The 144,179-nt window shown below is 40.1% G+C and overlaps 7 protein-coding genes and 2 non-coding genes across 15 annotated transcripts in view; 7 read left to right on the top strand and 2 right to left on the bottom strand.

Moving 5' to 3' along the window:
- The window catches only part of LOC119728060, a 13,667-nt gene extending 12,532 nt beyond the window's left edge, over positions 1-1,135 (top strand). The window contains exon 10 of the mRNA XM_038200136.1: positions 917-1,135. Coding sequence (XP_038056064.1) covers positions 917-1,135 — 219 coding nt within the window. The remainder of the gene's footprint in view (positions 1-916) is intronic.
- Positions 1,136-11,637: 10,502 nt separating this feature from the next.
- LOC119728059 lies at positions 11,638-16,412 on the top strand. The gene is made up of 6 exons (XM_038200134.1): positions 11,638-12,480; positions 12,599-12,983; positions 13,460-13,620; positions 13,991-14,329; positions 15,291-15,485; positions 16,194-16,412. The coding sequence occupies exons 1-6, from the start codon at positions 11,638-11,640 to the stop codon at positions 16,410-16,412; spliced, it is 2,142 nt and encodes a 713-aa protein (XP_038056062.1).
- Positions 16,413-19,181: 2,769 nt separating this feature from the next.
- Positions 19,182-45,912, top strand: LOC119728785 (protein EFR3 homolog B-like). Its single transcript, XM_038201180.1, has 21 exons — positions 19,182-19,464; positions 20,634-20,710; positions 23,809-23,936; positions 25,485-25,635; positions 26,825-26,946; positions 28,391-28,534; positions 29,183-29,308; positions 30,217-30,295; positions 31,362-31,680; positions 32,771-32,909; positions 33,653-33,701; positions 34,311-34,404; positions 35,082-35,239; positions 35,814-35,975; positions 36,759-36,890; positions 37,630-37,706; positions 40,604-40,728; positions 41,723-41,808; positions 42,480-42,641; positions 44,276-44,325; positions 45,185-45,912. Exons 1-21 carry the CDS (start codon positions 19,458-19,460, stop codon positions 45,294-45,296), a joined length of 2,499 nt encoding a protein of 832 aa, XP_038057108.1. The 5' UTR covers positions 19,182-19,457; the 3' UTR covers positions 45,297-45,912.
- Positions 39,441-39,513, bottom strand: Trnat-agu. The gene has a single exon. It is a non-coding gene; the product is annotated as a tRNA-Thr (tRNA).
- Positions 39,854-39,927, top strand: Trnat-ggu. Its single transcript has one exon. It is a non-coding gene; the product is annotated as a tRNA-Thr (tRNA).
- A 5,863-nt stretch (positions 45,913-51,775) lies between the features above and the next one.
- On the top strand, positions 51,776-66,901 carry LOC119728784. Of its 3 annotated transcripts, XM_038201177.1 has the most exons (11): positions 51,777-52,010; positions 52,869-52,962; positions 54,293-54,519; positions 55,344-55,455; positions 57,372-57,536; positions 58,412-58,588; positions 59,994-60,067; positions 60,822-61,019; positions 61,879-62,106; positions 65,231-65,374; positions 66,542-66,901. In XM_038201177.1, exons 3-11 carry the CDS (start codon positions 54,298-54,300, stop codon positions 66,668-66,670), a joined length of 1,449 nt encoding a protein of 482 aa, XP_038057105.1. In that variant the 5' UTR covers positions 51,777-52,010; positions 52,869-52,962; positions 54,293-54,297; the 3' UTR covers positions 66,671-66,901. The 3 variants fall into 3 exon arrangements, with proteins under 3 accessions (XP_038057106.1, XP_038057105.1, XP_038057104.1); XM_038201178.1 differs by lacking the exon at positions 52,869-52,962 and having other exon boundaries at positions 51,776-52,010; positions 58,412-58,558; XM_038201176.1 differs by lacking the exon at positions 52,869-52,962 and having other exon boundaries at positions 51,778-52,010.
- A 3,619-nt stretch (positions 66,902-70,520) lies between these two features.
- Positions 70,521-98,023, top strand: LOC119728782 (patched domain-containing protein 3-like). Of its 4 annotated transcripts, XM_038201175.1 has the most exons (6): positions 70,521-70,706; positions 79,050-79,179; positions 90,093-91,487; positions 92,934-93,244; positions 93,951-95,307; positions 96,642-98,023. In XM_038201175.1, the coding sequence occupies exons 3-6, from the start codon at positions 90,476-90,478 to the stop codon at positions 96,662-96,664; spliced, it is 2,703 nt and encodes a 900-aa protein (XP_038057103.1). In that variant the 5' UTR covers positions 70,521-70,706; positions 79,050-79,179; positions 90,093-90,475; the 3' UTR covers positions 96,665-98,023. The 4 variants fall into 4 exon arrangements, with proteins under 4 accessions (XP_038057103.1, XP_038057100.1, XP_038057101.1 ...); XM_038201172.1 differs by having other exon boundaries at positions 70,522-70,706; positions 93,951-98,023; XM_038201173.1 differs by lacking the exon at positions 70,521-70,706 and adding an exon at positions 75,572-75,706 and having other exon boundaries at positions 93,951-98,023.
- Positions 98,024-102,812: 4,789 nt separating this feature from the next.
- On the top strand, positions 102,813-122,777 carry LOC119728781 (disks large-associated protein 5-like). 2 transcript variants are annotated; one of them, XM_038201170.1, is made up of 16 exons: positions 102,813-102,943; positions 107,293-107,545; positions 107,999-108,201; positions 108,870-108,938; positions 111,022-111,115; positions 111,633-111,936; positions 112,700-112,836; positions 112,978-113,082; positions 113,557-113,717; positions 115,254-115,361; positions 116,092-116,278; positions 116,704-117,266; positions 117,623-117,887; positions 118,854-118,939; positions 120,234-120,336; positions 121,454-122,777. In XM_038201170.1, the coding sequence occupies exons 2-16, from the start codon at positions 107,302-107,304 to the stop codon at positions 121,642-121,644; spliced, it is 2,820 nt and encodes a 939-aa protein (XP_038057098.1). In that variant the 5' UTR covers positions 102,813-102,943; positions 107,293-107,301; the 3' UTR covers positions 121,645-122,777. The 2 variants fall into 2 exon arrangements, with proteins under 2 accessions (XP_038057098.1, XP_038057099.1); XM_038201171.1 differs by having other exon boundaries at positions 102,857-102,937.
- Positions 122,778-126,505: 3,728 nt separating this feature from the next.
- On the bottom strand, positions 126,506-143,569 carry LOC119728780 (THO complex subunit 1-like). Its single transcript, XM_038201169.1, has 18 exons — positions 143,373-143,569; positions 141,188-141,261; positions 140,584-140,644; positions 140,272-140,457; positions 139,276-139,324; positions 138,726-138,821; positions 138,290-138,366; positions 137,718-137,879; positions 136,146-136,271; positions 134,639-134,739; positions 134,166-134,283; positions 133,419-133,489; positions 132,637-132,669; positions 132,041-132,175; positions 131,062-131,145; positions 130,435-130,591; positions 129,048-129,123; positions 126,506-127,760 (listed from the first exon to the last, which is right to left on the bottom strand). Exons 1-18 carry the CDS (start codon positions 143,469-143,471, stop codon positions 127,468-127,470), a joined length of 1,998 nt encoding a protein of 665 aa, XP_038057097.1. The 5' UTR covers positions 143,472-143,569; the 3' UTR covers positions 126,506-127,467.
- Between the last annotated feature and the right edge of the window lie 610 nt (positions 143,570-144,179).

Genomic DNA, 144,179 nt, shown 5'->3' with positions numbered 1-144,179 from the left:
TTGTGACAGATTGTAGAAACATTTCTGGAGATCAAGCATTTGTTACTTGCAACTTCCAACTAGGGGATTTCATTCTCAGAAAACACCAGTCTGTGAGCCATCGCATAGAGGAGGGGACTACATTTAAACCTGGACCCAGAGATTGGTAACCGATTTAGGGGTGATTAAGGGAATATATCAAAAAAAATATACGGCTATCACTGCTGAAATTGAAAGAAAAATGTCCCAGAGGTCTAATCTTAAATTTCCAGTGCAAAACACATTGCCGCATTGCTCCTGAGCGTTACCAGGCGGTGTTTTTTGTGTCCGATTTTGTATTGTTTTCTATGAGCGCGTATTTGATGGATTGAAACCTTGACTGAGAGGCGAAGCCGCGATGCTATCGGGGCGAGTGGCGGCTTCACACGCCAATTGTCAAGTGAATTCATCACGCGGCCTCTGTACCGTGTAGTCTTCGCTTGATTTGCGCCACCTCGCAGCTCAGTTGCCACTCAGTCAAAAATGTCAAAACTCACGTTGAACTTTTCAAAAGGCTTCCACAATTGTAGCTCTGTCTCTGTAACTGTGCCTGCAGTCACATTTCACACACGTAATTATATGTGTTGAAGAACATTGTTCTCTAATGTTAAACAACACATTGTTAAGAAGGAATCTATACTCTTTAAAACAAAACTGGACATAATTTTAATGGTTATTTCATCACCAAGAAAATTAATGTTGGGGCTTTGACAGAGTAATACATGTATCAATAATATTTAATTCGAAATTGTTAAAAGCCTAAGTTATATTGAAAATTACATTCAGCTTCCTTTGAATGGTCGAGCACCATGCTATAAGCTGATTATATCATAAATGTACATGTACTTTGAAATGCACACTTTAAATCACTTATTTATAGAGTGTATTTCCCCCACAGGCTCAGCCGTGCACAGATGAGGAGAACTACCAGTTCATTGCAATGGAGGAATTTCTTAAACAGTGCGATGAAGGTGGCGACATCCCGGGCAAAGTGTCCATACAACCAGACAACCAGGAAGAAAAGACCTTTCAGGTTTTGGATCTAACTCGCTGGATCACAGACAACACCGAGAGAATTGCCATCAAAATTGATGCAGTAAAGGTAGCACGCCAGTGAATAAGCCCCAAATAGACCTTAGGCCAAAAAGAAAAAGTCTCCGGTTTCTGGTATGGAGCTTGCCCAAAAAGTGGTGCGGCGACGCGGCTTTTTTTTTTTACCTGATTTTTTTGCTTCAAATGTGTGCTGATAACTGCAAATGGTGCCCGACTAAACTTAGTGCAAATATAGGCCTATGGGAGTCCAGAGAGGCCACATAAAGCTTATTCTCGACCATAACCCAATCTAAAAACACGTTAAAATTGTGCAGCAGCAGGATTCCAGTCAAACCAGTGAGTTTGGCGGTTTTGAGACATCATCTTTCATTGAAAAAAAACGTTTTCATTTTGCCGACGCGCATGGCTACGGCGACGCGCGCGCATACCAAAAACCGGAGACTTTTTTTGGGCATTATGCGTTAAGGCGGAGTTATAGAGTGCAATGGTTTTGAATTGTCTGAAAAGGCGTGAGTGACCCTTTTGTACATTCTTGTTCATTCATTGTTACGAAATTAAAATAACAAAGAATACGCGGAGATGCCTGTAACCCATAAGGTATATTCCACCCGCAGAACAAATCATGATTTGTATACTGTAGAGTTCTCTCGTATAATAAGGGTATTGTGACCCTTTATTTGAGGGTTTGTGAAGATGTATTTCTGAGAAATCTTCAGTAAAATTAGACCTGAAAGTCGTTCAATTTTGCAATCGAGTGGAGGTACCAGTTTTTTGTGTGAATGGCGATCGACTTCAGGACTGCATCAACGGATCATAACCTTTGGAGGGAAAACAAATTACACAAGTCATAAGTTAACCCCCCAAAATTAGACAGAAAGTTAAAAGTGGTTAAATAAGTTGTTTGATGGGGTTGGGGGGGGGGGGGGTTGGGGGGAGGGGACAACTTTGAAAGTATTCAACGGTCTTCTTAAAATGTTATCCGTAAAATCCTTTCGGTATTAATCATCACAGATAGACCTACAACAAACGAACGACTTTGGTTGTGAAAGATGGACACAGGTTGAATGGAACGGAGACTATCCCCACCAATGGCGAGTGGCGGGTCTGCATTGTGCACTGCAGGGTGCACTAGTCTCTGCAAAATTCGCCTCGGGGTTTTTGTCTCTCGGTGAAAGTGCCGCATGCCTTGTCATCAGATGACTATTATAGAAAGGTGGGGGTCAAAATAATGGCGTCAGTTTTGGGCATCCATGTTTGATGTGTGCGACTGGATACCGATTTTATACATCAAAAAATGTCAAGCAATGAAATATTTATGAGGAAAGTCACTAGAGCTCGTCAAATTCAAACTGAAGTGTGAAATACTTTGTTGTTAAATGCCTGCCTGTACAGAAATAAACTGACCGAAAGTCCTGCGTGTTAATTTGTTAATAATTCATGGTGGGAGTTTTAGTATTTGCTTTGTAAATATGCATTTAGAGATTATTTTTGGTCGGTAGTTTGTTTTCTGTAAAAGATTATATTAGCGAGTGATGCAAAATGGACTAAGTACTAGAAAGGACTGGTAAAAAATATGTGTAGACCTTCCCGGTATTTCACGCACGTGTTAATGTTAAGGGCTAGCTACATTGAGTTTGCGGAGGTTTACCGTTTAGGGCAAGTACAGTGGTTGACATCATCTCGGGTGAATTATTATAGATCGATGTGCAGCCTTCGTAAAAGTGCCTCACGATATACATTTCATCGCAGATCACGTGCCAAAAGTGTTCAGTTAATCGGCTGTTGATTTTTTTTGGGGGGGGGGAATTATATTATTTGGGGGATTTTTTTGGTGTTTTTTGTTGTAGTTGTTCCTGTTTTTTATGGGAGAGGCAATCAGTTAATTTTGCAAGTCTGTCTAAAAGGGATATCTATTCTAACGAAGATATAGTTTTGATTATTATGAGACCTTCTGGAGACAATAGTCATATATTGGTCCCATGAAATCAGAGGTACAAGCCAAATAGTAAGCACTCGGTAATTATATTATTCATTTCTTGTATTGTATCGAAACTTGGCTGCAAAGCTCATAAGTCTTGATTGTTCGCTCAACAAAACTTCAGACTGAGTTGGAGTCTACACGGGACTTATTCTCCTTGATCTGTTTGCAACCATTCAATTCCCGTAAAAATAATAAAAATGACACCTTAATGATACAAAACCAAATATAATTATAAGTTACATGTTTAAGTTGGTTTGGATTGGTTTTCAAAGGTTAATATTACTTTTTGCAAAAGTTTACCAATTAGATGCTTTCACGGAAGTTGTGAAAGATTCGAATTTTGGAAAATTGGCTTCTTTGTGCATGGTTTTTATATAAAACTCTGTGATTCATAATTTATGATGAACGAGTGTTCCAGACTGTCGATGCACAGAGACTTTGCAATTAAAGAGAATGTATAACTCAAATGAGCTGAACTAAGAGGAAAACTCAGCGCCAAAATACAGTTCTTCAACTATTTATCATGCAATCGTTTTGACAAGCTGGCAAGAAGAAAAATAGGTCACTAAGGCCTAAAAAAAGTCTCCGGTTTCTGGTCTGCGCGCCATCCATATTAGATGGGGCTATACGATCGAGTATAAGCTTTATGTGGCCTTTCTGGGGTCCCATGTAGTTATTCACTTCATTTAGTCGGGCACCATTTGCAGAATGTGTTGTAATTTTGTAATTGAACGTCTGAAATCCAGACTGAGGGAACGATCGATGGTTGTGTATCTGGAACCTGTAAACACTTTTTAATCAGTGCAATACGTAAGGGAGCAGACTAATGACCAGCCTGTCGGCTCATGCACGATGTCGATGCATGGAAGTCGCTGTATGGTCTGACGTTACCGTTTTCTCTGATTTGTCTTGACTATCCACATATCCCGAAGAATGTTCGTGTCGGTCACGTCGAGATCGTAAGTGGGTGCAGAATTCTCAAGCCTTATGGTCTGACTGAGGTCACATCAATCTCCAACCGGAAGGATATTTTTGATAGTTTTAAGGGGATCGAAGCGTCATCTGCAACATCAGCCGACATTTGAAGAAAAGTTGGGGGGGGGGACGCATCGCCGCACCTGGCACACCACTTTTGGGGCAAGCTCCATACCACTACCAGAAACCAGAGACTTTTTTTGGCCTAAGTAAAGTTTGTAAGCCTCGCTTTTCAGATATACGGCGACGATGGTGGGGGGGATATTTTTTGGATTTTTTTGCACTATTTTTTGACTCAATCTTATAAAGGCCGATAGACTTTTTGCGTCCATGCGTAGTGAATTAGGGCAATGATTTGGCATTGGTATAATGTAGGCATTTCTTGGGGGTGTTGTGTTTTGTTGTTTATTTGTTATCTTCTTTTGGGACTCTTTTAAGGGGGTGTGTTCTGTTGGTTTTGTAGATTTTTCTTGCTAAAGTATATAGTTTTGGAGTTGGATACTTGTCAAAGACGTTTGTATAACCAATTCGTATTTTTAAAAAAATGCTTTGCGTACTATATAGAAATTCTATGAAATTTATGTATTAATAGTTAACAGTGTTGTATTCGAAACATTTCCGAAACTTTCAACAAATCGTATTTCATTCCCTTACATGTTCAATTACAAAATAAGTGAAATACTGGAATGATAAAAGAATACTGATTTGTATATATTTGAATCAGCATTCATCTTTTGGGCATAAATGTATTTTTAGAGTCAAAATCTCACATCGATTCAAGACCTTTTTAGATCAATATGGACTCTTCCTGATTCAAGTTGATTTTGAATCTCGTTTTTAACACTCACTCAATCCAAAATGTCCGAGGACCGATAATTTTCCATCATTCATTCATGTTTTACTTCAGTCAAATCTGGTATTTCACGAACAGAAGCTTCATGTGAGATCTTAGAAAAGTTCTCGATTACAACACTGTAGCCTATAGTATCAGTGGAGAAATCGCACTAAGTTTGTACTCGTGTACTTTTACAGTCTCAAGTTATTTCTTGCAATTAAAAGGGGAAAGCCGTAATCTTAAATGTTTTAACTGTCAGCATTTTATGTCAGTGTCAACCAATAGGTTGTTTTAAGTTTTACTACAAATCGAGGTGGATTTAAAAACCTCGGTTGAATGACAGTATGACCAGTACCCGTGGTTATGCACACGCAGATACACCAACATACATTTGATGTTTATATAGACGCGTCAAGTGCACAACGGACCTGTCATATTATACGTCACGACAAATGACTAAATATAGCTCTGTGTCAACACTTCAGCGTGTGAAGGGCGCATGCGAAATTGCGTTGAACGTAGCAGAGAGCTATCGATAATAAATTATAATACAGAATGTGAATGGACTGCACGTCGATTGAAAACCATCGCACTATATTCATGGCCGTGTAATACAAAGTCCATTGTGACAATACTGCTCGTCATTAGTCGTATTCGTTTAATAAATACTAGTTTAGAATTTGATCGAGAAAAATATATAAACCCAGAATCAGAAAATTGGTTTACAAGGAAATGTTTTCTTCCATTCGATTTATATTTCGAGTCACGGTCTCCCCCCGTATATTATGTAAACATGCTCTAATTAAAATTATTCGTTCGAGGTCAATTTCACGGGCTTATTTTTAGTGTATGACATCATAGGTATCTAAATGGGGAAAATAATCGGTAGGGAGAGTTCAGTATCGATTCCAAGTTGACATTAATTACTTACATCATTATTGCTTATTTCATACACAGTTAATGTCTCTCTCTACTCCAACTTTCAAAATAAATATAATAACTAACATTGAACTGAGAGAGGCCTTGTGTGAAAGAGCTGTACTCACCCTATCCCAACTAACGGGAATCGATTATTTTCAGTTAACGGATATGACTCTTTCAATTACATGAAATCGATCCTGTTGGCCCGAAACGGGAATTCCCTTGAGTACGCAATAATAGCCTCGTTCGTAAAGCAATCGCGGCCGGTGTAGCATGAATTAAGGTTTTATGAAATACGGACTCATGTGGTATTGCGCATGCTCATGCATAGATAATTAGGCCTAGGAGAAGGGCCGGTCACATGAGAGGGTTTAACCAATAAAAGGGAAAAATAGTCCAATTTTCATACGAGTCCGATTTTCATATGACACCGGTAATAAACGGCTTCAGTTTTGTCGTTCCAAATTGATGAATCGAATTCCCAATACGTTGCGGGCACTCATTTTTGAAAGGCTTCAAAACTAATACAATGATGGATAACGAAGATAGTAAAAATCAGCACATCGGCGAGGGACCCCAGACCATGGAGACAGAAACAGTGGAAAACGAGCAGGGGGGAGAGACGGATAACAAGAGAAACAAACATGATATCAACGACATGACAGGGTAAGTATTGTCTACAGCAGGCCTGTCGGCCAAAAACAAAAGAATTTGAGTAGTTTAGGCCCCGTTCTAAGAGGGAAAAATATCCACTTGTTAGTTTTTGGACTCACCTACATTGGTTGCGACGTCATGTAGCAAAATTAATTTGGTGGAGAGAGGGCAGGGTTTTGATTTTGAAGCGAAATTACTGGTTAAAACACCGACGATAAACGCACAATCACCGCAATGTGATTGCGAAGTAAAATGGCTTCAGCCTATTCATCTGGACTGCGATATGATGCGCAACCACTGTTGAAAATTATGAAAACTAGGCTTATTACTGATAAAAACATTTAAAGAAAATGTGTCCTTCACTACACAATCACCAAAACAAATAATTGTATATGATGTGTTTCTGGTCTATTGCACTGCCAAAATGGAGGCATTGTATACTTGACCGTGAACCCGTCCCCGATTGTCTGCGTTGATGGGCAGGTGTAACGTGAATATCCGACTCCATGAAATGTGGACTCATTGGTAGTACTGCGCACTCGTGAGTACGATACTATGCTATTTTTAGGATCGTTTCGGGAGAGTGACCTGTCACGTGCGAGGGATCAATCAATCATTGGGAAATAGCGGTCCGGTTTTCATAGGAGTCGGATTTTCATGTGACACCGGTACTGCATTGGCCATGGTATTTAATGAGAATTTCTACAACCGTGACAAATCTCCATCTGGTTCCATGCTTACATTGTCGTCGTGACTTACCCTATAACCCACTACTTTATTACCCTAGAAGTTATGTACACCAAGACTCGTTTTATATTTCCATATACCATACAGTATCTCTGTTCGTATAATAATCACATGAGTGTCATCATCGTTTCCCTTACAATTTAAGTCTCCTAACCATATCAGTTTAGTAAAAAAATTGTAAACCTTCGCATAGAAACACCAGAAAGACGTCCGTCTAGTGGCATCGGTCTCTGCTCTCCAACATTGAAGTGACATCTCTTGCCATCCTAGTAATAAATAATAACACTTTTATTGATAAATGAATAAATTTCAACCTTCCATCTACAGGTTCTTCCTCGTGAAAATACTTGACATTTTCCATAATTTACCTGAAAATATCCTCCAAGCTATGATGATTAGTACAGTCATTTAACCCTTCTAAAAGACATCCTACATTACATCTTTGGGAATATCCTCCTTGCCATTATGATTGTTTTCTTACTGTGTCCCTCTTGAAAAAAAATATTCTCTTAGCCTTCATTTTCTTTGATAGTTCCCTATCAAATTAAGAAAAATAAAACACCTATAAAATCTCAAGGTCACAACTCACCTCAACCAGGATATCTCATCTCCGTGACGATACGTGTTGCATGCCTTCCATCAACTTAGATAGCTACTGCCTTCCTGTCGAAAAACTAATTGATAAAAATTAGTGTTTTTATATTATAGGCCTAACGTCTCAAAACCAATAACTTATCGTATTGCATTTGTGTATCCTATGTTTCTGAGTATCCAATTTTTTTGGAAAAAAAATGTTTTTAATCACTTCAACATTGTTCAACTTTTCAGCCACGTAATAGATACTCTATTTTTATACTCTTCCAAATGGGGGCGCTCTTCAAAACTGCCCATTATTATGCATACTGCAAATATATGCCCATTTTCACGGCGCATTGTAATGGTTTTTGAGCGGGTTTTCCTTTTTTAAGATTTGGAATTGATGTTAGAACTCTCTAACCATTTATGAAAATAATTGCTGAAAAAACAAATTGTCAGAAAAATCCACCGGGGGCACAGTACGCCACTGCTTAAAAACATATATCCCAGTATTTTTTTTCTCTTGAATTTTGGGCTTGGAACCAGCTTTTTAATTGCGTTTTTCCAGTTCTACTGGAAAATCGTTGATAATCATCGTTCATATCGCTTTGAAATTGTTCGGGTTCGTGTAGTTGAGCGATTAAGACGTTCGCACTATTATTGGGAGAGAAAAGGGTGGTTATATAAATTCGAGCATGATTCAGTAAGCGTTTGAAGTTATCTGAATGTAGTGAGCTTGAAATTCTTATAACATTGTGAAAACTGTAGTCTCAACTTGAATTATTGTGCAGCGCTTTTCTGTCAGAATGTTCCCTCTAATTCACTGATACACTCATAACCATTTTGATAAACCAATTCAAAACAATCATCTCACTTTCCCGAGCCATTTTGGTGTCACAAAAAAAACTTGGAAAGTTTTTCATACACTTACCTGCTGCTAAACACATTAATTTTCACCTGACCTTGTGATTTCCCCAAAGATGAATCCATAGCAAAGATGTGTTTTTAGCAGAGCACATTTTGGATGAAAACGTCGTGCAGAACTAAGTTGCAGGCAGCCGGTCATATTGGTGTCCGGCAGACAGCGGTACATTATACGCATAGCATCGACGACAACGCATGAGCCGGCCAAAGACAGTGCAATACGTCATTATGAATATTTAATTTCTCGTAAATATCTAGTTTAGTTCAATGGATAATTTAAATACGTCCAAAGATTGATCATTGCAGCAAGCGACCGTCCGCGGACTAGTGGTAAAAGTGCTGTGTTTTCTTCAGTTTCTTCAGAGAAACGGAAATCAAAGTCACCTCAAGTTCCTGATATCGACGGCATGTCGGAGTAAGTGTAGGCCTATAGACCGTTATCATGTAGCGGCCGTCTTGATTTTATCCCATTCAAATTAATGTAACTAAAGCTAGGCTAAAAAGAAAGTCTGGTTCTTTTTTGCACAAAAAGCATTATAATTCACTACTTTTATTGGATACAGGGAACATGACTGAGATGGTGGCATCATGATAAAGGTCTATAGCTAACAGGCTCTTCGGCAAAATCAAATAAACGATGTGTTTCCGGTCACTAACATTGCCAAAAAGGGGCGGGTCGGCAGGTATGGTACTTTTATTAACATAATTATGTTGGCAGCATTCAATCAGATGACAATATGGTGTCATCATGCATGTACATATATCGGAGGACAACTAGCCAAGTAGACATATTTGTACTATAAGGAGGTACTTTTTTGCAAACGTGCAAGTATTCTGGACTAACTTGATGACCGTATTTAAGATAAATGAATAAATGAAAATAAATCCGATAATTATGGTCGGTTTTGTTACCAAAACACTATATTTTTTGGCCTTATAGAATAGTCCCTTGGTGTCCTTCACCCATCCTAATTTCTTTATTTTGGTCAGGCGCGGTTCTACGGGGGGGGCTAGGGGGGGCTGTAGGCCCCCCAAAAATTTTGTGTAGCCCCCCAAAATAAATTCCGTAAAAAAAAAAAATGCCATTAGCCAAAAGAAGGATCGTGATGTACATGCGAACGGTGTCCCCCTAAAGAAACAGTCGTGACAAGGGTGCACTAGTTAATATAGTGTGAATGATTTTAGGATTTTATTGGCGCTCCCAATTGAAAATATGGCATGAGCCCCTCCCCCCCCCCCCCCCCCCCCCCCCCACCTATTGATTTTCGGAGGCCTAAGTGTCTGAAGAAAATAACCGGTCTACATTTCAGCACACTTCCCTGAAAAAATTCTGGATCCACCGTGCTAGCCCCCCCCCCCCCCCCCCCCCCAAAATATTGGTTTTCGAACCGTGCCTGATTTTGGTCCATTTTCTTTGTCGCAGTGACGTTATTTTATAGAACAGTTACCACAAGAGGGTAGTGAATACAATTTTGCCTCCCTTTTAACACTATTTTACAGTGTTATTTTATCAACAATGTCCTTACAATATTTTCGGCCTTATTCATCCCTGTATCATTGTTTTAATGACAAAGTTCAGGTCGATTACGAGCGTTTTTACACGTCTACTTTTTATCTGTTTTCTTTTCAGGATGCCATTGAAAACAAAGACATCTAGAAACAAACGCAAAAAATAAAGGAAAGGAAGGGGAAAAAATTAATTACTGACATGTATATTCTTTCGAACTATTATACACCTTACAGAAATGACCTGGAGAATGATGAAGGGAGAACACTGCCTTGGAAAGAAAGATCTTTTTGTCACTTCACTTGGAATCTCAAAGTTCCGGTTACTGCTGATTACGAGAAAATCATACTGAACATAGATCATGATTTAGAAGAGACACCAAACCTATTAAGGATGGAAGGCCTTTTGTTCAGAGCCTACCTAGAGGTATGGGACAACCGAAAGCGTTGGGATGTCCATCAAGCGAGGGAATTCCTCAACAAAGCCGACGAACGCATAGAGCAAACGGATGCTCAACTTCATAACGGCTACAGAGTTGTAGCACTCCTGAATCGCATGTGGATCGAATACAAATGTCAAAATACGCAAAAGGTGGCAGATCTGCTCAGTGAGTTGAATGGTTTGAGGTTAGGGGATAAAGACTACTCTGTGATCGGTGCAGTGCACGCCACAGCCTTGACACGTCTAGGACCTAGTGTTCATGAAACTTCTTTGCAGCTTTTCGAAGTAGCGCTGAAGAGCTTCCCGGAAAATGTAGACTTCATCTATGGGGCTGGGCTGATGACTGGCAGAATGGCACGATACAGGAGAGCCACTAGCTCTCAATTCGCAGATTTGGACAACGAAGGTCAGAGGCTCATGAACAGTGAAAAAGAGTACTGGGAAAAGATGATGACAATCAAAGATGAATATCAGCTGGCAAGGTCAGCTCTTGGATTGAACATTAGCCGACGACAGTGGGAAAAGAGAGAGAAAGGACATCAGCACCTGAGAGAAGCTTACAAACATGCACCCCATGTGCAAGAGGTTGTGATAAATTTGGCACGATATTACAAAGATGGAAACGAGTTCGAAGAGGCAATATCAATATTAGAAGAGGGAATTAAACACAGCCCACGTTGTCCTGAAAGTCATTTTCAGTTGGCATTGTGCTACATCAAATGCTCTACGAGAGACAAAGAAATAAAGGAGCAAAAGGACAACTGGAACAAGCAAGCCCTTAAGGAGCTTCATAAATGCCTTGAATACAACAAAGGACACAATTTTGCACTTACAAAATTGTGCAATGTAAATAGTGCTCTTGGGAACCACGAAGAAGCTGACAAGATCTTCCAAACCATGTTGCAGCAGTCTGAGCACTGGACGACCGAATATAAGCTAGATCTTTACTTTAGATATGCTAATTACCTCCATTATAACCCAGAGGCTTCGAAACAAGTATCAAGGATGGATATTTGGCACAAAGTGATATACGTCGCAGCTTCGTTTGAATATCTAGACGATGTGTCAGGTACATGGCAAGTGTCAAAGAAGGCAAAGAAGCCTAAAGAGGTAGCTTACAAAAGACTGTTGGAGTACTATAATACTCAGACAAAACCATGCCTTGAAGTTGGAATTCTACACTTTCAGAACTTCAAATTCAAGGAAGCTGTGGAACAGTTAATTAAGCTAATTGATACTGAGGCTGACCTCAAAATTCCATGGTACTTGGCACAAACATACCTGAAGATGGGTCTTCAAGAAGAACAACAGGCTCTGTCTAAAAATCTCAGACCAGAAAAAGCAAAAGAGATATTCAAGAAAGCTCACGACAAGGTTCTTGGTGCAATGAAATTCGGCCTGAAACAAAGGGAGAGTCGAAAGCTATTGGCGGAAGTTGCTCTAGCTATCGCACACAATGAGCTTCAATTATTGGTAGGCCTTCAGAGTCAGGACATCACGACAGCGGATCACGAAGCTCAGCAGATGCCATCCACGTCTACTGCGTTACGGACACAGAGTCGGCACACCACGGCAGTTGACGAAGGAGCTCAGCAGATGTCATCCACATCCGATCTGTCAGGGTCACAGAGTCAGAACACCGTGGAAGTTGACGAAGGAGCTCAGCAGATGTCATCCACGTCATCTGTGTCAGGGACACAGGGACAGGACACAATACCACTGGAGTCTCAATGCATCATGTCCTACAGGGAGGCTGTCAGATGTGGAAGTCTCGTTGCAAGCTTGGAGTTACTGAGACTAGTCCAAAAAGATAGTCTTGAAGTCACATCAAGATGGATGTTCCTCCAAGTAGGTCGTTGCTTTTATGTCCTTGTTTATAAAGTAAATTCAAACTAAAACTACCATGAAATGTTTTGGGCTTCAATTCTATAATCTTTATCTTCTTTTATTTTCCCCGGTATTATAGATTCTCGCGGAAATTGACGTGAGTTGCTCCCTTCGTGGTACCGATCTTCTACATCAAGAGGAAGAACCCCTCTCTTTTGAAAAGGGTCTCAGCAGCCGCGATAGAGACAAAGACGCATCGGCGTTGAATTGTAAAACCATCAAGCGTGGTATTTTGGCCATCTTACACCAGCAGCCGTTCTTCAGACAGGCTTGGAGGGAGCATTTCAACATGGAGAGGGAAATACTCCGAGATAGGTTTGAAAACAACAAAGGGGAGCTGGAGTTGGATGGAAGGCAAGAGGAAACGAAGGAGACGTTTTCGGATGAAATAGTCTACGCCGCTACCGATTGCTATGAGAAACTACGTCCTCTGTTGGACCGTATTTTTGTCAGGTTTGGGGTAGGTATTCTGTGCATAACAACCAAAAAAACACCATCAAACGCATAGTTTGAGCCAGTTTAAAATGTAAGTTTGTTGGATCCTGTACATAAAATAAAACTTGGGAGAATATTTAATATAAAGCACGTGCACATTAGTGAAATTTGCAGCTGTACTGTCAGTACTCTTTTTTATCAGATGCCATTCTTTTCTCAAAATGGATTTTCTACTTTAATCTTATATTTTACCAAAACAATACTTTTTTCTATTTCTGGGAGCTTTCAAAACCCCGGAAAAAATGCTTGTACAAACAGGTGCACCTTTTGAGTACACTGGTTCCCGGTTCCTATATTATCGATGCTGATAGAAAACGGGAGACAGTCTATCATTTTTTGCTTTGAAACTTGAAAATGGCACAGACATCTCCAATTGCGAGGTATTTTCTCAAATCTTCCTTATTACCAGTAGAATAACGATAATCCGTTTCTTCGTTACAGAAAGAAGAACTCGGCATTGAAGAGATTAAAGGTCAGTATTTTCCGCTGATATTAGATGAGGAAAATGCGACGAAAACGCAAGACAAACTAAGAAGCAAGTTGATGGAAACGTTTGGAATCGACATGGAGAAAAATTATCCAAAGCTGTACCAGCAGCTCCTCAAGGTATGCATGTTTAGCTAATACAGTGTAGACTTTCACATATTTTGAAGATGGCGTTCATGTGTCCTGTCCTTGAAAGAATACAGTCTGTGGTTCTCGAACCATGAATTGATTACATATCATGAGAGGGGTACTGGTCTGTCAGAAACCCGAGTGTCAAAGTCAATTAAAGATATATACCAATGACGCTGAGAGAAATCTTGCTAATAATGGGCGTGGGTTGAGGTTGGACTGGGGTGAACCCTTTTATTAATTTGTAGCCTGCACCAACCAACCGACCCCTCAATTACAGACTGATCTGTGGCGTGATTTTATCCACATGGTTAATTTGAAATGAAACATAAATACCAATCTTATTTCACCTTCGTTTCAGACACAACCAGGCTGCAGTTCCCAAAATGGCTTCCTGAAAACGTTTTGCACGACGGTTAATAAGATCAAACACAGTGATGTTGATTTAAATGACATACTAGAGACATCCAAGGACCCAGTCACCTTGGCTCGTCAGTGTACGGATAAAGTCGAGGAGATCTGCAGGTTTTTCTTCGACACCATGACGGAAGCCAGAGATCTGAGGAAAAAGGTGGAGCAACTTGAAGATGATATCAGACATGGCGAGCATGAGAAAGCTGGCGAGCTGCTGGAAGTGTTGTCAAGCAACGAAGGTTTCGTGTTCCGGATTGGAAGTACATGTACTTGGAAATTACTCGAGGTAAAATTGACGTCAGGATAACTATCAAAACACAGACCAGATTCAAACGTTTAATTATAAATCGGTACCTTACCGAATCTCGGTTGTAAAAGAAGCACACCGAATAGACTAATTACAAATCTGAACAACTACAACAACAAATAACGAGAATGAAACCTATTTTCCCAAACTGTAAACATAAACTGTTTTGTATTGGGTGTTTGCTCAAATTTCACAGAAGATAGCGTTGATTCGTCACAACAGAAGGTTATCTTCGTCACGTGATTTGGAGGCTGATGAGCTGGAGTCGAAACTGACCGATGGAGCATGCGCACTTTATACTCAAACACTCCGTCGGTGCCATCAAGCAGTTGAAGACGCGCTGTTTGGGACTAACCCTACAGAAGTTCGGTCGAAGTGCAGAGACACATGCGGAGAGGCTGTCAAACTACTGAATTCGATCTTAGTTAAACATCAGAAAAAGGTAGCGGATGTGCTGAAAAACTATTGAATTTATTGTGCATCCTAAAAAGGGTGGATACTAACTAAACTAACCAAAAAAGGGTGGATACTCCTATATGCTTAAAACATTTAGAAATAAATAAAAATTTCAAGTGAAATTTGGCCCTGCCACAGTAACATTCTAAATACTTTTTGTGGAGCCACCAAAACTCTAACACGTTTTACTTTTTTATGGCTCATATTTTACTTGTCAACAATGCCACGTAAGCCTTTTTTGGAGTTGTGCATTCTGTGCATTCTGCTTCTGTGCTGTGCCTTTGTACAAGAGCTTTCAGCTGTGAAAATAATGACGATACTTTTCTGAGACTGCTTTATTTAATAATTTTGTCATATGACTTTAATAATATTACTTTTATGTGACAAAATTTACTTATCGATTGTAAAGATGCGTACTTGTGGCGCTACCCTTAATATGTTATCTATTTTTCATGTATTTATTTATTTATTTATTTTTTGGCAGCCGCATGGTGGCCAATCGGCCACACAGCCGCCGATGCCTGCAGTGACTTTCCCGTTTTGTGACCTGCATCCCGGGGTCGATCGTGTTGATCAGTGGAAGGGAAAGGTCAAGAAACACCTGAACAAGGAGCTAAACAAAGTGGGAATCCCTGGCTCTGTGCAAAACAACAAAGAGTTGTTGGAGACGGTCATGCAGGTTGGTCATTCCCCGATACCCTAACCGTGCGAAGCGGATTGAATGGAGACCACACACGCCAAGTCTCAAGCCAGCCTCGGCGCGTGCGCGTTCCTTCACTAAGTTAAGATCGCGCAAGGCATGATGAGAAACAACATGGCGCATCAAGATCGTACCCATGGAAACGAGGTTGGTCTCAAGCGAATTCATCACCCGGCCTCTGTGCTGTGTAGTCTTCGCTCGATTTGCGCCACCTCGCAGCTTTGCCGCTCTGTCAAATGTCCAAAGTCACATTTGGTCAAAGACTATTGACACTTCTTTTTTGCGGAAGTCACATGTATTCACCCAATTATTTTGTCAAGGAAATAGTTTTCGAATTTATACAACAAAGTGTTAAGCATGAAACATTATACTCGATCGCAACAACAAAAACTTGACATAATTTATAGTGGTCATATCATCACGAAGAGAAAAAATGTGAAAGCTTTAACTGTAATATTGTAATAAAATTCAATAATAATAATAATGATTTGAAATTGATACATAGCCCAATTTGTATTGAAATTATACATTCAGCTTTCCTCGAATGGTCCAATTCCATGCGTCGTGTGTAGCTGCTACTAGCTGATTAAATCACAAATGTACACTTTGAAATGCATACTATTAATTCAATTAGGCCCCCTAATGAAGAGTGACAATTTTAAAATGAAATATTTTCCTCACATGCAGGCCCAGCCGTGCACAGATGAGAAGAACTACCAGTTCATTGCAATGGAGGAATTCCTTAAGCAGTGCAATGAAGGTGGCGCCATCCCGGACACAGTGCGCATAAAACCAGACAACCAGGAAGAAAAGACCTTCCAGGTTTTGGATCTAACTCGCTGGCTCACAGACAACTCCGAGAGAATTGCCATCAAAATCGAGGCAGTAAAGGTTGCAGGCCAATAAATAAGCCCCAAAATGTATGCGTTAATGCGGATAAGAGTGCAACGGTTTTGTTTTGTTTTGAGTGGCACGAGCAAACCACGAGCAAACCTTTTCTCGCGTTTCCAAACCCTCCCCACCCATTTCCCCAGGCCAAAAAAGTGCCCGTCTCGCGGTTATAAATGTGCCCCCTCTAGATGAAAACAGAACTGCCTCTAGAACGCACACACGAAAGCATAATGATCGCGCTACAAAAAAATTCTCTCCTCTCTTAATAATTTTTGTGATGGAAAACTGCCCCGCAAAAACACAAGTACCCAATCTCGCACTATTAAACAAGATTGTGCACCTTCTCGCGTCTCGAGATGGAAAACTACCCCTCGAATGCACAAAATACCCTCCTGCCTTAACAATTGGTGCCCTCTCAAGATGGAAAATTTGCCATCAAAAGCAACATAGCAGTGCCCCTCTCACGAAGAAAATGGTCTCTCTACATAACTAGTCAAATCGCTGTGTCAAAGTATTCAAAGTCACGGCTGCCTTGTCAGAAGACTAGTAAGAGCGGAAATCAAAATAATGACGTCTGCACTAGAGTTTGGTATCTATAATTTGATGTGTGCTGTTGGGAACCGATTTAAAACGTAATAATTGCCTAGACAGACGTCTTTGTTAATAATGGTATGACTTTTAGTATTTGCTTTGTAAATATTATGCATTAAGGTATTTATTTTGGTCAGTCATTTAGAAGATTATATAAACGAGAGATGCAACTCTGTGAAGAAACAGTACTTGAAAGGGTTCGTAAAAAAAAGTGTATGCGTACGTACACTCTGAAAACAAATTGGTTTGATAACCAATATCAGAAGGTTTTTAACCAATTTGGTGGGGTCCAACCGATTTTTTTGTCAAAATGACTAACAGACCTTAGGTGGTTAGAAACGAACTACTTATAAAGACGTATACAATGGCATTAAAGATTTGATACTGCGTCGTTCAAGACGGTCGATGCACAGAGACTCTGCAACTCAAATGAGCTGAATTTAGAGGGAAAATTCAGCGCCAAAATACAGTAGGCCTACTCCAACTATTTATCATGCAAACGTTTTGACAAGCTCGAAAGAAAAAAAGGTCACTTGTGAAACAAGTTTATTTGCCTCGCTTTTCGAGATATTCGGCGACGATGGGGGAGATTTTTTTGGGGGGCACTGTTTTTTTTTTAACTCCATCTTATAAAGTCCGAATGGACTTAATGCGTTAGTGCGTAGTGAATTAGGCCAATGATTTGGTAATGGTGTTTTGTGGTTTATTTGTTATCTTCTTTTATTGGGGGGTGTTTGTAAGTGGGTGTTTTCTGTTTGTTTTGTAGTTTTTGCTTGCCAAAATATAAAGTTGTGGAGTTGGATACTTGTCAAAGACTTTTGTTTAACCAATTTGTATTTTAAAAAATGCTTTGCGATGGTATATAGTAATTATATGAAATTTATGTATTAATAATTAACAGTGTATGTTGTATTCAAAACTTTTCCGAGAACTTTCAAGAAATTCAAATTTCATTCTCTTAATAACAATTGTCAATTACAACTTGAAATATTAAGTAAAATAATTGAATTATGAAAGGATACTTATTTGTATATATTTGAATCAGCATTAATCTTTTGGGTATAAATTTAATTTTTTGAGTCAAAATCTCACCTCGATTCAAGACCTTTTTAGATCGATATGGACTATTTCCTGATTAAAGTTTATTTTGAATCCCGTTTTTAACACTCAGTCAATCCAAATGTCAGAGGACCGGTAATCTTTCATCATGAATTCATGTTTTAATTGAGGCAAATCCGGTATTTCACTAACAAAAGCTTCATGTGAGATCTTAGAAAAGTTCTCGACTACAACACTATAGCCTATATTGCTCAGTGGATCGGAGAAAGTGCACTTAATCGTACTCATATACTTTTCAGTCTCAAGTTATTTCTTGCGATTAAAAGGGGAAAGCCGCAATTTTAAATGCTTTAACTGTCAGTATTTTATATCAGCGTGTAGACCTAACGCCCAATAACAACGAACCATGGGCGTCGCTAGGATTTTCTCTAAAGGGTGGGCAAAGCACATCGCCCCCCCCCCAAATCCCTGCACTTTTCCAGCATATTCTCGATTTATCATTTTTCGAAAGTGGGCAGGGACATTTGCCCCCCCCCCCCCACCCGATAAATGAACAGCAGTATGACTTCCCGTCTCTGTTTGTTTCCTTTTTATAACCCCCCCCCCCCCCTTTATTATTATTTTTCCGGGGGGGGGCAAACGTTAACCCTCCCCCCCCCCCTTGGCCCCTCCCCCTCTTGCGACGCCCATGCTAACAATTAACCGTTAATACGGGTCACGGGGAGATGATTAAACGGACGGAAGTAATGAAAGCTCAGAAGACAATCCGATTTCATATACCTAATAGATTGTACATGAACAGCTACACTTTCTCGAATCTTTGTTTGTTACTGTTAAAATTAAGACAACCGAAGGTTTAATCCACATTTGTTCGGGGTTTCGAAATTTCGGCTCTGGCAGCTCTGGACTTCTTGAGATTTAGAAAGCCCGATATGGACACTCCAAGTCAATATGGGTCCAAATTTTGTTCAAGAACATCAAATTCGTTTGACGTGAGACCTAAGACCAGATCATTATATTTAGCTTCGACTACAAAAGACTTCAGTTATCAATTTATTATTGTCACGTGACCAGCATCAGAAGCCAGAACCACAACGAATTCCAAATTTCAATAACCTCATTTCTTGTTTACGAATTGTCAATTGAGGGCGCTATAACAGGCTCACATCACGAAAGATAATGACAGCATTAACATTTTGCATTTAAAATAATTAAAATACTGGAGTATCAGTCTGCTTTTGTTCAACTGTAGTCACTCACATCTTCATGAATTAATACGGATGCCAAGATGATGTTGATTTTGCCTCAGTAAGTTCTGCAGGGACATGAGAAACGAGGGGCGTGAATCTTGCACAAACTCCCCGTATTGCCGTTCGATTGCGTTGAACCAGTTCCGGGAAAACTAGAGCGATGCCTGGTAAGTTTTTATAGGGAGAGAGGAATGCAGTATTCACACGTCAGTGCTTTGGTTGTGTACAAAGCTATGGAGAGTGTGAAAAAAAGGTTCTTCCCAACTGCTTCAGTCTTACTCCTAGAACTAGTATGAGGCTCCACTACATGTAGCCCCATAAATGTGGCCTATTTATTTACTGGACTGCCTCCGTAAACATAGGCCACACATCCACATGTACAAAAAACGTGTCGACTTTGCCAAATTTTGATTTTCACATTTAGGCTTACTTTGTAGATTTTTTTTGCTTTAGAAGCATTCTCACCCTCTATAAAGGCTAATCAGAAAGTGCTGCCTTTTCAGATGTTTAATTTTTGTGAAATTTCATGTTGAAATTTTGATACGCAAACGTGTGCAAATGAATCCGGAAATTTCACGAAAAAGGCAGCACTTTCTGATTAGCCTATATAGAGGGTGAGAATGCTTCTAAAGCAAAAAAAACCGTAAAAAGTAAGCCTAAATGTGAAAATCAAAATTTGGCAAAGTCGACACGCTTTTTGTACATGTGGATGTGTGCCTATGTTTACGGAGGCAGTCCAGTAAATAGGCCACATTTATGGGGCTACACTACACGGAGCCTCATGGTTCTAGGAGTACTTCGCTCAGTTGGACTTCAAACTCAAAGTAACGCATTAAAAGATGCACCTTTTAGTTTCTAATTTGCCAATTATTCAATTAAATGTGTCTCTACCATTTTAATAATATTTAAAAGTGGAATTTTACAGTCTATAATCAGTACAAGTAGATGTCAATTCATATTATGACAATTTGTCTTTCTCTTTACACCCAAAACCCGATTTTATTTATTCTCCTCAAAAACCAATAATCTTCAATGGTCGATGGTGCATGAAATTTATTGGGGTAAATCCATTGTATTTTTTTAAATTTATTTCTATATGTAATATTTACTCTCATGGTTGATTTTGATTTTTGAAATTGCTTATAATTGGCATTTTCCTACACACTTTGTTTTTTCGTTGTGTAAATTACACTTTATATTCTGCGCTTTGCCTTTCTTTATGCATGACCGAAATGCACACGCATGGGCTCCCTTTTTTTCCCTGGTATCCCGCTCACTGCTTGGCATTGATGCATACCAGGCGTGTTTACCAGCATGACCCATTACGTTTATGCAGGGTGCTGTAACTGCCTGTCATCATGTAAGCCTCGGTACAAGCGTTTGGTGGACAGCATATTCCCAGCGGATCCCGAGGTGAGTTTGGATATAGTCCGAGTAACTTGGACCCAACTTATATAAGATTTGAGGCTTTGCATGGTGGGGTATCGGTATCGTTTCGGGTTTTTGCGGTAACACCATGTGCTAATAACTACTGCTTAGAAGATATTAGTTCTGAGAAGAACTTGTCCTGCTTATTATCAACTTGCTAAGTAGTTTTTTGTTCTGTTTAGAACAGTCCTGCTGTAAGTTCTAAAAGAACTTGTCTTTGGTCTCAACGTTTCGACTAGCCTGCTCTAGTCATCGTCAGGAGACTGGACAATTTGGACATGGTCTGGCGATAGTAGGGTCCAAGCCCATTCCTCGACCTAGACAACACAGTCACTGACAGTCCCAAAAACCAACATTTTCCAACAAAAAACATCAGATTTCACCTTCAAAACGGCCTCCAAATTACTAGATATGCCACCTGAGGTACAAGTAGACATCGATAATTAAGATAGTTGTACTGAAGTTTACTTACGATCCGGAAAAAAGTGAAATTTTCCGTTCATTTCGGAGAGCTCCCCTCGCGATCTTGAACACGTTAAAATTGCGATCGTGTTTAAAGTTTGAACGACGCGATTTCTTCTACATGCCCAGCGTACATTCGATGGTCCCCGTATCCCGTATGCGATTCCGTTACCGAGCGCGCGCGATGCATCGATTATGATAATGAGTCACGTTTGTAAACACATACATGTGCATTTCGAACTGTAAAAGGGAATCAGGAACCAGCTTGAACTGGTACCCGCTATAAAAGCTGCGCTAGTTCCCGACTCCCTATTATCGTTTGAAATGCACATGTGTTTACAAACGTGATCCAGTCTACTCATTATCATAATCAATGCATCGCGCGCGCTCGGTAACGGAATCGCACTCGGGATACGGGGACCATCGAATGTACGCTGGGCATGTAGAAGAAATCGCGTCGTTCAAACTTTAAACACGATCGCAAATTTAACGTGTTCAAGATCGCGAGGGGAGCTCTCCGAAATGAACGGAAAATTTCACTTTTTTCCGGATCGTAAGTAAACTTCAGTACAACTATCTTAATTATCGATGTCTACTTGTACCTCAGGTGGCATATCTAGTAATTTGGAGGCCGTTTTGAAGGTGAAATCTGATGTTTTTTGTTGGAAAATGTTGGTTTTTGGGACCGTCAGTGACTGTGTTGTCTAGGTCGAGGAATGGGCTTGGACCCTACTATCGCCAGACCATGTCCAAATTTTTAAAAAGGCGATAAGTTGGGTCCAAGTTACTCGGACTAGTTTGGATATACATACATGATCTGGCATCATGTTTACAAAAAAACCTACATGTAGGACCTAATGTTGTGCATCAGGGGGGGGGGGGGGTCAGACAAGTCGACCGTTGAGACAACTCGACCGTATGTGCGATAAATGGAAAGACAAGTCGACTGTTGAGACAAGTCGCCTCGCATGTTTTGGGCCTAGTTTCGGGGATAGTGCCGGGGACTTTGACGGCGGCTGGTCGCCGTTTGGGAGTGATGACACATGAGTTTTTTGTTGTTGCATATAACAGAGCCGATATAGCGCAGCATGATTGTCCGTGCACATCGTTCGTTTTTTTCAAGGCCACGTGCGTGCATCCCCGGTCAACGTGGCCGTACCGTGCACGGTGACATCGTTTGTGCCGGGCCTGTGCGCCCATTTGCTGCGCCGGTCGACGTGCCTGCGTGTGACCGGTCGACTTGTCCAGAGTCGAGTTGTCTCAACAGTCGACTTGTCTGACATTCGCATCGGGTCAGGTTGACCAGGCCAAACCGACCCGAAACATTCTATTAAAAACCGAATCCGAACCGAAAACGATCTGAACTTCCCATATTTGGCCCGACCCGACCCGACCCGAAAGAAATTCAAGCAAAAATGACCCCAAAAAAAACCCCTGAATATTGATTCTCTTGCTTTGGCAATTCTGTCCACTTTTTGTGCCTGAACTTACCCGCATTGCATGGAAATCGTTGTCTAATCGTTACAGAATCATAGCATACGATACAGTGAAGACTCATAAGCTAAACTACTGGTGGGCCCACACGTTATAGAATGTGCGTGTCTGTACGTGATAGACCGCAAACATACACGCACATTGACGTTGGTCGTACTGGGCGTGGCACAGTATAATCTGTAATAATATTGCACCTCGTGAATTTGCAAACTGTTCCCATTTATTTTAGGTTTTGGGTTTTTTTTCACATATTGCTTAACCGACCCGTCCTGACCAAAAACTCGCAAACGCAAAACTGAAACCGACCCGCCCAGACTGAAATGGTGGACAATGCGACCAAAGTTTTGGGTTGGGTCTTTTTCAGTTTCGGGTCGGTTTTGCACAACATTAATGTACATGTACAGTTCTGTAAGCACACCAGTAGCGTTTTCATTAGGTCTCTCATCAGTCCAACTGCAGTAGATATAGCTGTTATTTTTCTTTGCTGGAAGTATACAGAGTAACAGCCTCTGCAATGCCGGATGTAAGTTAACAGTTGGTAGACCCGGTCAGCAATCTGGAGGTCTCAGGTTCAAACCCCGCTCTAGTCAATTTGATATTCATCCTTTAAAAAAAAGAGACTATTATAACGTGCCAAGCTAGATTCCCCATTGTGGTTCATTTGAACATTTGTAATAAAAAGCCATATTCTGTCTGAGTGCAAGTCCCAGTTTTGCAGCATTGTTATTTTTGCTAGCGACTTGACTTTGGGCTTGATCCTTGGCTACATATTGGTTCATGGCTTCTGACTAACGCCCCTTGAACAAAGACACTGATAACATGGGGATCCGGCAACCTAGGGCTTGATACCTCAGTTGGTAGAGCACCGGAACAGCAATCTGGAGATTTAGGTTCAAACCCCACTTTGCAGTCTATTTCTGTGTTCAACCTTTAAAAAGAACAGTTTACTATAATTGCACCTCAGTCAGTTTTACTTGAAAGTGGGTTTTTCAGCATTTTCTCTTTATTTTAAAATGTAAACCGTGTGGATTTCTATGACTTGGACTTCGAAAATACTGCTAGCAAATAATATGAAACACAACATTTGACAATGACAATATTTCTTGTTCAATTTTTGTTTGTGTCAGGATGGCTTGGTGCGTAGTAACATGGAGAAGCTGACTTTCTACGCCGTCTCTCATAATGAGAAACTGGATCGTATTGGAGGATACCTGGCCCACCGACTGGACAGAGATGTCTACCGACAGAGGATTGGGTAATATACATACATGTACAAATATAAATGGGTTAAGGAGAAGTAGTGCAGTAGTACTGGTCCTGAGGTGTTGGCTTTAATTTGTTGGCTTTAATCTCCTGACACAAAAAGCGAAGGGAAGCAATCAAAGTCAGGCAACACATTTGAGGTCGACTTTGGGGGAAAATTAATTGGAAATGCTTCATGCACCTTCAATCACCATCAATGTGAAAGAAAAAATACCAGTGGGGTATTTTTTGTGTGTCGCCCAAATGTATGTTTTGGGAAACACCTACCAGTCCTAAATTCTTTATATTACCGTGTGTACAAATGTATGGCCGTATTCATCCGTACATGTATGTTAAAGTTTATGTTAAAGTTTTTCAAAATAATTACTCTCCTTACCCAAGTATTCACCTGAATTCCATGAAACTTGGACACAAGGGTCATTGATTGTTTTAAAAAGTGCACATTTTGCCTTTTGTTACAAACACGAAACATAAAAGGGAGACACATGTGGTCCTCGGACCACTTGTAATAGTTTGTGACATCAAAATGTTGTTGAGTTGCACTTTTGGTTAAATAAAAAGGGACATATATGGATGTGTTTTTCACGTATGCAGCTCAATTTTCATTCAAAATCTTGCACTACAAGCACATCAAAAATAGTTATTTAAATTCACTCTGTAAAGCAGCGGCAGTGTAGCATGGCCGTGCTTATTCTGGCATGGGACTGAGTCCTTCAAAGATCTCCTAAAAGAGGTTTACTATGCATGAAGACGATTAACAGGTATACTCCCAAAGCAAGTGCTTTGGACATGTAATTTGCAGCCTAAATGAAACTGAACAGATGCTCAGATACAAATGTCTGAACTGAACCTGAATCAAACCAGAGGGCTTGTTTGCAAATGTTCAAACCGTATTTAAATATTTGGTAAACGTTAACAAAAATTAACTGCAAATTCACATCCTGACTGTCAATACACATGGCGTTTGAAATAACTAACCCTAACCGCGCTGAATCCTTCAAAATCCTCTTTGCCGAAGTGGAGGAATTTGGAGGATTGAGGTTACATGGCAAAAGTGAGGTTACATGGCAAAAGTGTGTTACTTATTTCATAGGATGCACTTTGTCAAGGTCTTAGGCCAGACCTTGTGTTGTTTTTGCTCAGCCATGCATAAATACAGGCCTGTATTATGCTTGAAATCCTCCGTACTGCTCCAGGATGTCACTGGCCAAGCCTCAACATATTGACAGTCACTGCCGCAGGATTTTGCAGGATTCAGGCAGTGGTCACCCCTTCACGGACCATATTCAAGAAATTATGGAGGAATTTGCAGGATTGAGGCTAAATGCTATTTTTCCATGAGGCCAATTGGAGGATTTTGCAGGATTGAGGCTACATCCTAGCAAAAAGGTCTAGGAAGTTAGGGTTAATAAATTGTTTTAAATAACGAAAAAAATGCTATTCTGATATTTAGTGGATGATCAAATATTTGCATATGTGACACAGCACGATTTAGATTTGTTTGCAATGTTGATGATTTGTTTTTCCTTTGTTGCTTTAGATACGTAGTCATCTCAATGCAGGCTCTGGATCAGCTCCTCCTGGCTTGCCACGCCCAGAGCCTGAATCTCTTCGTGGAGAGTTTCCTCAGGATGGTCCACAAGTTGCTAGAGTCCAACATGCCTGAGCTGCAGATACTTGGAACAAACTCAGTGAGTGCCATGTCGATTCATAACCCTAACCTTTCCAAATCCACCACAGAGTTTTAGAGGATTTCTCTGGGGGTGGAGGGGCATCTAGGAAGGTGTAGAGACCAGCAACTATTAATTTTAAATATGCATTCCCCGTGCTATTTTCGAGTTTCCCCTCAAAAAATAGATATTTTTTTTCCAATTGCTATTTTCCTAGCAATATAAAAGGTGTTCTCTTTTCAGTGGGACATTGAACTAAAAAATCCACTGACGTTTAGTTGTTGAATTGTTTATTCACAAAATTTATTCTGCTCTCAAAGGGTGGTCATTATTGCACAAAATGAAAGACCTTTTTCAGAGGGTTGCAGACACCCCAATTCGAAATAATAATTTCGTTAAAACAAACATACAATATAGAATTTGTAAGGAGTAAAAAAATCCATTCTTTGAAGAGAATAGGTTATTCATTTTTAAACTTCCCTCTCTGTCTGGCAAATTCTACAAAGTCATCCCAGGCAGTCAAAATCAATCAATCAAGTGACTGTTTTTATCAGTTAAGAGCTCCCTGCTTAACAAAGCAGGATTGACTGGCTGTGACTGTTTGATGTAACTTGATACAGCCTTGCCATGACTGCAGGTGATAGGCCGGCTGTACTTACATGTACCCGATACCTGCTTTTGTCTGTTGACTGAACTTGACTAGTCACAGTGCTTATTGAAAATGTGATCCGACTGTTGGTGACTAGCCTGTGTATAAAGGCATTGCAGCAGAAGTGGATTGATATTTTTTACTGTCCATGACCGATTCCTTCAAACGCTAGCTCACATGTTTGCGACACCCTTTGGAAAAGCAACATAATAGTGACTAAAATAACGGCGAGCGAGGGCTCAAATGGTTTATCGACCAAATTTCTGTACCCCAAAATTCCTTCGCGTGTTACTTACATGAAAATAACAGTTTTCAAGGCATAAGGGCTGAACTTTCATATTTTACTTAAAATGATCTTTGCAACTGCTTTTATTTCTTGGTAGTTTTTGAACCCCAAAAAGCACATTCTGCCAAAAGTGCAAATTTAAGTGGCTGAAAAATGTGCACTGTTTCATTGACTTCCATTGTGCAATATCTATTTTAGGGCTTCTGAAATTCTCAACAGTTCTCATTTTGTTGGGCTGGATTACATTGTTTGGTGTTCTTTTTCTGCTCCATCAGTTTGTGAAGTTTTCTCAGATTGAGGAGGACACACCGTCTTACCATCGCACCTACGATTTCTTCATCTCGAAGTTTGCCTCTATGTGTCACAACAACAGCGACCACGCAGAAACAAGACGCAAGTGAGTCTTACCCTTGTATTGTAGATGTCCCCTAACGTAGTGCAGCCCGAAATGTTGGGCATTCTGATATTTCGCCTCTAGTGCCTTGCTAGAGCAAAGGTTTGACCTTGAATTGCATTGTAAGTGACATTTTATCAGGCTTTAATCATTCCCATTCAGATACCGTGAGTATGCCTACCAGTTACAAAGTTGAAAAGAAATTTTACCTTGGTCACATGTTGGTACTATTTTTACAAGTGCGCGGTGAACTCTTTTCAAGTACATGCAACCAAAGAAAAACCAAATAAATTCCGACAAACATGTAGTTTGATAGGTGTGTGGAGAATTTTTCAACTTGAAAGAAATCCTTAAAATGTTCACCTGGGAATTTTTAAGATTTGTTCGAGTACGACACGTTAGTGAACACTCTGCCGATTTTGGGCCCAATTTCTGGACACCACCATTTTTAAATTTCAGACTGTTACAAATTTCATTGCACTAAAATTACCCACAAGGGTTGAACAGCAAGCATTATTAAGGTGATAGTATCAGTATTTAACTCAATGAATTTTAAACTTGTCAGCAAAGAGGTTTGGCAACACTGCAGCAGGAAAGTTGACGGAAACATCAAAGTGCACCACGTTAGGGAACTCAAAGTATTTGACTCAAATTGACTAATGTGGCTGCTCACCACTTACAATCAGGGCCTAATTTCATGACTCCGCTTACTGTAGCAGAAAAGTCTGCGCTTACGGTAAGCATATTTCACGGGTAAGCGAGGAATTTTGGCTTCTGCGCTTGTGAACATCCCGTGACTAAGGATTCTGTGCTTACAGGGTTAGCACAGAAGTTTTCTGCTAGCGCGGTTAGCAAACAGTGGTGATCGTAAGCGCAGAATTCTGTGGTAAGCAGAGCCTTGAAATTGGGCCCTGATATGGGAAAAGTATTTAAGCTTGACAATTGATTGAAGCACCCACTAGTTAGGACGCAGAGCAGTAGATGGCAAAGTGCTCACTCAGTAGATCCCAATCACTCCCTTTTGGGTCTTTGCTAAAGTTTGCTGATCAATGCTGTAGTCAAGACCATCACAAGACTACACACAAGACCAATTGTAGAGCAAGCACAACACCCGGCCATTCACAAGAAACAGGGCACGAATAATGACAAAGGAATGCCTTCCTTGCAGTTCATTTGAATAGCTTGAGACTTAATTTGAGACTGGAGGTCCTCTGTTGGTCTTGTACTGGTCTAGCAAGGTCTTGTTTATAATTGATCGGGATTGGCCGACTGGCAGAAAACACACTCAAAAGACAAAAGGTGAGTTGTCTTAAAATGTTACCAAAAAAATCTACAGTTATCAAGTAGTCACTGGGGCAGTGATTTTCCAAATCAAAATCAGAGATAAAATGAAAATCTCCTTTGAACTGTGACCTATGACATGACTTTGACCTCTTATTCTTTACAGAATTCGTCTAGCTGGCCTCAAGGGCTTACAGGGTGTAGTGCGCAAGACAGTCAGCGACGAACTACAAGTTAATATCTGGGACACCACCTACATGGACAAAATTGTCCCTTCTTTTCTCTTCAACATGAACGAGGGGTTCGACAGGTGCGATTTTGTTGATATGTTTGTTTTGTATGGGGTTATGTAATAAAAAAGACCATTAGAAATAGTGCAAGTACAAGAAACGTACCAACGTAACGGCTCAAAAAATGTTGCAGGAAGTCAGGGGTTCGAGTCCCACCCGGCTTGTACTCATATTCGTACTCATGACAAAGTACTCCTACTTTTTTTTTAAGTGAAAACTTTTTTTTCATGAGTACGAGTACGAGCAGCCAATAATGTTATTGAGAACAAGTACTTTTCCATAAGTAGGAGCGAATTTCAAGGATACACGTGTTCCCAAGGGCGTTTTTGCTGTCAAACTAGGCATTAAACAAATGCAGAAACCTTTCAAACAATAGAAAGTTTGTTCTTTTCTAGCACTCTTCTTTTTTTTCTTCAATTCTTGCAGGAGATCATTTGCAACAGAAAAAGTACTTTATCATTAGTACGAGGACTGTGTCTTGAGTATAAGAGTACATTCTCATGAGTACGAGTACGAGTACCAAAAATATACTCAAGTACGAGTACTGCAACACTTGTATACAGTGTTCATAAAATACGACAGTGAAGGGCAAAACCCAATACTGAATTTCCCAAAGCAAATTCCATCTTGTAAATGATTTCTAGACCCTTTTTGTTTGTTCATTGTAGTCACGAGTCTCCAGTTCATGATCACCCAGAGGAGAAGCCTGAGGTGTTGGCTGATTCCTGTCTTCGTGATGTCATGAGACGTGCAGCCTACGCAAACATCCATACAGTCATCAAGCCTGTACTCAAGTATGTTTATCCACTACAATGGCGGATCCAGGGGGGGGGCCAAAGGGGGCCATGGCCCCCCCCCCCAAAAACGAAACCAATTTTTTTTTTTTTTTTTAATGTGACATCGCAATAAAGGCAGGCAATGAGTACACCACCATCTTTTCCTCAAAAAAACATTGGTTAAAGTGGTCAGAATTTGCCTCAGATCGCATCACAGAGCATCTAGAATCCAAAAAAATTTCGGGGCCCTTAAGCGGGCCCCGAACCCCACGCCGTAATTTTTTTGACCCACTTTTTGGGGGGACCAAAATTTTTTTGGGCCCCCCAAAAAATTGTGTTCTGGATCCGCCCTTGATCCACTAACAACTTATCTACTCTAACTCCTGCCTTTTATGAAACCAAGGATTCTTCAAAGCTGTAGCTTTGGAAGCATAAAGAAAACTATATCCAGCTTCGGCTTCATATCTGGCTTTAGAATAATTTTGAAGCCTTTTAATGTCCAGACCAAACGTGACAAGCCTCCACGGGGGTCATTTGAGGTCGTTTACAAATGCACAAAATTTGACTTTTTTGAAGAACACAAACCGCGGAAAAGGCGACACATGCGATGGGCAGATCACTTGTTTTGAATAGTTTCAACCCTCTGAAAATGCGCTTATATTTTGGGTTGCTTTTGCGCCCATTGCGCAAAGAAAGGTACCCCTGAATTATTGTAGGACAAATGTAGGACCACAAATAATTCAAAATTTGCAAAGTAAATCTTCCATAAAGTAATGTTGGCAGAGTTTTTTGATTCAGTGTCTAATTGAAAAGTGAAGAACAATTTAAAAACAAAAATCTATTTTTGGAGTGTAACTCAACAATAGCACAGGAAGTGCAAAATTGAGAATGCCATATTTCACACCAACTTGGTTTTGTCCTTCCAGACACCTAGACCTGCATGAGTTGTGGGTGCCCAACAACTTTGCCATTAAAGTCTTCAAAGGAATCATGTACTCCATACAGGTAGTGTAGCACTTTTTAAAATATTTAGATTAAACCAATGCCATAAACCTTCAGTGTGAGTCAATAAGAAAGTGACCGAGTCAATTTTTTTTTAAGATATGGGGTTCGCTGCATTTAATAAAAAATAATATAGGAATAATGTACATGTCATTGACTAGTAACTGTGGAAATTTCAAAATGTGGAAATTTCAGGTAATTTGTATACCCTATTCACAAGTTATTTCCATTTTAATAGAAATAATATAAAATTCAGCTGTCCACCACTGATCATTTACCAATATGCATTGATGTATACTCTTTATTCATAAATACCTAAGACAGTTTACCCGTTCCTATTGGTTGAAAATCTGTCACGTGGGTGGTCAACAGCTGATAATGTACCGGCTGATTTTAAATACTTCCTCCACCGATGCATTTTGCATGCATAAATTCTGATAGCTAGGATCAATTTCAGTAATTCTTTTTTCAGATGGGTAGGAGAAAATGTTTCATTGGTGTATCAAATATAAGTACTTTTTATAAGGAGAAGAAATCACTCATTTTGGTCACTTTCTTTTTGACGCACATTGTAGAGAAGTCCTAAAGAATTCTATGAAACATACTGCAAGGGCCAGAAAAATTAAATGTCTGACAATGAAAGTAGATAATGTCTGGTCAATCCTATTACAGAGGAATAACGGAAACCTTCAGTTGTTATATTAGATACATCTTGGATGATTGAGGAAGGTTCACAGCAAAAAATGCTTTATCGTGAGTAAAGGTGAATTAACGATCACAAATGTCAGATGCTAGATTGTACAAAATGAGTCTTAAAAATTTTGTTTTTCACCAAGTGTTTTTGTATATGCTATAGAGAGATCTTACATTCCTCATTTTGATAAATCACTCAGTTTGACATCTGAAATAAATGCAGATATTATGCGAATGAAAATGTTGACTGCTCGTATTGATTTCCACTGCGCATGATTTTTGAATTTTTTTTCTTTTTATTTATTATCCAAAGTAGCGCAGGCAACTTTAGTTGGGTTGGGTTTGGTCACGCGTTGTCAATTCTTTCTTTTTACAGTCCCAGTACCGCTATGTCACGCCCCACTTTCTACTGCTCCACCTGGACGAGCACATGAAGAACACGCCGAAGATCAAACGCAGCATCGTGGAGATTCTCAAGGAGATTGTGGCCATCGCCGCAGATGGCGCGGTGGGGCCCTCGGTCCTTGAGATCTTCAACACCCTCTTGCGACACTTACGGATGTCCGTGGACGAACGTCTGTCCGGGGGACAGGCATCGTCCACTGACCGCTCGGCCTCTAGCTCCAAGAAGACAAAGCAGAAATTTGATGAGAACGAGGAGATATTATTCGAGGAGGCAATCATTGACACGATTGGTAAGAATAAAAGCAGTCGAACTAGGATTTTTATCAAGAGTGACAAATGGACTGCTCCTTCTTTGGTTATTAACAATGCCCACTTTGCACGGTGGGCAACAACACACACATATCCCAATGCCACACAGCATTCTTTGCACATGTTACGTGTAAGTGCATGCGTGTCAGATTTTCGGTTATGCTGTCATTTGGCTGTGATTGGTCACAATTGTTTGTAAATATTCGTCAATGGCAGGGATAGCCCACGAACGTCTCTTGATTTATTTCCAGTTGGGTCCCTTGGTAGAAGATGTGAAAGGAAATTACAGTTTTAGTGGTGGGAGGAAAACCCCAGAATGATATTCTAGGGAAAACCAATGGAATCAGGCAGGGACTGAAAAGCCCAGTCCACATATTGGCCCAGGCTGGATTCGAACCAGGTTCAGAGGGATGGAAGTCGAGGAAAGTACCTCTACGCCAACCTTATCATCATAACATCATGGGGCTGGAACTTAACGGATCGTCATATTGAAACTAGTGGCTGAAGGCAAAGTAAGGAGTAGGGGAATTATATAATTTCAGTACTCTTTATGATCCATGTATAGTGCTTTATACCTGTCTCAAAGTGCTTCACAGTTATTACCCCTGAGATTTTTTTATGTGCAGCAGCTTGAGATCAGTGCAATCTGATCTCCACCCTCATACGTCCCCATTTATTCTCCTGGAATGAGAGAGAGGCAATTGCAGTAAAGTGTCTTGCCCAAGAACACAAGCACCATGTTCCTCATTAGGGTTCCAACCCACAACCCATGGCACATGAGTTGAACACCGTAACCATTGCAATAAAGTGTCTTGCCCAAGGCCACAAGCACCATGTTCCCGTCAGGGTTCCAGCCCACAAACCATGGCACATGAGTCGAACACAATAACCATTGCAGTAAAGTGTCTTGCCCAAGAACACAAGCCCCATGTTCCCGTCAGGTTTCCAACCCACAAACCATGGCACACAAGTCGAACACCATAAGCATTGGAATACGGAGCTCCACGGATCTCCACACATTTATTTGATAAATATTGCAATAATTGGTCTTGTTTGTTTTGTCATGGTCAGGTGCCTTTGCCAACATCCTCCCTGATTACCAGAAGATTGAAATCATGATGTTCATCATGGGCAAGGTTCCCATGCCTAGAGACCGTAGCAGCACAGTACTACAGGAAGAGGATCATCCCCTATCACTGGAACCCAAAGGGTATGTCACGATTATTGAACTTGTTTAACCTTTTCCTTTCCACATTAAAGGTACAGTCCATCATTTGCAGCTATCAAAAAAGTAACTGTTGTGATTATGTTGAAAAGCATACTTGGTATAAAGATTGTAATGGGACTATATTCCCTGTAAAATTATTCTTTTTGACAAGTTGTATTTTTTAAGAAATCAATGAAAGAAGGCCTTTCCTATGATGCGTCTAACGATGCATCATTGGAAATGTCCATCAATAGTTCATTTTTTTTATGGTGAAGTGCTCGCAAGCGTTGACACGGTGAGCGCGGTTGCAAAAATTCGTCGGCCGAGTGCGTGACATCACGTAGCTGCCATTGGTTCAGTGAGAATGAGTCTTGAACGCTGAATTCAGGCCCAATTGAAAACATGACTCAGCAACTTTTGACTTGAAAATCGAGATCCTAGAATATTGTTTTTCTCAGAATATACAGCATTCACTGAGCTAAAACTTCATCAGGTTAGTTGTTCAGCACCCTTCTTTAATCTTTGAGCACTTTTGTTGCTTCAAACGAACATAAGGCACAAATCACAAATGATGGACGCTACCTTTAATTATTGACATGGCCCTCCTCAGATCCAAATTGTTTGTTCACTACATTGTGAAAATATTGACTTTTGGTTGAAAACTCGCATTTCATTCAACCCAGATTTCCAATAAGTTATCAACAACGAAAATTGTAAATGAACTATTTCTCCCTTTTTTTTTCTAGGGAAGGAGACATTCTTGTTCAGGACATGCTTCTCAAGAGTTTATTGGAGGTAGGTGTCAAAAAAATCTCTTTAAATTTATTCATCGTTTGTCCATATGAAAAATGTCTTAACCCTAAAGGGGCGGGGGGGAGGGCCCTCATAGCCTTGATTTTTTTTTTTGCGACCCAAGTTGTTTTGACTTTTTAGCCTCAAGCCTTGCGCATCTTTTGATACCAAAAACATAGAATTTAATTTAATTTACCCATGTACGTCGTGTACACAGAGCAGAATTACCATTCGTACATATGAATAGTTAATTAGCCATAATTCCAAAACCCTTTGACCTATAGTCATGAAATTTCTTGGGTGTGTTCATGATGAGTTGTTCTATGCATGTACCGAGTTTCAAATTTTTTCGTCACTTGATGGCCGAGACCTTGGGGGGGGGGCGGAGCTGAAGTAAAGCATAATCAGTTTCCTAGTGCAGTACTCACTCCAACAGATTCCAAAGAAACACATGCAGTTGGATTTTGAAGGGTTGGGGTGGTTAGGGTTAACCTTTCAGTACTGATTTCAAAAGTTGACAAATAAAAATGTTGTTTTGTGTCAATATGTTGAATGGATATTTATAGGACATTTGTGGGGTTTTATTCAGCCATGTGATATTTTGTTCTGTAGGTGGGCACAAAGTACACCACTGTCTCCATGGCAACTACCTTCCCAGCATCCTTCTTTCAGCCTCTTCTCAACATGTCTGTCATTACAAATCCAGGTATGGAATCAGTCACATTTTCTTCCCTGAAAGACACTGGATCGGACATTCACTTGTGCTGAGCCACACTACAAACTTCTGATACAGGGGTGTGTATTGGAACCGAGTACCCGAGTACCCAAGTACCCGAGTGCTGATGTCAGGAACTGGTTCGAGATTACGGAATCGTTAACCCTTTTACAAATTGCTTGGTAACTATTGTGACAATGAAACAGAAAGGTCTTGAATTCCATTTGTGGGGAATTTTCAAAATGAAAGCCAGGATACATGGAAAACCAAAATCAGATTTTCAAGTTTATGTGCATTTTAACGCACGACAGATGACGCTCGCGAAAGTTGCAGTTACACCGTAATGGTCTGCACGTGCTGCCAATTTTCATTTAGCTAGGGTGGTGTTTGCATATGCACGCTACCCCTGTACGATAGTTCCACAATTTCTTAGTAAAGTGCACGTGTAGTAGACTATCGTGACCTGTGCGATAGTCGACTGCACATATATTTTTTCCCTGTGGGTGAATCCTCACGTACGTGCCTGGTAAATAGCAAAACTTGCAGCTTACATGTGATGGTGAATGAACCAGTGAGAATTCGGCTCTTGCTCATGAATATGTATGAGGTACAGTAAATTTGTTTGCCCTTCACTGACATAATGTTATATTTCTACTGCAATGCCACAGGTATCCGTGTCATTGTACAAGAGATTCTCCACACGCTCATTGACCGACGTGATAACGTCATCAAGCTATATGCGAACCGTGGTATTGTCAAGAACATCGCTGACCTCGAACTGAAATGTGAAAAGGCTTCGCGGCAGGATATCATGTTCATGAGAAAGGTAATTTAAAGTCTGATCCTGGCTAGCGCGCCGATTGTCAGGTTGACGTAGGGGTCAACCTAATTTAATTATCACATGGGATGTGTCATGCGTCTCCATTCTGTGTGTGCTTGTCAACCTGACCAATAAGATCTACAGGTACCTAACTGCAGAAGCATGAGGCCGTTGCCAGTCCTCATTTACACGTGTGTAGTGAGGTCTGGTCTCTGGCCTATGGAAAATTTGTGTAAGTAAAGTAAAGTCTGTCCCGAGCCAATGTGGCTCATCAGGCCGGCGTTTATCTCCGGTTTCAGTAGCATGAAACGACTGAGAATATTTCTACCCCCCCCCCCCCCCCCCCGGATGGGATGCCAGTCCATCGCAGGTTACTCCCCAGCTAATGCCGGTACCCATTTATACTCCTGGGTGGAGAGAGGCAAGTGGGGGTGAAGTGCCTTACCCAAGGACACAATATATGACCAGCGGCTGGATTCGAACCCCGGACCCTCTGATCATGAGTCACGAACCCTAACCACTAGGCCACACACTCCCTGAGAGTTTTGTGTAATATCTATTTATTTTCTCCCCTGAACAGCACGGAGCAGAGTTCCAGTGGCACATCTTTGAGAACCTGATCCGGGTCAAGAACACCACCAAGAACTTTGTGGCCATCTACTGCACCATGGCGCTGCTGTGCGTGGAGCTTGGGACAGACGATATCCTGGTGGATTTGGTCAAACTGGCCCTGGCTCTGCAGGTAAGGCCACGTCCGAATAACCTGTCTACAGCCGACAATATAACACCTAGGTTCTGGAGTTCATTCCAGCCACTTCCATGTAGCCAAGTAATTTGGATACAGCCTGAATTTCTTCTCTTGTTTGTGGTATAAGTTAGGTTCTTGACCCGTAGAGGGTGTTCTTTATGAAGCTTGATGGACTGCTCATAGGGTTGCAGGCCGGTAAATAGGCCCAAAATTGGCTACGCTTGCATAATCATGATTTGCATGCCCTCTAATTCTCTGCTATTAGAGCATTTTGTGGGCCATGAACTTGAGGGTTTGTAAAAAAAGAAAGAAGGGGGAGCCATGCACAGGACTGCGACCTCGTATTTCTGTGAAATTTGGATGAAATTGGGCCCTAAAATTGCACTATTTTTCAATGGAGTGTAGACATCATTCTTTGAAATGGCAATGGGTTTCATGACTACTTTTAGGGGTGATCATCTTTGGATAGAAAAGTTGTCAGATTACCACCCCCAACCCCCTCCCCCGTCCCCAAAAAAATAAATTATAAATTAAATAAATAAAAATTGGACAAAAATAAAATATGCAAAAAAAAAAAGGATGTTACACACATTGTAAATCCTACACATGGTGCCTGTACATTGTTTGTACTGCATTCCCATAAAATCTGAGGTCAACTTGCACGCTCTATTTGTGCTACGACCAATGGAGAGTGCAACTCACAAATTCGGTCATGCACAGATAAACTGTGCTTAAATGTATGTCATCTAGCTTGTTGTTGTATTTTCACCTTCATAGGATCATGCCTGCGACCCCAACTGCAAAATGCCCCTGACTCACCTGTACGCTATCCACAGCATCGTCGCCCAGTACTTGAATCTGATTGGTCAGTTGACTGCCATTCCGTCGTTGTGCCAGCACATCTCCCAGGTACGTGTGGAGCTTTAGTCGCCTCTGTGTTTGCTCAACACAAATCAAGTCAAAATATATGAACCCTAACCTCTCAAAATCCTCTTTGCAAAATAGAGGATTTTGCAGGATTGAGGCTATACAGCAAAAGTGTGTGGCTGCTTTCCAATGATGCACTGTGTCAAGGTCTTGGGCCGGACCTTGTGTTGTTTATGCTCAGCCGTGCATAAATATAGGCCTATATTATACTTGAATTCCTCTGCACTGCTCCAGGATGTCACTGGCTCTGCCTCACCTTATTGTCAGTGATTGCTGGAGGATTTTTCAGGGTTGAGGCAGTGGTCACCCCTCCAAGGACCACATTCAAGAAATAACAGAGGATTTTGCAGGATTGAGGCTGTATGCAATTTTACATGGAGGCAGTTGGAGAACTTTGCAGGATTGAGGTTATATCTTAGCAAAATGCCTAGGGAGTTAGGGTTAATGCATTTTTTGGAAGGGATGTTGGAAGGCAACCTTGCTTTGTGTCGAGAAAAATCGAAGATGCGTTTTCACATTTTTCTCAAAAAGTATATCTACTGAGCTGAAAATTTGACAGGTTTTTTATTAACCTGCTTCAGATTGATTGTATTGTTCCTTGAGTTGCCAAAAATACATTTCATTTTTTGTCCATTACATATAATAGACAGCATCCCAACGGTTCTTGAACGTAGCCAATATTCAATGTAGTCTTATCAAGACAGTGTGTTGTTTTGTCTAGGTCATTGAGGAGAGACGCAAGAGCGCCCCCTATCTTCTCCCGCCAATAAGCGTGGAGGACAAAGTTCCGGCAACAAGGCAAGTTGAGCTGGTACCCTGTAAACCACGGAGCAGCTTTTCAGTCTGCTTATCATTCCCTGCATAGACCAATCATCTAATTGTCCTAGTATTGACCTTAAAACCAGGCCAAGTTCGAGCAAGGACCATTAGTCGACTAGTGGTTGATTTGTGATGTACCTTACGCCTGTGCACTGGTAGCAACGTGCGAACGTCCCTAGTCAAACACTGGTCAAAATGTCATCGCAAAACTTCTGGATCCTGGCTCTCTGCTAGCGTTATGAATGCGCGCGGCTATTGGTTACCAGCGGAGCAACCAACCCCAGTAGGCTGGTTCCAAATAGTCGACTAGCGTAGTCAACCACCGTCGACTAGACAGAGTTCGGGCAAACGTTAGTTAACCATTGGTCAACTATAGTCCTTGCGCGAACTTGGCCCTAGCTGACAATTACACTAGCCAATAGCGGCCTCTTTTGTCCATGCAGAGAGAGGTTCCTATAAGTCGCACAAAATGGCCGAGTGTGGCAGATTGTTCTTGACGGCGTGTATATTGTTCTTGCAAAACCCCGACGAATAGGTGGTGTGTGATCCTGTTCCTAGGACAGTGTTCATGGGTCGTGTTCTTGCTGTTCGAGCGCCAGAACAATATACAAATATTGAGTGGCTCAGAGTGAAATTGGAGGAAAAATGTCGCTCGGTAAAATATGGACTTTTTTCCATTTCACTCGTCCAATTTAAAGCCACTCAATATTTGTTTTATATAACTGACATGTAGATCCTTGTCATTTGATATATTTGGACTTTTATTTGCATACGAAATTGGTGGAAAATGTATTTCTCTCTTCCCAACCACCCCTTCACGAAAATGTTTGAACCCAACGCTGTAGCGCTGACTCTTTGGAACAATACGCGCTACGTGCAACGTTGAATGGCACACCAGCATGCATTTGCACACAAGTACCGCATCATGGAACAAGAATGACGGATCCTAACTGTTGAATAGTACATGTATTTCCCAACTTTTTGGGCCCCAACACAAATGGGAGTAATAACGAATGTCACGTGATGTGAGTTCCACCAATCAAATGACAAGGATGTGTATGTCAGTTGTATAATAGTCAAGAACATTCCGCCCGAACTCGGCCATGGAGTCTGAAATCTTTGCATATTGTGATCTGATTTGTCAGCTTAATGTTATTGCTATTGTTTTAATTGCATCTAATGAAAGATGTTTATTCTGTACTCAGAGTTAGGGACATTTTATTAGTTTTTCATGTGTTTTACACAGTGTTGCAGTTAAGTACATTTCCATGAATACGAGTACCAGTACTTCGAGTACAAGAACATTTCAATGCTTACACATGTTATCAATTTGCCCTTGAGCATTAAACTGGGGTCTGGCCATGATGACTGATAGCCAGGCAAATGATTCCAATCCCAACCGTAGCCCTTTTTCACAACATGCAGGATTTTGCACAGCTTACTTAACACAGCACTGAAATTGATAAAGGCAAGGAACTCGGTCACAGTGTCCAACACTGTTGCTGTGATCAATTGACCATTGTGCAGTGAGGCGTGATGGAAATTGAATATCACTCATAGGGGTTTAGGCCAAAGGCTTAGGAGTATCTGCACAATTAAAGATGTTCAAAATTTACTTTGTGGTTTTGTTTCAAAAATATTTATTTTCAAATTGAACCACACCGGGAAACTGACTAGGTGAATTATAACAATTGAAAAGTTGAACAAAGAAATTGACTGGAGCGAGGCTTGAACCTGCGACCTCCGGATAACTGGTCCGGTGCTCTACCAACTGAGCTATCCAGCCCTATGTTGGCGGTTCCCCAATTAGTCAATATCTTTGTTCAAGGGCGCAAGTCAGAAACCGTAAACCAGCATGCCATACGGCCAGGGATCACGCCCAAAGTCACGACACAGACCTGGGAAATAGCAAATGGGTATCACTCGGAGAGGATACGGCTTTTTATTACACATTTTCAAATGAACCACACAGGGAAACTGACTAGGTGAATAAACTACGTTGCTATTTCCCAGGTCTGTATTGTGACTTTGGCCGTGATCCTTAGCTGTATGGCATACTGGTTTATGGCTTCTGACTAGCGCCCCTTGAACAAAGACATTGACTAATTGGGGAACCACCAACATATGGCTGGATAGCTCAGTTGGTAAGAGCACCGGAACGGTTATCCGGAGGTCGCAGGTTCAAACCCCGCTCCAGTCAATGTCTTTGTTCAACTTTTTAATCAAAAATATTTAGACGGACACTTTTTGGGGACACATCGTAGACTAATTAGGTGAACTAAATTAGAAGCTTTTTTGAGGTGAAACCATGTCTGCCTGCAAGCGCGTGCATTTTGTATGGAAGGAGTCCAGAGTGCGTGCGTACTAACTGAGCGCCACTTGCGCAAGCCTGGTTCCACCTCAGAAAATGGCAGCCGCCGGATTAGGCCCCAAAAAAAGGGTCCGGTTTCTGGTATGTGCGCTCGTCGCTGTAGCCATGCTCGTCGGCAAAATTAAAAATTTTGATGTAAGATGATGTCTCAAAAGATGATGTCTCAAAACCGGCAAACTCACTGGTTTGACTGGAATCCTGCTACTGCACAATTTTTAATGTGTTTTTAGATGGGATTACGATCGAGTATAAGCTTTATGTTGCCTCTCTGGGCTCCCATATATTTTGCACTAAATTTAGTCGGGCACCATTTGTAGTCATCAGCCGACATTTGAAGGCGAAAAAAGTATAAAAATAGGCGCGTCACCGCACCACTTTTGGGGCAAGCTCCATACCAGAAGCCGAAGACTTTTTGTTTTGGCCTTAGTCTATAGTAAGCCATACTTCTCACCCAAACTTGCTCATGAATTTTCTACAACTGTTTATGTGTCTTTCCCTACATTAGTCCAAGAGGTGTGGCTCCCGACCTGCTTTTCCATGTCGACAGCATCAGCGAGGCGCTAGCCAGCAGCGGCCATGATGTCACGCGTCTCTCTCTTCCATACATCCATGTTCAGGAACCACAAAATGGTGAGCAGTGAGCCAGTTTTAACTGAGTTGCCGAGCATAAACTTAGGTGAGAGCAATTTGGGTCAACAGTTTTCCATTTTGGTGGCAGAGCGACAAGTTGTTTAGTTGGTAGACCACTGGTATAATGTTCTGCACTTTGCAGGTTCGAATGCGGCTTCAGTCAATTTCTTTGTGCAATCCAATGTTATTTTGTACTGGAATACGATGAAATCACAAATTTGAAATGCAAATTAACTTTGGCAGTCAACATTAAAGGTAGAGTATATTACTTGTCATTTGTGCATTTTGTTCATTTGAAGCAACAAACGTGCTCAAAATCTAGAAAAGGGTGATAAACTACTAACCTGGTGAAGCTCTAGCTCAGTGAAAGCTGTAAATTCCAAGAAAATTATATTCTAGGACTTTGATTTCAGTTCAAAGTTGCCGAGTCATGTTTTAAATAGCACCAGAAATCAGCGTCCGAGACATGGTCTCATTTAGCCGATAGCAGCTACGCGATGTCACGCACTGAATCGACAAATAATAGCAACCGGGCACATCTGTGTCATGTCAATGCTTGTGCACACCCATTCACGACTTTGCTGAATTAAAAACGAGCTACTAACCGAAATTTCCAAAGACGTGTCTTTAGATGTATACGCATCTTTGGAAATGACCTTTTTTATTGTTTTGTTTTTTTCAAAATGACAGCATGCCAGAAAGAATAATTTTACAGGGAGTTTAGTGCCATTACTATCTTTAAACCAAGTATGTTTTTCAACAATAATTTTGTTAGTTACTTTTTGGATAGCTGCAAATGATATAATCTATCTTTAACAGCTTACTTATGAAATCAAAACTTGGGAAAGGGGTTTCCCCCTAATTTTTTGGAGAAAAAAATTTAAACAAAAGAAAAAGAACCAGAACCATAAATGGGAACCTTTTGAACTACTTGTATAAGTGTAATGACAGGATGCAAGTCGTCTTTATTTTTTTACGCTTTTGATTTTTGTAGTTGACACTCGACCGAGGAGTTTGACGGATGTTGGCTCCATTAATGTTGACTTTGAGCTACTCCACTCATCACCAACAGCTGGACGGGTATGTACTCTGCAAAGACTGAGACTACAACAGGAGTTGTAAAAAGTGCGTCGTAAAAACCTACTTTTGGCTCCGGACCCCAGAACAAAATTTGTTACCGCCAACCCTGTCTGGAACCTCCCACAATAAAATAAAACAAGATCAATCGGATCTCGGAAGCTGTGGACCAACGAATGCGTGTTCATGCATGAGCCACGTGATTGTGCCATGTACCAATCGTACTTAAAGTTCAAAGGCCAAAAAATATGAGAACCAAGGAAAAAAAACAGACGCCCGTATGTTTCCTCAATCAAACGTTATCACAAATCAATCGTTCTTCGGTTACAAGTCAGTTACAGGTCAATCATAATATCCAGTTGAGAAACACTCGTTCCCATTGACAATTATCATGTTAATATTGGCAAAAGCGGCCATTGTGAATAGCGCCACCTAGTGTCATAAAGTATCCAGTCACTGACTACTGATGATATATAATGCTCAGCCTCCATAAAAATCCTGTAGTCTAGATTTCAGGGGAAAAATTGTTCCAGCTAAAGTTACTAGCTCACTAGCTGCCCATCGTTACCTGTCTGCAGCCTCACACTGAACTCTCACCCCCCCCCCCCACCATACAAATTGGTATGGCGATACACATGTATAGTCCAACAAATGTTTTTGCAACTTGTTTACAGAAACGGCCGCCAGAGGAGGTGACCTTCGAGAGTTTGAAGCAGGTCTTGATCAGCGGTATAAACGACAGCTCGGCTGAAGACGAACGGCAGAAGAGGCTAGATGTGCTTCATAGCTTCCAGAACTCCACACTGGATGAGCTAGCTGCGGCAGCGGACACCAGGGTAAGGGGAGGAAGGGTGTGGTCACGGGCTGGGGATGAACTGACACTAGGGTAGGGGGTGACCTGACACTAGGGTAGGGAAAAGGCTTGGTTAGGGGGTGAGGGATTGGGGGAGGGGGTTGATGAGCTAGCTGCGGCAGCTGACACCGGGGTAAGGGGAAGGTTTTGGTCACGGGGTGGGGATGAACTGACACTAGGGTAGGGGAATGTTTGGTTAGGGGGTGGGGGATTGGGGGAGGGGTTGATGAACTAGCTGCGGCAGCTGACACCAGGGTAAGGGGAAGGGTGTGGTCACAGGGTGGGGATAAACTGACACTAGGGTGGGGGAATGTTTGGTTAGGGGTGGGGGATTGGGGGAGGGGTTGATGAACTAGCTGTGGCAGCTGACATCAGGGTAAGGGGAAGGGTGTGGTCATGGGGTGGGGATGAACTGACACTAGGGTAGGGGAATGTTTGGTTAGGGGGTGGGGGATTGGGGGAGGGGGTTGATGAGCTAGCTGCGGCAGCGGACACCAGGGTAAGGGGAAGGGTGTGGTCATGGGGTGGGGATGAACTGACACTAGGGTGGGGGAATGTTTGGTCAGGGGGGTGGGGATTGGGGGAGGGGTTGATGAGCTAGCTGCGGCAGCTGACACCAGGGTAAGGGGAAGGGTGTGGTCATGGGGTGGGGATGAACTGACACTAGGGTAGGGGATGACCTGACACTAGGGTAGGGAAAAGGCTTGGTTAGGGGGTGGGGGATTGGTGGAGGGGATTGATGAATTGGTTGGGGCTGTTAACACAAGAATAGGAGAAAGGGTTTTGTTAGGGGGCAGGGATTGGATAAGGGGACAAGCTGGATGCGGTGGCTGATACTCGGTTAATAGGGAAAGAACTTGGTTAGGGGGTACCGGTAGGGACTTGGTAGTCTGAGTATCACCCATTGTCCAACGGAGCTCACTCTGTCTCCGGTCCAACATCTGATATATCTAAGTATGCAAATGTATGCAACCCCGCGCGCCAACCAATCAGAGTCAACTTTACTAAATCGTTTCATTTGGAAATCTGGACCAAGTTCTTGATTGGTCAATGTGAATGCCATGTTTTTGTAATACAACGGGCATGGAGAGATAATAGAACCATTAAATAAAACCTAGACACGACATTGGCTCTCAAAACTGTTGGCAAAGTGCTATGCATGACACGCAAGAGGGCATTCGCATTATACGTGCGTTATTTAAAATATAACAGGACGTTGGCACATCGCGTAATATCATTACAGGCCACGTGACGCAGCCTGTTTGTGCTCGATTTACAACGTAAAAGCATAATACAATGTAGATACCGTGTCTAGGTGTTATTTATAGATATCAATGACAACGGGTAACCAAGGACCCGATATAGAAGGCGCCTGCTGAATGGTCAGAATCTCGATGTCAAGACGTGGTCTAGTTGCATAATTGATCGCCGAATCTGCTCGAATATCACATCCCCTCACTGCGAAAGGGTCTATTACATAGACTGCTGTGCCAGCTGACAACAGCAGCAGTCACCAGGGCAGGGGAATGGTTTTGTAAGTCTGTGGGGATGTAGAGGAGGGAGGTATATTTAAAAATTGTTTAGAGTACATGTTAAGTTGTTCTTTTTTTGTTACAGAATGAAAAATGGCAGCAGAAGTTGAATGATATTCTTGACACGGTAACAAAGTAAGTCACTTTGATTTAATTTGGATCTTAAGAATACATGTGTGTACACTTTATACATATGATCCCATCTTTTTAAAATGTGTCACATGTTGCCAGAGCTATTTTGAGTTGGAGGCCCACGAGCACATCTTGAAAAATTGAAATTAAAAAGAACAGTCAACAGTTTTACATACATAACATCTGCATTAACTTTGAAAGTTTGTGATGTATCATAATAAAGAACGGAGTATTCTCTCGAATGCTTATGGTTAATGCAAAAGTGGACAATAGCCTAAAGACCCATTTTTAGGATCCAGTGGTAAATACACATAATTAATTTTTTTAACTTTACCTCATACATATTTATGAGCGAGAGCCAAATTCTTATTGGTCCATTCACCATCAACCATTTACCAATTGCGCATGCGAGGATTCACACAAAGGGTCAATACGCCTGCGCAGTCGACTATCGTTTGGGTTACACGTGTGATGTGTACTACGCATGCACTGTAATAAGCATTTGAGAAAGTATCGCACGGTGATAGTGCGCACATTGCCCTAGCTACATGAAAAGATGGCGGCACACACCCAGCAACATTTTGTCGAAATAACTACTGCGTAACTCAAAATTTCCGTCAATATCTATGAGGTAAAGTTAAATAAATGTAACAAGGTTTGTTTAAGGTGGATAGTCGATATTAGCTTTCCTTGGTGCTGAAAGTCAACAAAGTAGTTCCCTCAGCTTTGCCTCTGAACTACTCTGTCAGCTTCCAATACCTTGGTGAGCTAATATCAACTATCCACCCTCAAATCATGTTATATTTGTATAATATTTACTGACTTTTTTCCAAAATATATGTGTGTTTTTGTGTGTGTGCAGAAGCCCTCAGACACCAGCAGGAAGCCCCACCAGGCCTGATCCCTCAACACCGCTACAGTTCCAATCCATCCCAACCTACGAGATGAAATTCCCAGAACTCTGCGTCTACTAACCTAACCGTCTCAGACCACGGATCCTCTACACAAGGATAAACAACTTCCCCAAATTTCTGGTTAGACGCGTGATACGGCACTTGCGCCTCGTGCGTGCACGTGCGCACATGTGCGCGAGACTCGGCACGCAACTGTAGTCTTTTTGTGCTCAAATTTCTGTCAGGACGCCAGCTGTCGGCGATCATGGCGGGCACGCATTGTTCTACATGTTCTATGCGTTGTTCTATGCCCGGATGCGGCATATCACGCATGCGGACAATCCGTTCCGTACATTTTGTACACAAGCTCAGATGAGTCGTTTATCCTTGTGTAGAGGATCCGTGCTCAGACTCAGTTCTGGAGGATTTTACTATGGTCTCCGTGCACAAGTACCCCCTCAACGATTACGGGAGAGTTGGGGGAGACCACTGGCATACATTGCCAACAGTGCCTGACGCTCAAGCGAAGATGCTATGCTTTGTGCACATTCAGATTAAAATGAGTTGTGTGTACTTCGCGCCATATGCGTGCGAGTCAGTATTGTTGATGTACCCTAATGTGGCGCGGCCCCTAACGTGGCGCACTTTGATTTTTCGCCTGTAGCGCCTAGCTAGAGCAAAAGTTTTAACTGAAATTTCACAGAAAGTGAAATTTCATCAAGTTCTAAACACTCCCGTTCATAAATCGCGAGTTTATTTACCTGTTACAAAGTAAAAAGAAAAATTTTTTTGGCGTGATTTTCCGATTTTATTTTCAAGTGCAAAGTGAACTCTTTGAAAATGCCCCGAAAAATAAGAAAATAATTTTCTGACAAACATCTGGCTGGGTATGTAAGTAGAGATAATAATGATTGATCAGAATTTATCAAGTTTACAGAAATTCTTAAATGTTAATTTAGAATTTTCCGAGATTTATTCAAGTGCGCCACGTAAGGGAACACTCCGCCAATTTGTGCCCAATTTCTGGACGCGACCGTTTTTGCATTTCGAATTAAATTTTATGAAACCAAAATTGTTCACAGAGGTTAAATAGCGAGCATTAAAAAGGTAAAAGTACCAGTATTTCACTACATGAATTTGAGGTTTATCAACAAAGAGGTTTGGCAACACTACACGAGGAAAGTTGGGTAAGCTTCGAAGTGCGCCACGTTAGGGAACACGACTATATGCCACACAGTGTTTCCTGTCCACTGGGCTCTCAAAAGTGGTCAAAAAGCACCATCTGCTGTTCAGGCACATAGGTGTCCTGCACAGTACGTGGAGGATGTTGGTGATGTTGGAGGAAGCGTCCCAAAGTAATAAAACCAGGCTTATACAGTATATTTCACACAAGGTCCCAATGCGCTGTACAAGATTCATTGTTACCCTTGCTCATTTGGCCAATGAAACATTCCAAAGACATTCTCAGCTCCCTGGGGAGTATGCAGCTCCAAGCTGCCACAATGTACAATCTCTGCCCTCACAGGTACTCATTTACTCGTGGCAGGGGAGAAGCAATGAGTGACAAAGTGCCTTGCCCACAGGCCACACGCACCATAACTAGGGGTGTGCATTTACGGGTAGTACAGGAACCGGGTACCCGATTGAAAAAAAACACGGGTACCTGGGTACCCGTTAAAGAACCTAACGCCAAACATGCCAAAATGCAAATCTCGGAAGTTGCTGTTGAGATTGTTTCTGTATCTGTATCAGTTGCTCCAGCTAAACGGTAGAATCCGCATCCCGCTAGAGTTGGGGCGGCTGTGCTGGAACTAGTTGACTTGGGTTTTGGTTCCCTCCCCGATGACATGGTCTACTAAGGCTGGTTTAAACTGGTTTAAGTCGGGTATGGTGGTGATAGTGTTTGGCAGGTCGTTCCAGATGGGGATCGTTGACGGGTAGAAACTGGTGCTGTAGAACTTGGATTTAGCATTGGGTCGGTGGTATGAAAACTGGTGCGAGCTCCTAAGACTTTTTGTTTACAAAGGTCCGCACGATAATACTACCTTTTCGGCGCAGCTTTTATGATGCAGCTTTCACGAGCATCATACATGTGAAATTTGTTTGGTTTTCCCATGTGGCCTGGGTTTTATTTCAAAATTCCCCACATATGACTTCAAAATCTTGCTTTTTCATTGCCTGTGAAGTAACTTAAGTAATTTGTAAAGCTGGTTACGGGTACCCGGTCCCATAATCTAGATCCGGTTCCTGACATTAACGGTCGGGTACTCGGGTACCCGGGTACCCGGTGCCGATGCACAGCCCTAACCATAACCCCAGGCTGGACTCGAACCCACAACCTGCAGAATTACCCGCAGACCATGAATTCAATGCTCTAGGCCACGGCAGTGACGGTGTAGCGTGAATATCCGACTCCATGAAATGTGGACTCATTGGTACACGTAGTACTGCGCACGCGTGAGTACGATACTATGCTATTTTTAGGATCGTTTCGGGAGAGTGACCTGTCATGTGCGAGGGATCAACCAATAATAGGGACATAGGGGTCCGATTTTCATAAGAGTCCGATTTTCATGTGACAACGGCACTCCACCTGTACAGACAAATGAAGCAGCACAGTAAATTTTGAGATGTTGAGACCAAGCACATCTGTTCTTGTTCAGACAAATGGGAAATGATAGGAAACTGGATTTTGCCAACAACGTCACATGGGTATTTAAAGGATAGGTATTTTCTCAGGGTTTTGGGAGTACACCTGTAGACTTTCTGGTGTTTTTAATAGTTGAATGGTGGTTAATAAAGGCTTGTCAGAATGTGGTTTTTTGATGGTTTTTTTTTTTGGTGATGAAATGATAACTGACATATTCCAATCATCAGTTGGCAAACTGTAGAGAAATGACGTCGCCAGAAAAAAAAAAGACCTGATGAACTGAATTTGAACTGTAAATTTATTCTTCAACAATTTTGTTGCATTCAAAAATTAATTTCAAATGATACCATCACTTTCATAGCTTTTTAGTCAAATGATTGAAATTATACCATATGTAAATTTATATTTAAAATTGTGATTGTGCAACGTTTTTGTGTGTGTAAACTTTTAAGTTATGTCCATACAAATTCCTTCATTATACATTATTTTTTCAGTCAGTTTAAAGGGAATGTACATCATTGGCATTTGCTGTAATTTTCAGAAATGAACTATTTTGAGGAGTTAGTATAATAGATCAAGTATTGTTACACTGACATGCTTGCCGTTTTGTGTTCGAAAATGCTGGAAAAACCAAGAAAAACAAAAATGTTCTCTGGTTCCCTGACTCCACTAAAGATGAAATGGATCAATTTATAGATGCCGGAAAATTGTAAGGTAATGGAACCACTGCAACTGGCCTGTACCTATTCATGAACAATTTACCTATTGCAAACAAAATTTGGACTGAAAAAAAAGGTAATTTGGAGCAGTTGTTGAAAAATAGTTAGGTTTTTCCCAACGGTGGTCGGCTTTTTAGTCGGCCGACCACCATTGGAAATTTATACAAAATATCACTTTTCTTGAAAATGGCTTCATACCTGGTGCAATAATCTTACAGGATGTTTTAGACTGTCAAATCAACATCTTAGTACGGTATTTTGGTAAAAAAATTGTAGTTTTGTTTTTCGATATTTGCAAATGTTGTATATTCCCTTTAAAGGTAGAGCTTAGGCCAATAAAAAAAACACAGTTGATCGTCCTTGTTTTTTTTTCAAAAAGAGGAGGATGAGGGCCTTTTCAATTTTTATATTTTTGTTCAAAGATGGCTGCCAAGTATTTAAATTAAAAATGGCCGCCAACTTCGGTTCAAAGTGACTGCCAGCTTTTAATTAGCTTTCCTAATAATAAGTACAGTCAAAATATTCATGTTAAACATGTTTTATGTATTTTATTAAAGCGAGATACAAGAAAAAAATTAGCTTTTTGAGGTGAGAAAAAAATGAAATAAAAGGATGCGGCTACAAAAAAAGATACGGGCAAGGATGATCAACTGGTGTTTTTTTTTTACTAGGCCTTATACACAAAGTGTTGTACTGCATGTATATATGTACTGTGTGTATTTATCTATGAATGTTTATTTTATGTTGTTTGTCATTTCTCGAACAACAAATTATGATCAAAATAAAGTTAGACCCGACTTTTAGAAGAATTGCAATGTTTTTAGTTCTGGATTCTGCAGGACAAGAATTTTGAATATAATAATATGAAAATAATAATAGACCGCCAACTAAATGGAAGTATTAATACTAATTTCTGGGGGGAAAATGGCATCTAAAGAGGCCATGCAATGTAATTCTTTTTTAATGCAACCTTGAGAATGCCGATTGGTGCCCCATTTAACCATATCAATTTTCGTTTTGGGATTTCCAAGGGTATTTTGGTGCCTTTTTGGTTTTTATACAAATTTCCATATTCATAAGCATGTCCATGATGTCATTTCAGGCAGAAACCTCCACACCGGTATTTCAGCACCAGTAGTTGCCAGAATTTTGGATATTTAGCTTTCGTAAATTTTCTTTTCTTAGGTGATTCGTTGTTGTGTCAGTACATTGCAGGAAGCCAGTGAGCGAACATTTCTTACAAATGTTTTCAATGTGAACATTTTGGGTTCAAAACTCCTCAACTGAGCAGTTTCTTCCTGAAATGACATCACATCAAAAGCGCCCTCAGTTGTCCAGCAAAGCATGGACAATTTTGATTGTTAAAAAAGTGCACTTTTTAATCAAATTGACAAAAAACGTATGTCAAATTGTTTTCATACATTTAAGAGGAGTAAAAAGTTGCACAAAATATGTTCCTTAAAGAAAGATTCACATCATGGCCCTTTAAAAATCCCACTGTTTTATTACAATGATTGAGCGGTCACTAATTCAGAAGGATTAAAATATGTTTTAAAGATGTTTGACAGAACAAAAAAGGGAAAGGTATAGAACAGGACTTAAAGATTGAGGTTCACCAGAAAACAAAAAATCGACCAACTCTTCTAATTGCAACTTTGCCCCAATCTACTGCAAAATTGCAATTTCTGACTTTATGCTCACCGTATGTCGTTGTAACAGGTCACAAATGTATATTTTGTTTTATCACATAATTATGTATATTTCGTTTTGATTGTAGCTTTATCAGGGATGTTAGTTGTCCTGTAATAGAGGTTTTGTTTCAGGCATAGAGATTGGCACCATACTCGCATATCTTTCTATGTACGCCCAAATTTCCTGCAATTAGAGCCCATCCTTGTAAATGTTTACACTTCTTTTGAAATTATGGAAATCGATTCTGCAATTCCCCTAGTAGGCAAAAGGAAATTATCAATACGTCCTAGGCTATTTAAAAAAAATTCAAACAAATAAACTTCTTCTTTTTTTGAAATGTATGCCTGTAATGATATTTAACTATTGCTAGGTGTATATTGTATAAAAATACACAAAGTTTAATATATGGAACTAATTACCTCTGTGTCTCCCAATTTTATTTGCAGTGTAACATTCAATAATGGTAACTTTTGACTGTAATTAGAGCTCTTTAAAACTGACGTCATTGTGTTTCAAATTCCCCTCTCCCTCTTGATCACATTCCAAAATGTTTTGATACTCTACATTGTAATTAATGCACAGTTTTGACACGGCCCCAGTGAGATAAAAAGTTAATTGTTCAAGGCATCTAGTCAACAAAAAACAAAAACAAATGCGAGTGCACAATAAGCTCAGGCCTTGTTGCAAGAAGTCTTGCCTGAAAGTCTTTCATTAAATCGCTTTAAAAAGTGACGCCGCAAAATACGATGCCGATGGCACATATATGGAAAACCATACTTTAAGTCAATTTTCGGGACAGACACACCAATCAAAGCTCCTACCAGAGGGTTAAAAGGGTTGGATTTAGCCAATTAATGGGCATTACGGGAATACGGGGCCTATATGATAGCACTGCCCGGCAGGCTAGTTCACCGGCCTAGTTGTACAGAGATCGACAGAAGACACTGCATGGCCCGACCAGCCCCCAAAAATGAGGCTATTTTACTAATACAACTTTGTCTTGTTTCAATCATGAACCCTCCTACCTAAGCAAATATACATTCCGTTCCAAGTCAAAATCAATCAAGTGACTGTTTTTAGATGTCAGCCTTTATAAAGCAGCACTGACTGGCTGTGACTGTTTATGTGACTTGATAATAAAATTATGCTTTGACTGTATATTGATATGACAGCTGCAGCATGCAGTGAGTGTCAGTTGCCTGCTTTTGACTGAATTGAACTCGGAGTGCACGGCATGCTTGATGATGTTTGTGACAGGCCTGAGTAAAAGGCACGGCAGGGCAAGTGGATGGAATGTTTGACTGTCTGCGACTGTTCAAACAGTAGGAGAGCTACACGATTTTTGTTCACCAGTGTGATGTTTTCATGGTGATTTGATTGGCCTGTAAAATTAATTACCGGGCGGACCTGGAGCGGAGCTAGCTAGCTAGCGCGTGATGCGTATCTATATCTACGGCTGTTTTATGTTTGTACAATAACTATCAGGATCAGGAAACGTTCACATGCACCTAGCATCCGGATCGTGCATCAGCGCAGCATGATCGATCATCCACAGCGCGGCACCGTCGACACCGTACGTAAACGCTTTGGATCGTGTTGTGGTCTGATCGTCAGTTAGGCCTACTCATAAATTTTTGGAGAAAACATCATTTTAGGTGGGTAGGACTAGGAGAGACTGTGAAGAACAACAGGTAATTGTCCTGCCACGATCTAATGCCGTATGTTTCTCTGAAGGTAGGTAAATTTCCTTGGAAAGTAATTTCAACTTCAAGTTATATGAGCAGACATGGCAGATGATGCGTGCGTGACATCATGGATCATGTGCATGCCATAACCTGCGCTGTGCGTGTTGCCTCGCGGTGCTCGTGTGTGGTGGTGGTGGAGATCGAGAAGGGGGGGGGGGGGGGGGGGGGGGGGGGGGATGGGCCAATACAATTATGTAGTCAGTGGTCACGACTGAACAGAATGAACATGCACAGTACTCAGTAGGCCTAGTTGCATGAGCAAGTAGAACTCTACAATTTACAAATCGCGTTTTTTCGCCCGACAATGTTCAAATGATATGGACGGTGGTGTTCCCTAAACGTGGCACACTTCGACGTTTACCCGACTTTCCTGGTGACAAACCTCAAATTCATGCAGTGAAATACTGGTACTTTGACCTAATTAATGCTTGCGATTTCACCTCTGTGAGCAATTTCGGTTTCATAAAATTTAACCCGAAATTCAAAAACGGTGGCGTCCAGAAATTGGGCACAAATTGGCGGAGTGTTCCCTAATGTGGCGCACTTGAATAAATCTCGGAAATTTCCAAATTGACATTTAAGAATTCCCGTAAAGTTGATAGATTCTGATAAACCATTATTATCCCTACTTACGTACCCAACATGCCCAACCAAAAGTTTGTCAGAATGGTTTTTTCTTATTTTTTTCGGGGCATTTTCAGAGGGTTCACTTTACACTTCAAAATAAAATCGGAAAGCCACGCCAAAATGAATTTTTCATCTAACTTTGTAACGGGTTGATAAACTCGCGATTTATGAACGGGAGTGTTAAGAACTTGATAAAATTTCCCTTTCTGTGAAATTTCAGTTAAAACTTTTGCTCTAGCTAGGCGCCACAGGCGAAAAATCATCTAGAAAGAGCCTAGTGGATATCCTCGACCGAGTCACCATAATTGGCACAGGTAGGGACAAAAGTGTGACATCTGCCATTGTTCCTTAAATTGGTTCTTTTTCCAATGAACATAAATCTGGGGTTCCCCAAGCTAGGCCAATATAATTTTGTTATTGAAGGCAAAAAGCAAACATTACTTGATAGTTTAAGCAGGAACTAATTTGAAAATAAGTTGTGCCATCAATGAAATGAAACATCCGGATGGTTTCGGTTTTGGACCAGTTGCACAGAATATTCCACCACTTAAAAATAACCCTCCATATGGCTTCGTCCTATTATTAAGTTCTGTGTCACGGAAAAATACTTAACTGGTTTAGTACGATTGTTCAGCTACCAACCCTGTTTTCTAGTAAATTTTCACATGAAATTTGTAGTACATGTACTGCCATCTTTGGGGAAAGTGGTCATAGTATTCACACAGTTGTTCGTTGCCATGCTGAAGGTAGTGGATTTTCACATCAATTTTTTAGTACCACCGTCATTGGGAGAAGTGGTCATGGCAAGCTTGAGTTATTGACACAGTCGCTCGTTGTCATGCCAATGGCAACCTACAACCAATTCCATGTTTACATTGCTTGCCAGGTCCAATGGATGCGTAAACATGGATGAGAAATAAGAGATGGTTCACCATGGCAACTGTTTCCGCTTGTGATTGATGGGGCAACTTTTAGCTCTAAATTTAGGCCATTTGAAATAAATAGGTGTGTTCAGTTTAGGGTCTGATAAACTATTGCCCAGATGGTCTTGTTGAAAAAGAAATATTTTTGGGAATGTTGGGGCAGATACCCTGCTTTACCCACAGTTCCATGATACATCATTTATTTTAAATTAATATTTTAAGATTTAGATTTTGCCAAACAGGGGCGTGTTCTTGCCACCATACTACAAGAAACAATTTTATGACGTCAAAGTAATATCCTACAAGATGTCCGCACAGGCACAAGAAAACAAAGGGGGGAGAGGGACACCACTTTTTAAATTGGGAGGGATATCATATGTCGTTTGTCCCCCACCTTTTTTTGTCCGCCAATTAAAAATTGTAGCCTACACAATGATTCTATAGCTTAAAATACCTGATTCAATGACTCCAAACTTGAAAATTATGTTTCAAAGATGATCTTTTGCTCAAAAATGTGGTTAAAGTGGTCAGAAATTGCCTCAGATCGCGCCACAAAGCAAAGAATCCAAAAATGACCCCACGTTGTTAGGGCTTCGCGCTTGCATGATTACTGCTGATCAAGGTATGTCCCCCCCCCCCCCACTTTTGAGAAGCGATTGATGCCATGCATATATTCATGAGTTAATTGTGTCTTTTCTCATTTGACCTTTAACCCCTACAGAAAGCATGAAGGGTCAGATCTTAGTGTTCTCCATTGTCGGCTGTCCGCATTGCATGAAGGCCAAGTACACACTCAGTGAGCTGAATCTTCAATATGATGACATCAGCGTCGACAAGTACAACATATCGGTGCGCAAGAGTCTCGTAGAACGCACCGGAAAGCGAACCGTGCCGCAGATTTTCTTCAATTCCCACTACATTGGAGGGAATGATGATCTACAAGAATTGGTGAGACGAAAAATATATTTGTGTTGACTTTTTGTGTTGTTTTTGGTGAAAATCTGCAAAACATTGTGTGATATAAGTTTATTGTCTTATAATACAAGCTTAAATTGCATTAATTTAACCCTAACCTTCCCAAATCCATCAAAATCCATTCCCCCATTTTGGTAGGCAAGCCATGAGTACCAAGTCCATCAAAATCCACCTACATGTATAGTGGTGGTCGTCGCGTGGTGGATTTCAGCGGATTTGGTCCTAAAGCATTCTGTGAGGCAGGGTCAGTGATGGATTTTGGCGGACTTGGTCCAGTACTTACTGAAAGACACTGGGGAATTATGGTATTACAATCCTCTGCTGCTGTGTAAGATCTTCACAAAATGACTCTAAGGGGACTGGAACCCACCTATCAATTGAATGAAATTTTGTGTGGTCTGGGACCAGCTTTATTAGGCTTACCTTGTTTTTTTTTGGGGGGGGTGTTGTGCCTTTTGTTCGACAAAACTGACAAAAAAATGTTTATAGTAGAATCCGGCTACCGGAATCGGAACCTTTTACTGCGGTGGTGTCACGCTCACGCGAATGCTGCACACGTTCATAAAGACGAGGCGTACGCGCATTTTGGTATCCCTTTTGGTCCAAGGAGCCCAGAGTGCATATGTACTAGTGAGCGCGACTTGCGCGAGCCTGGTGCCGGATTTAGTTCCGACAAATATGGTGAACAGTTGAAATACATCCAGTGTCCCAGTTTTGAGGATTGTTATACCACGCCTGTAACTGCATACGTTGATTTTTGCACAATTCCCAACAATGCATTGTTTCTTCGTTTCAAGGTTCAAGACAAGGAGCGGTTACAGAGAATGATTCAAGACGTTGAGGACAATGAACCACCAGCAGATGCCCCCCAAGTCCCGGACCCTAGCCTTAAAATCGCCTCCAACGCAGGTATGCTGCTCCCTTGGATATTGAGGAGCAGGATTAGCTGAGATTGGTACTGAATCTCCATTCGGAACCAGCCTATCCCACAAGAATGGAATTGTTGTCGGTCCACAAATTTCTATTCATAAATACCTCAGACAGTTTAGCTATTCCTATTGGTCGAGAGCCCGTCACGTGGCCGGTCTTAAACGGATGATGAAGACATGGCTAGCTGGTCTTAAACACTTTTCCAGTGTCACAATAAAATGTGGACTCCTAAAAATCCAGTGCCTCTTACCGTTTCATTGGTTGAACGTTCACAATCCTCACGTAGGCATGCGCAACACTACCAGCGAGTCAGAATTTTATAGTTTTAAATTCAAAACACAGCGCCCCAGGTGCCTTCTGCGCGACATTGCGCAGAACATGCTAAGCGCGCGTCAATCTCCATAAAAGGGTCGTTTACATCTTACTCGCCAACTGAACACTCCATTATTTTGCGAGAGGGATGTTTCAAAAAGCATGAAGTGAACTTGTTGAACAAAATCGGGATTTTTGAATGAATTATTTGATTTTTTTTGCCGAAAAGTAATTTATGAATGGGAATAAATGTGTGCTCGGTCGGTATTTATCACTCTGTTTAAGACCGCTTATTAAAGAGAATGATAAAAACCTCCGGAGCACACATTTATTCCCTTAGTAATAATTCAATAACTAAACATGGGCCGATTTTTATTTTTGGTTGATGTCTCATTCCAAAGTGAATAACTTTTGTATTGCAAGAACAATAGCAATTTAGAAAGGGAATCTGTATTTTTTTTTGCAGTGCGACTGGGTTGTGGGTAGGGATGAATAATTCAGTGACATGTGATCAATGACCCACCAATCACATGAAGGGGATTTATTCAGGCGTTGTATAAAACTAAATAACCATTGATCAGTGGATTATTAATCACTTAATAATAATAATTACCGGGATATAATTTATACATTTATATTGTGTAAATACTATATGAATATGATCAAATACCATCACAATCATTATCCCTGATCATCAGGAATGAGACCATTTTTCTGCAGCAGCTCGAGATCAGCGCAACCTGGTCTCTACCTTCACAGGTACCCATTTATACTCGTGGGTGGAGAGAGGCAATCGTAGTAAAGTGCCTTGCCTAAGAGCACAAGCACCATGTTCCCCATCAGGGTTCGAACCCACGCGCAAACACCGTAACCATTGGGCCACAGCACCCCACTTAAAGCCAGAGTCCATCATTTGCAGCTATCCAAAAAATAACTGGCGTAATTAGTGTTGAAAAACATACTTGGTTGAAAGATAGTAAGGGGACTAAACTCCCTGTGAAATTACTCCTTCTGGTAAGCTGTCATTTTGAAGAAATCAACAAAAGAAGGCCTTTCCAACGGTGCTTCTTAAGAAGCACCGTAGGAAATTTAAATGAGTTGTTCGTTTTGTTATTCGGCGAAGCGCGCGCAAGCATTGACACGACGCACATGCGCTGGCGGTTGCTATTATTCGTCGGATCAGTGCGCGACATCGCTTAGCTGCAATCGGCTCAGTGAAAACGTGTCTCGGACACTAAATTCAGGCCCACTTCAAAACATGATTCAGCAAATTTGATTTGAAATCAAGATCCTATAATGCTGTTTTTCTCGAAATATACAGCTGAAGCTGAGCTGAAACTTCATCAGGTTAGTTGTTCAGTACCCGTCTTTAGATTTTGAGCACTTTTGTTGCTACAAACGAACAAAATGCACAAATTACAAATGATGGACTATACCTTTAACGGAATAGCAGGAAACACAAAGCCTTCTGGGGTAATTTGTAATTAAACGTAATCGGAGTCTTTCATGTCTTTGGGAATCCATTTTAATCTGAATCACTCAGTCTGTTTGTTGAACTTTGATTTTTTTCCTTTTTCTGTTAGGTGATGAATTCAACTTTACCTGTGAGTTGGACGACTGTGCCTTACTCGTCAAAGATCTGAAGGAAAGCGGACTGATTTCCGATAATCGCAAAGGGCTGAAAGTTTACAAAGACTCCTTCGTTGGCCGTGAATTCGTTGACTGGATTGTGAATACCAAAGGCGTTGGTTAGTGTCAATAGCGTACATCATTAAGGACAACAAATTTGTTGGTAATATTTTTTTTTAGTGGTGCCACAAAAGTTTGGCTCAGGGCCATGTTGCCGCTCAACATGGGCAGATAACCAGTCAACATTAACATTACACATTGCATGGCAACTTGGCTGGTATCCCGCTTATGCAAAATAAAGGGGAAATACAACATTTGCTAACATCAAAAAATAAAAGTACCAAGTTTTTACGAAATACCTTACTAGGATGTTTGTAAATGACAGACTAAAGCATCCTGTTAAATAACGGCACCAGGTGTGAAGTCACTTTCAAAAAAATGTTATGTTTGTATACATTTCCAACGGTGGTCGGCCGACCACCGTTGGAAGACCTAACTATTTTTCAACTTCTGCTCCAAATTTACCTTTTTTTTTCAGTCTAAATTTTGTCTGCTAATGGTTACATGTTCATGAATGGCTGCAGGCTAGCTAGACTTGTTCCCTTACATGACAATTTTCCGGCATCTGTAAATTAATCCATTTCATCTTTAGTAAAGTCAGGGAACCAGACTACTTGAACATTTTTGTTTTTCGTGTTTTTTCCAGCATTTTCGAACACAAAACTTCAAACATGTCAGTGTAACAATATTTGATCTTTTATACTAACCCCTCCAATAGTTCATTTCTGAAAATTACAGCAAAAGCCAATGATGTACATTCCCTTTAAATTTCTGCTGTTCATAATCAGCACGAACGCACATGCAAATGTGAACAGGCATTGCAGTCACTGTGTGGACCTATGAACAAAAGAGGTCCACATAGTGCAGGTAGGGAACACGTCCTGTGGACTTTTTTTTGCCAGAGCTTATTGTTTTATTGTCTTATTTTCTTAAGAGCGAGAGAGGGCGGTAGAGATTGGCCAAGCGTTGATCGAGCAGCGTTTTGGCCACAACGCGAAGAATTCCCACGACCAGGTGTTTGAGGACAGTGATAAAGTCTACCGTTTGATAGAAAACGACACGGCGACGGCCCTGAACCAGGGTATGAGCTCCCTGTGTGAACCTCGACCCGGTTAGATACTAATCCTTTTTGTATACATGCATGTGTATTTGTTGTCAATAACAATTGATAATTTTAAGAGTGAAGACGATTATTTTTAAATCCATGCTGTATTCTACATTGTACATGGACATGTACTCATCCCCTGTCCCTCAGCGGATAAGTGAACTTCTACTAAAGAGAAAAAAAAAGGAAAAAAGAGACTCCCCTGTTCCAAAATACTTGTTTTATTGTGTCTCGGATGTTGTAATTTCACTGGTCTAACACAAAAATCATCACAAGAACAGATGTGCCGTGAAAGATTGTTTGATTGTTAGGCCAAACAAAATGAATGGTGTGTTTACAGTAATGGCCTGAATAAAATACTGGTAGGTAGGTAGGGAAATATTTTATTTTGTCGGTTTTTTTTTCATCCCAGTTCATGCATTTGCGTGTTCTTTTGCAATGTTTGAGACTCATTAACCATGTACGTGTACTAATTTTTTTGCAAAATGGCAATAACAAGATTGAGGTCGGTAATTTTGCCTCAAAAATTCCAGGTAGGTCGGGTTACTGTAAAAACACAATATATTTTGTTTGGCCTTATCAATACGTGCACCACACAGCGGCATTACAAGGGTTAAACTACTAGGGGGGGGGGGGGCACCTGGGTGTAGGGCTGTCCCGAATATACCGGATATTCAAATATTCGAATAGCTTTTTGCCGGTCTGAATATTCAAAAAGACAAAAACTATCCACGTGCACACACGCTGTTTAATCCTACAGTTGCATTTTTTATTGTCAGATGCTACTTTTTTGTTGACGCCTATAAATTGGTCCCATTGTTTTAGCTGGGTAAAGTCCACTGACGGTTATACTTTACTTACTATAAAACACTCCACTGGGGGCCAATAATATCCATCACCTTGTGCAAACTTTAAACGGCACGCTTTGTATGCAACGTTTGACCAGCGAGGAAGGCAGCTGCAGCTGGTATGTGTAAAATTTGATCGGCGAGTTCGGAATATTCGAATATTCGGTCAAGTGCAGTTTCAAATAATCGAATACTAAATTATTCGAAAAAGGACAGCCCTACCTGGGTGTGTACCAATTTTGCAAGGGGGGGGGGCAACTGACTCGATTAGTTTGTGTCGAGATGCCGCTTGTTCCACGAGAATCACACAATTGTTCAGTTTTGTGACCCGACCGTTAGTTTTCTGCTAGCAAATTGCACGTCCACCTGAGGCTGCCCTCAAGCCTCAGATATACACCCAAATTGGTCTAGGACTAGCTTGTAAACTCTGTTATTCTGTAATATTCAGACAGAACCCATGTATTCTGTCACAGACAGAATTGCCGGAAGGGGATTCGAACCAGGTCATCTGCAAATGAAACTTTTTTGGTAGTCACAATTTGACCCCTCATTTTCCCTTTCAGCTTCTGAACTTGGTGAAGAGTTGCGGAAATTGATTCTCGATATCTACAGTCAACACCTAACCAGCGATGGCAAGGTACATATATGTATAGAAAACTCTGTAATTTGCTAGTACCGTAGTTTTAGGGGGCCTAAGTTTCTTAAATCTTTGGAAGTTGAATAACTATATTTATAAGTGCTGAGTGAGATCCATTTAAAGGGAATATACAACATTTGCTTTTGCTGTGATTTTCAGAAATGAATGGATTTGGGGGTTAGTATTTTATAGCAAATATTGTTACACTGACCTGTTTAAAGTTTTGTGTTCATAGCTGCTGGAAACACTTAAAACAAAATGCTGTTCTTGTAGTCTGGTTCCCTTACCCTACTTCAGACGTAACGGAGCAATTTATAGACATTGGGGAGTTGTCAGGTCAGGGAACCAGGCTAGCAACTGTTCACGGATGTGTTACTGATTGCAAACAAAATGTACACTAACTAAATTTGGTAAATTGGGGCCGACCAGCGTTAGAAATTGATATAAAAATTCCACTTTTTTGAAAATGCAAGCACACCAGCTGCCATGATTTCACATGCTTGAAACTATTATTTACTGACAGTCAAGTAAGGCACTTCATGATAATGTGGTAGTTTTTTTATGTTTGCAAATGTTGTATATTACCTTTGATGAATAAGGACCTTTCTCTGAAAATGGGAATGTAAGTTTTTAGATGCAGTCGAGTGCTTGTCAAAAATGAAATTACAAGATGTGCGTTGGTGAAGAACAACGCCCTATTAACGTAAAAACTTTCTGAAATTAATTTTTTTTTTTTTTTCGTTTGTGTTTTGAGGGTGTGGATTACCACGGAATGAAAGACAGTCCCAAATTCCAGCAGTATGTCAAACACACAGCCGAGTTGATCCGCGTCGACATCGCCGCGGCAACCCGTGAAGAGAAACTCGCATTTTTCATCAACGTGTACAACGCGCTGGTGATCCACGCTAATGTGCAGGAAGGCCCACCCACGAACATTTGGCAGAGATACAAGGTGACAATCAGAAGATATCTTTCTTATTTTGATATGAGTGTATTTTTTTTTAATTTAATATAAGGTTGAATTAAGAAATACTGGAGTACGATTTGAACCTACAAGTCACAAATATCGTACCAGTCTTACCAACTGAGTTATCCAGCCACATATGTCTCAAAAGAATCAGGTGCTAGTCGAAAGCTGTAAACAATCTATTGTATTTTTAACACGATGTTTACATCTCTGGTAAATAAATGGGAGGTTTGCTGTAACACCATGTGAATGATATCTCTTTGTGAGTTGTGTGGTTCTGAGAAGAACCAGTTGGTTTAACTCGACATTTTGAACAGTATGCTCTGTTCGTCATTAATACTGGCGTCTTATACATATATAGCATACATATCTACCAATAATTAGGTACTCAAGGCGCTGGAAATTATGTATATTATTAAAGAAATATAAATAAAGTTTATGAGAAATATGAGACCCATTATGTAGCAACTTTAGAAGGGTTTACAAGGTGCTGCGGTGCATATTGCAGCCACTGCCAGAAACACCGAGGCAAACCCCTTCTCTTAGCGATAAGTGTTCCTGGGTTCTTTAACGTGCATTACACAACACACGGGACCTACGGCATTACGTCCCATCCTAGGGACGAAGCAATAATGGTAAAGTGCCTTGCTCAAGAGCACAAGCACCATGTTCTTACAGTCAGGATTCGAACCCACATACCACGGCACATGAGTCGAATACTGTAACCATTGGACCACAGCACCCCACGTCATCAGGAGACTGCCAGACTCTTACACTCTAAGTTGGCAGTTCGCCATTGCTCAAGGAGCACCATTCAATTGCATCCGCCATTTAATTTTTTCAGTTCTTCAACCGGACGTGCTACATCATCGGGGGCCACATTTACTCCCTCCAAGACATCGAGAACGGCGTGCTACGGAGCAACAGGAAAGGCATCGGTCAGTTTAGCCGTCCCTTCTCCAAGAACGACCCCCGACTGAACATTGCACTGGAGACCCCAGAGCCACTGGTTCATTTTGCCCTGGTGTGCGGGGCCAAGAGCTGCCCGCCGATCAAAACCTACAGCGCTAAGGTAACATTTCTTTCAAACTCTACACTAGAAACATTCACATAACGCAAATTTTACTGTTAAAGGGAATATACAACATTTGCAAACATCGAAAAATAAAACTATCAAGTTTTTACGAAATACCTTGCTTGGATGTTGGTAAATGACAGTCAAAAGCATCCTGTAAAATTATGGCTCCTGGTGTGAAGTCATTTTCAAGAAATTGGCATTTTTGTATACATTTCCAACAGTGGTCAGCCGATCACCGTTGGAAAAACCTAACTATTTTTCAACTTCTGCTTCAAATTTACCATTTTTTCAGTCCAAATTTTGTTTGCTATTGGTAACATGTGCATGAACGGGTGCAGGCCAGCTAGACTTGCTCCCTTACCTTACAATTTTCCAGCATGTATAAATTGATCCATTTTATCCTTAGTGGAGTCGGGGAACCAGACTACTTGAACATTTTCGTTTTTCTTGGTTTTTTCAGCATTTTCGAACACAAAACTTCAAACATGTCAGTGTAACAATATTTGACCTATTATACTAACCCCTCAAGTAGTTCATTTCTTTAAATTACAGCAAAAGCTAATGATGTACATTCCCTTTAACGGTGCATAATGACTTCAAAATTTACATCACATGCTATCTAAATAAAAATAAAGAAATATATTGTAACGCTTAGGCCAAAAGAAAAAATACTGCTTCCGATTACGTGGCATTTAAAAATAGTTAGGGGAATATTTGTTTTGGGCAATATATTTTGTGTACGATCATATGGAGGTGTCTGCGTGTAGTCAAGGGTTAAAGGTAGTAATGGGCCTTATGCACGAGTTGGCCATTTTTGTCGAGTTCCCTGAATGTAATTCATCTATTGTTAACTGTTGAACGGGATAGCGCCAGCCTATTTATGCAGCCTTATTTTACTGTCATTTTTTTTTTAAATCTGGCGTAAAACATTAGGCAATGCTTAATTACAAACTTAAAATTATTCATTGAAGCAGACTGGAATTAATTATTAATTTACTTGCTTTCATTTCTCTTCGCAAGTTCCAAAAATAAAGATTTTACCTCACTTCAATTCAATATGGCCGACACATGCATAAGGCGCATTGATGATTTTCGGGGTTTTTTTTTTCATTTTTCCCAAAAACAATAGGGTAGGGACTGTCAAAATAGGGTAGGTAGGGTAACCAGAAGCAGAACTATTATTTTTGATTGGCGTTATTGTAGTGCTTTTCGTTGTATCAACAATCTCAAAGTGCTTAACAAATCAGCGCACATTCAGTCCTCTACCCTCGCAGGCACCCATTCATACCGGTACTCCTGGGTAGAGAGAAGCAATTGTAGTTAAGTGTCTTGCCCAAGAGCACAAACACCATGTTCCTGGCAGGGTTCGAACCCACCCACCATCTTTCATGAATCAAACACCGTAACCTCTGGACCATGGCATATTTAAGATGAATATGTCTGTACTATAATAATATAGATACAACATGGATTACGGTAGAATCCAAGCAAAAAGTTTTGCCAAGATTATTTTGTACACCCATCATAGAGAAAATGACGTAAGGGTTAAGGTTAGGGTTCCGAGGAATTGTTGAGGAAGTAGTTGAGGAAGTAGTTAATAAATTACTGGCTTGAAGAGTTGACAGATTCTGACTTCCACCACCCACTATGTTGTATCAGGAGGTAGGCAAATCAGCCAAATGCCATAGGGCCTTACTTCATGGAGCTAATGAGCAGCACATTTTGCTAAGTACTTTCATCAGATCAGCACCCGATTTCATGAAACTCATCGTAACTTACAATGCATCGCAGCGCTGTGACGCATCCTCAGATGCGTCACAGCTGTGATACGTCCTGCAATTCATATCAGAAAAAGGTGTTGTAGGTGCAATGCATCAGAGGTGTATTTTATTGCACGCTGACTGTTATATGTATGTATTTACCATACAGTAAATAGTCGTCTTATACGCATGATGCAGTTTTAAAGGTGAACAAGCTCGCGGTGGACTGTATAGCTACTTTAACCCTAACTCCCTAGGCCTTTTTGCTAGGATGTAGCCTCAATCCTGCCAAATCCTCCAATTGGCCTCATGGGAAAATAGCATACAGCCTCAATCCTGCAAATTCCTCCATTATTTCTTGAATATGGTCCGTGGAGAGGTGACCACTGCCTGAATCCTGCAAAATCCTCCGGCTATGACTGTCAATAGGCTGAGGCAGAGGCAGTGACATCCTGGAGCAGTGCGGAGGATGTCAAGTATAATCAAGGACTAAATTTATGCTAGGTTGAGCATAAACACAAGATCCAGCCCAAGACCTTGACACAGTGCGTACTCCGAAATCAGCAACGCACTTTGGCCATGTAACCTCAATCCTGCAAATTCCTCCAATTTGCAAAAAGGATTTTGGAGGATTTGGGATGGTTAGGGTTAAAATTCCAACTGCAATATGCCAGGCTAAGTAATATGAACTTCACACACATTGTCTTGGTATTATAGTCTCATTTATATAATTCTCATGGCAAAAACTGGCTGAGAAAAGGACACTTCTTACTTTGCGATGACCACTGGACATGTAACTTGCGATGTGTTTTAAGCCGTTGTCAAGGAAGTTACGACGCGTTCAACTCATAGTTAGTTTTGTGAAATGGATCATACCACGCGTTGTAATTTTTGTGTGTTATACACTTCAAGTTGTGATGTGTCACTGCGCTTCGTAAAACCGGGTGCAGACAGACCAGCAAATCACATGGGAACCGGTCTGAAGCAGTAAACAAAACATGATATTTTTGTATGTAACCAGTTTTTTGGCTACGCAGATACTTCCTGCTCTATGCATAGCCCTGTTATTTCACTACTCAAACCAAGTTGTACGTGTCGTAGAATGGACTCAGGGCAGTCAGTTTGTGACCACTTTTGTAAGCCCCAATGGGAGGGGTCACACAGCGTGCGAGTGATTATCCTCGCCCGATGGCGCAACTGATCTTATTCTGATGTGCACAATCCCGTGGCATCTTCGTTTGAGCATCAGTTACAGTTGGCAGTGTGTTTAAATGTCCCCTCCAGTGGTTTCCCCCAACACTCCCTTTGTAACTATTGAGGGGTTCATATTGAGTCCATATTGTCATCTATCTTGTCAGGGTATCTATGACGAGTTGAAGCTAGCGGCCCAGGCCTTCCTGGAAAGCTCCGACGGCTGCATGGTCCTGCCTGACAAGAATGAAATCCGACTCAGCAAAATTCTACAGTGGTACAAGGTCGACTTCGGAGGAACTGATGCTAAGGTAATTATATTTGTTGGACCCAGAGAGCCAGCGTATAGTCCATTTACCTGACTGACTGACTGACTGACTCCCCGAAGTAGACTAGGGCTGTGTCTGAATCACAAGTCTATGGAAAGTGGTTGCAGCCGCTAGCCAGTGGCTTCCATACATAGGTGTGCGTGTTATTTCTGGCCATAGCCAAGTGATCATGACATGGACTTGTTACCTATCTCGTTGAGTGACTGTCACTTGTGAATTAGACTGGTAACCTCTCTCATTGAGTGACTGTCACTTGTGATTTAAACTGGTTACCTATCTCACTTATTGATTGTCGCTTGTGAATTAGACTGGTTACCTGTCTCGCTGCCTTACTCACCTGTGAATTAAACTGGTTACCTATCTCACTCATTGACTGTCACTTTTGGATTAGACTGGTAACCTATCTCACTGACTGAATATCACTTGTGAATTAGACTGGTAACCTTTCTCACTGACTGACTATCACTTGTGAATTAGACTGGTAACCTTTCTCGTTGAGTGACTGTCACTTGTGAATTGGTCTGGTTACCTGACTGACTGTCACTTGTGAATTAGTCTGGTAACCTGTCTCGCTGAGTGACTGTTACTTGTGTGAATTAGTCTGGTTACCTATCTCACTGAGTGACTGTCACTTGTGAATTAGTCTGGTTACCTATCTTGCTGAGTGACTGTCACTTATGAATTAGTCTGGTTGTTTTATAAATGGGAATGGTCCTTGTTTTTCTTTTGACAAGAATCACTTAAATGGTGGTTGTAACTTTGTCAAAGGTCAGTAACCTGAACTCCATTTTTTTTTGCCAGGAAACTAAATCCTCCAAGATCTTTCAATATTCTCCAATGCTGAGGAAAAGGCACATTGTTGGTACTTTAATTGTCAAGGGGCATTAAGCCCCATTTATCGTACAGTGGTTTGTTTGTTCCGTTCTCAATCCTGCAAAATCCTTCAAAACCTCCTGGTAGAGTTTGTAAGATCTCGGACAGTAAGTGATAAGTTACCGTTTGGAGAATTTAAGCTGGAATATAGCGGTGCCGTTTTTGTGTGCCATTGTAAGTTTTGCAGAATCTGTGATTTTACCAGAAATTCTTTTTAAAAAAATGCCCGCAACACTTGTTTCCTGAATATCCAATCTTTGTTTCCACTATCTTCAGGTTGTACACTGGGTTCATGACCACTTGGCATTTAGCCAAAAGAAGACGGCCTTGGGAAAACTGTTGGCAAGCGGGAACTTCAAAACCTCCTACCTCACGTACAACTGGTCGCTTAACGCAAAACATTAAAGTAAAATAAAAACCTAATGTAGATGTTAGGATATCTTTCTTATTATTTTTGCACAGCAGTGTCGCAACTTTGTTAGTCTTGGTCCAAACTAACTTTGGACTTTTATTTCCCTTCATAAATCCAAACTAGGCAACATAGCCTGCAAGCCATGGCAGTTGGGGGGGGGGGGGTTGCTTGTCGGTCCCTGATAAGCACAGTATAGCTGCCGTAGCGACAGAGGGCGTTATTAACAAGATGAATCAAATCCAGTCTCGGGAATTTTGGCAATGCTACCCAGAAAATTCAGAGTACACCTCATGTGCGTGCATTAGCTTGAATACAGCGCATATGAGGCATGCTCGGAATTTTCGGGTTAGCGCTGCCAATATTCCCAATACTAGATTTTGATTCATCATGAATATGGACCAGCTATATTAGGCGAATAAAACCAAGATTCAGTCTTGGAGCAAGACTACAAGTTCAAGTAGGATTGTCCTTGCTATTATCTTTAATATTATTATATTTTTGTAACCTTGGCTTTTTCATATCATAAGGTTAATATATTTTACTGGCTCTGAAATGAACACAAATAACGAGTCAACGTCTGCATTTCTTGAAAACTGGTTTAACCAGGCGAGGGCCAAAATCTGCTCAAGTTGAAGCCTGAGACCTAGACAAAGTCAGGATTTCAAAAACCCTCATTAAAATATCTGATGTGTAATTATTTGTCTGTTGGGTATATCAGTGTTACATGTATGTAGTTATTAGAAAATTATTGTTAAGTTTATAATATATGGAAAGTAACTGTTTTAGAAAATAGAGACACGTTTCTAAATTTGTAACCAAATTTAAAATTATATGAAAAAAATAATATTTGCTATTTAAAAGTAGAAGAGGGAAATGGAGTGTTGTACATGTACATGGTTTTTGTACAAAACAGACTGGAAATTTGAATATCATGCATTATTAACTCCATACCTCATACATTCCTGTGCAATTCCATTACATGGATAAACTACAAAGGAGCTATATTGTACCAGAGAATTATACGCCTTATGTACTATTTATATCTTTAATTTAGGAACACTTTTTCTGTCAATCTTCCATGCTCTCTTTACCTGACCTGTTGAGGGCGCCATACAACTGGTTCCCTGCATTGGCTCGGGTATTTACTTTGTTTATGGAAACCGGGGAATGTTAGCGAGGGCTGTAATATTATTGGGGTAGAAAATAGTTTCCTTATTTAGAAATTTTAAGCAATGTACATGATTTCATGACATGATTTCATGATTTTCAGAAAATTGAATCTGCGAGTAAAAGGGAATACACAACATTTGTTTTTGCTGTAATTTTGGATTTGGGGGGTTACTATTTTATAGCAAATATTGTTACACTTGCTTGTTTGAAGTTTTGTGTTTGTAGATGCTGGAAAAACCACCAAAAAACAATCATGTTCCTGTGGTCTGGTTCCCTGACCCCCTACTGAAGATGAAACGGAACAATTTATAGATGTCAGGGAATTGTAAAGTCAGGGAAACAGTCCAGCTGGCTTGTACCCATTCATAGGTGTGTAATTGATTGCAAACAAAATGCGGACCAACTAAATGTGTAAATTGGGGGCAGTATTTGAAGAAAAAAAAGCCAGTTTATTCCCAACGCTGGTCGACAGACCAGTGTTGGAAATTGATACAAAAATACCACTTTTCTTGAAAATGACAGCACACCAGGTGCCATGATTTTACAGGATACTTTAGACTGTCATTCACATAACAGTCCCGTAAGGTATTTCATCATAATAATTTGGTAGTTTTGGTTTTTGAAGAGAGCAGTTATGTTGTATATTCCCTTTAAAGGGAGTATGATCAAATTATTACGAAATACCTTACTGGATTGTTAGGGAGTGACAGTTTAAAGCATCCTCCTGGTGTGCTGAGAAAAATTGTATTTTTCCAACGCTGGTCTGCCGAGCAGCGTTGCAGAAAACTGTCTTTTTTTTAAAACTGCTCCTAGTTTTTTTATATTAGGTATTCCGCATTTTCTTTGCAATTGATTACACACCAGTGAAGGGGTACAAAACCAGCTAGGCTGATTCTCTGCAATTCCTCAAAGTCTATAAAATGGTTTCATGTTAAGTGGGGTCAGGGAACCAGTCGACAAGAACATGATTGATTTTCTTGGGTTTTTTTCCCAGCATCTACAAGCCCGAAAGGTGAAACAAGTCAGTTGAACAATATTTGCTATAACATACTAATCCTCCGAATCCAGTATTTCTGAAAATTGCAGCAAAAGCAAATGTTGTACATTCCCTTTAAGCAAAATCGTTGAAAGCCTTATTTTCACAGTTTTTGAATAAAACAAGACAGCTGTTAATTCTTAAAAAAAAAGAAACATTTGAATATCCTTGTCTAAAATATTTGTTTTGCAAACTTAAAAACTAAATTGACCGTTATAAAGCCATGCTTCTGAAAATAAAAAAAATATGCTACATTGTCCATGTCTACAAATTGTAAACAGCGCCCCCAGTGTTCAATTTTGTAATAAATTCACGAGTACGCAATTCTTTTTCTTCTTTGAATGCCGGACTAAATTATTTTCATTGATGGGTAGGGGTGGGTAGAGGGTTTACCCCCATCCCACCCCTTGTGCCGCAGAAAAAGAAAAACAATGCATAATTGCACATGCCTGTAACCCAACCCCCCCCCCCTCCTTTTTTATTTGAGCCAAACCTGGACCTGGAATTAGTTCTTCAAAAAAATATTATCGAATCGTATTTCCATCTTTTTCAGATTGGTGTTGGATTTGATTCGTGCTAATTTTCGACTTTCGGCCCGAACAAATTGTTTGAAGTACCATAGTGAATGACGCATCGAACAAAAAAAAATGGCTCATGTTTTTAATTACTGAATAATGACTTTTCACTCAATTTTGGATTTGCAGCCGTTTTTGTTTTGTGCGTTGGTAATTGTCTGAACTTCTGAAGAGCAGAATCAACCAAGAATAAAACCCCTTTTTCTGAGGTTCGCATCCAAGGGCGGATCCAGAACACAATTTTGGGGGGGGCCAAAAAAAGATTTGGTTCCCCCAAAAAAGTGGGTCCAAAAAATTACGGCGTGGGGTTCGGGGCCCGCTTAAGGGCCCCGAAAAATTTTTGGATTCTAGATGCTCTGTGGTGTGATCTGAGGCGATTTCTGACCACTTTAACCAATGTTTTTTTTGAGGAAAAGATGGTGGTGTACTCATTGCCTGCCTTTATTGCGATGTCAAAAAGTGGGTCAAAAAAATTACGGCGTGGGGTTCGGGGCCCGCTTAAGGGCCCCGAAAATTTTTTGGATTCTAGATGCTCTGTGGTGCGATCTGAGGCAATTTCTGACCACTTTAACCAATGTTTTTTTTTTGAGGAAAAGATGGTGGTGTACTCATTGCCTGCCGTTATTGCGATGTCACATAAAAAAAAAAAAAATTGATTTCGTTTTGGGGGGGGCCATGGCCCCCTTTGGCCCCCCCCTGGATCCGCCCTTGTTCGCATCGTCCAAAAGAGAAAAAAGTATCCCCCCCCCCCGAAAACCCAGTCGGACAGGGACAGACTGAGCAAGTCTAATTCTATTACACGGACAATGTGTACGGATGTTGATCTCCGGCTTCGCGCGTAGTTCTGTTTCCTTGAACCGTACCGCGGCATCATGCATTACGGGCAAAAAGTTTGTCGACCCTATTATACGGGTCGCGCTGAGAAGTGACGAATCAGCAACCCCGTTACATAGACCCTGGAATGACGTCGCAGTTATTATCCAATCGGAACACGTTTCGACCGTTTATATGCAAATAGGCCTATTTTTGATCGCCGGCCGGCGCACAGTCAGCTGTGATAGCGGTCAACAAACTTTTCCCATTGCTTACTGTGCATTTCCTTGCCAAGCTGCACACGTGTAATATTACAATGGATCCAGCTGCAGCTGAGCTCCATAGGCCATAATACGCACTGTGTGTGGTAATTTTTGTAAACAACAGAAAACTTGGCGGTTTCCGAAATAAAGGACCGATTGCCGGAAAACTTAGGTAAGTCCTTATGATTTCGTAGATTTTGTCGGAGATACACTAATTTATGTGTTGTTATGGTGAATATCCTGAATACCTGACATAACTTCAAAGTTTTGGGGGGAAGTTTTAACCCTTGAAATTTGTTTTAAAAAAGAAAATATGGTGATTCAATTGTTCCTTTGGAAATCGTGTCCTTGTTTATTGTTGAGGTCGAATTTCGGTATTTTCTTGACCCGATTGGCGATTGTGCCATGGTTGTGCAATATATATTAGACATGTAGTGTAATAAGGATTTTTATAATAAAAAGGGATTCATGGAGAAAGTGTTGCAGATGACTTCAGTTTACTTCTACTTCTTCTAGAACTAGGCCTATACAGCTTCGAATTTTTTACAAATTAAAATTATGATTTTAAATAAAAATCAGTCTTGCAACTGCATGTTGCACAGTACAGCCAGCAGGTTTATATTATAATTGTTGTATAGGTCTAAAAAAAACACCCAAATTAAATACCAGGGGTACCTGATGTGCAGTTCATTATGGAATTAATTACTTACGTCAACGTCTTCTACCATTCCAATTGAACCCACCAGAAACAATTCAAACGATTTCGTTGGTTATCCCGGCCAATTGCCGAAAAGGCCTAAAATCATCAATTAAAAAAAATCATAAAGGAACAAATTGAAAATTAAATCTCCCCACTTCTTAGTAAAAGTGTTTTCCCTTCGATACAACACAAATTCGTTGACGTCTTACGACATGAAAACAATTGCATATATAATACAGGGCCTATGGAAGAATTCAGTAGTCTAACAAAATACTTTCAATTGTTGAATGTGTACTAATTAAGTCTTGGAATATACTAAGTATTTCTAATAACTAAAACTGGGAATGTCTCCCAGTTCAAAAAAAAGTTTTGCTTTTTCAACACATAAAAAGATTATGTGTACTTAAGAAAAAAATAACAAGTGGTGGTCAGGACTCAGGATGCTGTATTCTTTCTATTGCATAACGTGGCGGCTACATTTCTTTCCCAGCTACGGAGAAAGAAAGTATTGATCTTTGTCTGCCTACAAAAGGTTCCTTTTGGTGATCGCTACATAGTTGTCCGCTTGCCCAAAGACAGTGAACTGTATGACACTGGGGGCCTATACTTATGGGAATTCAATAATGGTAACAAAAAGAGTAACTTGTCTATTGGTAGGCCCTATTTATGTCCTATTTAATAGGCCCACAGATAAGTTCATTGATCTTTTTTCTGAGCTGTAGCTATGTTGAACCAGATCTGTGGAGGCATGCTTTACAGTGTGACTTAATATCTTTGCAAAATTGCACAGGGGATGAAACGCGACACAAAATTGCTTGGGCAAAAAGTTGCACAGTAAGTTTTGAGCTGCCACTTCCATTCAGTTTTTAGTGAAAATCTTGTTCGGACCAACATGTTAAATGGTCCATAAGTATCCCTTTCACAGTTCAGAGCAAAAAACAACAACAACAAAGAACAACAACAAAAATCAACAAATTATTTATTGCGGGAATGCTAGGGCTTACAATGTAAGTACATTATTTTTCAATGTATAAAACCAGGTGATATGATCTGGTTATTACTAGGTATGGCTCAATCAGTTAACCACCTGCTATACAGGAACCAAGGAAACAGGAAGTCCTTGACCTTGGGTTACCGACTGGCGCAGGTACCAGTTACTGGTTGGCTGCGATGTTGCAACAAAAGTACTGATCTGCCATATGCATTTCGAAATCCTGTCCCCCAAAACTTGGAATTTCAAGTTTCGATAACGGATCTTGAAATTAAAATTCACGCATGAAACACAAGGCCTTAAGAAAAATAAAGGAATAAAAAACAAATCTCATCCGGATTATTTCATCTAAAGAAGTACGTGATATAAATATTCATATTTCATATAGCTGAATTACAGACTGCCAAGAAAATGGGCAAAACTAGTTCATTGTAGAGACTTTGAAGTTTGTTTTGTGGAAGTTACCTTTTTTTCAGCAGCAGCAAAGAAGGAGAACACTTTCAAATTCTAGGGCAGAATATAAAACTCTTCTGTTGACAAACTTTGTTTAACCTCTCCACTGCCAAGAAAAAAGTAGGCCTATATTGTCCTATCCAAGTCGATCGTTGTCTCTGATTATAGCCAAGAACTTTCCAGTAAAAAAAATTGTAGAATGTTCCTGTGGGAATAGGAATAAAGGACCTTTATATGAAACCTGAAAAAAAAATCTAAAAAATATCAGCTAGGCACGGTAAAGGCAAAGTTGTGGGTCCCGTTTGTCACAAATCAAATGGACATTTATCCAAGTGTATAAAGGCTGAAGTTCATAAATTGTATCCAAAGGTTACCAGGTTTGTGGCCCAGAAAACCCCACAGGAATTGCCCCTGGGTAGAGTTCAAGTGTAGAATCCTACAAAAAAAAAGTTTGCAGATATTGCAACATCTGCTCCAATGTTTGTTAATTGCCTGATGCATGTTGCACAGTGTATTGTAAAAAGTTGGTGTTCACCATACAAACTGGAGCTAGAAATAGTCAAATACTGATGTTTATGATGTCATGGCTGATTGATGTATTTTTATAGTTGAGTGACATACATTGTAAACAAAAGCTCAATGTTGCATCTAGATTGTCAACAGTTGTACAAAACAACAATTGTACAACGTGTTAAGATACATGTAGCCAAGATGTGGTAGTCTTGGTTTTTCAAACAACCATGGCTCACATAGAACAAGGGCTGATGAATTGTACAGAATTCATTTAGAGTGTTTGGACTTTTCTTTTTACAAAATCCTAAGCATTGTACCATATTTTTACATTAAAGAGGTTGTGGAATGCTCGAAGACATTTTCGTCATTTTTCGGGTATATGTAGCCTAAGGTGTGATGAAACAAAAACGACTATTGTTTCTGTCATGAAATGAGTACAAAAGGTACTTTTGAGAGCTGTTTTTCAGGTCCTGTTTCGACCCGAACGTGCAATTTGTGTAAAAGTCGTCGTTGGGGGCAGCAAACAAAACATAGTAAATTGTGACGTAATAAACAGGACTTGTTTATACTATGCTGCATAGGGAGTCCTGTTTGGGAGTTATGTTTTGTTTGCTGCCCCCAACGACGACTTTTGCACAAATTGCAAATAGTCAAAACAATGGACAAGCATAATAGATTGGTACCAATACTTTGTGGGTTTTTTTTTGTAATTGAATGACTCAGTTTTGTTTTGAAATTAAAAATTGTTGCTTCATTGAATTCAAGTGTAGTCTAATTTTTCCTTAAATTAATACTTGAAAGCAGATCGTTAGACTTGACATGTTCACCAGTGCCACCTTCAATGTTCCTGTTCAGAAGATATTGAGTAATAATCCAAGGGTTAAATTTTTCGGTCAATATTTGCCCAAGAATTGGTACAATTGTCAGCGATATCTTTCGGGTCCATTGTCCACTGATATCAAGTGGTCTTCAGCTAACAATGGGTTGGCAAACTTTGCGGCTAATGCGGCTATCCAGGTCTTGTTTGCCTTTCTGACCACAAACATGATTTTGATGATTACATCGTATTATTACATGACACCTGCACCAATGTTGCCAGAAACTTGATTAATTAATGATTTCTGGGAAAATGTATGTTTTGCTGAAAATTTCATTTCCAAGTTGTTGTTTTCTTGGAGTCTTCCTGAATCTTCCAAAATCCACCACTCTGCAGGAAACCAATGTAACTTTGTGCTTTTTCGTTGGGAATCCAAACCTCATAGCTGAGCTCTACCTTCCTCAGTCCTTCAAAATCCTGCAAAATCTTCTGGAGTTTTAAAGATGCGGAAGACTTTAATAGGGTTGATGTGGTTCAAAGTGCACTTACCGTCCAAGGTTGGTTGTTCGCAGGACCATTTTGAATAGATGCTAATTGTGAAGCTCAGTTGATGTCTGTGTTATAGTGTTACTGTTAGCTTAAAATATTGGCAAACTTCGTCTGGGATTACTAAAAGAGTAAATTCTTGTGCAAATCAGACAAATTTCCCTTACCTCATCTTTGGATTCTATCGTAAGTCAGGTCACAAGTCAAATCACAAATCAGTCACAAGTCAGTCACAAGTCTGCCACAACAAGTCAGGCACAGGTCAAGTCACAAGTCAATCACAAGCCGATCACAAGTCAATCACAAGTCAATCGCAAGTCAAATCACAAGTCAATCACAACTCAAGTCAATCACAAGTCACAAGTAAATCACATGTCAAGCACAGGTCAATCGCAAGTCAAATCACAAGTCAATCACAACTCAAGTCAATCACAAGTCACAAGTAAATCACATGTCAATCACAGGTCAATCGCAAGTCAAATCACAAGTCAATCACAACTCAAGTCAATCACAAGTCACAAGTAAATCACATGTCAATCACGGGTCAATCGCAAGTCAAATCACAAGTCAACCACAACTTGAGTAACCATTGTCAAAGCCATGTCAAGTCACCAGTCAGACACACGTCAAGTCATCAGTCAAAAGTTATAGGCCCTACATCACAAACTCAGGTGAAAAGTAAAATGGAGGGAATGCACAAGAATGCTGTTTTCGCAGTTCGTTGAAACAGTTTGTAACCTGACTTGAGACTGGTTGATATAGCCTATGATGTGATTTAGGATGACTGTGTCAATGCTTGGTGCTTAATTGCTCAGATTTTCTGTTCAATGGTCACAACCTCTTTAGCATTTGACCATTAACTGTTGACAGCATCTTGTTGGTAAGACGGCCAATGTATGTCGCAATCCTTGTGGACAGTGACTAGAGGTTTATCAGTTTTGCTTATCGCGAGTTTTGTGGTCACCGTTATTTCAATAGTCTGGGCTCACGATAGGGTCTACAACACTTGTTTGCACACTCGGGTCCAGTACCGGGATATGGTATGGAAGTCTGATGGCTCATTTTTATCCAGTTGTTCATTTGAAATGTTTTTATTTTGCAAAAAAAGCGCAGAGCTTTAATTTGTGATCTTGGAAATATGTACATACAGTGGTAAGTGATGTGATATTAAATGATTAATGTAGTGAAAAAGTAGTTTCCTTTTTGGAGGCAGTTTTATAGTGTTACTCTGCATTGTGAAATCTTTGATTTGGTACTTGTTGGCAGAGTGAATCTTTTTGATGATAAATACAGCAGAACTTGTTTGTTTGTTTGTTAGTTGGGGTGTTTGTTTGTTTATTTGTTGGTGTGTTTGTTTGTTTGTTTGTGATTATTCGCCAATTGGCTGGGAAAGCCAACGAAAGTCTTTCCACTTACTTCCAGTGGGGTCCCTTTTTGGAAGATATAGAAGAAATTTTCAGTTCTAGAGGTGGGAGGAAAACCCCAGAATGATATTCTAGGGAAAACCCATGGAATCAGGCACGTTACGAAAATGTAACGAAAATGTTACGAAAATGTAACGTGAGTAATCGCTTTTGTGCGTCTTGTTTATCATACATAATAAATTTTTCTGGATGTCATCTTTGGTGCTTAGGTAGGTCTAGGTCTACTCTATCTACCATGGGGATAACAGTTTTTAAACCTTTTCAGTAAGGTAATTACAGCTCAAGGAAACTCAACAGTACATCAAAAATGTAACGTGAGTAATCGTGGAATTGCCCTACAGAGTTCATGTTGCATACAGGTTTCTCCCCTGTTGTTGTTCTTTGGAGTTCCTGATAAGTTTGACTCACAAGTTGCATGAGTGCTGTACACTACAGTGCAGCTCAGTTCTGCAGAAAATGTTCCTTTAAGTGTTCAAAAAAGGATTTTTAAATAATTCAGTTTCAACAAAAAGTTATTCGGAATGGTTTGAAGTGGCCTGTATTACATGTATATGTCAATATGTTCACCATTATTTTGCTATTTACCCCATGTTGAACTATAGAATTGGTTTATGTTTCAGAATTGCAACACTTGATCCCTTGTCAAGAAAATAAACATGAGTAAACTTTACCCGGAATGTCATTCAGAGAGGGGCAAATGTCGTAAATCAGCACGTGTTCTTGAACAATTTTGACTGTAACAGAGAGCAATCGGCACGTACAGGCACAATGTTTGTTTAGATTGGCACAATGAGTGCGTTGTTGAAATGAAATATGCAGCTCGGTTGAACTCCATTGTGTTTCGATCCCATTGTCCAAATCTCCCAAAGGTCAGTCTGGGTTTTTTTATGCCAAGTTTTGGAATGCAGCTGATATGCACAATTTTAAGAAAGAAAAGTCACACTGAGCAGTTCGAAAGTATACTTCTATGATTTAATTTTACATCATATTTTAAAACAGGTTATTATAACACATTCATGAACACTCCCATTGTAGATGATATGAAACACCGTGTAGGATAGGTCTAACTTTTACGCGCACTTTCTGGAATGATATTAACCTAACCTAACCAGAGGGCCAGCCTAGTCCTATACTAAGTCCTCACTGACTGACTGTGTCTTATGGCTTTTGACTGGTGAGGAAGGCTGGGCAGTGCTATTGTATAGGAGTACCCCGTAAATTTGTCCCATTCTGAATCACTGGAATAGACTTTTGTGCTCTTGGACGAGCTTTACTAGAATTGCCAAAAAAATTTTTGTCTTTCTTGGTCTTGTTATTTAGTTTAAGCTCTGCAAATTATCAAGTTAATCCAGAAGACAATCAGATAACCCAGAATTCTGATAGCTTGCCCACATTTTCTTTGGACCGCTATATGTAAATGAGTTGATCCTATATCAGAAATGTATGATAGCATAGACCCAGTATCTTTGTTGAAAACATTTAAAGTCTTTTGTCTTCGTGGATTGTTTTGAAAATGTTTACATATATAGGCCTACCTCTGATTCGAATTGATAAATCAGATGTTCATCAAATAAGCAGAAGGCTGCAGAAACAATCCGTAAATAATTTTATAACAAAAACATTACTTTTGAAATTTACTATTTGAAAATTCAATAGGTCAAGTTTCACTCTTTCTTTTTGAAATGTGACGGAATATTAACATTGTTACCACAGTTACAGATTTTGGCTTATTCTCTCTCAACATTCCACCTTGAGTTGACCCTCAACAGGTTAATACAACACACAAAACAATAAATTATAAATTAATATTTGGTTGATTAAGTTTCAGCGGGTACTTTTCTGCACCTCATTTACCTTGAAACAGTTGGATGCAAATATAATAATATACTGGTACCCAAGTAATTGTTTTCATTAAAAACAGTTGCAGATGATTATGCTGGTATTCTGTTACATTGTATACATTTGTCTCAATTTACAAACAGCAGTTCGTGTTGCTCGTCCAAATACAGTGACAAGCACATCACAAAAAGCCGTCATATCCATTTTGGATATTGAGGCTTTTTTAATATGAAAAATTAAAATCTTTTTTTTCCCTGTTAGTAAGAATTGTTTGTGTCATAAATATATAGCATTGTTTTTATTTAACTTATATGTAGGGTGTTTTGGTAAACTTGGACAGAACTGGGCACAGGCCCTGATGGAGACAAATGAAGGGAAAAAACGAATGGGGTGAATTTTTTTTTTTTCGATTTTCAGATTTAGTAATATTTGTAATCTTTGATATGTCGACTACACATAGTTTACAGAAACAGTATAAATATCGTGGAATAAAAGTGTTTTTAAGGAAAACCAATTGCATCTTTCTTTTTGTGACTTCAAAACTCGAAACTTGAAAGACCATTTTGTCAGTATTGTTTTTTTTTTTTTAACATGTTGATAAATGTAAGTTTAATAAAGCAGCCATAACTTGTCAACGGAATGTCCGATTGTAGTGCAACAAACAGAATTGTAAAGAGAACTGTATTCTCTTTCCTAATACCTGCAAACCCTCGTTTCATCCTCTGCCCAGTTCTGTCTCATTCGGCTAGAACGCTTCATATTATTATGTTCATACAATTTCTCAGACTAAAATATGGCTTTTTTTACTGTATTTACAGCCAATTTTCTAGGCATCAAAATTAAAATCAAAATTCTGATTTCATCCCTCAAAACTAATTTAATACGACAGTATGAAAACACATCAGACTTATTTACGTCACTCACCTATTATGTGCGTGTACGTACTGCATGTAAATTAATGCATTAGTGGGAACAACCAATAGCAACCGCACATGTCTAGCCGAGGAGTAGCCTTTATTCAGGCTTTAATGAATAAAACGAAAAGTTTGTTGACCAGTTCCGCGTAGGTAGAGGCCATTCATATACGGTACACTACCGTAATGTTATAAGGGGGAGCTACAGCAAAAATGCCATTCAAATGCCAGATGCCAACACGCACTCAACCAGATTTGTTTTCTCTACAGAAAAATAAAGTGAAATTCAAGTTCTTTTTAAATTTCTTTCTTTTCAAGGCTTGAAGAATCAGTGTGAATGAGAATAGACAGTTTGCCGTGGATTGCAGGCTGTTTTGCTGACGTTAACGAACAAAATTTCGTCAATTTTCTTGGCAGCTTTTGCAATCGAAACAAAAGGATTGCATAGGTAAGTAAGTTGTTTCTTTTCATTTTCAGTTTAAAAATTCGGAAAGCACCGACAGAAAGCAGTTTGAAATGGTGTAACACTTTTCTTATTTCTTTGGTGTTATCGTTGGACATTTACTTTTGTGAGAATTATTTGATGTTGCAAAATCTGTGCAACAGAACGGAGTAAATGATGATGAATTTAAAGAAGTTATAATTGTTCTCCATCGTTTGGTACTACAAAGATAATAACCAGTTATCAAATACAGATTTGAAATTTGAACAAAAAGGCCTATAGTATCAGTCAAATTTCTTTGTTTCCTCCAACATGAAGCTATAATCTCAGATTTCCTTAATTGTGTCCATTTGTTTGTCTTTTAAACATGTTTTCTTTTTGTTTGAAATTGAAAAGGTATTTAAAGAAAGGCTGTGCTTTTAATTCATTGGATCAATTCATATTTATTTCATTGATGCCTGATGGAACACAGCCAACAATTCATATCCCTCAACATATGTGATATTTACTACTACTGTGTGCCAAAGTTTGTTGACCTGGAGAGTGTACAGAGGAAGTGATTATGCAATTCATATATTCATGCTAAGACATAACAGACAAAGGGATTGGTTGTAGGAATTTGCTGTTGAATATTCATATTGGCATATGTTGGAAACTGTCTACTGATTGGTTTAAGGGATTACGTGTAATAAATATCTCCTGACTTTGTTTAAGGCCTGCATGCATGGTGTACACATTGAAATGGAGAAAGTTTGTTGGCCCCTGTCTTTTGAATTATTCATGAGTTAATCACATACTGAAGTAATACTTGTTCCATTATTAAATTGTCTTCTTTGTGTGATGCTGGAAATATTTTGCAAGCCTCCCAATATTTTTCCAGCTACACAAAGAAGACAATAATGCTTTTTGTGATTAAAATTTCAATTTCAAATGCTTTTTTCTTTAGTTTTGACTTTTTAAAGATTTTTTTCTGTGAATTGATATTTGATTAATTTGACTGTGTTACAAGTAATATCACTAAAAATACACTAAAGACATTATTGCATTACAATTTATTTTTGTTGCCTAAATAAATTCTAAAAAAAAAAAAAAATTGACCATATCTTGTGAAAATCTATATTTGATAAAAGCTGTTGGCCAATTCAGTTTTCAAACCTGCATTCAATTCAAAATACACCATTGTTTTGTGAGCAAGATTTTTTTTTTGAATTTTCCTTCCAACCTGGCGCTCAAAGTGAAACATACCGAATTACAATAACATCAGGGTTTTTCTCCCCAAGCCTTTGTCTTTCCTTCCTCATTAACACTCATATTACATGTGAAAGTTTGTTGAACTCCCAATGTACTGTAGGTAGGTATTCATGTACAGAATACAGTGTACATGTGCATGTACCTGTACTGTACATGTACATGTACATGTACATGTACATTGTACATGTACATGCACTGTACATATGAACATGTCACATGCAGATACTGCATGCATTGCATGCATTGTGGTTTCTTGTAGTGAAAGTTTGTTGAACTGTTGGTGAGAGTGGGCCAACATGAATATGCAAGACCTTGATGCACTGTGATTGGTTGATGAGGCTACTGCAGCAAGGCATGGGGAAAAGTTTGTCAACCCCTGCTAGGGCAGTGTGACTAGGCTGTGTCTGGGAAAGTTTGTTGACCAGGGTGAAAGTGATGCATATTCATGGCTGTTGTGGTTTGTGCATGTGCAGGATACAGTATGATGAAAGTTTGTTGGCCTTGATCACTCATGGAGGAAGGAACACATGGATCACTGGAGCTGCAGTGAAAATGATGAAATATTAAAAATTTCTGGTAATATCATGATTAATATTTATTTAAAAAAAGGAAATGTACACATACATGTATTTAAGGCAAGCTAAAAAACAACAACATGATTCTCGTCCCCGCCTGCTTCCTTTTTGGAGGTCACCTTGATTTTTTATTATTTTTGTTTGTGAAAAATGCATTAAAAAAACATGAAAAAGTCCACAAATTCATCGGAAAATAAATACTTGCAAAATATGTGACCAATACAACTCTAAATGACACTGTAAATATGTTCAGTTCTCTTGTCCAACTTGTCTTTCATTTTAGAAGTGTCTTTGAACAGTGGAAACACCAACAAGTGCAGGAAATTTTAAAATGGCGACCATCTTGAAATTTTTTTAAAAAGCCCCTCTTCCTCCTTCGAGAAACATGGTTTTTTTTTTATTCAGCCTAATGTTTGCAGAAGGTTAATTAGTCTGGTTCTTCAGACCAAAATATGCTGGCTGTAAATTCTGACAAATCGTAGCCTCAGGTAGCGCCACGTCAGCTAAAAATAAATATGACCAAAAATGGGAGGATCCTGTCCATTTGTGAAGTTTATATTTTGTTGACACATATGTTCGCAATAGCTCTGGTATTTCTGGGCATAAAATAGTTTTTAATTTAGCATTGAAAATACGTCTTGTCAGTTTTGTAAATTTTGAGATCAAAATTCATACTGCTTGCAATTATCAGAAATGTTAACGTCCAATGTACATCATTTTACAGTAGATGTGAATTTCTCAAGTGACCGTCATGTACTATGTGACGGCTACTGTACTTGACCTAAGACAGAATCTTTTTAATAAAATGTGTTAATCATTCATGACTCGTTCACACTATCCCCACTCCAGTCAGACCATTTTTAACAAGATTTATCGAAATAAACCAGGAATTTAAGGCAACATGAAACCAGGATATACCTTATTTCAGAAGAACATCCTTTAAAACAAATTTCAGAAAATTTGCAGCCCTTGATTGGATGAGAGCACATTTCTCATGAATAATTCATTGTAAGAGAGATTCCCAAAATCCTGGACTTTTGTATCCTGAAAATTGGCAGCTCTTGATTGGATGAGAGACATTTCCATCATATGAATAATTCACTGTAGGTGGGATTCCCGAATCCCATATTTTTGTATCCTGGAAATGTGCAGCTCTTGATTGGATGAGAGCACATTTCCATCTCATGAATAATTCATTTGGGAGGGATTCCCAGAATCTGAGATTTTTGTATCCTGGAAAGTGAGAAAGTTTGTTAACCCGTGAACATCAAGCCAATGAGTCACAAGTCACCAGACTATCTTATTTTTTGGTGATTTAGGTCTTTTTACAAATCTTGCACAAGGGAAATTCATTTGAAAGTCTGCTTTTTTTCCTCAATATCCTTCTACATGTATTTTTATATGTTTCACTCATTTAATATAGGGAGTTACGGTAGGTTTCAGATTATACAATGAAAAGAATTTGTATGAAAAGATTTACTTAATAAAACAAATTATGTTCTTTGGACTTATTTTTTTTTGATGAGGTCCCATACATGTAGGCCTTTTCACATTAGACAAATCTGGGGGCTGACCCGGGGCTGAAAAGAGGCATTTCACACTTCAGCCCCGCGCCAACCCCACGTCAACCCTGAGATTGATTTCGCTACGGCTTGAACTCTAGCTTGCTCCAGACCAGGGTTGAAATTTTCAACCTGGGACCGGGTTGAAGCCCTCGCCAGGTTTCAAAACGGTAATAACTGAGCAAAATTTGCTCGGTTTGCACTTTGCACCAAACAAGTGTGAAACGACAGGGGGGTGAATGCACGGTTGAAAAATAGAAAACTCAACCCGGGCGGCACTGGGTTCACCCAGGATTGAGTTCAACCCGGGTTAAGAGGCTCTAGGGTGAAAAGGCTTTAAGCGAGATTCATGCCTGGTTCTACTTTCCGCTCCATGAATTAAGTGGAAATCCCCAGTTTAGTTTCTTGTACCAGCCTGCCATTGATTCTTAATGGAGTTTTTCCTGGAGAATCCCAACCCTTGGAAAATACTGGGATGTATTCTGCAAAAACCGGCGGGCCAGGGAATTTTTTTTTTCACAGAAATTCTCAGTTTTGTAAATATACTTAAAAAAGGCTTAGAAGTGTTGTGCATGTTATTTTTGATTCCCTCCCCCCCCCCCCCTTTCATCCTGGAAAATAGTGGGTGTTTCCCGCAAATTTTCTAGCTATACATTATTACACTTCACTTTTCTGGCAAAACACTTCTTTTTTTAATAAGACAGATCGAATGAAAAGATGGCCCATGTTATGTGTAGCAGTAGAATAATTATTTTCCAAGTTTTGAATTGTTTGGGGTCAGACATTAATTCAGTTCTCGCAGATTTCAGCTGGTTCCTCCCCCCCCCCCCCCCCCATTAGAATTGATAATGCAGGATAAGAGACTGACAGAGCAGATCTGTACTTTGTGCACAGATGCGACCGGAATTCACAGCATTTTTTTCAGAGGGTTACAGAGGCCAAAATAGCAACAAACACATTTTTTGTTAAGATAAGGCAAAGTTAAAATTTCATCTGGAGAGCAAACAAATTCTTGAAGAGAATTGGTACACTCTTAATAATGTACAACTGCAAAGTTGCTTTCTAGAACAACAAGGATTATATTTTTTTATGAAATATCGATGTATATATCCACAGTAATGAAAATAAGGCAAAAAAATAGCTCTACTTCCGACAGCATGGCATTTTAAATTAGGGTAGGTACCAGTAGGTAGGGATTTATTTTTTTTGGGGGGGGGAATTATTTTGTGTGTACAATCATATGGAAGTGTCTGCTTGTAGTCAAGGGCAATAGGTATTACATGTAATTGGTGGTTTCAGGTTTTTTCCTACATTTGCCCCGAAAAAAATAGGGTAGGGGCTGTCAAAATAGGGTAGGAAGGGTAACCGGAAGCAGAACAATCACTTTTTTAACCTAAAGATGAAATCCTGTTTCTGTGGTGGTTATCTGGCTCCAGGCTCCATGCTCCTGAAAGTGAAAAGACTCTTTCTCAGAGGAAAAAAACTGATTTCAGTGGAGGATCATTATTGATTTTTAACTTGGAGTCTGTAAGCTCTTGAAATTGAAGATAAAAACATTATGGCCCAAAGACCAGATTAAACGTTTGTATTAGTTCCAAAAGTGATTTCAATGTTCCGCATTCTGCAGACGATTTGTTACATTATGATCCTTTTTCCTTCGTACATATTTTGTTCCTCAACCCAAACATTTTGTGTGTCAACTTGAAAAGGGTTGATAATTAAAGTTGCTGACGATGAACCAGATTTGCGTGGCCTCCACTTCCTGGAGGCCAAAGGCAGTCATTCGCGACAAAAGTTAGTGTGTCATCCGCTTATTACCAGCAGGATAAAGTTTGTTGGCCTCGGTTGAAAGTGAAATAAAAAAAAGCTAAGGCAAAGTGCGCCCAAACCACTACCAGTCCAGCATTCAGAGCTCAGACACAGTGGACAAAGGAACTTATGGAAATCTCATGCCTGAAGGCTCTTGGACTAGTCTGCTGTGCATTTCATTCAAGTTAAAAATTCACGTACTTCATTTGGAAAAACGTGAGTGGCACAACAAGTAGTCTACCCCCTAGTGCTAGGAGTCACGTACGTGTAGGCCCTATTGAAATATAAATTTAAGGTGAGTTTTAGAAACGTTCTCTTAAGTGTTTTCCATTTTTCTGTGTTTAAAATGCAGCTTAAAAAGAATCTACATTTTAATTTAAAGAATGGTGGCTGTTGAACAATTTGGCTTATAAATCCACGCAGTAATATTTTGGTTGAAATTACCTGGTGTGTACACGTACAACATATAGGTATGGTTTGTTTCTTCTTTAAAACTTAGAGTATATTAAACTCATCAGCCAAAAGAAGTCAAATGTAAGATACTAGCCTTCTTAAACACAATAATTAACTTGAAAGATGTGAACCAAGTTTGTAAAAAGGTTTGTGTTTTCGAGAGTTTTAAGTAAAAGATGATTTATTATTTTGTTAAAAACAATTTCTAACAATTGTCAATTTTTACAGTTAAATTGTGTTGTTAATTTTTAGAGACTTAGCGCTGAATCACTGTTTTCTATTTAGTAAAATGAAGATGAACAATTTCTTAAAATGAACCAACAATTGTTAAAAGCGATTCCTGAAAAAAACTGTGCACTGGGGCTTACAAGCCTGAAAAGTTTAAAAACAGGTATGCAACTTTTTCTCCGATCAGCTGATTTCCTTGTTTTCAACTTCAAACTTGTGCTATTAAAAATGACAAACCACTGTATAAAGTCTGGTAAAGCTTGGAATTTCCCTTTTGGTTTTTTTTACGTTACTTCCCAGTTGCATGCTTGTTCAAAGAAAGTTGAGCTTTAAAAAGGGGGAGGAAAACCCATAAGTATTGTGGAGAATCCCCGCACAGAATCAGGTAGGGCTGGAAAACCCAATGTGTGTGATAAACTGTATACTGGGTGGATTCGAACCCGGGCCACATAATCACTCACTCTGAATACACATTTCAATATAACGTGTGCTACTTGTTGTTTGACATTTCTGATGCTCGCTTAAGATTGTTGTGCACTTTCTGTGTGTGTCAGATTCTAAGATTTGGACATAATCTTTTCCATGGCATGTACTGGTAGATGAAATCTGCAGAGTGGGCTATAAACTTTTATCTCTTATTTTATAGCGTTGCACTTCACGTCCCAAAGCTAGTATTTACTAACATTGCATGTGACTCGTGTCAACAATATTGTTTTAAACTTGTACACGTATGTACGTACGTACGCATGTAAAGTTCGCTTAACTCTATGCGACCTGCAGACGTTTTTGCCAAGTAAACCATAAAAAGTGAAGCATGTGTAAACGTATTACTTGTTTACATTCGTGTTCAAACGTATAACTTGGAAGTTCATAGTTGATAAATCTCAGCATTTCTGAATATAATTAACATTGTACAGTGCATATATACGTGGTTTTTTTATACAAATTGTGTATATAGTGGAATATACATTTCAGGAGAAGCACATTTTTGTTTTTGACAATTTGGTTGATTTTGTGTCAAGTTGGCCAGTTGGGAGGGGGGGGCAAACCCTAGCCCTGCTGAATCCAACAGGATCCAACTATATCATAAACTTGTTGGAGCCTGTTGGATTGAGCTGGAAACAAATGTGCTCATATTCAGAGTCGGATTCTGTTGGGTACTGATAAATAACGCCAAGTAAAGTTGGACTCTGTTGGATCCAGCAGACTACAAATTAGGCACAGTTGGATTCTGTTGGATTGAGCAGGAAGTATCTGTTGGACTCTGTTGGATTTAGCAGGATTTAGTCCTGAGCAACCCTTAAGGGGTTAGGGTTTTAAACCCCAAAGTGGAACTATTTGCATATATGCGCAATATTGGGAGGTGTGGGGGGGGGGGGGTGTTTCAGTCTTATCCCCCCCCCCCCCCCCAGCCAAAACATTAAAGAATTAAGTTTAAGAATGAATGCTAGTTTACATGTTTGAGTCATGAGAATGCCTGGTAGAATTCATGATGGCGGGAATATCAAAGTCTGTATAATTATAGTCATTATACCGGGGAGGTATCCAGCGATTACGTTTTCCCGCTCATAACAGGATATGACAGTGGTTGTGCTAAAAACACTGGTGCGTAAAAGCGTTTCGGGCCGGCTTCATTAACATAACAAAGGCCTTGGCTTGGAAAAGTTTGTTGACTCTTTATCCAAACGCCCATGATTTGAACTTTCAGGGATTTTCCAGTTCATTTCGTATGTAAACCTGTGGAATTCTCCAATTACATACTTTCTATATCTGGCGTCAAGTTATTTTCCATTGGATTCAGACGTGGGTACGCATTGGTACACATTGTGGTTGCCATTCAAATACACTGACTGTGTTATTGTTAGCAAAATCCTGTTGTCCAACACCCTTTTGAAGCAAGTGGGTGGTTTTGGGTATTTAGGCAGTTACAAAATTGCCACATTAAATTTGAGCTCACCAAAAATAGCCCAATTTTTGCAGCCACATGTATCTCCCCACGCATCGGTTGCTGGATGGAATGACTTCCAAATGTTGTGACTGCTGTAACTTTACATTTATTTTAAGAATGAAACAGTTTCATTAAGGTTTACCAATAAAGAAAACAACTTATCAATTTTGTAATCAGCTACAATTGATAACTGCTTTGTAAAATAGAAGTGTCTCATTTGCACCCATTGGATGTGCCTCCATCTTAATTCAAAACATTTTCAATAAGAACCTTCCTATAAATTTATAAATTCTCTTTACTGTTACAAAATTGTATTTACTGTTCCTTTCAGTATTGTATACATTTTTATTTCTGTTTCATTTTCATATACTGTAAAAAGAACAATTGAAACTGACTACAAAACAAAAACCCAGAAACAAAAGTAGGAAAGAGTAACATTCATTTACAATGTTACTTATTATGCCAGTTGAACGATGTTGAAAGATCAACTATAAATACATGTATGGGCAACTTTCGAAAGTAAATTACAAAGTTGTTACACCTGTGCGGATTCTATCGTGGGAATTTAACGTAAAAAGTCTCACAGAGTACAGTTCATTAAAACGAAAGTTGAGCAAGAAGGCAGATTAGTTGCACAAAGTTCAGTGTCGGTTGTTTCACAAGGTCCTAAAGTTTCAACAACAAAGACAGGATGTACGTGTAGATACCAAATGACGCCTGCACAGTCATATGTTTATTTTCATGAACTGTACCATCATTTGAACATTATTTTAACGTTTGAGAAAGATTCATCAACAAGTCCGTTCACCCATACTGAAATTTGTATCACTGTGGAGACATTTCTTTGTTCTCGTGTAGTAAAGTTTTCGAGTTTGAAAGTGAAGTTTCAAAATGCATTTATTTTAACCAGAATTAATTTCCTTGGCTGAAATTCGGACTTATATCCCTTTTCTAAAATCTTCCATTTGCGACGGATCAACCTACCTTGGAAATTCCTAGTTTTTGAGTAAAATCCATATATCTACCGGTATTTCGTCAAAACCTTGTAGAGATGAATTAAATTGCCCTGTGGAGACGTATACAATCTTTTGTTCCCTATTGTGTGCACGTCTCCAGAGGGCACGGTGTATCAGATCACTAGCCCTTCTTATTTTTATCCTTTCTTATTTTATCCTATCTGTTGTATATTACATATTGTTTTCTTTGATATAAAATGACTTCACTTTGGAAACATGTATTATTCATACTTTCTCTTTGAAAAAAAAAGGTTTCTACTCGTCCCATTTTTGTTCGGGGAGGGGGGAGTGGGGATGGGAATGGAAGTTTAGGAGTGTATGAAACTTGAAAGTTAAGTTACTGAGAAATCCAAACCATTTAAAAGCCACTCTCCAGTCCCAGAAATATGACCAAAGTATCAGATTACAGTTTCAGACTAGCCACCTGTTTGTGTTGTGACTGGCTTTAGTCCGGCTGGAACAGCTAAATCATTCAGCAGATCCTTCAGTCCAAGTTAAACCTACCAAGGCTCCTTTGACTCATTAAGGTCATCCAGGGACCCGAGGCTGTTCATAGTCTCAGTCAAGTCCAACTGTTGCACACAAGTTTTGTAAAAGTTTCTCTACCCTTCTGTGTTTTTAGTTTTAACCTGAAAAACAGATTTTGTTTTTAAATTGCTATTTTCTTAGTGATTCACTTTTGAATGAGACATGGAACAAATTAATTTGTCCATGTAATAGTTATTGAATACTTACTATACAATTTTTTCATTATTAGCAGCAAAGACAATCTACTGTGTAATATGGGTGCAAACAAAAAAATCTTAGATAAAAGCAAACTTTCACAATGGTGGAAAACGTCCAAAATAGCCTACAGAAAATAAGTGCTTCCGTTAAAATAAAGCATACAATTTGAAAAGTTGTTAGGAGAAAAACACTACATGTAAGTACAAAACAGGATGGGTAGAACAACTATAAAGTACTACATGTATTAGAGGCAATCTTCAGTACTGGTGTGCATGTTGAAGATTTAGAATTATGTAACATTGATTTGACATTCACCCAACTTTGAAATTAGTTAACATTGGAACTCCATTCACGTATACATGTACATGTGGACAAGGGTGGAAAAACACTTTGAGATGATGTATGGCCAAAACAACTCTCTTTGTTTTTGTTTTTTCAGAGGAACAGAGTTTGGAGATATTTCTTTCAAGTTTAGGATTTGTTTGGGAAATTCACTTTTAAAACTGTAACTTTTGTTTGTGAAAGTGTTAGACAAAAATTTGAAGAAAAAAAAATTGCAAAAAAAAAAATTGAAAATGTAGAATTTAGTGTTTACGAAGCACTAAAAAATCTAATAGTAACACCAGGGTTAAGGATGAATTTATCGTGTCAGACTTTTAAGTGCAAGTCAAGGTGGATTACGAAGACGACAGCTTGGGAAAGGGATTATGAACTTTAAAATGGATGCAAGTCTGGAGTCATTGTACTTCATGATCGCTACTTAAATCCTTTAAACCCTTTATCCCACTCGCCTCCACTCCTTGCCAGTCCTCGGTCACCACCACGCACATCAAAGTTCTTTTGTGCACCAAAACATTTTGGATGCAGAGTCGATTTTATTTACAGCGTGAGGTTTGCAAGTGTGAGGCATTAGGCCAAAAAAAAAAGTTGTTCTGCTTCCAATTACATGGCATTCAAAAATAGGGTAGGTAGGTAGGGAATTTTTTTGTTTTTTGCAAAAAGTGATTGTGTACAATCAAATGGAGGCGTCAGCTGCGTGTAGTCAAGGGTAATGGATAGAAATTGATGGTTTTGGGTGGGGTTTTTTTTTCATCATTTTTCCCATAAAAAACTTAGGGTAGGGATGTCAGAATAGGGTAGGCGGGGAAACCGGAAGCAGAACTACTTTTTTGTTTGGCCTTACTCAAGGGCTATCATTTCATCATCGTTTCTTAATACCGAAACAGATTAACTTCAAAGGTTAATACTGTTTATGTACCTTTTCCCAAGATATTGAAACAGATTGAGAAACTGAAATTCTGTTACGCTGTGCTAATAATATCTTATTTGAAATATTGATATCCCTCTACAGAGTCACCATAGCGGCATCAACTCTGGGAGAAAGCTGAAATGTGATCACGGTCGTCAGACAAGTTGGAGGCTTACGTATTACCACATCAGAATCCTCCAGTTTGAGTCATTTTTGCTGCTGCAGTGACATAACAAAACGACCTACAGAAACTTGCCCTGATGACAAAAGAGGCTACTTCGAAAATTTGTTGCGCTGCATTTTATTCCAATTGTGAGACCACACATCCAACTCAGGATTTCCTAAAACACAAAACCCTTTGCCCTGATTTCTCCATCAGCAGCTTGTAAACCGGAAAGGAAATATATTTTTGTTTCAACATCTCATCCTTAGCACTTGCTGCCGTATACATTTTCTGAAACTTGGAATCCCACACAACTTTCACAATGGCCAATTATGACTGCATGGATCGCAGCTTCAGCAGAGGTTTCTACAAATACGGGAAGCTGATTGCGCGACATCCACTAGTGTTCCTGATCAGTCCAATCCTGATCATGATTCTTCTCAGCGTCGGATTGAGCCAGTTCAGTCTTAACGGCAACGTGGAGCTCTTCTTGCCTGAAGACTGTGAAGCCCGGCTGGACGGCGCTTTCACTACGGACCATTTCCTAATCGGCACTGAAGGCGGCGATTTCCTGCCCAACCGGGAATTGGAACTCTTCAACCGGAGAGGACGGCTCATCCTCACCGCGTTGGACGGCAAGTCAGCCTTGCGTCAGGACTTTCTGGTCGACTTGCTTAGACTGGACCAGGAAATCCGCTCCTTCGAGGTCACCCTCAACTACACGGTCTTCACCCACGAGGACGTCTGCCAACGATTCATGGGGCAATGCGTGGACAACGAGATCCTCAAGTTTTACCGGGGTCGCCTGCATGAGTTTGAAAACCTCACCCTGACTTACCCTTTGTCCGAAATCCCCACTGATTTTGGGTTGACGATACCTGCATTTATCGGTCCCAATCTTGGCGGGGTGAAGTTAAACAATGCCAGCGTCGTCCAAGGCGTTCAAGCCATCCGTTTGTTTTACTCCCTGGGTACCGGCCCGGATGAGGACGATTTTGCAGACGCCTGGGAGCGCGAGTTCCTGCAAGTCGTGGATGACTTCCAGAACGAGACGTCCACGATGCGCATCATGAGGAGCACGTCGATGACCCTGTCGGCCGAGGTGAACGAGGCAGCCTTCACAGTCCTGCCCCGGTTTGTGGCCACCTTCTGCATCCTAGTCCTGTTTGCTGTCTGCTCCTGCATCATGAGGGATTGGGTTCTCAGCAAGCCCTGGCTTGGATTCATCGGTGTCATCTCAGCCGCCTTCAGCATCCTCTCGGCTCTGGGAATGCTGAGCCTTGTCGGACTAGAATACAACAACATCGTGTCTCTTATGCCATTCCTAATCTTAGGTGAGTCCTTTCCCATATTTTATCACTCTGTCCAGAGCTTTTAGGCCAAAAAAAAAAGTCTCCGGTTTCTGGTATGTGCGCGCGTCGCCGTAGCCATGCGCGTCGGCAAAATGAAAAAGTTTTTTTTTCAATACAAGATGATGTTTCAAAACCGCCAAACTCACTGGTTTGACTGGAATTCTGCTGCTGCACAATTTTAACGTGTTTTTAGAAGGGGTTATGATCGAGAATAAGTTTTATGTGGCCTCTCTGGACTCCCATGTATTTGCACTAAGTTTAGTCGGGCACCATTTGCAGTCATCAGCCGACATTTGAAGCCAAAAAAAAATAAAAACAGGTAAAAAAAAAAAAAAAGCCGCGTCGCCGCACCACTTTTGGGGCACCTCCATACCAGAAACCGGAGACTTTTTTTTTTGGCCTTATCACATTCTAGTGATTAAAAACGTTTACTAGAAAGTATGAGGTCATGTATTCAAGTCCATCCTAATTATCGTACCTGTTGCTTTTTTTTTACTACATCAGTGCCTGTTGCAGTTCAGAACATGAATTTCGCATAGCTAGTAAAGGACCACATTTTATGGAGCGAGTAAGCAGAAAAATGCTTCACAACCAGTAGAGTACCATTCACACCAATACGATTAAAGAGTGAAGACATTTTGTGTTGCAATTTGTTATTGCTAATTCAAACTTTGCAATGCTAAACTATTTGCAATGCTTTTGCAATGCTCCTGCAGTTGATGGGAAGCTTGTAGAAAATGCCAAATGTGATGGGATTCCACAAAATGGGTGGTTTGGATTTTTTTTTCACTCATTGATTATTCATCTGAAGAATGGAGGACTTTAGTCTGCTTTGCACAAAGGCCTATGCGTGCAGGTGTTAAAGGGAATATACAACATTTGCAAACATCGAAAAATAAAACTACCAAGTTTTTGCGAAATACCTTAATAGGATGTTGGTAAATGACAGTCTAAAGCATCCTGTAAAATTATGGCACCTGGTATACTGTCATTTTCAAGAAAAGTGGTATTTTTGTATCAATTTCCAACGCTGATCGGCCGATCAGCGTTGGAAACAACTGGCTTTTTTTCAAATACTGGCCCCAATTGACCATTGCACTTGTTTGCAATCGATTACAAACCTATGAACGGGTACGAGCCAGCTAGACTGGTTCCCTGACCTTACAATTCCCCAATGTATGTAAACTGCTCTGTTTCTTCTTATATGGAGTCAGGGAACCAGACTACAGGAAAATGATCGTTTTTCTTGCTTTTTATAGCATTTTCGAACCCAAAACCTCCAAAAAGTCAGTGTAACTATATTTGCTATATATTTCCAACCCCCCAATTCCATCCATTTCTGAAAATTACAGCAAAAGCAAATGATGTATATTCCCTTTAAACCTTGGGTTCATTGACTGAAAGGAAGTTTTTATCTTGACACTGTAGGCGTGGGTGTGGATAACATGTTCGTCATGGTAGCGGCATGGCGACAGCTCAGCCTGTATCTCTCCGTTGAAGAGCGCATGGGACGCACCTTCTCGGAAGCTGCTGTATCCATCACCATCACCAACGTAACCACGGTGCTGGCCTTCATCATCGGAGCCAGTTCCTCCCTGCCTGGCGTCCGGACATTCTGCATCTACGCGGGCGTGGCCATGTTCTTTGTCTACTTCTACCAGATGACGTTCTTCGGGGCAGCGATGGCTCTGATCGGCCAGAGGGAGGCCCAGAATCTGCACTGCTACACATGCAAGAAGGTAGGACGAGGATGAAAATAAACCATTACACTGTTTCGTCATCAGCACCACGAACTGACACTCACGCGCAAGTGGGTGTCAGTTCATGAAAACCGTGTAATCGATTTCGTTTCACCAACTGACACCCGGTAGTGCGCGCCCACATTAGACACTGACGCAAAATAGGAAGATTTTCTTTATTTTTCACGAACTGACACCCACGCATGATCAGCAAAACAGAACGGAGAAATACGGTTTGAAAGGTTTTACACGAATTGAATCCATCCGTATACGTACATGTGTGCATACACAGCAATTTAATTAAAAATTGGTAAAATTATGATCAGTTTCAGTACGTGAAACCAAAAATGTACGGGGTGCGCTCTAAAAGTGCCGCACTGTGGAGGATGTCAGTTCGTGAAACCCAAAATATCCCGGTTCTGTAAAATATGTGCGCGTGCATGCGCACTCGCGCAAAACTGGATGTCAGTTCTTGGTGCCGATGACGATTAGTCAAAAAAAGTTGTACTGTGCATTCCAAAAAAGCTATTGGAGCATGTTTTGTCCCTAACTTCATCCCACCCCCCTCCTGCTTCAACTACGTGTCTGTGTGCAGCTCCTGTCCTGCAATGTTGGAAAATTGTCTAGAATGTCTATTACTGTGCCTTGGTTTGTTTTAAGATTTTACTTCATGTGTTAATGTTGATTTTGTCCGTTTGTGTCACAGGTACTTCCCAGGGAAGAGTCACCCAACAAGTTTTACCTTCTGTTCTGCTCTGGAGGTATCTCAAGGACCAAACACAAAGGCCATACCATTGATCTGGAACACCGCATCATGAAGTTCTTCCACCTCTACTACGCGCCATTCATCACCAGGTCCTGGGTGAAAGGGGTGGTGCTCGTTTGTTACGTCTTGTACCTAGGGGGCGCTATTTACGGCTGCACCCAGATTAAGGAGGGGCTGACTCTGAAGAACCTAGCCCTGGACGACTCGCCAACGTTTCACTACTATGACTTGGAGGACACAAAATTCCGCGAGGTTGGGCCAGCCGTGAGCGTGATCTTAAAGGATGAACTGGCATATTGGGATCCTGCTGTCCGGGGGCAGATTGAGAATTTGACGCAGAAATTCGAGAAAAGCTACTACGCGTTTGGAAAGGAGATTACGCAGTCCTGGGTGCGAGATTTCAGCCGTTACTGGGGGGCAATCGAGTTGGTCTGGCCGGACAAAGCCAAGCCGGGAAAGGAGGCATTCATGGAAGTCTTGACACAGGACTTCCTGATGGATCCACGCTACCAGATGTATCAATTGGACATTGACTTCATTCAGGACAACGAAACGGGGGAAAGAACCATCAGAACGTCGCGTTTTCTTGTACAGACAAGGAACCTGTTAACGTATGTGGACGAGTCCAAAATGATGTTGGGAATGAGGAAGATTGCGGAAGAATCGGCCCTGGATGTGATCGTCTATCATCCAGCTTTTGTTCTGTATGAGAGCCAAGTCGGCATCATCCCTAACCTTCTACAGACATTGGGGATTGCGCTCGCCTGTATGTTCTTGGTCGCGGTCATCATGATCCCGCATCCCGTCTGCGCAGTCTGGGTTACCCTTTGCGTAATCTCCATCGACGCTGCTGTGATGGGTTACATGGCACTCTGGGACGTCAACGTCGATCCCATTTCCATGGTAAACATCATCCTTTGCATAGGTTTCAGTGTGGACTTCTCGGCGCACGTCACCTACGCTTTTGTCGTGGCGCCCAAGGAGGACCCCAACAGTCGAGCAGGGTATGCTCTCCATGCCTTGGGCATGGCCATCCTCCAAGGCGCTCTCTCATCCATCATAGCAATCTCTGCCCTCTCCACTGCGCCCGTCTACATCTTCAGAATTTTCTTCAAGACGTTGTTCCTCGTTATGGTCTTTGGGGCTCTGCACGGGCTGGTCTTCCTCCCTGTGATCTTGACATTCATGGGAAGATGCATGCCCCACCGTGCCCCCAAGGAGGAGAAAGACAAAGATGCAGTTGCCAAGCAACAAACTTCCAAGTTATTGCACAACATCCCGCTGAAGCCTAGACCTGGTGAGCAAGACAAAATGGTCATTGATTTGCATATCACAACAGTATAGCAGAACTTCCCATTTCCCCAATATAATTTCCATACAGGTATATTGTAAATGTGCAGTATTTTTGTGTGAATGTAAGCATCATCATATTTTTGTTTTTTTAAATTAAGCATGATGTAAGCTTTACATGCATGAGATATTTTCAGATCCGTGCTTGCTATTTTTACCATATATTCATTTCATCTTGTTTTAAAGTGTGAGATGATACTTGAATCTGTTGACTAGTTCAGGTTGTACAATGTCAGTATTTTTTTATATCACAACACACAAATGGCATAATTGACCTATCGCGGCAGAATCGCGTCAACGCAGCTTGTGAAATATTGTCTAATTACATGATATATACAAATGGACGCGGAACGCGCAAAATCTGAGACAAACAAAAGTTTTGAATGGTGTACAGTTAGTGTTAGTGTCTAAGGGGCGTGGCTAACTTGCAAACGGCGATAGGTCAATTCACAATCCCTCTGGAAATAAGAATTTTGGAAAGCAGTATTATGCAGTCAACTCTCGTTAATACAGACACTTTCTGCTACAAATTCTGGTTTTAACAAACATAAAGCCTTGGTCCCAACTGTGCATCTATGTGTACAGTGAATATATCGGACCAGTACTCCACTTAATACAACATTTGGCTAGGCCTGGCTGAGTTTGTATCAACGAGAGTCGACTGTACAGGTAGTGTACATATTTCAGATATGATTGTTGTCCTTAATGTTCACAGTTTTAATGTGCTTTTAATGAAAACAACTCTCTGTTGAATATGCTACATGTGTTTTGAGTTCGGATGTTTCATTTGATGAGATCGTTGGTCGCACCACGAAGTGACGTATCGTGTGCACAAAGTCCGTAGATGATACGTCACTTCGTGGTGCACCCGACGAAATGAACATTGTATTTGTACTTGCCATGTTCATGTACAGCTACAGTAGGGGGCTGTGATTTCTGTTAGTTCTTACAGTTTGCCCTTTTGGGGTTCAAATTTACATTTTGCTTTAAGTTTGATTTTCTTTTTAACAAGTTTTCTGTGAGCTTGCAACCCTTTTCGTTTTTTTGTGCATGATACAAGAGTGTTGGTGATGGTTTCTTAGTTGGTGAAGTAATTACGTTTTTAAACTCCTTTTACTTGTTCAAAGCAAAGCATTCACCCCATGTACACACATTTCAAGTCATTGCATGAAAACAAAAAAAATCTTTCTTATCCAGTTCCAAACCCAAAACTCCAGTCAATAATAAATCATTGTATTTTTCTTTCTTTCTGTCTTTTATTTCTTTCCTGCAACCGAAAAGCTGCTCAACCAGTGATCGCTTAGAAAATGCCGGAATCGAAAAAGGGAAAATTTGTCTGTTCTAAGAAGAACATTGTTTGAAAGATTTGTTTTACAAACACATGTACATGTCTAATAGAGAGACACAAGGGTATAGTGTATACATGTACATGTATAAGACAGTATTTAAATCAGGTTATAAGAACACACAGGCATTCCTATTTATATCCAGTCATTATAGGCAATAGAGTCACCCGTGTAGAGTTTCATTACAGGTCGAAAGTTACTGGCATACCACAGCATTGGAGCCTTTCCAGTTTCGCACAAAATTTAGACTCTGATGATTAAAAAAAAAAATAGAAATTACTGTCGAAACCAAACAGGGATTTGTTAATTAATAGAAACTGATTTGTCATTAGTCCTCATATTTAGGAAAAAAAATCATAACGCTTTCGTGTAGCAACGAAAAATATTGGTAATTTTGGTGTAGTATACCTGTCACAGCATTTTTGGTATGACTATTTCAGCAACCATCTTAAGGTAAAATCAACCCTTGCATTACATGCACACACATTTCATCATAACATTTTGGTTTGACACCTTGAAAAAAAAAGTACATCGGACGGACACAAAGTCCGTCCAGTTCATGGGGAGTGCCCGATCTCGTACCGCAGTGTCTAGCTCGTCAAAGTCTGTCACGATTAGCCTACATTTGTACACCAAAATCTGTTGACAAGGGCAAAAGAACAAAAGAAAACTAGATACAAAGTCCATACAGTCAGCTGTTTTTTGGGCTGATAGGAAGGTATTGCTTGCGGTTAAGAAACTTTATTTAGAATATAGATAATATAGAGATGATTTCTCAGATAGTATTGTGAGTTGCTGAAAACAATTGTTGACTTAAGTTGTGGTAAAATGGCCAAAAACCGCAAACCTCATGCACTATAAGAAAAAAGGAGGGAAAGAATTAGACACAAATATGCAGCTTTAACATAGATAGAATGCCAGCTTCAAAAGAGTTTAATTCAAAATGTTTTTAAAAAAACCTATATGAATATTTAGAATTTCTATTTTTGAGGATTTTGAATTTGTGAGTTTTGACATGTTTACAGAAGCAAATATATGTGTTTTAAGATATCTACATCAGCTTGTTACTGGTTGAGAACAAGGGCGGATCCAGAACCACATTTTGGGGAGGGGGGGGGGCAAAAGGGTTCGATTATTTCTTTTCAAAAAGGGGAAGGGGTTAAGTATGTGTCATCGTACGCTATTTCCACATTGTGATATTAAAACGTAAAAGGTATTTGCAGCTGATGGCTTGCGAGGGAGATACGGTATTCAACATTTTAGTTTATTTCCTGAAAATTTAAGACAAAAAGATGTCTTCATTCCTCCGATTAAAAACAAATTGGCCATGGCCCTCGTTGCCCCCTCCCTCTTCCCCCGGGATCCACCAACTCAACCTGCAATTTGCTTCTTGGTGTAAAACAAAAATCTTATATATTTATCTCTTCTATTTTGTTACAGATCAAGAATATCCACATTTCACTGGCAATATAACCCATTTATAACAACACAAAAACTAGATGATCTGAAATCAGACATACTAAAATGTACAGGAAAGAAATGAAGTTTAAAACCTGGAACATTTTTCATGTAGACATAATATACTAATTTTTTTTTTCCAGACAAATGTAGCATCGTTATTCAGGGAAATTTTCAAATTTGCCTGATGTTAATTCTTAATTATTAAAAAAAAAGGAAAACACCTCTTTTCAAGGTAACCAGGGTATAAACTGTCAGTCTCCAAACACTACATGCATAATTATTTGAGTTTTATTTGACCAATGTATTAGGTTTGTCTTATTACTGAGTACACATATATTTTCTGTCTTCTTGTCTGACAGTTTAGTCAAGTTGTCCTTTTTTGGGGTTGTCTTGGTTTCTGAGAAAACGCGGTCGGCTTTTGTTTTAATGTATGTTTCTAAGTTCTTGACAGAGTGTGTAAGTTAATCTAAATTCTAAAGAAAGAAGGTGTTTTGTTTTTTCGAGAATGCATATAACATCCCAGTATTTGAGAGAGAGATGTTTGAGTTCTGAGCAGCCTAGGTGGTTCTCTTTAAACTTGTCTTGGAAAGAAGTAGGATTGTTACACTTATTGAAAATATAGCGAACAACATCCAAAACAATGATATGTGTAACATCTGGGCCCAATTTTTCGCCGCTTTGAATGCGGGCAAGTTAAGCCACGATGGCCTTGGTGAAAGGCTAAATTTCCGATGGCTCTGTTAACCCGGGAATTATGTACTGATGATCCCCATTCTTTCCTGTAAGTGCAGAATCTTGTTCCGGGATGTAGACACATTCACACAATTATGCCAACCTGTGAAATATGCTTACCATTTAAGATTCTGCTAAACTAGTAAGCAGGGAGTTTTAGCTCAAGTTAAACCAAGCCATTGAATTTGGACATGCCTGCTTTCATAGCTTGATGTGAAGACTTTATTTCCAAAACGCGGTATATGCCATGTTGTTCCCTTTTTTAAATTAAATCCTGCTCTCTCCTGGCTGCCCAAAAGTCAGTTTCAACGGGTTTTATATACATGTAGTTAAACACAATTTTAGAATACAATAAGGCAAAAATGAAGTTCAGAAATGGCTGTTATACTGTTTTTATTCTTTAAACTTTCATAACCTTGCACATTTTTCCTTGTTTTCAAATGGGTATATCACGTTTTGGGAAATAAAGTCTTCATGTAGACATGTAGCTGTTAGGTTTAAGACTTTACACAATACAAGGTGAATGTAAATGCCTGAAGATTTTAAAACCTTGGCCTTTTCTCTTTCATTAGGTTCTCAAAATTTGAAAAATGTGGCAAAAGTTTCAAGACAGTGTTCCGATTGGTTAGGTTATTGTAGTCCTGACTCTAAAGCCAGTTATCTGGAGTCGCAGATGTAAGCCCAAGGTTTCACAAATTCCCTTATCAGATGTTGACTTATTTTGCAGTTACCTGTAACTCAAGGTGGATGAAAGCCATGTCCAACGTACATGGCTATGACTATGGCTGGCATCAACACGTGTCTATGGGAAGTGGCTTCCATAGGTCTATGTGTAATTGTAAGTCATAGCCAATGTTTCAGGATATACAGCCTGATTGTAGGGGCTATGGCTTATGAGATTCATATAGTTGAGACAATTTCAGTACCCTTGCAACTTGTCAAAATTTCAAAATTAGAGATTATTTTCTGTTTATATGTGTAATATTAGAAGAGCTTTCTGGTTGATAATTACTTTAGCAATTGAAAATGCTAGGGGAAATTTAGGCATTGAAACATTGCAATATATTTTTATTTCTCGTGATTTCTCGTGAAATGTTTGTTTCATATGTCTTAAATTAATATTTCTTTCAATGTTATTGGATTATGAAGTGGTGGAAAAGATTCTATCTTGTAGAAGGGCACACACAGTAATTAAATTGTGAAGATTTTAAGATATTTAGATTTGAAGTCAAATCAGCAATGCAATGCAAACAATGTATTATTTTAAATTTAAGTACTACATAATTATTTTATGATATGATGTTGACCATTAAATATTTCTATTTTGAAAGGTATGCATTTACATGTACACAAGCCAGGTTTGGGAGAAATGTGCCCAATCCAACAAATTAAGTCTTACTAATTTTGAATACTAGGCCGTTCAGTGGTTTACAAAGAGCTTCATGTAACACTCTACTTGAAATTGATAGAGATTTTTATTTGGTTATAATGCTAGACCAGATTTGAGAATGAAATTTATCTTTAAAAAAAGAGGTTTTTCATTTTAAAAAAACCCTATATTCTTAATTTATTGCAACTGAACCAAATGCTCATTCCCAGTGTAAACCACTTTGAACTTTAAGAACAGGGATGAACATTTATGAAAACTTTATTATTCACATGCACATACATATTTTAGGAGTAATGCACTTTCTTTGCGAAGATTATGTATACAGGTTTATACAATAATCAAGAAATAAATGAATAAAATAAAAACATAATTTAAAAATATTCCACGATCCGTTTCTGATTTTTCCCTGTTGAATTTGAAGTGGTTATGAGGGGCAAAATTTGTCTGGAACCGATTCGGAACGAAATGCATGTATCAGATTTAACTTTTCTTTCTCTAGTCCCCCCCCCCCCCCCCCCCCAAGAAAAGTGGTGAAATACCAGAAGTTCGGAAAATCCCATTCCCTGGCCAACTCTTTTATTTTGCGGATGAAACAACTTTAAAGTTGCTTTCCCATATTTTTTTTTATTTTGTTGTCCTCTTTAATAAATTGTCAACTTCTATGTTTTATTCCAACCCAAATTTCCCCCTTATTTTTTTTTTGGGGGGGGGGGGGGGCTGGGCACAAACAGATAGCTACGATCCCGGCCAAAATGGTTTGGACACTTCCTAAGCCTGCCACGGTCACCCACTCCCCCGCTCCCCCGCTCCCCCGCTCCCCGGTCAATGTTGTTCTCTCCAACTTATGAAGCACACACCGCGTCATGAGAGACAACATTTATACCGGGGGTTGGGGCCCGGCGAGATTTGGCCAGGATTGTAGATCTGCCTTATTTACGAGCAGATTCGTTCCGGTCCGTACATTATTAATACGATTGTACGGCGGGAAATAACCAGCCGATTACCCCACGAAAACAGAATTATTGTCGGGCCGCAAGTAACTATAAATTATTCATATATAAATACTTAAGATAGTTTACCCATTCCTATTGGTGGAGAGCCCGCCACGTGGCCGTTCTTAAACGAATGATAAAGACCGGCTGGCTGGTTTTAAACACTTTTCCAGTGTCGCATGAAATTTGGATTCCTATGAAATCCAGTGCATTTTACCGTTCTATTGGTTGACATTTACAATCCCAACGTAGGCATGCGCAATACTAACAGTGAGTAATCTGCACAAAAGGAGTTGTTTGCACAAAAGGAGTTGTTTAAATTTACGACTTACGACAAAATCGTACGAATTTGTTTAATGTTTGACTTGTTTTGACTTATGAATCGAAAAGTTTTGATTTTTTTTTCTTTTTCAAAGTGAATGGGAATAAATGTGCTTAGGCGTTATTAAACACTAAGACCGGTTGGAGTCTGGAATGGTGATAATTACCCTCGCCTTCGCCTCGGGTTAATATCAGCAAACCATCTTAAACATAGTGTTTAAAACCGATCACGCACACATTTATTCCCTTGTTATATTATTCCAAAAACCATGGATCATGGAGTAATCTTGCAATTAATTGATAGTCGCGTCGGTGTTCCACTATATGTTTAAACCGGATTGAGTCTGGATGCTAATAATTACCATCGCCTTCGCAGCATCCAGACTCCAACCGGTCTTACCAGCCTCGCCTTCGGCTCGAGTGAATTATCAGCATCCACACTCCAACTGGTCTTTAAAAAAAGTGTTTAAAACCTCCTAAACACACATTATTATTCCCTTATAGTAAAATTAATAATTCAATAACTAAAATGTAGGCCGATTTTTCGGTCGATGTCTCATTCCAATATGAATAACTTTTGTTTGTGGATAAAACGTGCAAATAGCACAACAAAAATCAATTTAGTGCTCAATTGGTACATATAAATTATCCGTAATTATTCTAAAATCAACAAAAATATTCAAAAGGAAATAGATCCATTTTTATATATGTAAAAAAAAAAAAGAGTTGTTGTTGTTGTTACTTTTTAAATTATGGTGGACACAAGCCGGGCGATATTTATAGGGGGTAATATATTTGTTGCCTAAATTTACCCACTGCTGTTGTGTTGATAATGTTGTAATTTATGCGAAGATCAATAATGAATGCGTTTTCCCCCGTTTTTCACATTAATAAATGGCATGGGATATCAAGGCCAGGACCTGACATCGGCTCATCACAGTATTTTATATTTATAAACCCGACACCATTTCAAGGGGGATTTCCAAGTATGGTTTCAAAAGTCCCTTTGCCCTTCCCTTTTTTATTTACCAAAACAGCCGAAGTTTGAGTAACTAAAAAACACAATCCCCGCCCCGTGGAACAATGAGTATTGATCTGGAAAAAAGTTCTGAAATTTCGGGTTTTTTAAGTGTATTTTTTTGTGGACGTCTCCCTTGGTCCTCCCTCTATCCAGTCAAAGAGGGCGCTGTTCTATTTTGTGGCCTCGCATGTGACGTCATTTTCAAACGGCCAATCAAAGCGGCAGTTTTTGGATCGTTTTTTAAGTTGGCTACGATTCCCAGATGCCGCAGACTGAGTGACGGGCGTAACGAAATTTGTAACGATTCTTATAAAGTAAAGGTAACTTTTCATTGATTTTAGATATTAACCTAAAGTTTTGAAGTAGGAATAACCAAATATAATGTAGTAGCCGTTAAGATTTTATGCAATGCGTTCTTCATGTTCTTTGCAAATGTAAAGTTAATGTTGAAGACCAAACAAATTTGTAAACATGGTAAACGCAGCGGCTATCGACCGTTCGATTTTCAACTGGAACCGTCTGGCTCCCTGAATGTCGGTCGTTTCGTACCCAAGTCGTTTCGTACCCAGGTTGTTTCGTACCCAGGTCGTTTCGTACCCAGGTCGTTTCGCACACAGGATTCATGTTTGTCTTCTATATTGTAGCGTGATTTTCTTTGGTTGCTTTTCAGTTTTTCGAATTGTACTTTTTATAATTAGGCCAAAAAAAAAAGAATAGTTCTGCTTCCGGTTACCCGACCGACCCTATTTTTAGGCTGCGACCCTAAAAATTGTATCGGCAATTCCAAAAAAAATTAATAAAAAATGATTGAATAAATAAAAATAAAAATCTTATGTCTTGTCTGTCTTTACAAAGTACCTCTCAACAACCCTTTTGCATCAAAAAATGCTTGTATTTATTGTTTTCTTACTTACATTCGCTGTTTTTTCAAAAGAAAACTCCGTTATTTTTACAAATTCACTGCGCGATTCAACTACATGTACTTCGCAATTCGATGTCTATAATCACGTGCGTAATAAGCGCAATGCGGCGACGACTGGTTCCCGCCGCGCCGCGCAGGGGCCAATGATGAAATGCGGTAACTAGTCTGTGCACAGCTATGCGATCGATAGCGCTAGCATGGCTATGCAGGCGCAGGCACGTGCTCAGCGCTCTGTCAACTGGTCGGATTCGACATCGTAAAAATGCTGAGAAAGACATCGTAAAAATGCCAAGAAAACACCGATGGAGAAAGAACATTTTTGCAAGTTAATTCACAGATTTGATCTAGCTTGTCTGTGTATGTATTTTCCGTGTTTGCATGACTGGCTTAATCTCCTTTGTGCATCATAATTGACTGGGTACGAAACGACTTGGGTACGAAACGACTTGGGTACGAAACGACTTGGGTACGAAACGACCTGCTTCGTTTTGGGCTCCCTGACCTACATGTAGTTTTATTAGTATTTAACGTCAAGATCTTTGGCTTTTGGAACCAGACTTGATACTTGGTTGGTTCGTCTCCTCATAATACTCCACAGGGTAGCCCCTACTCCTAGAACTATGAGGCTCCACGCAGTGGAGCCTCATAGGTTCAGAACCCCGCAAAATTGTTGTCGGCACAAAACACTAATTAAGTACAAAAACGTCCATCCCAACCAAGCCGTTTCCCACAGAACCGCTGCACAGTTTGCCCCTAAACTCCGTACAATACCTCATGACATACTCACGTTATGTGCACCCAACAAACATCGGTGGATTCTGTCGGTTTTGGGGCAAAATGATGAAAAATATGCCTTTTCCGCACTGAGCCAACCTGACACTTGAAATTTGCACGCGTGCAGAATGATCGCAGTCATTTTCGGTCCGATCGCTCGGAGCGCACCGCGGGGGGTACGTACTCGCACTTGTACGCATGCGCATACTATCGTTCCGCTCCTACACCATACCCCCCGCGGCGCGCTCCGAGCGATCGGACCGAAAATGACTGCGATCATTCTGCGCGCGTGCAAATTTCAAGTGTTAGGTTGGCTCAGTGCGGAAAGGGCATATTTTCCATCATTTTTGCAAAAAAACGACAGAATCCACCGATGTTTGTTGGGTGCACATAACGTGAGTATGTCATGAGGTATTGTACGGAGTTTAGGGGCAAACTGTGCAGCGGTTCTGTGGGAAACGGCTTGGTTGGGATGGACGTTGTACTTAATTAGTGTTTTGTGCTGACAACAATTTTGCGGGGTTCTGAACCTATGAGGCTCCACTACGTGGAGCCTCATAGTTCTAGGAGTAGGTAGCCCCTACTCCTAGAACTATGTAGCGGAGCCTCATAGATGTACTCCTAGAACTATGAGGCTCCGCGTGAGCGGAGTCATAGATCAAGAAGCCCGCAAAATTGCCTGCAGCACAAAACACTAATAAAGTACAAAAACGTCCATCAAAATGCAGCCATTTCAAACAGAACCGCTGCACAGTTTGCCCCTATACTCCGTACTTTATCTCTTGACATACTCACGTATCTTGTGCGGAACTAACATAGGTGGATTCTGTCGGTTTTTAGGCCAAAATGATGAAAAATATGCCCTTTCCGCACTGAGCCAACCTGACACTTGAAACGTGCACGCATATGATTGAGCGATGATTTTCGGTTAACTCGGAGCGCGCCGCGGGGGGTACGGTACAAGCGAAATGACGTGCTTGTACCGTACCCCCCGCAGCGCGCTCCGAGTTAGTTCCGCACAAGATACGTGAGTATGTCAAGAGATAAAGTACGGAGTATAGGGGCAAACTGTGCAGCGGTTCTGTGTGAAATGTCTGCATTTTGATGGACTTTTTTGTACTTTATTAGTGTTTTGTGCTGCAGACAATTTTGCGGGCTTCTACATCTATGAGGCTCCGCTCACGCGGAGCCTCATAGTTCTAGGAGTAGGTAGCCCCATAAATGTGGCTAATTCACTGGACTACCTACCTCCATCATGACCTCCGTAAATAAAGGCCACACTTACTACCGGTACTAAAAATGCGTCGACAACAAGCGTCAACAGCCATGACAGCGCCAGCGGTTGTCAACCCAGCACCAACAAATTTTGTATAGGTTTTTGAACATCAGAACTTCAGAGGTGGCTTTATGTAGGAATAGCGAAAAGGAACATCTTCGGCATAGGCCTATACATTAAAGTAAAAATTAGGCCTAGTTTTTTTTTACCTGAAAAGTACTACGAAAGTACAAGTTCGGCGGTTTAGTTTTGGCCATGTTGTTCATGTGGACTGAGATCAAAACAAGATGGCGGCCAATACTAAATTGACAAATTAGGGGGCCTAGTCGTAATTTTCGCATTGAAAAAAATCCTTTTTAACTAATATGCTGAAGATGTTCTTTTTCGCTAGGCCTTTTTATAATATAAAGCTACTTCTGATGTTCAAAAACCTATACAAAATTTGTTGACGTTGGGTTGACACTTGTTGACACCAGTTGATGCTTGTTGACGCATTTTAGTTGGACCCCAATTGGAACATGTAGGGCCTACCCGAAAATGTAGAACTTTGTCTTTGGGAGTAATTGCAGAATACCCCGCCACTCGGAAATACACCCCTACAAAGAGATTGTAGTGCAATCTCTGGCTATGAGGTTGGAATCGCTGGAAAAGAAACAATTCAAGTCCATTGCCAGCTATGCGGATACTGAGTGGGGGTCCCTTTGAGAACAAAGCAACACAAAAGGAATAGTTGCTGAAAAAATTCCAAGTCCAAACCAACTACCCTGTTGGCGGCTACGAGTGGAAGTGCAGTGGAGCATGACGTGTGTACATGCGTACAGGTAGTACTGAGAAGGTTTGTTGAGGGCAAACAACCGTGACTCCGTATATAGCCGGCTACGAGGTGTATAGATCGAGTGGTGGGGTATTCTGCAATTGTGCCGAACTTTGTCAAGTTGTTGTTTTCGCATTTTGACTTGTACTACCTCCATGCCCTCTTTAAAGCAATTGAAAAGTAGTCCCTCCTTTTTCAGACATCTATATTTTGTGTAATTTCCAGGTTTGTGTGCTCACGTTTGTGTATCTAAATTCCAACACGAAATTACGTGAAAAATAGATGTCTGAAAAATACGGGACTTCTTTTTTATCGCTATAAAGAGGGTGAGTGGTGAGTATGCTTAAATAAACTACAAATATACATGTAGTCTCAATGTGAAAATCAAAATTTGACAAAGTTCTACATTTTCGTGTATGTGTTCCAAGTGTGGCCTTTATTTAGGGAGGTAGTCCAGTAAATTGGCCACATTTATGAGGCTATCCGCAGGGGAGTTATAACAGGAGTCCAGAAACACCAGGGCGAACCCCTTGTCTAGCGATAAGTGTTAATGGGTTCTTTTAGTTTTACATGCATTGCATTACACAACTTATGGGACCTACAAAAAGGACGAAGCGATATTCCCAATAGCAGTAATGCCACCGTGTAGTGTAGGGGCCCTGTTAAGTATCAATCAAATTAGAGTCGATGGTTAAGGGTGTTAATATCACTAAAAAATGACCTTTTCAAACTATTAAAGCAGACTTCTCTCAATTCTAATGACACCTTTTTTGTAAGTTTAAACTAGTCCAAGTAATACTAGTGCCATCGAAACATTTGAAAAAAGGTTTTGAAAAGTGATGATAGTTTATCAATTGATTAATTCCCATTTTTGGGGGTTTAGAAAACCAAAATGGCTTTCGCATCCTCGTACAAGAAGAAGGGCATAGGACTTGACAACAATGAGAAGCGGATTCTCCGAGTAAAGCGGCGCTCCGTCGACCAACGTATGCATCGCGATGAAACCATCATGAAACAACGAAACATTGGCTCACTGACCCCGCTGAGGGAAAACACAGACGACAACATCCAGAAGAATACAAGTCATCTGACAACGAGGGTGAGACAGCAGAAAGCTGACAAGACACTAAAAAAAGGTACACCTTAACTATGGCATAGTGTCGTACCAGATACTAGCCCCATAAATATGTCTCAAATACTGAATTTCCTCTGTTTTGTGAGACACACAACGATGCATGCCAAATTTCCTGAAAAGTTGTGTTCCCTGAATTTCAAATCTAGACTGTTTTTTGTACTTCATAGTCACTATGGAAGCTACTTACCTGGTTAAACTTAAAGTACCCCGTGCTATAGGGCGATCATGTTGCCATCAGTCGATCGAGCTGCCATCGGTCATCACCTTTTCTTTCTAATTCACAATTTTTTTTTAAAGAATAATATAAAGAAATTTCCTACAGGATTGACCAATCCCGCATAAGGCACTTTTGCACGATCAGGCACTGGCGCAAATCCGATTGTGCCCAACAATTCTATAAAAAAAGCCATGATGATTTGTCATTACATTTTGTTGACATCTGAAATCCCCACAGGAGTCCCTGTCAAGGCTGAGACGGCTGAAACCCAGGCCCGACGCGACCTGCTACAAAAATGGAAGATGGAGAAGGAGCTGAAGAAGAAGTTGGCCCAGGATAAAGAACGATCGAAACCAAAGTTCAAGGTGTGTCATGTTACCAAGGAGAAGGCGCCTAGTATGTCCTCCAAGACCAAGGCACCTGCCTCAACAAAGCCACAGGTAACGCAACCTCTGAGGCTGCCAGCTTTCCGGCTGTTATAGCCTGAATTCTGGCGTTTTCGTGGCCTGGAAATACAGGATGCCCCCAAAAAAGTTATGCGAACAGATCCTTTAATTTCTCAAAATCTACTTAACATGAGTATTTCAGAAGAGTAGGACATTGCTTAAAATTTGCTAAAGCTCTTGGTACTAATTCAAGAACAACTCACTTACTCCCCCCTACGAGGCTAGCAAGTCATGGTAGGAACCTAAGGAACAGTAACCACATAACTCAACTCCCTATTAGAACCAAGCGCTTCCATCCCCTACTTCATTAACATTTTAAATGCCGGCTCTGTGTGATTTTATTGTGCGCAATTTTTTTTTATGGGGGGATGCATCTTGTCCCTCCTTTCATGTATAGTTCTGTTTCCCTGGTTATGTGGTGTTTGTTTACGTACAATTTTAATGTAATGCCTGCCTAGTATTTTACTCATTTTTTTGTATTATGCAAGTTTTAATCGCTTTTAGAATTAATTGTTTATAATGTAATTGTCTTTTGGAATTTGGCCCTCAGGGCCACGATCTGAGACAAATAAAATAAATGAATCTTGTTGAGGATTTCATCACTTGTGTATAATCAGTGAAAGTGCCACGGAAATCATTTTCATTTTTTGATATTGCATTAGATACAGAAAGAAGCTCCATTAGCACAGCGCAGAGTCACCCGAGCTTCCACCAAAGCCTCCACTAGCAAGGTATGGCTGGAGAAATTCAATCAGTTTGTCACACAGAAAGTTTATACTTGATTGTACAGGGTTAGTACAAAAAAAACCCCGAAACCCAAATGTCGGGACCATTGTTTTAGTGAAGTTCTGCATGTAACTTTTTCAAAATCCAGGATATGAAAGCCCAATTCATAAGCTCTCTTTTAGTACAAGAATCATTCAAATCACTCATGTACTTTTCAAGTTATGGAGTTTTAAACACAGCCACCGTTTTCAAGTTCTGCCAACGGATCATAAAAAAGGTGTGCGTTCTTTCAGCAAAACAAAAACAATTCACACACATCCTTATGTGATTTGTTTTCGTTTGCTGAAAGAACACTGAACTTTTATGTGATCCAGGGACAGAACCTTAAAACGGTGGTTGTGTTTAAAACTCTGTAACTTGAAAAGTACATGACTGATTTGAATGATTCTTGTACTAAAAGAAAGCTTATCAATGCAGAACTTCACTAAAACGTCAGTCCCAAAATTTGGGTTTTTTTTTTTTTTTTTACTCACCCTATATTAGGGCCCATCTCAATCCATATCCAAGTGGAGTTCTAGACAAGTTAGAGATACATGTAGAATCATTCACTTTGTCTGGAAGAAGCTCAGTATTTGTCCCAGTAATGTTCCGGGGAAATGTTCATGAGCAACTGCTTGACTTGATCACCAATACTGATATAACTTGGTTGCAGGAAGATTGCGGGGAAGTTGTTTAAAATCCTGCAACTTACATGTATACCCGATACAATGTCCGCAACTTGTCCCTGAGATGAATTGAAATGGGCCTTTTCTAAAGCCCTAACAGCCCTGAATCCTTCAAACTCCTCTTTGCCAAAGTGGAGGAATTAGGCGGATTGAGGTTACATGGCAAAAGTGCGTTACTGATTTCGTTCCTTTGTCAAGGTCTTGGGCCGGACCTTGTGCGGTTTTTGCTCAGCCATGCATAAATATAGGCCTGGATTATGCTTGAAATCCTCCGTACTGCTCCAGGATGTCACTGGCCAAGCCTCAACATATTGACAGTCACTGCCGCAGGATTTGCAGGATTCAGGCTGTAGTCACCCCTCCACGGACCATATTGAAGAAACAATGGAGGAATTTGCGGGATTGAGGCTATATGCTATTTTTCCATGAGGCCAATTGGATGAATTTGCGGGATTGAGGCTATATGCTATTTTTCCATGAGGCCAATTGGAAGATTTTGCAGGATTGAGGCTACCTCCGAGCAACAAGGCCTAGGGAGTTAGGATTAAACCTTAGGATTTCCTAACTTTTGGATTCTGGCCAGAAAAATTTATTCAATGGAACTGCTGCTTGAAACATTCAAAGCAATGCACTATGAATTATGCATTTGATTTGCATATCATTTGCATGTTTTTGACCGCCTGCATTGTTTTATTTTGTGAATAATTCAGCAGTCCAATTTGTCTGCAACAACCACACCCCTTCATAACAGGATTCTCAAGACATTAATGCAACTAAATAACACGGCCGTAACCAGTCACGCGAGGGTGTACATTTGTGGAAATTGGTGGAGTAGCTTTTAATAGACCATTAGCGATCACTAACGTCTTGGACCAAGGCTAGCCTTAAAAGGCAATAAAAAACATTTGCAAACTTTTTTCATATACTGCCCCCAATTTTAATACAAAAATTAGTTAGTCCACATTTTGTTTGCAATTGGTTACACATAGATGAACGGGTATAAGCCAGTTAGACTAGCTCCCTGACCTTATAATTCCCCCGATATCTATAAATTGCTCTGTTTCACCTCAAGTGGGATCAGGGAAGTGACCCAGACTGCAAGAATATGATTTGTTTTCTTGTATTTTCCAGAATCTATGAACACAAAACTTTAAACAAGTCAGTGCAACAATATTTGCTGTAAAATACTATCCCCCAAATCCATCCATTTCTCAAAATTACTGCAAAAGCAAATGTTGTATATTCACTTTAAAGCTGTACCATTCATTGTGGAAAAGACATTTTCTTTTGAAAAACTAAACAAAATGAAGGAAATTTCCAATTTGTCAGTTTTGAATTTGTGTGTGTGTGTATAACTCGACAGCCGCTAACCACCCAATCCAAGCCGGCAGCCCCTGTCCCAGAGCAAACTAAACGAGTGACAAGGCAGTCCACAAGACAGGCATCCAGACATGAAGGTAAGGTTGCAATGTTTCCATATTCAGAGATGAAACTTTTCAGATTTTAATCTGAAATCAGATTTTTAAAACTTTTCCAATGAAATTTCACATTCTTTAACCATTTCCACAAAATGTATTTTTAAATTATTATTTCCAAGAAAAGTAAATGAAAATGGCATGTAAAATGTGCACAAGTGTCAAACATTTAGACCAACACTGATCAGATGCTTTCTGGGTGGAAAAAAGGTTAAATACTGACCTACATGTATGACATTGATGCGCTGTGCTGCACTGCGCTGCGCGACGCCGTGGCTCGTAACCAAGGTCCAATTTCAGATTTTTTTTGCCAAGGCCAGTTTCATCTCTGCATGTTGCTTGGAAGAGGGCTCTTTTGTAAAGTGTGTTGTCTAGGCTGACCTTCTTGGACCAAGAGTCAAGATTCTGATTGCTGAGGTCAGAGTCAAATCTCATTTTTGCCGTGAGCCACTCAAGCATACTGAGATACAGTAACAGTGACCCCATCTGCTTTCCACAGATCAAAAAGAGAATCGGCGAGTTTTGAAACCAACCTCAAGGACTGCTTCCGTCGCAAAGACAAGCAGCAAGTCAACTGTGAGCAAACCAGCCATGCCTCCTCCTCCCGTCGCTTGTGAACCCAAATTACCCTCACCATCCGCAACCCAGCACGTCACCAGCGAGAGGGGGGCTTCCTTGCCTGACCCTAAAATGAACCAGTCCTTCGCTCCCTCCCACTTCACCTTCAATTTCCAGTTTGAGCCCATGAGCCCCGCTAGCACGAAAAACTTTCTGTTCCCTGAGACAGCAGTACGAAGAGGACGGTAAGACAAGAAAATCTTCTCTTTTTTTTATGCGCAAAATCTGCTGAAAGAACCAGTCACAAGCCAAAATTCATAAATACCTGAGAGAGTTTACCCATTCCTATTGGTCGAGAGCCCGTCACGTGGCCGGTCTAAAACGGTTGATAAAACACCGGCTGGCTGGTCTGAAACAGTTTTTCAGTGTCACATGAAATTTGGACTCTTATGAAGTCCGGTCCCTTTAACTCTTTTATTGGTTAAACGTTCACAATCCTTGGTTGTAGCATGCGCAGTACTACCAGTGGGTCCGTATTTCATAGTCCTAAATTCACACTACACCGGCACAGCTGCATTCTGCACCACATGGGCGCCAAACTCCATATAAGGAGTTGTTTACGACTACTTGCGAGAGGCACATACCATAACATAGCTTATAGGGTGTTAAAAAAAACATGAAGTAAACTTGTTGAACAAATTCGTTGGAAATGTATAATTTTTGACTTAATTGTTTTGACTGTTTGACCTAAAAGGTATTCATGAATGGGAATAAATATGTGCTCGAACTCCCAAAAGAATTTCTAGTGAAAGAAAGACTATGTACAACAGACCTAAGACATAATAACGTCGCGCTTTGTTTACATGTGCGCTTTCCTATGGGAGCCAGGTAGGGACGATAGGCTGGCCTCCCCACCTGGCTCCCATAGGAAAGCGCACATGCAATCAAAGCGTGGCCTCATTGTGTCTTAGGTCTATTATTATTTTGATTCTCTATGTTCATTGGCAGGTGTTCCACTCCGACGTCAGCCAGCAGGCGTAAGCGAGCCTCCTCCCCTCTACCTCTAGAAATCTCTGCCATACAGTCCCCCAAGAAGCCCCTACAACAGGCTCCGCCCCCTAACGGCATCGAAAGCAGCAAGGAAGGTATCGTTAACATGGAATATTTCCCAACCCATTGGCTTGTATGATGTTTGTTGATTAATTTAAGCCGGAGCTCCTCAGATGTAATTCCAATCATGGACAATCTGTTTGCATTTTAATTTTACCTCTTTATCATTCTTGTAGATGTGTCCTACTTTCGCAACCTCTTGAAGACAGAGACTTCAAAGTTGAACGACCTCTGTAGCAAGTGGGAAGCGGTACAGAATGACACCAGTCTAAGTGAAGATGGTATGCATTGGACCCAATGATTAATATTTTGTTGATTTTTCGCCTCTAGCGCCCTGCTAGAGCAAAAGTTTTACTTTTTCATCAAGCTCTAAACAATCCCGAACCCACACTCTGCTGATCAGAATCACCAGAGCTTGAGTCCGGTGCTCTTAACCGCTCAGCCATGACACTCCAATATAATATGTAATATAATGTTTAATAATATACGTCCAACTACACTTGCCCAAGATGGCTTTGATATTTTGTTCAGTGACACCAACTCATGATAACCTTTTTGCAATAAACAAAACCAGAGACAATATGCACTTGGCATCATTTATTTTATGCATCTATTCGGGTGCAACTGCAATTTCTTTTCTTAAGATTTTTTCTTGTAAGGCAAAACAAAAATGAGAACCATAGAAACAAAAAGGGACACCCTTAATTATGATACATGCTTGATTACACCGACTTTTCTTTTGCCCCCTCGCACAGTGGGCGGTGAGATCCGCTCTACCATCGGCAAGGCCCAGCTGCTGATTGCCCAGAGGTTCAAGCAGTTCTCTGGCCTGGTGGATAACTGCGAGCTTGGTCTCGGGGAGAAAAAGACTCACTGCTCAGATCTGACAGGTTTCTGGGAAATGATCTACTTTCAGGTAAGACAAATGAAGTTTTTCTATAAAATAGTCAGTGTTCTGGGTTCTTTAATGAGCAAACCCAAGAATGACTGATTTTCTTTTACAGATCTTGTGTGTTTGTGTTGATCAATGAATACTTCTAATCGGCTGTGACAAAGTTGAACACAATTATTGATTTTTCCCACTTGTTAAAGTAGAATGTAAGTACTGCTTGCTGTGAGCAGTTGATCTGATTTTACGCCAATGATGTTTCCCATACAAGCACTGCTGACAGTCAACATTGCTAGACGTGGGTAACTTACAACATTTGCAAACATCAAAAACAAAACTACCAAATTTGTGTGAAGAACCTTACTTGACTGTAAGTGAACAATAGTCTCAAGCATCCTGTGAAATCATGGCACCTGGTGTGCCGTCAATTTCAAGAACAGTGGAATTTTTCTTTCAATTTTTTTTCCAACGAGGGTCCACCGACTGTCGTACCAAATTTAGTTAGTCCACATTTGTTTGCAATTTGTTGCACATCCTTGAATGGGTGCAAGCTTGCTAGTCTGGTTGTAAGCACAGTGGATATATCGATATTACTTGAATATTCGATATTTGATATCGATATCGGCTATAGCAATTTCTTAATCATATTGAAATATCAAAAATTTCGATATTGAGGAATGATATTGAAAATGTGTCAGATTATCATCAAATTAAATCTCCCGTTTGTTACCTTGTGTTTAGTGTTTGCTGTATAATGAAATAAAACCTGGCGTTAACTTGTGCTTGTGACTGAAAATAAAAACATAGCGAAATGCCAAGGGGTGTCGCTTGGTGCTCTGCATTCGCTGGAATTCCTGGTCTCCCCAATGTATACCCTCAGAAGAAACCGCCTGTTCTTGACAAACTCTCAGTGCTGAGATTTGTTTTAAAATACTATTGAGCAATATACTCTATTAAAGAAAGCGCTAGAAAATTGGGACTTGAGATTGTTTTTTTTTTTTTTAATCAAGTTTCATCTTTATGGTCTTTAACTTAAACACGGGGATTATCGATATATCGAATATTCTCGATATTGTATTTCCGATATATCGATCATTGCAAATTCTGATATCGACGGTGATTATCTGGTTCCCTCACCTGACAATTTCCCTGATGTATATAAATGGCTCCTTTTTGTCAGAAGTAGGGTCAGGGAACCAGACTACAAAGACAGTATTTTATTTCTTGATTTTTCCAGCACCTTTGAACACAAAACTTTAAACAGGCCAGTGTAACAATATTTGCTATAAAATAATAACCCCCAAATGCTTTGCTTTCTTTCTGTGAAAGCAAATGTTGTATATTACCTTTAAATAATGTGCCACTATCTTTCACAAATGATAAAAGTATTGACCTGGTGAGCTTAGTGGTTGAGTGGTAAGCAGGGGGTCATGGGTTCGAGTCCCACCTGAGTAAAATTCTGATTGTTGTCTTGCAAGCTCTTGGACTGTATATCAATTACAGGCAAATCCTGAATTTTAACCAAAACTTTAAAAAGTAACACATCTGGTTTGGTTTACAAAGGTTGAAGACGTTATGGGGATGTTTGCATCACTTGACAAACTCCAGGCCAACAATTGGGTTAGAGAGGAGACCAAGACCGCGCCCATCAAGACCAAGAAAGTCATCAAGGTATGTATCTGGATTGGGCATCTACTGCCTAATAAGAAATGAACGGCCTCTTAGACTAAGGCCAAGTAAAGAACAACAACAATTTCTCGTCCGGGCCTTTTTAGTAGAGGAAGGGGGCTGCTCTTTTTTTTGGGGGGGGGGAGATTTTTCAAGATGGCATATCAATGCTTCCATTTTTCTTGACACGGTATCACAAACTAGATCCAGTCCAGTGTCAGAAGTGTCCTGATACTTAAAGCAGCGGCACCCCTGCCGCAAAAATAAATGTCTGTATTCGTACACTCACATACCAGCAGGAGTACGTACGGCAGATCTTACGTGCAGTCTACTGACTTTCTTTTTCTCAGTACTTGTACACACGATATACAGAATATTTTGTGGTGCACGTGGTGTTCCGATTGTCAAACGTTTTTGAATAGTAAGTTTATTACTATGTTCCAATACAAAAACAAAAACTCGGAAAAATCAACAATGCCACGCAAATAGCGATTTAAAGTGGTGGCCCAAACCGAACTGGAGAAATCAGCCAGCAAATGCAAGAAAACTGATTTCCTTTTCGGGTAGGCCTAGTTCTTTTTGATGTGTTTTTGTTAAATAAAACCCTGCTTGATGGCTGTGTATTTTCAATACTGATTTCTGCATGGTGTGTGATTATGATTGAAACTGGCACTTATGATCGGACCCTATTGACATAACTTTGACTGTAACTTTTTTCTGATTTTGTCATCAGAAGGCCAAACCGGCCACCAAAAGCCAACCCACAAAGGACCGTGAAGCAGCCAGAGAGCGTCTAGCGGCCATCAAGGCCAGTATGAAGGCCAGGCAAACGCGGGCCAAAGCTGCTGAGCATACCGTGTTTGAGGGTGGTTTCTTCAAGGTGGAGAGCCCTGTACGCAGACCTGCCCCACACTGCCAAGGTACGCATACAATATTCATCTTAGTAGCCTGAAAGTTTATCTGTGTTGGTAGTTCCATATATAATTTAGAGGTTAACTCCGGTCTTCATTAGCAGGATGAAGACCGGAGTTTCGGTCGAAAATTACAGGTATGAAATTCTCTAGTAATGTGATCAAAAGTTTCCCTCTAAATTATAATATTCATCTTGTGTTTTGGGGGATTTCCATGGAATTAAATTTTCAGTTTTCATTTTGCCAAGAAGGGCCTCATTAAAGTTTATTAGACCTTTGAGTTGTTTTTGTTGTTTATTTGTAACTTTCTCTTTGAATTCCTCGCAAAAAATGAGTTAAGCGTACTCAAGTTGATTTGAAAAAGTGAAGTTTACTGTTGGAATTGTCAAATGCGATGGAAGTATTTGGATGTTTCATGTATTTGTCTGCTTCAGCTGGCTCGCCCTTCAAGACTCACACCAGTGGCAGCTACGCAAACACCCCACGTGTCCAGGGGTATACACCCAAGAACGCTCGCAAGTCGATACAGGGAAAGCTTTGTGGAGCACTCAGCAAGCTTGTGCTGGGAGAAGTAGCCACCCCTACCAGGAAAGTGGCCACACCCACCAGCAAAGTGACCACGCCCATTGTCCAAATGGCCACGCCCATCAGGAAAGTGACCACACCCATTGTCCAAATGGCCATGCCCACCAACAAAATGGACACGCCCATCAGCAAAGTAGACACGCCTATCAGCAAAGTGGACACGCCCATCACCAAATTGGACACGCCCATCACCAAATTGGACACGCCCATCACCAAAGTGGACACACCCGTCAGCAAAGTGGACAAGCCTGTTAACCAAACGACCACACCCGCAAGTAATGCGGCAATGGCTGTTAGCAATAATGCCACTCCCAACAACAAGGGTGCCACACCTATAAAGTTGGCCACACCCTGCAGGACAGACACAGAAAATGATGCAACACCAAGTGCCTCAATGGAAAATGAAAATGAGGTAAAATATAGAAAGAATGATTTCAACCTTTCACATCATCTTCCTTCTCAAAAGATAACAGAATGGAAAGCTTTTAACCCTAACTCCTTAGCATAATTAACTAGGGACCGTACCCATCCTGGCAATTTGTACACACACACTGTTGGACTTAGTTTCTGGAGGTATGCCAAACCCAATGTAAAAGACCATCAAGTTGGGGGTACTGTACCCATCCTAACAGATTTCAACAAAACTTGCTGTTGGGCTTTGATGGGTTGAGATGGTTAGGGTTAATTATTGATTTTCAAATCTGTCGAACTCAAAATCCAACACCAATCACTTCCTTTTAGATGTCTTTGAAACAAATTTTCCCACAGAACCCGTTTGCTAGGTACCTCCAGCCCTCTACCCCTGCTGTCGTCAATCTCAACAAGCAAGCTGAGGATTTCATGCAGACCGAGCCACAGCAACAGCTGGTTGACCTGGGAGTTAGGTCGCGACCTCTCAACTCTGACCCGGCTGTCACGACCCCAGAGCCGTTGTGTTTGCATCTGGACAGTGAGGGAGTGGACACGCAGAACACATCTGTGTTTGCAGATAGCCTGGAGATGGAATGTGTTGTTCCTGCTACTAACACACCGCGTAAGTTTTTAATTCTCCGTTCAGGAACAATGCAGACATTGTATAAGGCCAAAAAAAGTCTCCGGTTTCTGGTCTGCGCATGCATGGCTGTAGCCATGCGCGTCGGCAAAATTAAAAAGGTTTTTTTTTTTTCAATGTAAGATGATGTCTCAAAACCGCCAAACTCACTGGTTTGACTGGAATCCTGCTGCTGCACAATTTTAACGTGGTTTTAGATGGGGTTACGATCAAGTATAAGCTTTATGTGGCCTCCCTGGGCTCGCATTTATTTTGCACTAAATTTAGTCGGGCACCATTTGCAGACGGCGTTGTAATAACCAGCCTGGCAGCACATGCACGATGTCGATGTCGCTGTATGGTCTGACCATGGTCTGATGATACCGTTGTCTCTGATTTTTGTCTTGACTATCCAAATTTCCCGAAGAATGTTTGTGTCGGTCGAGATTGTAAGTGGGTGCAGAATTCTCAAGCCTTATGGCCTTACGGAGGCCACCTCAAGCTTCACTCTGAAGGATATTTATGAGAGTTTTAAGGGGATCGAAGCGTCATCATCTGCAACATCAGCCGACATCTGAACCAGAAAAAAAGTATGGGGAAAAAATGCTGTGTCGCCGCACCACTTTTGGGGCAAGCTCCATACCACAAACCGTAGACTTTTTTTGTTTGTTGGCCTAAGCACTCGTAAAAGATAAAGTGTGCGATTACCATTGATTAACGATTAATCTTCATGTGAGTGTGTGCAAGCCTGTACTGTCAAATGTTCTGCCAAAGCTGCCAGGTACAATGTACATGGCAGCTTCGGCACTCAACTGCATGTTCATTTGAATAGCTTCTCCTTATACATAGAGAGTCAATGACTAGTGATTGTTTTGAATTGTGAGGGCTCAACTACATCTTTGGTGGTATGAACAAAACTTCTTCTTTTATGCCTTTCATTATTTTGTTGACTGCATTTGCTGTGTGTAGGCACCAGGAGTAGATCCAAAAGCAGCATCTTGCTTCCCGGTCTCAACAGCCCTCGTGTACACCGGACACCAGCTGGTGTGAGCAAGGTGAGTGCATTCTACTCTATAGCAAACTGTAGGGGGCGCTGTGCTGCGCGGCCTAACGCAAAGTGCCAAGCAAGGGCTCCTCTAGCCCCATAAATGTGGCCAATTTACTGGACTACCTCCATAAATAAAGGCCACACTTCCACCATGTACAAACACATGTCAAACTTTGTCAAATTTTGATTTTCACATTTAGGCTTAGTTTGTAGTTTATTTTTGCTTGAGAAGCATACTCGCCCTCTTTATAGGGTAATCAGAAAGTGCTGCCTTTTTCAGATGTTTATTTTTCGTGAAATTTCCGGATTCGTTTGCACATGTTTGCGTATCAAAATTTCAACATGAAATTTCACGAAAATTAGACATCTGAAAAAGGCAGCACTTTCTGATTAGCCTATAAAGAGGGTGAGTATGCTTCTAAAGCAAAAGTAAACTACAAACTAAGCCTAAATGTGAAAATCAAAATTTGACAAAGTTCGACATGTTTTTGTGCATAGTGGAAGTGTGGCCTTTATTTACGGAGGTAGTCCAGTAAAATGGCCACATTTATGGGGCTAGGGCTCCTCCTAAACACGGCACATACAGATTGATTTGTGCGTTAAAAGCCCCATGCAAATCTTTGCGCAACCAGTAGTGTAATGTAGTCTGAGTCGCGAGTCATTTGGTCTGAGTCCGAGTTGCAAGTCATTTGAGTCACATTTCTCTGAAATAGCTGCGCTATCATGGAAAATGAGAGGGTCTCATTTAAAGGGGCTCTGTGTCCTGAAATCCACAAAATTTTAATGTTTGGATTGTTTACTTAATCCTATTTCAAACATCTGGTTGAAAAGAAACCAACCGTAATGCCTTACCATTCCCGAGAAAAGACGTTTAACATTTTTTGTTTAACATTACTTTTGGGAAAGAAAAATCGGCGTTATGTTTTGGGAGTCACGAGTCATTAGCATGAAGTCCGAGTTGTTATTGTCAAGTCTGAGTCGTTATTGTCAAGTCTGAGTCTTACCGGGGGGGGGGGGGGGGGGGGGGGGGGGGGGGGGGGGGGGTGTCACGTGCCCCCCACAATGTGACTTGAGTAAAGTCTGAATCATGAAATTACAACACACTCCGAGTCCTCGACTCGAGTCCTACATCATTGCCCCTGTCTATTATATTTGCCAGTCCATTTCACTCAAAAAAAAAAAGGTTGAATGCATTTCAACTTTGGCACTTATTGTTGAGAATGTTTCACAATGTCACATTCTATGCGTCTTCAGATGTCACAAAGATAGGAACCTTTTATGGTGTTGTTATTTATTTTCAGGCTAAAATTTGCAGTATCTTCACACCTCCTCCGTCTTGTGCCGCCACCTCTCAGTTAGGAGACGACCTTATCTGTTTTGATTCACCGGCTCCAGTCACCTCAGGTAGCTTATAATTTTCACATTGTTATATTTCAGGGGGTATAATGATGTAATACATAACACAACAAGATAGACGCATCCTGATATATGCCTCAGTCAGGATCAGTCATTGCACTACTTGGTGGTACCATCTGATAATCAAAGTCATTTGCAAGTCATTTGTTGGTTCCGAGAAGAATCTTTGTCAACTCAAGAAGAAGCCAAACTAAAGTTAGCACATTTTTACTACCAAATACTAAGCAGAGTTTGAACATTTTGCTAACATTGAGCACTATTTGACGGCATGGATGAGTTAATGGCTGCATGCACTTGGAGATTTATGTAATTATGCCATTATTATGAGCAAATTCTTCTGCTGTGGTTAGGGTACCTTTTTAATACTTTGCTTAGTGCCTATGTCTCCAATTAGGGAGAGGCTTTGTCAGCAGAAAAGTTGTTGCTTAGCAGCGCCATGAAATTGGGCTCAGCAAAAAAAGAACAGATTATATTATCCACTAAAGCTGACCTTACCATGCAAACCTAAACTGTATTTACCCCTATATTCACCTAAGCACCGTCGATATCGGAATGTTCAATAATCGATATATCAGAAATCCAATATCGAGAATATCAATATTCGTAATATCGATTATCCCATGTAAAAGTTAATGACCATAAAGATGACACTTTGATTAAAAAAAAATTCCACGGCTTTCTCTGGAGCACATTGCTCAAACTTTTTAAAATAAATCTAATTACTGACAGTTTGTCCAGAACGGGCAATTTAAAAAGTTTAAAAAATGCAGAGCACAAAGAAATGCCACTTGGCATTTCGCGATGTTGTTATTTTGAGTCACAAGCACAAGTTGCCGCCAAGTAAGCCAAGTATTACATTGTATAGAAACGATAAACACAAAGTAAAAGCACAAACTGGAGATTTATTTTGACGATAATCTGACGCATTTTCGGTATTTTTTTTATAGATTCCTCAATATTGAAAATTTTAATATGATTAATAAATTGCTATTGGCGATATCGATATCAAAATAATATTGAATAATTGAGTAATATCAATATATCGACGGTGCTTATATTCCGAACCGAATAATATAATATGTGATTTTGTTATTATTCTCAACAGCTGAAGCAAAGAGACAAGGTTCTGAAAATTGCCCAAACGGCAAAACAGACCTACCGACTTGCAACGTCGCAAAGGCAACCGTTCGCCGGTCGATCCGCCTACGTCACCACTCTGCCTGTTCCCCGCTCACAGCCGACAGTCTAACCGACCAAAAAGCTCGCTTGTACAAACCCAATATGTCCATGATGTGATGTGTTTTTTGTAGTGATTCTGATGATAAAATGGTTCCTATTGTATTTGTATCCATTCCATCAGAAGTGTTTACAAAACGTTGGCTCTTTTCCAGCTTTGGCTGCATCTTTGGCTTTCGAGCGTTTCACATTGTGTGTGCGTCGTGTCAACACTTGCGCACACCCATTCACAGCTTTTCCGAACTAAAAACGAACTATTAACAGAAATTTCAAAAAATGTCTTTAAACGCATCTTTGGAAATGACCCTTCATTGTTTTCTTCAAAATGACAGCATGCCTGAAAGAATAATTTTACAGACGGTTTAGTGCCATTACTATCTTTAAACCAAGTATGCTTTTCAACAATTTTGTCAGTTTCTTTATGGATAGCTGCAAATGATATACTCTACCTTTAAATCCAGCATCTGGGATATCTCAGGTTTGTGCACATACTCAAAAAGTACACGAGATGTGTTATCCGAAAGTGCTTGAAACACATGGCTTTCACTGGTGAACTTTAACAAATTGTTAACATACATGTAATTATTTCTCGTTTTGTACATACATTGATATATTAATCTTTTAGAGGTACTTTTTAAAACCTAATCATGCATTCTCAGGATTGCGGTTTTACAGTCAGTATTGAAAAATAATTAACCTGTTTGTTGCGTGCGATATGTTTTCTATTTCATAAGTCAGTTTACACTATTTGTAGTCAGTAAAGGTTTTATGCAACTAAGTTTACCAGAATGTTTCCCCCCCCCTCCCGAGTTTTACAAAATTCGCTGGGTTTGTGGTGTGACTTTGATGGTAAACCATTCAATTTTATTTGTCCGAACAAATTTTGTATTGTTAGTACGTCTGAATGCAAGATAGCTCAAAATTGATTGTTCTGGGTCTTTGTATTTCATCTGAACAATTCAGCCTAGCTTCCCTCAGTATAAGAGAGTTTTTAAATTGTTTTTTTTTTGGTGCACTTGCGGGATTAGCTTTTTTAATTTTGAGGGGTGTGGTGGAGTATGAACAATCATCTGGGTCTTTCAGTAAAATTGTAATATAGGCATAATTATCTTTTTTTTTCCAAATCTTTCATGTTTGTTGCTTCACTTTTACTATTAAATGATTCATATATAATTATTAATTAACACACAAAACTGAAGTGTTTTTTTTTCTTGTTAATTTTAAGAATTGAGCTGGGTTAAATATGTTGAGTTTAACCCCCTCATCTTTGATTCTGGGTTTTTTTTCTGGAGGTTGTGAAAAATTATTCATACCTGTTGCTTTACCATGTTGAACTGAAGAGAGCGCAAGAACATCTAGATCCCTGTCAAGAAAAAAGAGTAAACCCTACCACTTTGATTTTTGAGGGCACAAAAGTTTGCCAAATTCTAAAATGTGCAAGGTTAACCCCCTATCATTACCCCCTGGCTTTTAAGCTAAAAGGGGGGTGTTGCTAAAGTGTATTCCTTATTGTGTGTCTGCGTGTTTGCTTTAACCTTACATACTCGTTGTGCATGCACCTGTGAACAAAAGAGGTCCGCATGATGCAGGATATATGCCATAAGATCGCCCCTAGAGGTACAGATGACGGTAGAAACGCGCGTACCGTTAGGGGCGACCATACTTGCAATAAGATCACCCCTAGAGGTACAAATGACGATAGAAACGCGCGTACCTCTAGAGGCGACCATAAATACAATACGATCGCCCATAGAGGTACAAATGACGATAGAAACGCGCGTACCGCTAGGGGCGACCATAAATACAATACTATACGATCGCCCCTAGAGGTACAAATGACGATAGAAACGCGCGTACCGCTAGGGGCGACCATAAATACAATACTATCGCCCCTAGAGGTACAGATGACGCGCGTACCGTTAGGGGCGACCATAATTGCAATAAGATCACCCCTAGAGGTACAAATGACGATAGAAACGCGCGTACCTCTAGAGGCGACCATAAATACAATACGATCGCCCATAGAGGTACAAATGACGATAGAAACGCGCGTACCGCTAGGGGCGACCATAAATTCAGAACGATCGCCCCTAGAGGTACAAATGACGATAGAAACGCGCGTACCGCTAGGGGCGACCATAATTACAATAAGATCGCCCCTAGAGGTACAGAATGATGATAGAAACGCGCGTACCGCTAGGGGCGACCACCAATGCAATCAGATCGCCCCTAGAGGTACAAATGACAATAGAAACGCGCGTACCACTAGGGGCGACCATAAATACATTAAAATCGCCCCTAGAGGTACACATGACGATAGAAACGCGCGTACCGCTAGGGGCGACCATAAATATAATACGATCGCCCCTAGAGGTAAATGACAATAGTAACGCGCATACCACTAGGGGCGACCATAAATGCATTAAGATCGCCCCTAGGGGAACTTATAACGATAGAAACGCGCGTACCTCTAGGGGCGACCATCAATGCAATAAGATCGCCCCTAGAGGAACGTATAACGATAGAAACGCGCGTACCTTTAGGGGCGACTATAATTACAATAAGATCGCCCCTAGAGGTACAAATGACGATATAGAAACGCGCGTACCTCTAGGGGCGACCATAAATTAGATCGCCCCTAGAGGAACTTATAACGATAGAAACGCGCGTACCGCTAGGGGCGACCACTAAATACAATAAGGTCGCCTCTAGAGGTAATGATGACATCTAGGGGCGACCATCAATGGCCGCCCCTAGAGGTACCGATGACGATTCAACATGAATACCTCTAGGGGCGACCATTAATGGTCGCCCGTAGAGGTACTGATGACATCTAGGGGCGACCATATACCGATGACGATTTAAAATGAATAACTCTAGGGGCGACCATTAAAGGTCGCCCGTAGAGGTACTGATGGCAGAGTTCATTATGAGGATTCCAGCATGTATACCTCTAGGGACGACCACTAATACTCGCCCCTAGAGGTAATGACGATAGAAACGCACGTACCTCTAGGGGCGACCCAAAATTAGACTTTAATTCGGATTGTATTTTCGCGCTTACCGCTATTTTTTTTTGGGGGGGGGTTGTGTTAACTTAATTTAGTTATATTTCCTGATGAAAGATTGTAAGTTTGTCTAAGACAAAAAAATTTGACTTCTAAAAAATTTGAAAAAACCCCAAAACAATTGAGCCTTGCTTGATTGAAAAGATTTGGCTTGCGGGGGGCAAGCCAAATCCTAGGTGCGCCACTAGGACCAATCAATCTCTTGAAACATCGTGTCCGCAATTAATGTAATTATTTTGATCAATTTAAGTTGCCTTCACTTGACACACTACATTGTTCTGCTTATATTATTTCTATTGTTTGACAACTTCTCTTGACATTCAACAGGCTTGTGTTATTTATCATGTCAAATCACCAAATGTAATTTCAGTTCGATACCTGAGGAATATCTAGAGTTTAAGACGACCACAGAAACACTCATACCTCTAGGGTATAACTGAAAATAAAGAATAACATTTAAAGGGAATATACAACCTTTGCAAATATCGAAAAACAAAATGATCAAATTGTAACGAAATACTTTACTGGACAGTTAGGGAATTACAGTCTAAAGCATTCTTTAAAATCATGGCTCCTGATGTGCTGACATTTTTAAGTAAAGTGGTATTTTTGTATCAGTTTCCAACACTGGTCGGCCGACCAGCGTTGGAGATAACTGGCTTTGTTCCAAAAACTGTTCCTAATTTTTCATATTTAATTATTCCGCATTTTCTTCGCAATTGATTACGCACTTGTGAAGGGTACAAGCCAGCTAGACTGATTCTCTGACCTTACAATTCCCCAACATCTATAAATTGCTCCGTTTTATCTTGAAGTGGGGTCAGGGAACCAGACTTCAAGAACATGATTGCTTTTCTTGGTTTCTCGAACATCTACGAACCCAAAACGTGAAACAAGTGAGTGTAACCATATTTGCTATGACAGGCTAATGCTCCAAATTCATTTATTTCTGAAAATTACAGCAAAAGCAAATGTTGTACATTCTCTTTAAGGTTGAATAACCACTTGACCATTTCAAATTCAACCAAAAATTGAACGATTCTCAAAAATGTAATAAATTTATTTTAAAAAATATATTAGGTGCTTTTCAAGAACAATGTTAATGAAAAATCCAAAAACATAACAAAGTTGCTGAGTTTCAAGATGCTGTTTTATTGAACAAAAACACATGATGCGCTCCAATCTTCTCAATGCATCCATTCATGAAAATACACTTTCAAATTATTTCCTGTACATGTAGATAGTTTTAAGGAGATTCGCCAGGCCGAATTTTTGATACAGTCTTTTTTGTGAACAATACAGTGCGAGTCAAACCAAACTATACACTTTTAAAATTGGCCATAGTTTTATTCTGTAGCAATATAGATAAGATATTTTCATAATGTACTTTTAGAGTAACTCTTCCTGCTTCTTTTGGTGACATTTTCACTGGATTCTGAGACAAGACAGGGAGGTGATTCGCCGTGCTGTTGCAGGAATGATGCGCCGAGCCCAGCTGTGCACTGAACGAGATGGTGGCCATGTTGAGAACTAAGACACCGTGGAATTTAATTGCCTTTTTAATTTAATTTAAATGTTTTAGATAAACACGAAGTTTAAAAGCTAATGAAATCCTGTTTTGTCTCATTGTCAGACAATCGTTGTGTTCTTTTAAATCGTTGTGATTTTACCCTGACCAGTTGGCGCAAGTCAGATTTCACCCGACACCTTTAATTGTCTCCTGTGCAGTCATGCACGAAAACTAATCCAGTGAAAATGTTACCAAAAGAAGCAGGAACAGTTACTCTAAAAGAACATGAAAATAACTTATCTATATTGCTACAGAATAAAACTATGGCCAATTTTAAAAGTGAATAGTTTTTTTTTATGACTCGCACTGTAGTATACCGCATGCCCCATACAACTGCAACTGAATAAATAAAGTAATCAGTTTAGTTTCATCTTAACCAAGATAATACGTGCGGAATTTGGAAACAGATCAGATACTGTATGAAGAGAAATTCTATAAAAAAAATGCCACGAGACAGAAAGCCAGCAGCAACTGTGTAGTTAAGGGCCCCGTTCCTACATTAGGCAACGGTTAAAAACCATCAGAAATGTCGTGGATAGAGGGCAGGGTTTCAATTTTTTGAGGGAAATTTATGTTTCCTTTGTCCCTGTAATATAACACTCTCCCATAGACTAAGCACATAACCGTACGATATAGGACCGTTTTCAACAAAAGACCCAACGCTCGAGGACTAAAAGGATCTGTTGTTCTCCCTTTGTTTGTCCAAGTACACGACTGCATAACTTTGTTTCTGCATTCAGTAGAGGACATTGAACAATAGAGGACAATAGAGTCCCCAATTCCCGAAGGTCCCTAATTTTCGATCGTGTACAAAACATATGGGAGGTCTTACTAAAAATTTAAGGTACAAACAAAAGAGGGACAATAGGGGGTCCCCGATTGCAGGCAAATACACACTTGGGTGTTTGAGCTTGTGTGAGCATGCACATGTGTCCAACAAACAATATCTCTCGTGAGCCTGTTCCTGACCGGTGTACCCACACTGATTGAAGAAACTAATTTGAGAAGCAACTGTATTGTTTTGGCCCGCCATGCGGCCAATGGAGATGCTAAGCATAATAAATATTTGCTAAACATACACCTGTTACCAGCCAAAATGCCATACAATTGATATTTCTTGCAACTGGTTCTCAGCGGATTTCTGCTAAGCACACAACCAATACCAATATTTTCCGCTTTTGCAACTCAAACAAACTTCAGTCTGTTAAATTCACTTATTTAGAAAAAAACTGCTTCGTCTGAGTTTCAAAGGTCGGTTTTGCCATTGTCGGACAGCACCGACTCTATGATATCATTGAGTCCGCTCTCAAGCAATGCTTTGCTTAACTCATCCCGGGTTGCTTGCTCCCCCTCTTTGACAAGCCACGCCGCCATCATGGCCCTAGCTTGCTCTTTGACCTCCAGGTTCTCCGTCTGAACGTTTCCGATTTCCTCGTCGGTGAAGTTCAGCTCCACGGCCAGAGTTTTCCAGTTTTCACCGAGTCGGGCCACGACAGCATCGACTTCTTCTGCCAAAAGGAAATTGGACTTTTCAAGACCTGTGAACAGAATCAACAAGAAAATATGAGAACAGATTTTAGTCGACCTATTTCAATGGAATTTGCATCACTGAGAGTAAATTTTAACCCTCCTGCTATTTAAACAGTCACAGACAGTCAAATTCGCTTCCACTTCCCCTGCCATACTTTTAACAAAGGCTAGTCACCAGCAGTTTCGCGAAGTGACAAAAACCTGATATATCGATATTTTTTTGATATGGAGTTTTGCTGGCCATTTTCTTACACTTGACAGGAAAAATAACTTGACCAAGTTTCAAAGTGAAATATTGTTTATTTTCTAAATTATCCTAAACAAACATTCAACAAAAAGCCTGAACTCCATGTGTTTTTGTTTTCACGAAGTGACAAAAAAAGTTGCCTCATTAGCAGGGCACTGCTCTGGGAGCAGACGCGCGCCCACTAACGATGTTGAAAAAGAACAAAAGCATCCACGCTCCACTGTCGTAAGGTGCGTAAAAGTAACAATTTCTCACAACGTTTTTATGTTTTAACGAAGTGACAAAGACTGTGTACAAAGTAATGGGAAAAATAATAGACCTCCGCGTATTGCTGTTTTCATGAAGTGAAAAGGAGTTTTATTAAGAGAATAAATGTGTGCTTTGGAAGTTTTAATCACTCTGTTTAAGACCGCTTGGAGTCTGGGTGCTGATAATTACCCGAGCCGAAGGACTATAAAATACTGAATCGCTTGTAGTATTGCGCATGCTTACGTGAGGATTGTGAATGTTCAACCAATAAAACGGTAATAGGTACTGGATTGTTAGGAGTCCAAATTTCATGTGACACTGGAAAAGTGTTTAAGACCAGCCAGCCATGTCTTTATCATCTGTTTAAGACCGGCCACGTGACGGGCTCTCGACCAATGGGAATGCGTAAACTGTCTTAGGTATTTATGAATAATAAATTACTGTTTAATAAGAGAAACTTTAACAAAAAACTTTGAATTAGCAAAGAACATAGCATAAGTTACTTGACAATGCAAACATTTCCCAAATCTTTACCTACAAACTGGTCGAAAATGTGTTTTGAAAAAAGGATTAAATTCGAATGCTATTATCTCGGGATGACCTTTTTGAAGGATATGGAGGTTTTTGTCAACTCATGAAAACACCGTCAATTTGTCTGGGTTTTTTATTGTCTTCATTGTTTTCTCTCTACAGTTTTATTTTTCAGGCTTGTGAGCTATAATGCCACGGGCACTATGAGGAATCCTTGGTTTCATAATTGGGAAAAAATAATAATACAAAAACATTTATTGCTTTATACCTTCTTCCCCGCCCTTCAACAAATCGTCGTTTTCTTCCACAACTGCTTCCGTTTTCAACTCTTCTATTGATGTTTGCTGTGGGAATAAAAAGTGACAAAACAACACCATGAACAGAGATTCAACTGGTTTGTGGAAATATTCTGAAAAAAGGATCGGGGTCGGGAGATTAAAATTGTGCCTTCATTAGACATTTTGTTTTTATCTAATTGGTTGAAATTCAATTTAAAAAAGTCAGATTTTGAGGGGAAAAAATCAGGCTTTTAGAAGGAAATTTTAAAAATCGGAAGTCCAATTAAAATCTGAAAAATTTCTCTCTGCACAAATACAATTCAATTAAAGGTAATATACACCATTGCTTTTCAGAAATGGATGGATTTGGGGGTAAGTGTTTTCCAGCAAATATTGTTACACTGACCTGTTTAAAGTTTTGTGTTCATAGATGCTGGAAAAACAAAGAAAAAGCAACGATGTTCTTGTAGTCTGGTTCCCTGACCCTACTTCAGACGAAACAGTTCAATTTATAGACGTTGGGGAATTGTCAGGTCAGGGAACCAGACTAGCTGGCTTGTACCCATTTGTGGATGTGTAACCGATGGCAAAAAAAGGTGGACTAAATTTGGTAAATATGGGGTAATGTTTGAAAAAAGTCAGTTCTTTTCTGAAGATTGTTGGTCGACCATACAAACATTTCACTTTTCTTGAAAATGACAGCACATCAGGGTGCCATGATTTCATAGGATGCTTGAGACTATTACTTGCAGTATTTCATAATAATTTGGTAGTTTTGGTTTATTTGATGTTTGCGAATGTTGTATATAACCTTTAAAGGAGCATTTCTGTCCACATTGTTTTCCTGAATGCCAGTCGCTAGGTGAAGACTTTCACAGAAATATTAACCCTAACCACCCCAAATGCATCAAAATCCATCCCCCCATTTTGGTGGAGTTTGGGGGACTTGGTCCGAAGGCCTGGCGTGACTACCGGGGCAAATATTGATGGAGTATGATGGACTTGGGCCTAATGGCCTGAAGCAGTGCTAGGGGTATCCGATTGATTTTGCCTAGCTTCCTGTACTGCTATTGTAATAAAAGCCATGTGTAGCAAGTCCATGAATGTCAACCAGTGCGTCAGTGGTGGATTCCATTCTGTCATGTACAGTTTTGTATTGGACGCACAGGGATTGATGTATTTTGAGTTGGTCCAGTTCCTAGTAAAAGACGCTAGGGAGTTAGGGTTAATTTAAAAGGTTACAAGGCCTCAGGAGTTGAGTTACTGCACTGCAGGACACTTTGGATGGTCATTTGTCTTCACCGAGTAAATATTTTTCTGTGCAAACAGACAATCAACTAGCGATCAGTATTTGACACAAACAACAGAGAGACTGACCGGCATATCCTTGGCCAATTTGGTGACCATCATCTCAAGGTACGACGGCACAGACTTGACTGGGGCCTGGGTGCTGGTGATCGTCTGGAAGAAGTAGGGGCTACGTCTCGCTAGCAGCCGCAGAGCACACCAGGCAAAGTTACTGTTGTTTACAACCCTGACAGTAAAATTACAAACAAAATGTTAGAGCTATCACCAAAAAGGCAGACTATTAAGCACAATGCTTCCATAAGCAGAATGACCTGAAACTTGGCATAATGAGGTAACAACCACGGAAAGAAGTTTGTTCTTTGATATTTTTATTTAAAGCTTAACATTTCAACATCAAATCATTGCAAATATTTTTTCCAGCATACAAAAAAAAAAACCCTTAATATTTTTCAGAAGTTGGCGTTCTGTAAAATCTTCAAAATGGAACAACTGACTCATTTTAATCCACAGAAGAAATTAAATTGCCTAACTTACCAATTCAAAAATTAGTTTGAATAACGAAAATTTAAGTGGCTTTTAGCGTGAATTTCCTGTAAGCTTTTAATTTTGGTGACAAATTGGGGAACCGCCAACAACCCTGCTCCAGTCAATTTCTTTGTTCAACTTTGAAAAAAAGTTTGAATTTGGTAAACTTACTTGTATTCTTGTTCTATCATGGCTCCTGGGTCTGCCTGTTCTATCGCATCCTCAAAGTAGTCCTCCAGGGTTGGTATAAAGATCCTTGTGAATGGGAAAAAATATGTGTTGTTGTCGTTAATGAAAATAATTGTTAATACAAAAATTGAGAATAATGACACCATGCCAATAAAATGTGCAATGTTGGACCCATCAAAACTGTATGGTCAGTATTAAGGCAACACACAGTGTTGCAAGATGTTTTTAAAGTGTCAGATGCAAAATTTCCCAAAACATTACATTACAAAAGTCTTTGGAAATCACATCTAGGGCACACTTTAAGTCATGAAATCCTACATGCCATCAGAGATTCTCAGCCTCTAGCAATTAACATGAAAAAGGTTTGAGGTTCAGGACCTTTATGGTTGAGCAAGAAAATGTTCACCTCTGAGGTTCAATAAGAAAACAATTAACATGTGTGTGAGGTGCCGCAGTAAACATATCAGTGTATTGTTGACCTCATGAGTTGAATAAAAAAAACTGTAAGTCACTGTGCCTCAAATATTGGTCTAGGATATGCTTGAGTTTATGAGGTTCAGTGCCATGAAGATCAGTGCATGGAGAACCTCGAAAAATGAAGGAAGAAACCTGTGAGGTTTCGCATTTCTCATTTCAAGTGAAGATACACATGTGGTGTGTGAGGTCCTGCACCAGCAAAAATGCCCATGGCAAAACCTCAAAAGTTAAATTGAGAAAAATCTGCGAGGTTCGGCACCTCAAAACCAGTCCACGGAAGAACTCTTGAGTCAAATAAGGAAATTTTGGAGGCTCTAACCTCACAGTGTGGATAAGGATATACATGTGGTGTGTGAGGTACCTCACACAAGAAAAAACTGTGCAAGGCAAACCTCACAAGTTGAATATGAAAGTTGTGAGGTTCGAGCCTCACAGCACACACAAAACTTTGTCATTCATGTGTTGAACCTCACAGACTTCTCACCTATTCTCTGCTCGGCAGGCTTCAAGATTGTCCGGGCATATGTTCCACAGTCTAGTCAGTTCAGGGCTTCCCATGTCGATCTTCTTGTTGGGCGCGTTGATTCTCAGCTCCTCGCCTAGGCTTCGCTTTCTTGCCCTAGTGGGGAGATCAAAATTAACACTCTTTGAGGTTTTTCTCCTAAACCTCAAATACTGCTGTCTGAGGGCTTGTGAGAAAAAATACATTGTAACCTCAAGCTTGCAAGTGCAGATGTCTTAACCACTTGACCACAGAGCCTGCTAGGGGCACTTATGAAATAAATGTCGGCGAAGAGCAAACACCCAATATTAAATAAACATCTCTGCAAATTTCTTCATACAGATATTACAAAGGTTCCTTGTTCTAGACATAAAGACATAAAACAAAGGAGGCAGTAATACACTGACCTAAAACCATTCAATTATGCTCGTAAAAGTACTATTACCCGTGCTGCTCATGCCTATAAATAAATCCTACAACATGATCTATTAATGCCATGAACAAGATGATAGACAGTTGAGTGCCACAGATACCTTGTGCCCACATTCAAGAAAATATCTCTAAAACCAAGAACTTACCGTGGTTTTGGTTGCACTTGTGTAGCATCGGGCCTGTTTGAAAAGAGAAACATTCAAGTATGAATTTTTTAAATATCCATTAGAAAAAAAACCCGCAAAATAATCGCATCTATAATTTTGGATCAGGATTGGGAAATGTGAGTGTAACAAATTTCTTTGCTTTGAAAAATAAGGGTGCCCACACTTAACACTTTTATGATTTTTTTTTATGCAAATGACGTAAAAAGATTGTCCAAAGCTGCTTTTAAGAAAGTAGGGGTCATTCTATAAATTGGGGGTTCCACTTTTTTCCTGTCCCTGTTACATGAGACTTGTACGATTCTATAATTTTGGATCCATTCCTTAACCCTAACAGAACTCGACCCATCAAACCCCAACGGCATGTTTTGTTGGAATCTGTCAGGATGGGTACAGTACCCCTAAACTGACAGTCTTTTACATTGGGTTGGCACACCTCCAGAATCAAAGTCAGAAATATGTGTGTGCAGTTTGCCATATGGTGATGGAATTTGCCAGGATGGGTATGGTTCCTAGTAAATCATGCTGGGGAGTTAGGGTTAATGTATTCTTCCTCCAAGAGTGATTATGTGAAGCAAATAACCTACCAACAAATGAAAATTACATTTAAGTCATATTTAATTAAAGCTACAGGCAGAATTCAGAGGTAACAGACAGGAATTTATAAAATGATACAAGTCAACCACAAACAACCCGTTTAAATAGTTGTGTTCAGAAAATCGAGATATTGCTTGAGATCAATGTAGTTTTTAAGGGCTACTTACTTTTCTCGGATGTAACTCTGACAGCCTTCATTTTTCCATGTGTTCCAATGTTCCTCTCGACTCAGAATGTGCTGATACAAAAAAAAAAGAATCAAATAAACCACAAAGAGAAACTGACTGGGTTAACATTTTCATGAATAATTAGTTGAATAAGACATGGAGTGGAATTCGAACCCTTCACCTCCAGAAAACTAAATGACACTCAACCAACTGAGCCATCCAGTCCTGTGTTAGCCGTCTCCCCAGTTGCAAGTTCGACATCATAAACCTGTATGGGCTATTGTAGTCTAGTTCCCACACCAAAACATTCTGACCATTCTGAAAAATCTTAGGTCAGGTAGCCGTTGTAGCGTGAATATCCGATTCCATGAAATATGGACTCGTTGGTGGTATTGCGCATGCGTAAGTATGATAATTAGGAGAGTGACTGGTCAAGTGCAAGGGATTAACCAATAATAGGGACAAGGAGTCGGATTTTCACAGGAGTCGGATTTTCATATGACACTGTCACTTAAAAAAACCCCAGAACATGACAAAGCAAAGCCCGCCCCTGATAGTTAGACGTTATGCCTCAAGTATGCACTTGTGTTATAACACGAGTGCATACTTGAGGCATAACATCTAACATATTGGACTTTAATACAGTTATGCCTGGTATTGAAATATATGAACTCAAAATTTTCAAAACTGATTTTACAAGCATTGCAGGTGTTTTGTTGGTAAATACAAACTAGTGTCCTTCCATACCTGGATAGTCTTGGCGAATTCCTCTCCTCTTGGGGATGTTTCCTTCAGGAGATCATAGACAGTCTCCGTCGTGGTCTTGATGAACTGAGACATGTCGTCTGTCAGTACCTGTTGAGCTCTGTGAATGAGATAGACGGTGAAAAAAAGTCACGTTTAGCACCCAAGGCCAAGCCATATCCCACATCACAGCAGTCAACAAACGTTTTGCTATATATCGTGCCAGTAAGTCAGAAAAGGAAAGCTTTGTAACTCACAATGCAAGAAATAAATCAAATTACTACAGTGTAACCTTTTGATTTAGGTGCAACGAAGTACATATGAGATCATTTGTATGCAATGCAGTGTATATGAGGTCATTAATATGCAATGCAGAAATAAAAATAAACAGTCATTTTTATAGACTCGATACGTGACCGTTCTAGACCGATGAAATTACAGTGTCAAAGACACGATATAACAAGACACACTCTTACCCTTTGAATTTGACGTGCTGGTTGAGGTACTGAAATAAGATGAGAAACTGTAGCAGCACATAGCGTCTGAATGAGGCGTCATTCAGTTGAAGGTCGTACAACTAATGGAAAAAAAGATCATTCTTTTATCCCATCTGTCCCTGTCCTGCCTCCAAACAGCCCAATTACTCGTTATAGACCAGCTATTGTTCAGATAATGTGTCATGGGGCAGTAGATGTAGCTTTGTACAATAGCTGAGACAATGCTTTATACTCCATTGAAGGGGGCCTTGTGAATGCACTAGGGGTGTGCATTTAGGGGTATAGAAACCCGGTACCCGATTGAAAAAACAAAAAACACAGGTAAAAGAAACCCAAGCCCAAAATACAAATCTTGGAATTTGCTGTTCAGACAGTCCTTAACCCCATGCGTACGGGAAGCGGTCATGGCCACGCCCGCTAATCCTCATTGGAATGCAGTTGCCAGCTGTGGTATGCCGCGGCACACGGCTAGTGGGTAGTTTGCTGCTTTTGTGCAGTCCCGCTACCACACAAAGGCTGTGCAGTCATGCGGGCCACTTGCTCTATGTGTGGAGAAATGTCCCCATTACACCCCGTCCTTAAGGGGATAAGGTCCGCACAATAATTCAACCACGTGTCGATACAGCAAGATACAAACTTGTGTGTACAGTGAGCTTATAGCTTTACGGTGTAAACTGCAGCTTTCATGAGTGTCATAAACACGAAATACATTCCCCCCCCCCATGTAGCCTGGTTTTCATTCTTAAAATCCCCACAAATGGCATTCAAAACAATGCTTTTTCATTGTCTGAGAAGTTACTAAGTGATTTGTAAAGTTGGTTACGTGCACCCGATTCCATAATCTGGAACATGTTCCTGACATCAACATTCGGGTACTGGGGAAACCGGTTCCAATGCACAGCCCTAGAATGTACAGTAATCACGTGGCCAGATTTGTTTATACTGCCACTAACTATCCCAGCACCGTATGGTTTCATAGATTCATCAAGGTGCATATACACGTACAATGTAATACAATGTAATACAATGTAATACAATGTAATACAATGTAATACAATGTAATACAATGTAGTACAATGTAGTACAGTGTAGTACAGTGTAATACAGTGTAGTACAGTGTAATACAGTGTAATACAGTGTAATACAGTGTAACACAATGTAACACAATGTAACACAATGTAATACAATGTAATACAATGTAATACAATGTAATACAATGTAATACAATGTAATACAATGTAATACAATGTAATACAATGTAATACAATGTAATACAATGTAATACAATGTAATACAATGTAATACAATGTAATACAATGTAATACAATGTAATACAATGTAATACAATGTAATTCAGGTACTAAATATGTTAATATCTTTTCAAAACTTTGCACAAAAGCTAGTTCAAAACCAGGTTCCAGAAACTGGAGATAAACACTGGTCTGCTGATGAGCTGTATATTTTCAAGACAACCTTTGCAACTAACCTTTTCGCTGGTGAGGTATTTTGAAAAGAAGACGTGTTTTTCTGTCGGTGTCTCGTCCTGTGATTTGGACGCAGTGACGTCATCAAGCTTCAGACTGCTGAATGCTCCCAGGACAGCTTTGGTATTCTATTCAAGAACAAGCAGGAGGTGATTGTAACATTGTTAGTAACGAAGGCTGCAACACTGACTGCAGGGTTCGACTTTAGTGGTAGCCCGCTTGCCAAATGCTAGTCCAAACAGCGGCAGGCTAGTCGCTGACGAGTCAAAAATTATTGGGATACAGCAAAGATGAAAGAACATGAAGAAATAAATCATTAAATTCAAAAAGCAAATCTGTATCAATTTGTGTCTAATTTTATTAACTGTTTAGGGTTAAATTATTACATCTGTTTATTAACTGTTTAGGGTTAAATTATTAGATCTGTTTATTTGACAAGATTGCCTCAGGATACACATTGAACATGTATGCACATTGTTGTTTATGAGACACTCTATAAAACAAAACCATGCGGGCTAGTGAAAATGCCCACAGGCTAGTTCAGAGTCTGTGTCAGTAGCCCGGCTGGCTAGAGACAAAAAAAGTTAAGGTTGAACACTGGACTGGAAGTTTGCAACTCAAAAAGATTGCAGAGGCAGTAGAGTCTGCAGAAACCGCACACAAAATAATTTCCATGGTAAGCTAAGTTTGCACTGTTCACTGTTAAAAACCAACTGCATATTTTATGCTAATTGCACTGCTGATTTTACGGAGTTTGCACAGTCAGTACTGTTCAGAGTCTGCAGAATCTGCAAACAAAATACATTTTTTTTTACCATCAGGTTTGGGAAACTGGTTTGTTAAATTTGCATTACTATTTTTTTGGTTATAAAACAAACAGTCTTTCATTCAATTTCATGACTACATGGAAAGTGGGGTAAGCAGCGCATGCATTATAGCCCTTACATGTAGTAATGGTGAAAGCATTGATCCAGATATTGTGCAAAGTGACTAGTCCATGATGGTATAAATGCTGAACGATAGCTGCAACAATGACTTCCACCATAACTGAGGGCCTCCATAAACCCTCCTACGCAAACATACACTCTGTGCGAAGTTGTCCTTTCAGTCAAAATCAGTCAAGTGACTGATTTTAACAGTTAAGAGCTCCCAGGCCACATGAAGGACAGGATTGACTGGCTTTGACTGTTTATGTAACCTGATACAGCTATGCTTTGACTGCATGTGATTGATAAGCCAGCTGTGCCTACCACTTGCCTGCTTTAGTCGGTTGACTGAATTTGACTAGTCACAGTGCTTGCTTAAAAATAATGTCTGACTGTTGGTGACTAGCCTGTGTAAAAGGCATGGCAGGGGAAGAGTATTGATTTTTTGACTGTCTGTGACTGTTCAGACAGCAGGAGGGTTAATGTACTTAATTCTGATGATTGACGTTTATGAGATAGACACCCCATTGACTAGAGACAGATACGAACCTGCAACCATTCGATAACTACTAAAATGTAACATATTAGTGGAATTATATTGAAACTGATGAAATAAACTGTTTATTGAGAGAAAAACTCGGCACTGACCCTCTGAAACACTCTCCACTTGTCCTTGATGTAGCACTGGGTAGGGTTGCGGAAGTAGTCTTGCAAGGCCCAGAATTTACGATAGAGGAGGTAGTCGATTGGTGAGGTACCGGCAGACATCTCTCCTTCCTCAACCTCCATCGTTTCATCTTTATCCTCCGACTGGAAAGAAAAAACAAGATAATTTATAAGATGGAATTTGCATCGGGGAGATGTAATTTAAACACTGCAGATTTTTTTCTTTTTCTGAATTGTGCAAATAAATCCTCCAAAATGATCGGATTGAAGTCTTGTCATGCATATGGTCTTCACAATGGGCCATTCATTGGTTTTACAGGGTAATCCTATATCACACCTTTGGGCCAAGGTGAGACTAAGGCAAATCTAATTCACAAGTGACAGTCTGCGGGGGAGTCAGTCAGTCAGTCAGTCAGTGGGGAGTGGGGGAGTGAGGCAGTAAGTCCGTTAGGTACTCAGAGGACTATACACTGGCCCCTCTGGGACCAGCAAAAATTTGAAGAGCTTTTATGGCGAGGGTAGAGGGATTCAAGATACCTGACTGATTGACTTACTTTTAGAGGTCCATCTAGCTGCTCGGTGTTGTAGGATGTGACATTGTCTAAGTGGAACTGGCTTATAAGGTTCAATCCTGTAAAAAAACAAAAACGTTAATAAACAAGAAAAGAATCAATAAGCCAGTTCGGTATTTCAATGACCGGAGGTCATTTGGTATAACATCGCTGATGTGATGTTACGCGATGTTACGAGCATGCCCATTCTGCTGGTAATGTACACGCAAGCGTCGTGCGCCTGCGTTCATACACCTTCGAAACATTCGATTATTCCGAATGACCCGTGACCGAACCTTGACAGCCCCCCTGTGGTATAATTATTTGAAAAATAAAATATTTTGATGGGGTACTGCAAATTAATTTATCATGCAAAACAAACAAAACTTGATTTCAAAACTGTCTGCAAAAATAAATAATTGAAAACATTCCTTTTTACCTGATTTCTCGTCAAGAGGGAAAAACCTAGCCAGAAACAACTGGATGCGACCACAGAACACTGTATTCTGGGATTTGGAAAGTCGACGAAGCAAATCTGAATGAAAAAAAACGAGGAAAAAAGATGTTAAAATAAGTAAATTTCATCTGAAACCAGCTTGGATATTTCCACACAATGGTTTTAATTTTTTTACTCTTAAAGCAATATACAGATTCCGACTTTCTATTTTCAACAAAATCCTTTGAAATGACGTTTTACACCTAACTAGAAGCTAAAATTAAGTGGCTAAATGAGACAGATTTTTCAGCATATGGTGTATTTTTCCTTTTACCATGACTTTGGACTTTTTTTTATTTTTGTACAATTTGATTTTTTTTTTTTTACATTGATAAATTAAGCTGCACTTTGGACTTAAATAAGTTGAAGGTCCGACACGTGTTTTTTTGTTTCATGGTTTATGTGTCGTGTTTCATTCCCCCCCCCTCCCCTCCCCTCCCTCCCCGTGTATAAAATGCAAAACTGCCTAAGGGCAACGACGTTAGCAACTCACCATTGCACATTCGGAGAAGGAAATTCTTGCCAGATGTGTACAGCACATTCTGTTAATAAACAACATAAAACAATAAAATCTGACTCCTGGACAGATTTCAGGCAAACTATTAGAAATATTTTTTTCATCAAGATTCAACCTACAGACCAATTTGAGCATGCCATCACTTCTATCACAGAGGCCACCTTCCATGGTGTAGGCACTGTGCTAGCTATTGTTCAGATAATCTGTCACAGGCCAGTTGCTTTGTACAATTGCGTTCACAATGGCTTCTCTCGAAAGTGGTCACAAAGTGCTATTTACCGTTCGTGCACGGCGTCCATTGGTTTCATTTGCACATACAGTTTCAAGTCCAAATGCCAAGATGCAAATATTTTTCCAACTTCAATGCCTAAATTCTTACCATTAAGGGTATAGCTGTGCACAGAGCCCTAGGATTTTGATTAAAGGGACACTAGGTCCTGGAACAGCCCAATTGGGCTACAAAACGCGCTTTGAACGAGATGATGATACTCGGAAATAACTTTTAAAAGTAGGATATAAACATCCACACAACTATCCTTTCGAAACTGGGCGTTTTTGTGTTATTCCTGTATTATGTGTGCGAGAACGAATTCCGGGGTCCACTTTTGCGACCCCATAAATTTGAGCTGTTTGGATGCTAGTTGTGATTTCATTCGTACGCGTAAAGTGTTCGCCTTTTGCGGACGTTGAAGAAACCACAATTTTTTGCATTGGTGATCGGTCACCGCGCGCTGTTCCCGAGACACACAACGTGTATAGCGTACATGAGAACGACACGAAAAACATATTCGTACTCTGTCACGTCCGATGTAAACAAGCCTGTTTTTTTTTGTCTTTTCTCGGCAACGGTAATACATAAGGTTGGTTTCCTTTCAACCAGATGTTTGAAATAGGCTAAGTAAACAATCCAAAACATAACATTTTCGGGGATTTCAGGACCTAGTGCCCCTTTAATGGCTCTATGGTACTCACTGACTTCCAAGTATCTACTCTCTCCTCCACAAACTTGAAGACCTTGTCGCAAATGTTGATGGTCACCGACTCAAACACGTCTGACAGCAACAGGAAGGGCGTGGCCGGCGAACATATCCCAAGATGCACTGCTTCGATGGACAGGTTGATGAGGGCGGTGAAGTGTTCGCAGCCACTCCCCTTGACCTGTGGGGTCAAATGTCAACAGAGGTCAAATGCCAGGTTTAAGACACGAATAGCGTGGAAACTAAAGACACACATCCGAAACAACACAAATAAGTATTGACGGTACATATTTTGGAGAAAACTCACCACTAAATTCATCATCACATCGCGGAATGCTTGGTCTAATGCAACCTTCTTTTCTGCTTCACTGAAAAAAAGATTTTAACAAAAAATTAATTAAAACATTGATGTGGTCGAAACTCAACAGAAAAATGTAGTTTATTTCAGGGGAGACATATGATATTGTTTACAGTGAATAAAACATTTTATGACCTTGCTGCACTGTTCAAACCATACAAGATTCTTGACAATTTAACACCGGAGTTATTTAAAAAATAAATCAATAAACAAAATATTGTGTTTTTTGTTGTTGTAAATTGAACTACGACTTTTCCCACCCAGATTTGAATCAGGATTTGAGACAGGAGTGGGTGTCCCCCCCCCCAAGCAAACGAAAAATATTGCATTGAAATTGTCAATATCCCAGCCCCCTCCTCCATAAAAGCCACCCAGGCCCAGAATTGAGGCAGTGGGCATGGTGGGCAACCCTTCAAAGACCACATTCAATAAATAACGGAGGATTTTGCAGACTTCAGGTTGTATGCTATTTTTACAGGGATTCAGTTGGAGAATTTTGCAGGATTGAGGTTACATCCTAGCAAAAATGCCTAAACCCAAAAATGATGTGTACCTGCCATCTACGGCTGTCGACTGTTGCTTCAACTTGTCACTCTCATTATTTTGACGAGCTTCCTCAATACTCTCCTGCAATCAAGCAAAAGCACATTCAACAACATGGGTACAGATTCTAATAATGCACATTGTAAAATTCATTCTGCTTAGGCCAAAAAAAAAAGTCCTTTTTTTTTTTTACTTTTTTTTCTTCTTCAAATGTCGGCTGATGACTGCAAATGGTGCCCGACTAAATTTAGTGCAAAATACCAGTATATGGGAGTCCAGAGAGGTCACATAAAGCTTATACTCGATCGTAACCCCATCTAAAAACACGTTAAAATTGTGCAGCAGCAAGATTCCAGCCAAACCTGTGAGTTGGGCGGTTTTGAGACATCATCTTACTTTGAAAAAAAAACTTTTTCATTTTGCCGACGCGCATGGCTACGGCGACGCGCGCGCATACTAGAATCCAGAGACTTTTTTTTGGCCTTATAGAACTCATTTTCCTGCAGCGCAAAACATGGACTGCAAGTTGTCTGTGGGTGAAATGATTATATCACTGCTACTGTACAGAAGCTAATGTACTGTAAAGAAGGGGGGGGGGAGAGGAGGTTTGGAGTCAGATCTGGAGATGTGGCCGGGGTTTGAGAAATGGCCTGAGACTGAACCCACATCCACATACAGCGTGCCACAAGCAAGTGGGCCGTGCACAGGTTGGCCATGTGCAGAGGGGGCATTCAGCATGTTGATCAGATGCATGGCTTCTCCTCCCTTCTTTCTCCCCTCCCCCACATAAATTCCAATCAATCATGAAAGGGACCAGGGCGGAAACCAGTGTAGATATGATCGATATGCATCATATGACAACTATATCACCGCACTCGATCTTGAAAGAAGCTGTCCGCAATTGAACTACACACTTGTTCTTCGGGATCTCATCAGCACACCCTGGGTACTGTCTCACTGTCTTACCATTCAAATGATTTTAACATGTCTACAAATGCGACGGGAGCTCTCTCGGGAATGAGCGGGAAGTCTCACTTTCCATCCGAATTGTAAATTGCCTCTGTATAATCATCTTAAATTCTCGATCTGTATTTGGTAGCGTATTCAGTAGTTTGGGGTATGTTTTGGGGCAAATTTTGACCATGTTGCCAGTAATCATTGGTAATTTTATTGGAAAATGTTTAAACCACCATCTGACCCTGGTAAGTATTCCCAGCTCTAATTGGCAAATTAGACATCAAAATATCAGGCCGAAGTGCAGATGACCGCGAATGGAGCACTTCGGGCATTGCGTCGCATTTTTAAGGATATCTTCAAAAAAATGGTCTGATTTCATTGATTTTGGGTGGTATACCCCGAAGATATCAGGAATTATGATGGGTAAATTTCATTTTTGTAAACTGTGTAGTTTTTCTGTTAAGATTTTATAAAGTTGTCTGTCATGTTGAGGTTCGTATACGGTTATTTTGTCCATGGGGGAAAGTAATGTGGCTAAAGGGCCTAATTTAATATTCATGCCATAAATCATGGTCATGATGATTTTAAAACAAGAGAAACAGAATAAGGGTGGTGTCATGAAGCACGGTATCAAATTATAATCAATTTGAAAAAATTATATAAGGAAAGAATGTTGTATCCTGACGCCACTTTTTCCATCATATATTATCTCAATGAAGGTCAGTCATTGCAAAAATGTTGAAATGACATGAATCTGTCATCTTCTTTGGGTTAGAATTTCTCGAAAAGTCATCGGTCAACCCACCAAATGAAACTTGAAAGATGACATGTTGATCATTTTTCTGTGCAGCCTGAAATCTGTGAGACTGAGAGTTTTGAGTATTTTCAAAAGAATTTTGAAGTATTGGCATTTATCACTGTTGCCTATGGGAATTTATTTGATTGGGTGCACCCTGTATCATGTGTATAGTCAGAGACAAATTTACAAAGACCACTTTGTCCGGAAAATGGGCACAAATAAAAAATGAACAGCGTAAAACGCGTAACTGCTGGTACAGTGGTAGTGGTAGTAGGCCTACCGTTGACGAAGTTAACGTGAACTAATTTGAAGTACAACAAACATATCTGAACGTGTTCAAACTTATGAAAAACATTACAAGATAAAACAAGCAAAGACTCCAACTTTTACGGTTAGAAATATAATACATATCTGAATGAAAACTAGCCTAAATACTCACAGAAAACGTCTGCCTCGCATTCACGAAATCAAACGTGGGAGCCGCCATTTTGGCCAGACTGGTATGGTACCCACTACTTATTGCAAGTCCACATTGCATATGTACGGGTAGAGGAGGCAGGGCCTAGACTAGACATGCCTTTTATGACGTCATGTGTTGTCCTGTCGTCTGCTACTGCTGGCCTGAAGTTCTTTGTGGCTCCGAGTCGAACCATACCGTACCTAGGCCCTCCATTCTTATTCCTCCATGATATTATTAACATTTCGCTCCTCCGCACAAAAAAAACAACAAACTATTTTATTGAAAAATGCCTTGTCCGGGGTAAGCCCCCCCCCCATGTATCAGCAACGGGAAAGGCGTGGCATTGCGGGGGGGGGGGGGGGGTGCAAAACTATATTTGTGGCATTTATCCCGCATGACCGAGTCGCCTTTCGACTTCGGGTATCTAAACTTTTAACTTCTTGGTTGTCATGTTGATGAAAGCTACAGACCACGTAACTTGTCCTCTTATCTTGATAAATTTTCTGACGCAAATCAAGTGCGGAAAATCTTGAAGTCTGCGCTAAAATGTAAAAGGGGCTCTGGATATTTGATACAAAATCATCGGCCTTGGAAAAGGACATATATCTCAACAAAATCCAAAAACTTAAACGATTTTTATATTTATCTTACAGTGAACCCGAAATTTGTGGCCTAAAAAAACCCAAGTAACTTGTCCTCTTATCTAGATAAATTTTCTGACGCAACGTACGGAAAATCTTGAAGTCTGCGCTAAAATGTAAAAGGGGGTCTGGATATTTGACACAA

This window comes from Patiria miniata, unplaced genomic scaffold, assembly GCF_015706575.1.
Source record: "Patiria miniata isolate m_02_andy unplaced genomic scaffold, ASM1570657v1 HiC_scaffold_20, whole genome shotgun sequence".
Classification (NCBI taxonomy): domain Eukaryota; kingdom Metazoa; phylum Echinodermata; class Asteroidea; order Valvatida; family Asterinidae; genus Patiria; species Patiria miniata.
Note: the sequence above shows the minus strand (reverse complement) of the source record. Positions and strands in the feature narration are given on the sequence as shown.

Excerpts from the sequence above, each read along its gene's own strand:
- LOC119728059 (XM_038200134.1), top strand. The coding sequence starts at position 11,638 with ATGGATATTTGGCACAAAGTGATATACGTCGCAGCTTCGTTTGAATAT. Across the intron at positions 12,984-13,459 it reads TTTTGTCAGGTTTGGGGTAG|AAGAACTCGGCATTGAAGAG; the intron begins GTATTCTGTGCA and ends CGTTACAGAAAG. Across the intron at positions 13,621-13,990 it reads TGTACCAGCAGCTCCTCAAG|ACACAACCAGGCTGCAGTTC; the intron begins GTATGCATGTTT and ends CCTTCGTTTCAG.
- LOC119728785 (XM_038201180.1), top strand. Across the intron at positions 29,309-30,216 it reads GTCATCAAGCCTGTACTCAA|ACACCTAGACCTGCATGAGT; the intron begins GTATGTTTATCC and ends TTGTCCTTCCAG. Across the intron at positions 35,240-35,813 it reads ATATCATGTTCATGAGAAAG|CACGGAGCAGAGTTCCAGTG; the intron begins GTAATTTAAAGT and ends TCCCCTGAACAG.
- LOC119728784 (XM_038201177.1), top strand. The coding sequence starts at position 54,298 with ATGAAGGGTCAGATCTTAGTGTTCTCCATTGTCGGCTGTCCGCATTGC. Across the intron at positions 61,020-61,878 it reads ACATTTGGCAGAGATACAAG|TTCTTCAACCGGACGTGCTA; the intron begins GTGACAATCAGA and ends TAATTTTTTCAG. Across the intron at positions 62,107-65,230 it reads TCAAAACCTACAGCGCTAAG|GGTATCTATGACGAGTTGAA; the intron begins GTAACATTTCTT and ends CTATCTTGTCAG.
- LOC119728782 (XM_038201172.1), top strand. The coding sequence starts at position 90,476 with ATGGCCAATTATGACTGCATGGATCGCAGCTTCAGCAGAGGTTTCTAC. Across the intron at positions 91,488-92,933 it reads TATGCCATTCCTAATCTTAG|GCGTGGGTGTGGATAACATG; the intron begins GTGAGTCCTTTC and ends TTGACACTGTAG. Across the intron at positions 93,245-93,950 it reads ACTGCTACACATGCAAGAAG|GTACTTCCCAGGGAAGAGTC; the intron begins GTAGGACGAGGA and ends TTTGTGTCACAG.
- LOC119728781 (XM_038201170.1), top strand. The coding sequence starts at position 107,302 with ATGGCTTTCGCATCCTCGTACAAGAAGAAGGGCATAGGACTTGACAAC. Across the intron at positions 113,718-115,253 it reads GGGAAATGATCTACTTTCAG|GTTGAAGACGTTATGGGGAT; the intron begins GTAAGACAAATG and ends TGGTTTACAAAG. Across the intron at positions 120,337-121,453 it reads ACCGGCTCCAGTCACCTCAG|CTGAAGCAAAGAGACAAGGT; the intron begins GTAGCTTATAAT and ends TATTCTCAACAG.
- LOC119728780 (XM_038201169.1), bottom strand. The coding sequence starts at position 143,471 with ATGCAATGTGGACTTGCAATAAGTAGTGGGTACCATACCAGTCTGGCC. Across the intron at positions 140,645-141,187 it reads TCGACAGCCGTAGATGGCAG|TGAAGCAGAAAAGAAGGTTG; the intron begins GTACACATCATT and ends TCTTTTTTTCAG. Across the intron at positions 133,490-134,165 it reads AATTCGCCAAGACTATCCAG|CACATTCTGAGTCGAGAGGA; the intron begins GTATGGAAGGAC and ends TTTTTGTATCAG.